The 131,963-nt window shown below is 42.2% G+C and overlaps 6 protein-coding genes and 1 pseudogene across 7 annotated transcripts; 3 read left to right on the top strand and 4 right to left on the bottom strand.

The window, feature by feature from the left end:
• Nucleotides 1-10,144: 10,144 nt before the first annotated feature.
• LOC311609519 (olfactory receptor 10V1-like) lies at nucleotides 10,145-11,243 on the bottom strand (the record flags this gene model as incomplete). The annotated part of the gene is made up of 1 exon (XM_084802687.1): nucleotides 10,145-11,243. The coding sequence occupies exon 1, from the start codon at nucleotides 11,090-11,092 to the stop codon at nucleotides 10,145-10,147; it is 948 nt and encodes a 315-aa protein (XP_084658813.1). The 5' UTR covers nucleotides 11,093-11,243.
• Nucleotides 11,244-36,166: 24,923 nt separating this feature from the next.
• On the bottom strand, nucleotides 36,167-37,140 carry LOC311609512 (olfactory receptor 10V1-like; the record flags this gene model as incomplete). The annotated part of the gene is made up of 1 exon (XM_084802675.1): nucleotides 36,167-37,140. Exon 1 carries the CDS (start codon nucleotides 37,121-37,123, stop codon nucleotides 36,167-36,169), a length of 957 nt encoding a protein of 318 aa, XP_084658801.1. The 5' UTR covers nucleotides 37,124-37,140.
• Nucleotides 37,141-51,358: 14,218 nt separating this feature from the next.
• On the bottom strand, nucleotides 51,359-52,389 carry LOC311609508 (olfactory receptor 10V1-like; the record flags this gene model as incomplete). Its single annotated transcript, XM_084802670.1, is given in 2 exon segments — nucleotides 51,359-51,429; nucleotides 51,432-52,389. Coding segments are annotated over 2 exon segments (1,029 nt in total).
• Nucleotides 52,390-63,201: 10,812 nt separating this feature from the next.
• Nucleotides 63,202-64,725, top strand: LOC311591929 (elongation factor 1-alpha 1-like; annotated as a pseudogene). The gene has a single exon. The product of its transcript is annotated as an elongation factor 1-alpha 1-like (transcript).
• Nucleotides 64,726-66,759: 2,034 nt separating this feature from the next.
• LOC311591967 (large ribosomal subunit protein eL42-like) lies at nucleotides 66,760-67,238 on the bottom strand. Its single transcript, XM_084771815.1, has one exon. It carries the CDS (start codon nucleotides 67,154-67,156, stop codon nucleotides 66,926-66,928), a length of 231 nt encoding a protein of 76 aa, XP_084627941.1. The 5' UTR covers nucleotides 67,157-67,238; the 3' UTR covers nucleotides 66,760-66,925.
• Nucleotides 67,239-78,934: 11,696 nt separating this feature from the next.
• LOC311591957 (olfactory receptor 10V1) lies at nucleotides 78,935-79,864 on the top strand (the record flags this gene model as incomplete). The annotated part of the gene is made up of 1 exon (XM_084771801.1): nucleotides 78,935-79,864. The coding sequence occupies one exon, from the start codon at nucleotides 78,935-78,937 to the stop codon at nucleotides 79,862-79,864; it is 930 nt and encodes a 309-aa protein (XP_084627927.1).
• A 17,469-nt stretch (nucleotides 79,865-97,333) lies between these two features.
• Nucleotides 97,334-130,145, top strand: PATL1 (PAT1 homolog 1, processing body mRNA decay factor). Its single transcript, XM_084771755.1, has 19 exons — nucleotides 97,334-97,672; nucleotides 99,661-99,772; nucleotides 106,662-106,879; nucleotides 107,318-107,398; nucleotides 107,884-108,078; nucleotides 108,990-109,091; nucleotides 110,126-110,215; nucleotides 110,669-110,886; nucleotides 112,590-112,679; nucleotides 115,812-115,992; nucleotides 116,897-117,020; nucleotides 117,506-117,603; nucleotides 118,703-118,762; nucleotides 121,152-121,300; nucleotides 122,760-122,919; nucleotides 124,877-125,032; nucleotides 127,604-127,689; nucleotides 127,797-127,949; nucleotides 128,566-130,145. Exons 1-19 carry the CDS (start codon nucleotides 97,658-97,660, stop codon nucleotides 128,585-128,587), a joined length of 2,310 nt encoding a protein of 769 aa, XP_084627881.1. The 5' UTR covers nucleotides 97,334-97,657; the 3' UTR covers nucleotides 128,588-130,145.
• The last annotated feature ends 1,818 nt before the right edge of the window (nucleotides 130,146-131,963 follow it).

Here is a 131,963-nt window from a genome sequence, read left to right as displayed (position 1 = left end):
AATCGAGAAATCTCAACCTAGTTACTTAGCAGCACACTTAAAAACCCTAGAACAAAATGAAGGAATTACTCCCAAAAGGAGTAGCTGGCAATAAATAATCAAACTCACAGTTGAAATCAATAGAATAGGGAAAAAACAGAGAACCAATGACACAAAGAGTTGGTTATTTGAAAAAAAAATCAATAATAGTGACAAACCCTTATCCCAATTAACTAAAAGGCTGAGAGAAAGTATCCAAATTAACAAAATTTGCAATAAAAAAGAGAACATAACAACAGACACTGAGGAAATCCAGAGAATCACAAGGACATACTTTAAAAACCCATACTCCACCAAATTTGAAAAATCTATTGAGACAGAGAGAGAGAGAGAGAGAGAGAGAGAGAGAGAGAGAGAGAGAGATATCTGGATCCAAGATGGCTACACCTAACACATGCCTTGTTTGATCAGCAGGACAGCCGTGACCATTCAGCAAACTAAGGACTGATCTGAGAACCACAAAACACCAGTACTAGTGACCCACAAGTGAGAGGGGTCCAAACTGTGCAGAGTAAAGTTGGATCCAGCAAAACCACAAAGTCCCAGGTCCCCACAGAAACCAGTGTCGAGCAGCCTCTGAAGGCTAGCACCACGTGCCTGGCTGGCAGGCAGCTCTTGAACCCCCTGGGACACAGAGCTAGCCAGGAATTGAAAAAACATCAGCATCTATGGGATCTAGCACCTAGCAGACACCACAGTCTGGAACACTAGTGGATCTAACTTCAGGTCACCCAGCAAATCTACAGAAAGCAGGCACTCTCACCAATAGACTGATCATCATGACAAAAACTAAATGGAGAAACAATGAAACTAATAGATGTCATGAATCAGTTGTACCTAACTGATTGATAGATATGTATGTATCTAAAGCTGGAACTCAACAACAACAGAATCAACAGAAAGCCTACAACTCATGGAAACTCAACAACTCTCTACTCAATGATATTTGGGTAAGGCACAAAATAAAAAATAAAAATAAAAAAGAAATTAAAAACTTTCTAGAATTCAATGAACCCAAAGGCACTGCATGGTACCAAGTGCCTTTTTAAAGAAATTGGAGGAATCCCATACAAGCAACTTAACAACACGCTTGAAAGCTCTAGAACAAAATGAAGCAGACTCACCAAAGAGGAGCAAATTGCTGGAAATCATCAAACTCAGGGCTGAAATCAATAAATTAGAAACAAAGAAAACAATTCAAAGAATCAATAAAACCAAGAGCTGATTCTTTAAGAAAATCAACAAGATAGACAAACTCTTAGCCAAACTAACTAAAATGAAAAGTAAGAGTAATCAAATCAACTAAATCAGGGGCTGGAGAGATGACTCAGCAGTTAAGAGCACTGGCTGCTCTTCTAGAGGTCCTGAGTTCAATTCCCAGCAACCACATGGTAGCTCACAACCATCTGAAATGAGATCTGGTGCCCTCTTCTGACAGGCAGGCACACATTGTATACATAATAAATAAATAAATCTTTTTTTAAAAAATCAACTAAATCAGAAATGAAAAGGAAGACATAGCAACTGACATTGAGGAAGTCCAAAGAATCATTAGGTCATACTTCAAAAGCCTATATGCCACAAAATTTGAAAACCTAAATGAAATGGACAATTTTCTTGATAGATACCAACTACTAAAATTGAACCAAGGTCAGGTAAACAAATTAAATAGTCCTATATCTCCTAAGGAATTGAGGCTGTCATCAAAAGTCTCCCAACCAAAAACATCCCAGGGCCTAATAGATTCTGCACAGAATTCTACCATACCTTCAAAGAAGAGCTACTACCAATCTCTTTAAACTATTCCACAAAATATAAACAGAAGGAACATTACCAAACTTATTCTATAAGGCCACAGTCACCTGGATATCTAAACTACAGAAAGACTCTACAAAGAAAGAAAATTTCAGACCAGTTTCACTTATCAGCATTGACATTAAAACACTCACAAACCAAATCCAATAATACATCAAAAATATCATTCACCATGACCAAGTAGGCTTCATTCCAGGCATGCAGGGGTGATTCAATATAAGGAAATCCATCAATGTAATCCATCATATAAATAAACTGAAACAAAAAAAATACATGATCATCTCTTTAGATGTTGAAAAAGCATTTGACAAAATCCAACATTCATTCATGTTTAAAGTCTTGGAGAGAGCAGGAATACAAGGCACATACCTCAACATGATAAAGGCAATATACGGCAAGCCTATAGCCAACATCAAACTAAATGAACAGAAACTTAAACCAATTCCACTGAAATCATATCTCTTCAATATAGTACTTGAAGTTCTAGCTAGAGCAATAAGACAATGAAAGAAGACCAAGGGGATTCAAATAGGAAAGGAAGAAGTCAAACTATCACTATTCTTAGATGACATGATAGTATACATAAATGACCCTAAAAATTCCACCAAGGGACAAGGGACTCCTGCAGCTAATAAAAACCTTCAGCAAAGTAGCTGGATACAAAATCAACTAAAAAAATCAGTAGCCCTGCTGTATACAAATGACAAACACACTAAGAAAAAAAATAGGAAAACTACACCATTTACAATAGCCACAAATAATATAGAGTGTCTTGGCACAACTCTAACCAAACAAGTGAAAGAGTTATATGAAAAAAACTTAAAGTCTCTGAAGAAAAAAATTGAAGAAGACATCAAAAGATGGAAAGATCTCCCATGTTTGTGGATCAGGAGCATCAACATACTAAAAGGTAATTTATAGATTCAATGTAATTCCCATCAAAACTCCAAGGCAATTCTTAACAGACCTTGAAAGATCAATTCTTAACTTCATATGGGAAAAAACCAGAATAGCTAAAACAATCCTGTACACTAAAAGATCTTCTGGAGGAATCTCCATCCCAAATCTCAAGCTGTACTTATAGAGCAACAGTAATAAAAATAGCATGGCACTGGCATGGAAATAGGATGGTTGATCAATGGAATTGAAGAGAAGACCCAGAAATAAACCCACACACTTCTGGGCATTTGATTTTTGACAAAGAAGCCAACTCCATACAATGGAAGAAAGAGAGCATCTTCAACAAATGGTGCTGGTCTAACTGGATGACTACATGTGGAAAAATGCAAATAGGCCCATATTTGTCACCGTGCACAAAACTAAACTCCAAGTAGATTAAAGACCTCCAGGACACCCCACATCTGTTAGAATATAAAGTGGGGAAGAGCTTTGAACTCATTGGCATAGGACACAAATTTCTGAGCAGAACACCAACAGCCCAGGCTCTAAGATCAACAATTGATAAATGGGACCTCATGAAACTGAAAAGCTTCTGTAAGGCAAAGGAAACAGTCAACAGAACAAAATGACAGCCTCCAGGCTGGGAGAAGATCTTCACCAACCCTACATACATCCAACAAAGGGCTAATATCCAAACTATATAATAAAAAAAAAAACTCAAGAAATTAAACACCACCAAGCCAAATATTCCAATTTAAAAAATGGGGTACAGAGCTAAACAGAATTCTCAACACAGGAATGTCTAATGGCTGAGAAACACTTAAAGAAATGCTCAACACCCCTAGTCACCAGGGAAATGCAAATCAAAATGGCTCTGAGATTCTATCTTACACCTATCCAAATGGCTAAGATCAAAAATTCCAATGACAGCACATGCTGACAAGGATGCGGAGAAAGGGTAACACTCTTCCATTGCTGGTGGGAGTGCAAACTTGTACAACCACTCTGGAAATCAATCTGTCACTATCTCAGGAAATTGGGGGTAAGTCTACCTCAAGACCCAGCCATACCACTCCTGGGCATACACTCTAAATATGCTCCACCATAAACAACGACATTTGCTCAACTATGGTCATAATAGCTCTCCCCAATTTTATTGGGCCCCTACAAAGGTATAATTTGCCCCAAATCAGCTGGAAGAAACCTTAAGATAATGATGCCCCATTCCCCTAAGGGGGGTTGGCTAGGTTTTTGTTTGCTCTCTTGGGCTACAGATGCTTATTTTCATCAGGAGTTGGATATAAGTTAGTATTAGTCTTAAACAGAGAGAAAACAAGGTTGGACTAAGAAATGTCTCTTTTTTCCTTTATCTTTCTTGAATAGGTATGGAGATAGGTGTTGAAAAGAAAGAAGGGGATATAGAAATATATCAGGATGAAAGAGCAAAAGGTAGATAATTGAATGTACTCAACTTAGGTCTTGTTACTCAGAAATAAGGTTATTTTTAATTCATTAGTATTGAATTTTGTATATTGATGCAAAATAAGTTTAATTTTGATACAGTGGTATAGAATTCAAAATTAAGACTATTCTTTACACACATTATACATATATATATATATATACTCTAATATGAGGTATTGTACCCATAGAACTCAATTATAATACAAGATTTATTTCCAATATCTTAAATGTGGTATTGCAGGGTGTTTAGGATAATTAAATAATACAAGCTAATTGTTAGTTAATCAAATGATGGTCATGTCAATTACTAATCTATCTTTATCATAAGAATATATATCCCAGGTTTCACAGATAGATATGATTCTATAGATACATAAGGTAAAATAGTTAGATAAGGTCTTTCAAAACCTCAGAGAACTACAGAATATGGCATTTTAAAATGTTTTTATTATTTTAAAGATTCTTTGACAATAAGATAGGTTAACTCTGGCAACACCTAGCCCACCTCAAAGAAGATGATAAGCATCAAAGAACCCCCTTATGGAGATGGCTTCAAATATGGCAAACTAGCCACTGGGAAAAATATCTTCATTTCTGCCACAGACAGAATTCTGCCTAAAAATGGGCAAGCAGAGTTGACAGCCAAAGTCTGCCAAGACAGAGTAAGCAAGTCCTCAATAGTTCCTGCTTCACAAGTATATCTGTGAAGGCTAAACATGATGCTCCAACATTATAGAGAGTTTTGGGTGAGTATTTAGGCAGCAAACTGTCTCTGTCGTTTTTTTCATTTTGGAAGCTGATAACCTGCACTTCCTGTTTACTCAGTTAACCAATTTTTATTCTTTCTCAAGTCTCTGATGGAGTTGAAGACCAGATAGTTTAGTCTTAATCATTTAGGGGTTAAGATGTTCTTAAGTCTAAATAGATGTTTTAAGTTAAGTGAGGTGAGATATGATAGATATTGATTTTCATTCAGAATTTTAGACTCACCAGGATAGGAAAATGTTTCCTCAAGGCTGCCAAATACAAATAGCCAAATCACTATGAATGTAACATTTACATAATTCCTGATTGTTTCATGGTTCTTCCTGCTGTATGTAGTTTATTTTATCTCTACATAATAATATAAATGTATATGTAAAAAAGAAATATAATAAAAAACAGTCTTCTATAAAAAATGAATAATTTTCTTGATAGGTGCCATGTACCAAACTTAAATCAAGATCAGATAAACATTTTAAATAAGCCCTAGTAAAATAGAAGCAGTAATAAAAGTCTCCAAACCAAAAACCACTCAGAGCCAAATGATTTGAGTGTAGACTTCTACCTGCCTTTCAAAGAAGAGCTAATACTAACACTCCTCAAACTGTTCCATGAAATAGAAACAGAAGGAATGTATTTTATGAGTCCACAGTTACCCATAAGGACATAACAAAGAAAGAAAATTATGGACCAATTTCTCTTATGGACATAGATGCAAAAAATAATAAAATACTTATAATCTGAATCTAAAAATACATTAAAAAAATCATCCACCGTAAGTAGTAAGCTTCATCTCAGAGATACAGGGATGGTTCACTTTACAAAAAAAAAAAATCAATAAATGTAATCCACCATATAAACAAACTAAAAGTAAAAAAATATGATCATTTCATTAGATGCAGAAAAAGTCTGTGGCAGAATTCAACACCTCTTCATGATAAAAGTCCAGGAGAGATTAGGGACACAAGAGACACCTAAACATAATAAAGGCAGTTGACAGCAAACTCACAGCCAACAACAATATTAATGGAGAGAAACTCAAAGCAATCACACTAAAATCAGGAGCAACACAAGACTGGCCACTCTCTCCATACCTATTCAATATAGTATTTTAAATCTTAGAGCAATAAGGCAACTGAAGGAGATCAAGGAACTACAGATTGGAAAACAGAAGTCAAACTATCTTTATTTGCAGATGATAAGATAGTGTACTTAAGTGACCCTAAAAATCCCACTGGGAAATTCCTACACCTGAAAAATACTTTCATCAAAGTAGCTGAATGGAAAATTAACTCACAAAAATCAGTAGCTTTCCTGTATACAGTTAATAAATGGACTGAGTAAGCCATCAGAGAAACACCACCTCACACAATAGCCTCAAGTAATGTAAAAATATCTTGGCGTAACTCTAACCAAGCAAATGGAAGTCTTACTTGAATGACAAAAACTATAAGGCATTGAAGAAAGAAACTGAAGAAGATGGAAAGATCTCCCGTGCTCATGGATTAGTAAACCAGTAAAAATGCCCATCCTACTAAAAGCAAGCTACAGATTCAATGCAATCCCTATCAGAATTCCAACACAATTCTTCACATATCTTAAAAGGACAGTTTTCAGCTTTGTATGGAAACACAAAGAAACCAGGATAACAATAAAATAAATAATAATAAAATAGCTTAACTAGTGGAGGTATCACCACCCCTGGCCTCAAGGCAGAGACTGAGGCAATGTGCACAGGGTCTGTATGGGTCTGCACCAGATGGGCAGTGGTTGGAAAGCAAGTGGTCCAACTATCTTTATTTACAGATGACATGATAGTATACATACAAACTAAATGTTGCTTCCCTGATTTCCTTCTGTTTTGCAGTACATGTCTTGTACTTTTCCAGACCAGAAAGCAAAGGTCTGAAGAGGAGATTTCCAGTTCTTACATCCATCCTGGTCCCTGTTTCATAACCATTTGCAAATGAAATTTTAATTTTCTTTAAGATAGTCTCAATAGAGAAAGAAACATTTTTAGGCTCAGGCTGCATGCCCAGCATAGATGGCTAACAGGAAATGAACTCAGTGGCATCTTTGGAGATTCCTCACTTCACAATGCTGTGGCCAGGCTTTTCTCTTCCTTTTTTCTTTTTCTTTCTTTCTTTTTTTTTTTTAGTTTTATCTTATGTTTTATTTTTACTGTTTTTCTCTCTTTTTACCCTACAGACCCTTTGCACATAGATTACAGCTTCTAGTTTTTGTGTATTGATGGGATTCCTAAGTGTGCAAGTGATTGGTTCTACTTCTGGTTTCTCTTGGGCTCTTTTCCTTCTGTTTGTTTTGTTGAATTCTGATAAGCTATTTTTCATTTAATGGTATCATATTTTATTATTATCTCTTAGAAACTTGTTTGTTTTCTAATGAAACAGAAAACAGGTGGACCCAGAAGGGAAGGGAGGTAGGGCAGACATGGAAGGGGAAGCCATAATCACGATATATTATGAGAAAAGAGAAAAAAAAACTATTTTCAATAAAAGGGGAAAAAAAGAAGAAAAAATAAAAGAAAATGAGGAGCTGAAATTTTCAGTCACATACAAAACAACACACTGGGTATTCACTGTCAGCATGCCTGAGGAAGCAGTACTCAAAGGAGGGTCAGACTGAGTGACTGCCTCACGGAGGAAGCAATTGCCATGCAAACAAAAGGACCAGAGTTTGGATCCCCAGAATCCAATCTAGCTGCCTAGATCCCAGCCTAGGACAGCATCACTAGGACAGGAATCACTGGGGCCAGCTGGTTGTCTAGACTTGCTGGAATCCATAAATAAACTCCAAATGCGACAAGAGACCCTGCTTCCATAAACAAAGTGGGGAGCTATTGAGGAAGACACCTGAGGTGAACTCCCTGCCTCCTCATACAAACCCACTGTGACAGTTTGAATGAGAATGCACCTCCCCTCCCCCACCCTTCCACCCCCCACTCCCCACCGTAAGCCCATATATTTGCATGCTTGGTCCCCTGTTGATAAGTGCTTTGGAGGGGATTAGGAGGTGTGACTTTGTTGGAGGAGGTGTGTCACTAGGTGTGGACTTTCAGGTTTCAAAAGCCCACCTCAAGGTCCAGCATCTGTCTCGCTGCCAGCTGCTTACGGATCAAAATGTAAACCTCTCAGCTACTGCACCAGCTCCAAGACTGTCTGCTTCCTGCAATGATGAAAATGGACTAACCCTCTGAAACTGTAAGCAAGCCCCCAAGGAAACGCATTCTTTTATAAGTTACATTGGTCATGATCCTTCACAGTAATAGAACAGTAACTAAGACACCTACACATGTGCTCCTGGACACATGAAAGCATCCATTTATACACACACACATACACACACAGCACATATACATAAAACATGCAAAACAAAAGGGAGGTTGCACCTTTCATCTATAGCATAGCTATACGTTGGCATTTGCATGCAGTGAGCAGCCCTGTGGTAAGCAGGTGAGTTTTTTTTAACATTATTGTACTCTTCACAATTGTCTGACCATACAATATGTATCCCACCTCAAGAGCTAATGTCTGAAAGTGCAATGTCCCACAGACACCATGTACCTGGTAGTCCTGAGATTTGCCAGAGAAAAACCAGTTCCACAATTTTGAACCAAATTTGAAGCAAACTTTAATTAAATACTGACCAGGATAGATTTTAGTCAGGACCACTCCCTGGGATTCCCAGCTGAGTGGCAACAAGACACATGTAGGGGCTACTTAAGGACAAACCTATACAGCCACCGTATTTTCCCATGCCGCTTTATTATTTCTCAAGAACTGTAACTCCCAGCATTTGAGGGAATTACCTAGTTCTTGGGTGGGTGGGGCTTACAGGTTAACCTTGGGTCTTATAGTGTCTACTAGTAGGATACGGAGCCAAAAGTGGCAGTGACTGAACCAGAGCTGCTTTTGTTTTTTCTTTAAATAGGGTTTCATGTAAGCCCAAGCTGACCTTGAACTTGCTACATAGCTAAGGATGACCTTTAACTCTTGATTTCCTTGCCTTTACAACCATACTGCTGGGGTTGTAGGCATATGACACTATGCCCCGCTTCCTTTTTGTTCTCATGTTTCAAAGAAAGAGTACAAATTTTCAGCTCTCTAAAATGTGACTTTTAGTCATAATTTTGCTTTTCTGCCCTGTGGAATTCTTTCAAAGGACTGAAGTTTTGCAACACGTGCCTCGTAGTTTCCTAGATAAGGAACCAAAGCCCTGAGATTTCCAATTCCTGTGTCCTTCCAGTTCCCTGCTTCAGAAATGCTCTTCCTATTCAGACACCAACTCCACAGCAAACTTACCATTGCTCACACCCCTGTTTCCTCTACAACCCCTACTCCAGGGCTGCATAATAAAACAAACCAGCAACACTGAATGTGTGTATGTGTGTGTGTGTGTATGTGTGTGTGTGTGTGTGTGTGTGTGTGTGTGTGTGTGCGCGCGCGCGCGCGCGCTCAACCCCTGCTCAAATTCACGAGCTCTTCTTTAATTACTGATGCATCAGTAATTAAAAGATATGTAACGTATATTATACATAATAGTAATTAAAGAATAACAGTAATTAAAGAAGAGTTCATGAATTTGAGAAAGGGCTGGGCAGGATAAGTGAGAAATGGAAGGGGACAGAGGAAGAGATGGAAATGGTGTAAAATACAGTACTCATGTGTGAAATGCTCAACAACAACAAAACAGAACTCAGAATTTATGCAATGGGAATCGTGAGAGAGAGGTCAGAGTAGAATGTTCAAGCCTAATCCTTTCCATGTTCAGCCTTCAGGGTTGCCATAAACCTCAGGCCAGAAGTGCCGTAATCCTCAGACCTGTATCTGGAGAAAAGTCCAAGGTGAGACAGATGGTACACATGATCACTGCTGTGTTTCAGTTTTAAGGTGACAAGATACATCACTCTGTCTGCTGTCCTCACTGCCCGCAGTACTTTGGTTCTTCAGGTATTCTTCATCCCCATGTTGAAGAATGGCTATCCTGAAGTTGAGAAAACAAACTGCACTGTTGAATAGTAATGCAGCAGGAAAAGCTAACTATATCAAACCTACTGTAACCTGCAAGCCCCTACCCCCTCATCCCATTAACAGTCCACTCAGCATCTCTGCTCCCCAGTGTTGGAGAGGACCATACAGAGTGCTCAATGTTTTCCAAGCAGGAGGAACCTCATGACCGCCTTCCTCAGGGCATCCTTGAGCTCTTTGTTCCTCATGCTGTAGATCAAAGGGTTCAGCACAGGGGTGATGAATGTGTAAACCACAGATACTACCTGGCCCCGCTCAGGAGAGTAGCTGGAGCTGGGACACAAGTAGATGAAACTCGTGCATCCATACTGCAGGAGGACCACAGTCAGGTGGGAGGAGCAGGTAGAGAAGGCTTTGTGCCTCCCCTCAGCTGAGCGGATCTTCAGGATGGCATCCACAATGAAGACATAGGAGAGAGTGATGAGGAGGAAAGGGATGGTGAGCACGATGACACTGACCACAAACAGAGTGGCCTCGTGGACACGGGTGTCTGCACAGGCCAGTCTCATGACAGGGAGGACGTCACAGTAGAACAAGCTGATTTCCTTACTGCTGCAGAACGGCAGTTGGAAGATGAGCACAGTCAACTGCATGGCCAAGATGAAACCCAGCAACAGGGACCCCAGGGCCAGCTGGACGCACAGGTGCCAGCTCATGATGAGGGTGTAGCGCAGAGGGTGACAGATGGCCACAAACCGGTCATAGGCCATGACGGCCAGCAGAATACAGTCAGCGCTGCCCAGGAAGATGAAGAAGAACATCTGGGCACCACAGCCTGCCAGGGAGACCACAGTCCTCTCTGTGGACAGGACGCTGGCCAGAGTCAGGGGGGCTATGGTAGAAGAATAGAAAATCTCCAGGCTGGCCAGGTTTGCCAGGAAGAAGTACATAGGGGTGTGGAGACACCGATTGATCCAGATAGTGAGGACGATGGACATGTTTCCTCCAATGCTGACCAGGTACATCGTGAGAAAGACCACAAAGATCAGCATCTGCACCTCAGGGAGTTTGGAGAAGGGGCGGAAGTGGAAGAGGACCATCCCAGTCTGATTCCCTTCCTCCATGTACTTAATGCACTGGTCTGCTACTGGTACAGGTGATGACCCTGAGGATAGACAGATGTTAAGACCAGATGCTTTAAGTGGCCAGGGGAGCTGGAGTCATTTTCTTCTGTGGTTTACCCCCTAGTGATTTGCCCATGCTCCAGTAAATAGTTCCTACCCATCATGTTCATAAAAGTAACTCTACAGCCTGGTGTGGTGGTACATGCCTTTAATACCAGCAGCCGGGAGGCAGAGGTAGGCCAGTCTCTGAGTTCAAGGCCAGTCTGGCCTACAGAGCAAGTTCTAAGACAGCCAGAACTATTCATAGAAACCCTATCTCAAAAGAAAATTTTTAAGTAACCCTAATTAAACTCATTGGATAAAAATAAAGACAGACAGATGAAAACAGGAGAAAAGTTAGAAAGAATGGGACGAGCCGGTGAGAGGGACATAAGAAATGGTCATAAGGATGAATGCGATCATAACACATTGCATACATGCGTGAACATGTCCCAGATTTTTAAATTACATTACTTGCATGACTGGATAACATTCTATTGTACGCATATGTGGCATGGTTGTTTTTATGCGCTCATCAGTTCATCAACAATGCACAATTGCTCCCTTTTTCAGCTATTGAGAATAATGTTGGACTAATTCAACATACCAATTCCTTTCCAAGTCAGCACTGAAAACTTAAGCCAGATTATACCACTTGCAAACCACAAACCTTCTCCTTTCCTGATCCTTTCTCTAGCACTCAGTGGTACAATCTCTGGAGTTAGACTGTGTAGGTGCTGGTGTAAGGATGCATAGACCAACAGTGCGACCTTGGGCAACCTGTGGACGCTCCCTGTATTAATAGCTTCATTCCGGAAAAGAACAGTAGGACTCACATGTTAGAAACATTAGGAGGATAAAACCATCCGGGCCCTAGGAAACGCTCCATGAGTATTAGTAATAACCACTGAAATTGTTGTTCTTCTGACGTTGAAGCTATCGTCCAGAGCTTCCAGAGAACCTGGGTTCAAATGCCACACATGGTGGCTAGTAACATGGTAGCTAATAACTGTCTGTAACTCAGGTCCCAGGGGACCTAACACCCTCCTCTGGATTCTGTGAACACTGTACAAATGCGGTGTACAGACATATACATAGAGACAAAACATAGACATAAAAAGCAAAATGCATATATGTAAAAAAAAGGTAAATAAAACCTAAAATTAAAAGGTTTTCTCTTTTCGATATCATCAAGACCTCCTTGATGTCTCTAGCTTCCCCTCAAGTTTCCTTTGGGTTCCCTCCTGGTCCCCTCCAATCAAGATATCAGACACATCCCTTCTTAGTCTTCCACCAAGACACACCATCCTAAGCTTCTTGGCCTTCTGTAAGCCTGTTATCATCTGTGATGTCCAACATCTCAAATACAGGCCAGACATGACAAAAGCACAACATTCTATGACTGGGGGCACCAGAGATCGGGTGGTATTATCAAACAATGCCCTGTCTTCTGAGTCAACTCCTTCTTTGGTTCTCTCTAAGACTAATTCAAAATTCCCTGGTCTCTTCAAATGTTCCATTCCACCCTCCTTCACTAATATCTTAGTTACTTTTCACATTTCTGTGATAAGACACCATGATCAAGGCAACTTTTTTTTTTTTTTTAATTTACTGGGGATTAGCTTACAGTTTCAGAGGGTGAATCCATGATCATCGTGAAAGGGGCTGCATGGCAGCAGGCAGGCGGCCATGGTGCTGGAGCAGTAGCTGAGAGCTTACATGTGATCCATAAGCCTAAAGCAGAGAGAGAAGAAAAGAGAGAGGGAGAGAGGGAGAGGGAAAGAGAGAGAGAGAGAGAGAGAGAGAGAGAGAGAGAGAGAGAGAGAGAAAGAGAGAGCGCTAATTGGACAAGCCCACCAATGGCATAATTCCTCCAACAAAACCACACCTCCTAACTCTTCTCAACCAGACCACCAACTAGGGTAAAGTATTCAAATGGATGAGCCTATGGGGTCTATTCTCGTCTTTATCTACTGCCAAACTTAATTTCTCAGACCTTCCCGCTTCCTCGGGGACTTTTCTCCGCGTGGTATTTGCACAGTCCAACATCTACAGCAGTGCTCCCTATTCTACAGCAACTTCATCTCCTGTGATATAAACCAGTGTTAACCCTTCAAGAGGCCTCGCCAGGCTCGGTGGAACTGTTTATAATCCCACTGCTTGGGAGGTAGAAGCAGGAGGAAGGGGAGTTCAAGGTCATTCTTATCCACATAGTGGGAATGAGGCCAGCTATATCAGATTATGAGAGCAGTGAAAGAAAAAGAAGAGGGGAAGGAGGAGAAGAAACGGAAAGGTGGAACAGACAAAAACTCTCTTTGTCTCTTTCCTACAATAGCCGTCATCCGTTCTTTATTACAAGCTGACAAGCAATCCAGACATGTTTAATCCTTCTACTCTTTGAAACCATCTTAATGAAGGTAACAACAGACCTTCCGATTCCTGAATCAGATTTTGAGTCCATCTATGTTGGACTCAAACCCATTGGCTTCTCCCCTTTCCTGGAAATGCCTCATTTCTGGTCTCATCTCTCTGGACACTCCATTTTCAACACTTGGAAAGTCCACTCTTCCGGACCAAGACTTACTCAAGCAACGTTTTACTGGCTATTCAGCTGATCACACACACACACACACACACACACACACACACACACACACACACACACACAGAGACTTACTTCCATTCTTTCTTGTCATGTGGAAGGCTTGTCTCTAAGGACTACATCAGTTAGATCCATCACCATCTGGCTTCTAGTTAGGTTTGGCCAAAGGTACATACTAGCTAGAAGATGAAGAACTACATAATAAGAAGCAGGGTGTTCATCTCCCGCAGACTATCATCTCTCCTCATCGACCACAGACCTGAGGGAGTGCCCTAGCATCCACAGTGCAAGGTATAACTGAGCTCCCGTGCATCTGTTCCCTTACACTGTTATTCCAGTCCCAGGTATATAAAGAGTTCCCTGTCATTGCTGACCATCTGTGCTCCACTGTCCCAATGGGTTCCCTGAATTCTTCCATTGATTTTGTAAATAATCCCAACACCAGATGCCTGTACATAGTAAACTACATAAAGCGGGTTATAATGAATAATTAATGGATGCTTTAAAAAGACATTTCTTGTTTTAACTTATCATAAATTCTCAATATTGAGCATTCCTTACACTGTTTATAACTAATAGAAACAGCTTCACCGTGAGTTTCCATGGTGTCTACAATTACAAACTAGACCAATAGAAATACAAAATAAACATGTACAAGTGGACATGCAATCATATACCTTCACCACCACGTCCATTGTGTGAGCAAGAACAGACACTTGCTCTTTCTCTAGTGTATAAACATCTGGCTTCATTCAGGGCATTATTGTAAAATACCATTAACTGAATAGCTCAGATAATAGACAGCTTCTGCTCAAAATTCTGATGATAGAAAGCCCCAGGTTCAAAGTAGCCAGCCATAGGCTGGGTCACAATGAGTGTCCTTGTTCTTCTGTGTCCTCACACAGCAGAGGAAACTGTACTCGCTTCCTCCTCTACAGGAGCAGTAGCCCTGTCTCAGGGCTTTCATGACCACATCCTCATCTGGACATACCTTCCTTCTCAGGCCCCACCAACTAACAGCATCGCATTGCAGAGTCTAACGTCAGCATTTGGACGGGGCTGGATGCAGAATTCAAAAGCATCTCTCCTACCATGGCAGACAGAAAAACAGTATTGGGTGCTTCGCTCACCTAGTTAACACTACAAGGTGTCAGGAGCATCTCCAGAAGAATGTGTCCTTGCCTATATTTGTTGTGCCATGCCCCCATCTGAAGACATGCCACGTGTGACGATAGTGTAAGGGCACTGATCTTTTCCATTGTGGAGACTCGGGCAAACAGTATTCCTACTGACTGCAGCTTTCCCTTTAACTTTTTTCTATAGTTCTACATAGCCAGACCTTTTAAAATGTGATGTCATGCCCATGTTGCAAGTAATGTTGCACCCCCTCTCTAAAGACTTTTACCCCTATTCTGTCATCTGATGCTGCAGAGGCAGTTGGGACAGCCATACCTTGGTAGGACAGCTAGAAAAGTAAAGAAAAATTAAACAATAGGAAATCAAACAGCTCAATCAGTAAATGGGCTATTGAGGGGAACAGACAGTTTAGAAATGATACAGTAAACATGTGAAAATAGGTAGGAAAGGTGGCTTAGCAGTTAATAGCACTTGCTGCTCTTACAGAAGACCTGAGTTTGGTTTATAGCACCCATGCTAGGCAGCTCAAAAACCTCTAACTCCAGCTCCATGGGATCTGACACCCTGTGAGCACCCACACATATGTGAAAATATACACTACACACACACACACACACACACACACACACACACATACACACACACAAATAAAAATGAATTTTAAATAATTTTAATATTCGACCACCCTAGCCCTCATAGAAAAGTAAACCAACACACTTCAGCAAGATTCTATCTCACCTCAGTCACAATGCCAGTCATCAGGAAAACAGCAACAAGTGCTCCCAGGGATCTGAAACAAGGGGACACTTACTGTTGCTGGTGAGGATGTAAATGAGTCCAGCCACTGTGGCAATCTGAACAGGGCTTTCTCACAAAATGAAAACGTCCATGTGAACGAGCTGCATCACTTCTAGGTCCTCATCGGAAGGACTCCAAGCCAACATACAGTAGAGATAATTGCCCATCAATACTCACTGTAGCACTGTTCACAAAGGCCAAGTTATTGAACCAACCTGGGTGCCCAACAACAGCAGAATAGATTAAGGAAAACATGGTACATATACTCAATACAAGCCTTTCAACCATGAAGAAGAATAAAGTTCTGCTGTTTGTAAGAAAATGGGTGCAACTGAAGAGGATTGCGCTAAATGAATTAAGCCAGCCTCAGAAAGACAAATGTCCTGCTTTCCTTGTTGTGGCTACTAGACTCCATAGAAACACATAAAATCATGGGAGTATGTCGGGCATGAGAGTAGAAGTAAACTGTCTAGGGAGACAAAGACAACTGTTGGGAAAGAAAGAGGTGAGAAGGGGAAAGGTAAAAAGTCAGGAGAGATGGTCAGCACACAATATATACTTGTACGAATACTAAAATTGGGTTTTAGGAAAAGAAATACAAGAGAACACATGGATGAGTAGGTTTTCTCTGGGAGTTTCCAAATGTTGACATTCCTCGACTGTGAGCTCCCCAATCTCTCTCTCAGTGCAGGGCACTGAGGATAACTAGCAGACCTTCCACACCTGCTATCTGGTCTCAATGATTAAACACAGAGGGAACAGTCACCAACCATAAGGAGAACTGTTGTATCTAACAAAGGGTCTCTCTTCCCTTTTGGTGACATGTTTACTTCTGTGTTCATTCATTGACAGCCACACCTCTAGGTCTCCAAGCTCCCTAAGAGCATTAATGACTTTGCTCGACACTCACTGATGCTTAGAGCCTGAGCCAGCGCTTGGCACTCTAAAATCATGCAATGACCACTACACTGAAGAGTTACTGAAACTTACATGATGGGGTCCTGACAGATGGCTCAGTGGATAAAAGTGCTTGCTCTGCAAGCTCGAGGGCCAGAATTTGAATGCCCAGCACCCACACAAGAAGGCACGCACAGCTGGTTGCACCTGTAACCCCAACACTGAGAAGCAGAAACAGGCAGATTCTGAGAGTTTGTGGGCCAGGCAGTCTAGCCAAAACATCATGCTTCCAGTTAGGGGAAAGATCCTATCTCAAGGCAATCAGGCAGGGATAGAGGAAAGCACCCAGTGTGCTGCTGTGGCCTCAGCATGTGCACATAGGGACCCTACACTGGCCGACTCATGTGCATATGGTATACACACACACACACACACACACACACACACACACACACACTGAGAAACAGACTGATAGACAGACAGACAGAGAACATGCATTATGTTTAGGGCCAGTGAAAAAGATAGCCTTCACCTTAGCACTCAAAGACTATCGCAGGACTCCCATTTCGGTGCAAAAAAATCAGCAGTTCTGTAGAAGCGTTGCACAGTTTTATGTGCACTGAGTCAATACTCCACCCTAAAGAAGTCAGGGCTGGGAGATGACTTCACAGCCACCAGGACTGGAACCTAAATTTGATTCCCAGGACCCACACAATAGGAGGCAACTGAAGTCCCCAAGTTGTCCTTTGTCTCCACATCTTCACACTCATGACACAGCACATGGGCACATAGACACACACACAGAGAGAGAGAGAGAGAGAGAGAGAGAGAGAGAGAGAGAGAGAGAGAGAGAGAGAGATACACACACAGAGACACAAACACACGCATATTTAAAAACATTAACTCAAGGGTGCTGCGAAATGCAAACTTCTGGACTTGACATGGCTACTGAGCTCATCAACTCACAGGAGCTGTGGTTACTGCATAAGATCTGCACAAGATAAATCCAACAAGGCTTCTAGCACAGATGTGGAGGACCACAGATAGATTTCTCGTGCTCCAGTGGATGTCCCCACACCCATGAATATACGGGTTGAGGGTTGCACTAACTGGACTCACTGGGTTAGTGTTGAAGAGGATTTGGAGGTAGCTATGATTGTGTTTCATTGTACACATGTCTGAAATTCTCAAAAACAAAGAAAAACTATTATTTTAAGGAGGCCTGTAAAGTTTAACTCATCATTCCAGCCTTTTAAAATCCTGGGAATTCCTATTTTTGTCTCAGTATATAGCCAAGTTCTCCCCACTGGTGTTGGCAACTACAAGGAACCTATCCCCCAAAGCTAAGTCGGCGCCCTGGACCTCGGCTTCAGGAAGCTGCATTCCTCAACCAGGCTCCTCTATTCACCATGCTTGAAGTGAGTTCAAAAACCAGAAGAGCAAAGAGGAAAGGGATCATCCTGTAGACTGCCTAGGACTCAAACCCTCACCAGACACGTCTCATTCACACACACCACACACCCCTTTGTTCCTCTTCCTTTATTTAATTCTTTTGTTCTTACCTGTTTTTTGTTTCGTATTGTGTTCCATTTTGTTGTTGTTGTTTGTTTGCTTGTCTGTTTTTTGTTTTTATTTTTGTTTTTGAGTCAGGGTCTTACTCTGCTAATATATCACCCTAACTGTCTGAAACTACCTATGTAAAGAAAAAAAGAAGAAAGAAAGAAAGAAAGAAAGAAAAAAAGAAAGAAAGAGAAAGAAGAAAGAAAGAAAGAAAGAAAGAAAGAAAGAAAGAAAGAAAGAAATTACCTATGTAGCTCAGGCTGGCCTCGCTCTCATAGAGAACCTATTGCCTCAGCCTCCAAAGTGGTGGCATGAGGCACCACATACAGTTGTTTTGGTTTGAGACATACATTGACTATATAGCGAAAGCTGGCCTTGAACTCATGATTCTCCTACCTCATCTCTCACGTGCTGGCATAACAGGTGTGCACCATGCTCCTGGAGTCTCACATATACACATTTATTTTGAGCAGACATGCATACATATGCAATCCAACTTGACAATGAATACCACGATTTCCTTTTGTGGTAGCTGTTAGAAAGCTCAAACTAAGCTTGATACTCAATTATTAAACATCCTTTGGTCTAAATTAAAATTAAATTGATATTTCTATTTCCATTTTTTACTTTTATCCTGTGCATTTTGTTTTGAGCTTGAGGTATGATTATGAGTTATTTTATTTTTAAGAGCCTCCAAAGTATAATAAATATAGATATAGAAACTTACTCTTGCCTGTTTGGACTGTATCCAAGGCACTGCTGAGTAACTGAGAAAACTTCCCACTCTCCACTGTTCAATTCATTGCTCTCCGGAGGACTTTGCAGAACAGCAAGAGTGAAACTCTGAGCTCCTGCTGGAGGTGGTGGCACTCTTCTTTGGTGTTCCCGAGCTGTCTGTGTGACTGCACAATTCTCTACCTCTTGAAGGCTGGATTGGTAAGCTCTGGGTGTCTTTTCACATTACCTTTGAAATGTGTCATCCTCTGATGTGTCACACTCAGGTACTGTCTCTTAAAACTTCATCTACAAGTCTCTCCTTTTCCAGAATTTCGATTTTGACTGTGTTACCTAGAAGCCGTGTAGATTGCAGCGTATTTTCTGGCTGTAGCAATCAAGCTTTCATTTCTCAAGGGAGGATAGGTTTCTGACAACCATCAGGCAACCCTAAGAACTGACCACAGATCTAGGAACATGAATGTCTCCTCTGATCCCTTACAGGTAGGGTGTTTGCTTTAAAGACTGGTTTGTGATGGTTATTATTTCTACCAAAAAAGGAGACTCCTCATTAGCTATATAGGAGGTTAAACTTTGCTCCATCTTATCTGTGATTCAACACCAGAAAGACTCTCAGGACGTGCCAAGGTCAGGGGCAGTCACTGGCCCGTTCCCAGGGTCTAGGTCACACAGCCTCTCAGACAGGTCTCCCCTGGCTCCTTCCTTTTCTACTGCCCAGAGGACCTGGTACCACATCCTCGACCTAAGGCTGACTGAAGCCCAAGCTGTGCCCCTCCTAAGGGCTTGGCAGCCACGGAGCTGAACCTCTGAGAATCCCCTTCCTCTGAGGACAGCACACATGTCCATGGGCCAGCTCCTCCCTGCTGCCCCCTCCCCAGGGAAGAGCAGGGGAGAGGGTGCTTGGGGGTTTGTGGAGTTGGAACCCTGGGTTGTTTCTCTGCTCTCACTCTTCATCTCATTTCTGGAGAATTCCCTGCCCACTTAGATTCCACCGAGCCCCAGGAGGTTGACTTGGCTTTCAACTGGACCAGCCCCAGTAGGTCTTTGAGCACAAATAGGATTGTTTGGGGATATGATTTTATAAACTGGTTTAATTGCTACTAGATTTAGCTATGCTTTAATTATCGGTTCAATTTTTATTCTTTACTCTTAAGGTAGTTGGGTAAGATCACAATCATCTGTGAGAGATACAAAAGGCATAATTTAGTGGCATCTCACCAATTCCAAATACACAATATACAGACATATTTCAGCCCTTCTCTTTTTTTAGGCTCCCTATTCTTCCCCCCTCCTCTCTTTCTCCCTCCCTCCCTCTCCCCATCCACTGTGTTTGCTCTGTCTGTCTGTCTTTGTCTGCATGTGTCCTGTCTGTCTGTCTGTCTGTCTGTGTCTTCCATTTCTCTCCTTTTTCCACTATTCCTTATCATTTCATAATTGCTGCACTCAATGCACCTTTGATCCTATAGGGGCTAAGAAAAGAGCCATCTCTTTACAGTTTCAGAAGGAAAAGTCTACTCACTGTTTGGCTGGAGCGCTCTCCTATAGTCAGTCACACTTTCTTGTAGCTGGAGTTGAGGGGGGTGGGGGCTTGGTCTCAGGCAATATCTACAACCCAAGCTCAGTACGCCAGTGAAAGGGACAAACAGCTGTGCAGAGCAGAGAAGATAACTCCCCACTGTAGCGACACTGGGGAGGGAAGCAAAGAGGTCCAGTGGCACAAAGTCCCTGCTGATAGTAGGGTTACATAAACTGAGGACAAGCTGGGACAGGAAAACTAACAGGTATGCGTACAGAGGCCGTCTTTTCAAGGTGACCTCTAGCTGGCCATTGCCGCTTTCAGGTTCTACACATTAGTCGGTTCTGAGATGTCCTTATCACTTTTAAGGTTGAGGAGACCAATCTAGTTTGTACATGGTGATCGGTCTGCCCCAGGATGGGGGCCTCCCTTCAAGGGAAGTGACGCTTGCCCTGCTGCTGTGTTGTGCTGTGAGGTTCTGCTGCTCTGGGACTCCTCGGTGACTCAAGAGGAAAGGTTAAGGACAGTAGTATCTCTGTGACCTCAGTAAAAGACAGGAGGCAAACAGACACAGAATAAAGGCAGAGGCACCTGGCTTTCATCCTGCTTTAGCACACCGTGGACCCAAAGGGAGGAGTCGGTTTTTTTTAGAAAAGCTGCTTTTAAGTACCTGTCTCATTCTGACCTATCGTCTAGGACCAGACTCCAGGGAGTTCATACACACATCGTTTTCTCCCAGGATGTTCTCTCTACATTCCCCCACTGGTTCACTGCCGCCATTTCAACCTTTCCCCCAATGTGAACTGCAAAATACAATGGGCACAGGGAGGAAATATATGTATACTTTGAGGCCTTGGTCAAAGCTCACATCTCACCTCTCAAGGAAGAATGAATTGAGATATTCCAGACACTACTGTATGCTCCAAAGACTTGTTTCCTAGCTTAAAGCAACGACCAAGGTTAAATAAGCACTCCGTTCATTGGTTTGCCATTGGACTCAGTGGCAGCATAATTAGCTGTCATCCCTTCCTATAGAAGATAGGAGAAATATAATGGAAGTTTTGGTTTCTTTGTAAACTCAGTTATGTTATGTAAACAGGTTTTAAATGTGGGATTTTAGTTTGGGCTTTACTTTGTCCACAGCTGATAATTGTTTCAGGGCGTGGTCTTTGCCAGCTGGGAACAGCCTGCCTTGTGCAGCACGGAGACGGGATAAATAGGAGATCCCGGAGGAAAAAAGTATGGTTGGTGATTGTGTGGCTTGCATCAGTTTGGAGAGACCAGAGACTGATGTGACAAACAGAAAGAAATGTTTCAACACAGTGGCTTGGAAGAGACTGCTTGCTGTGTTTGCTGTTCACAGAGATTCGTGTTGCCCCAAAAGAACCCAATCGGCCCTAAACAGCCGGGAGAAGTAAAGGGGTCTGTATCCCCAATCTCCCTAACCTTCTTCCTCTCTTACCCATGGCTAAGGGGTTGATGGAAGGAAGGTAGAGGAGTCAATATCCCAAATAAAACAGTAACCAACCAACTTGGGAGGCAGAGGCAGGTAGATCTCTGAGTTCAAGGCCAGCTTGGTCTACAAAATGACTTCCAAGACAGCCAGGAGTATACAGAGAAACCCTGCCTTGAAAGAGAGAGAGAAAGACAGAGGCAGACAGAGAGACAGACAGAAAGACAGAGACAGAGACAGAGACAGAGAGAGGGTTTTAGAGGGTTAGTCCATGCTCATCACTGGTGCAGAGCTGAGATATCCTGATCCAAGGTAGCAAGTGGAGAGAGAGAGAGAGAGAGAGAGAGAGAGAGAGAGAGAGAGAGAGAGAGAGAGGCTGGGACTGGCATAGGCTTTTGAAATTTCAAAGCCCACTTCCAGTGACACACCTACACCAACAAGGCCACGCCTCCTAACCCTTCTCAAACAGTTTCACTGACTGTGGACCAAACATTCAAATGTATGAGCCTATGGGAGCCATTCTCACTCACACCAGCACTTGTACAACTTAAGCTAAGTTCATAGCTTTAGCCTTAACCTATGTACCCTCCCATGCCCTGACCTAGAATAATCTTCATGTGTATGTGTGTTAAGGTAACTATTTCCTGACTGAAGTCAACAAGTTGAAATAAATCTTAAAAAAGAAATATCCAATAAATGCTGGAAGCTGTTGGGTTTCAGATCCAGGACAAGCAGTTGAGGTGCCTATTTAACACATCAAAGCAGATCTGGCCTCCAGATTCTCCCAGCATCCCTTAGTTTTTACTCATTGCAGGGTATGGCTGGCACTCCTTGGGACCCATGAACATGTTCAGGAGCCATTGCCAAAAAAAAAAAAAAAAAAAAAAAAACCCTGCTCTTTTTTCTTTTCTTTTCTTTTAATCTAGCTTGAATTGGCTTATTTCTTTGGCAGAGAAAACCTATTAGAAGCAACATATTGTTACAGGTTGATAAAATCAGTGTGTGTTTTGAGTGTTATTCGATGTCAGTTGAGGTCAATAAGTAACGTTATGCCCTATTAAAAACTCTTAAATATTTATTCTTTCAAAAAAAAAAGCATTCCTCATCCCTTTTCCATACCATGTTTTCTGTGCAGCTCAATAAACACAAAGCAAAGCCCCCTGTTACAAATAGGCATCAGGGGCAGGCACACAACAGATAGGACACAGAGCACAAACTACAGACAGATGGAAGACACAGGGAGGTAGGAGGGAGGGGGTGGGGGTGGGGGTGGGGGAAAGAAGTGGAGAGCTTTATTTGGGGTGCTCTTGATCTAAACTACATCAAGAGGAAGTCTCTCTTTTCATTCCTTGATGTATAACACGGCCCTCAATCTGACAATTTACTTTTTCTCCTACTAAATAAAAGGACTAATAACACTAGTCATTCTCAAATTTATCAAAGTCAAGGAGATCATATATGGGGCCTGGAAAGACGGCTCAGTAGTTACCTGCCTTGCAGAAGACCCCAGTTTGGTTTCCAGAACACAAACCCCTCAGGCAGCTTACAACTGCCTGTAACTCCAGCTCCAGAGGATTTGATGCCTCTGGTCTCTGGAGCACCTAAGCTCACATACAAACTCCCACACACAGTTATATGTATGTACACATAATTTTAAATAATAAAAAAATATTCTTTTTTAAGATTTATTTATTATTTATACAGTATTCTGCCCACATGGGTGCCTGCCCACCACAAGAAGGCACCAGATCTCATTATAGGTAGTTGTAAGCCAACATGTGCGTGCTGGGAATTGAACTCAGGACCTTCAGAAGAGCAGCCATTACTCTTAACCTCTGAGCCATCTCTCCAGCCCTAAAAAAAATATTCTTAAAAAGACCATTATTTGTTGTGGCTTTCAAATCCACTGGGAAAGACCAGAGACTTAGACTTGATTCAAATTTAGACTAATGGATTTATTCTCACTGCTAGCAGGATGGCAGCCTTAGAGCCAAACAGCATGCCGCTGCTAAAGGAAGGGTTTATAAAGGTGAGTGTTAAAGATGTACATTACAATTATCTGTTGGAAGACTCTGAAGTTTGAGGTTGCAGTCCATCGTGTCCGGAAAGCTTTTCTGAGCTTGGCGCTAGGTGGAGGACTCCCAACCCCAGCAGGGCCTCATATTCTAGAGAGTATGTTTAGGCACAGGTGCCTCTAACCATATCTGGAATATGACCTTTAGCACAGTTCCTTGCTAGCACTCTCCCACCTGCACCTATAGGATAATTAGTTACTGTGTTCCCGCTCATATGACTGGACCATGCTGACAAGTGCAGATAAAGCATCCCTGGCACTCCCAGACCCAGCCAACAGTGTACACCTACTCTGAGATTCCCACACCCACTCCCCAAGAACTATACAGACTTTGTTCACCCTGAATAAAGTGAAGCAGTCTCGCTGAAGCTAGTCCCCGAACCAGTGGCAGATGACCCCTGGGACAAGGGAGAGCCACAGTTATCTATGGAATCCACAGATGAACAAGAAAATTGTTTTACTCCCCTCAGTTGTTTCTCTTTCCTTTTATGTAGGACTGAAAAGATCACTTCATCCCAGTGCCACAAAAGCAAAGTGAGCAGTTAAACACCGTTACAGCAGGAGCCCCAATGTCCTTGTCCTGTCTCACCCACAAGCCACTAGGATCTCACTAGCATTCCAGGGCAAAGGGTAACAGGCCTTAAGGGATGCCTGATGCCACATTAAGCTTCTTTAGCCACCAAAGAGGAGCTATTTGTAAATTATTACACAGATTTGAGCACTCTGCAGGGAGTGTCTCTAATGACTGGACAGAGCAGTTAATTTGTGGGCAGGCAATAACACAGTGTCACCAGGTAAGGGCTGGCTGTCACATCCCCACATCATTCATTGTTCCCCCCCTCCCATGGGTCTCTTATATCAAACAAATTAAAAAATATTTGCTAGGTGATAAATTTGACTGCATACAACAAGGTGTTTTCTTTTCTTTCTTTCTTTCTTTCTTTCTTTTTTTCAGTAAAAGAATCTCACTATGTAGCTCTGGGTGTCCTGGAACTCGCTATGTAGACCAGGCTGGCCCCAAACCCACAGATTCAGCCTGCCTCTTGAGTGCTAGGATTAAAAGTATGTGTCACCATGCTTGGCTTAACAAGATGTTTTAGTGCAGAAAAAAAATTATCTTTGGCTAATCTGTGGCTATAATAGAAATGGCTATATGATTTGCCTTAACATTTTTCTTTTCTTTTTTCTTTTGAGATTAATATAATTATATCATTTCCCCTTCCCTTTAATCACTCGGAACCCTCCCTCTCTTCCTTGCTCTTTCAAATCCATGCCCTCTTTTTTTCTTGTGTGTGTGTGTGTGTGTGTGTGTGTGTGTGTGTGTGTGTGTGTGTGTGTTCCTAATTATAACTTACTCAGTCTATACATAATGTTGCTTGTGTTTTCAGGGCTGACAAGTGGTGTTGGGTAAGCAACTGTGCTCTTCCTTGAGGCAGACTATTTCCCCTACTCTCAGTATTTCTTAGTTGCCTGTAGTTCTTTGTGTAGGGTTGAGGCCTTGTGGGCTCCATCCCAACCCTACCCCTACCCCACTCCACCCTCATCTACTTTGGCATGTCTATTAGTGTCATCTTTGTTAACATTTCAAGCATTAAAAACTATGTGAAGAGCCCACCTAGCCTCAAGTGAAATACAGAAAGCCAGTTCATTCACCATGGCAATCTTGTGTTCCTGTGGACTACAAGACTCTTTAAGCTTCTTACTACAAGCCAACAAGGTTAGCCTGTAATTTTATGATATCTGATCTTTCAGGACAGGTAGAAATTGGAATTTTATCAGTTAGTTATGTACACAAAACTTAAGAGATACAAGAGACGGTGAGACAAGGGACAAGGGACCTTGGGTGGAGCATCCATGGGCGAAGAGAAGGACTCATCTAAGTCGACAGTGACTGAAGTTTTGGAATCAGTGGGGTTTCTTGGCCTCTGATGTGTTGTTACTTTTAAGCCCCCTCCATGGTCCTTCCTTTCCCAACACTAAGTCTTTATGTAGCTGTTTCCCCAGTATACAAGGGTAGAAATAAGTCAAGTATTTGTGTTTCAGTTACTCATAAACCTGAAACATTACTTTCACCTTTACAAACAAGCCAAGACAAAATCATGCAATTTGGAAGATCTCTCTCTTCCCTCCGAACCTGTTTATGTCCCACCAGAGAGAAAGGCATAATCTTACCTCATATTGACGATAAGGGCCTGGACTTGGATAGCTTCAGGCGGTGTCTGAAGAGTGTGGTTTGGAATGAAAACAAATAAAGCAAGCCATAAGCTTGAAGAGGAAGATCTTTTATGTTCTACCCCGACTCCAGACTTGCACACCCCAAGTAAGCACGCGCAAACACACACACACGTAAGATAGAGAGTAAGCTTCGTGACTTAAATGTGTCTCCCTGTTTAAAGTTAGTACCAGCTGTGGATTTGCTACACAGCAGTTACTCTACAGCACCCTCCCCTCCTACACGCACACAGTCTGAAGCACAAGCATGCATTACCAAGCACGCATTATCTCACTGTTTCTGTGGCTAAGGGCTTCAGGGCTAGCTCGGCTGGCTGCCTTAATCTCAAGGCAACAGTTGAGGTATCATCATCTTGGGCTGTGATCCAACCTCAAACCTCAGTGAGGAAGGAAGGATCTGCTTCCAAGGTCACACATGGCTCTTGTCAGGATTTAGTTTCTCTGGTGCTATTGAGCTGAGGACAGCAGTTCCTTGATTGTCACAGCTGGAGGGGTCTTTCTGTTCTTTGCCGTGTCCTCCTCTCCATAGAGAAGCTTACAACATAGCAGCTGATTTCTAAAATGACAAGATGGGAGTACTGAGGGAAGAAGAGGGGGGGCAGGGAGGGGAGGGAGGGAGGGAGGGAAGGAGGGAGGGAGAGAGGAAGCAAAAGGAAGAAAAACAGATGCAACAAGGACAATGTGGTTTCTTTAAACAATCTCAAATGTGACCGTTGGTCATGTTTGCTGTGCTCTGTTATCAGAACTGAGTAACGAGGCTCGAGGCAAGGAAACTGCACATGGGCCAAGACCAGAAGCCAACCCAGTGGCGACCAAGCACATCACTTAAATCCCAAATTAATGCAGAGTTATGCAAATTCACCTTCTTACAGCTCTCCTCTCCTCCATATGTAACCTAGACAGCAACCCTTGCTCTGGGGCTAAGGGGAGCTCAGCCATCTCTCCAGAACCTGAAAATATTTTAAAACTTTACTCTTTAGTCATTTTATATGTGCCAGTAGTTTGATCATATTCACTCACATTACCCTCTTTTATTCCTCCATTCTCTTTGAACCCCTTCTTTCTAACAAATTTCTTCCTAGTGTAGCAGCTGGACATACCCAACCTTGTACTTTATCACCCCAAGGTACTGTCGTGTCTTTTTCCCTCTGCCTCAAATGCCCCTCTCTATGTCTTGTCTGTCACATTCCCGCTCCGCCTTCGACAAGGATGCTTTCTGAAGTACATCCCAGTGGCCTTCTGCTTGGTCCACCAACTTTTTCAGGTCAGGCCACTTTTTAACACTTATTCTATGTTAACCTTATACCTGACTGCTTTGCACAACTGTCCCCCTGACTAGACTATGAACTGCTTCCGAGTGTCAACTGGCTGTCGTTCATCCTCCGTGGCTATTATAATAGCTCTGCTATCAATAATTGAAGAATGAATAGCTGGATATTGACATAAACATAGACTAAAGATCCTTCCTTGTCTCATTAAAATAGAAAGACAAAACACACACACACACACACACACACACACACACACACACACACACACACAAAATAGAGAGACAATCCCTCCTGGATCCAGGTTGTTAAATTAAGTGCAATTGCAAGTCCCTACACCTTCAATGGTTAAGTTTCTGTAACTAAATTGTGTACTATATTTAAACGAGTGTGTTTTATTATTACAAGGTTTGGTATTATGTTCTTCCGTGTTTTCCTTCCTTATACCAGTCTTTGGATACCATGGATCTATGGCTGTAACTTTTAGGGTAAATTCTTCACATCACAATATGCTTTGGATTTCCATGCAAACTCCCAATCCTTGCATGTGTAAAACATAAAGGGCATGGCAAGAAAAAAATCAGAGAGGAGCTCTCCTACCTACCAGCCTGCTGTCATTTCAGACCTACAGAAAACAAGGCTGTTTGTTTCTTGCAACATGTTTGAATATGTATAGTGAGATTCCTTGGACTCACAATGGCTCAGAACATTTAGTAAATAAAATAACCCATGAAGTGTGGCTCCTCACCCAATTGAGTGTTTGAATTCTGATGCTGAATCTTTTACTGTGTTTTTATATATTTTTTGGCATTTGAAATCTCCCAATATCACACAGAGAAGAGTCTCAATAAATATTATTAAATTTTATTATTAATCAAATCAAACACAGAGAATTAAGGTACTGTTTCCAAGTTAACAAATGATACTGATATACGTGAGAGCTCATGTTTCGATGCCCAGATCTAACCTCAGTTCTAGGATTAGCTGTCCTATGACCTTGGCTTTAAAAAAAAAATCACCTAGTGCTTCAGTCTCCTTATCTGTCCACAGAAGTGAAAACACATCTCATAGGTTTTTTTTTTAAGGTAAGTGAGTTATAATTAAATGCATTATATGGAAATTATCAATTCTCTTACACGAGCCCTTGGGAAGTTAACTGCTAACCCAAGATGCACTGTAGGCATAAGGCTATTGTGTAATTTTTTAAATATTTTTTTATTTAATTTTAACTTATCTGCGTTGGTGTGAGGGTGTCAGATCTTGGAGTTACAGACAGTTGTGAGCTGCCATGTGGGTGCTAGGAATTGAACCCGGCTCCTTTCAAAGAGCAGGCAGTGCTCTTAACCACTGAGCCATCTCTCCAGCCCCTGGCTATTGTGTAATTGAAATGCTGACTTCTGTGCCCACTCCCCATATCTGGTTGCAATCCTTGTTCCAAGGCAACACCAAAGAGGATCTGAATTTCTCCTTTAGCGTATAGTCCAGTAATTATTGAATGTTGACAATGTGCATACAGTATCTAGCCTGACTATCTTGTCCTGTGGCTGAAGCCTCTCTACCCAGCATCTCAACGGGCTACCGTTCTGCAGTTTCTTCAAGCCTTTGTAGATTGTCTTTATCTGGAACTACTTCTTATTTGGTGTTACTGTAAGTTCCAGATTGGATTTCCTCTGAGTGTTCCCTGTTTTGGTTCAAAGATTCCTCCAACCTCTGCTCCCTAGCCTTCCATTTAGCATCTAATTTCTCAGTCTCTTCTTTCTCCAAGTGTGTCTTATTCTGACCTCTCCCAAAGAAGAGATACAGAACTGTAACCAGCACTGAGAAAATCATTTGTATGCTAAGAGAAACAAACTCAACTGGGATCCAGAAGCACTCTGTCACTGTGTCTTCCTCCATTCTCAACATAGAAAATAATCTTCTTTAATTTCAAAATCTCTCCCTAAAGACTTCATTTTCTTAGACTCAACCTCCTTTCTAGACCTTACCAGTTCAGATGCTTGAGACTTCTCAGTCTCAGCTCCAGCTTCCAGGGAGAAGCCTTTTTTTTTTCCTGCCTCCCTCAAAGGATCCTGACCCTTCCCCTACTCTGGGAAGTTTTGGGTCCACAAGTGTTTGCTCCTCTGTCCTGCATGAGTCAGGCCAACAAGAGCCCCTCCAAAGGGATTTAGTTCCTGCCTTGGCTAGGAAGTCTGGCTTTGAGAAGCTTGCTGGTGTTAAATAGACACTTTTTTTTCTCAGTATGGGCTTTTTAAAAGAATTGCTTTTGCTTTGACTCTCTAGGATGTGTATCAGTTTTCATTTTTCTGTAGCCAGCTGGAGGCCTTGCTGCTCTGCCCAATCAGGGGAATCTGTCTTATCAGGAAGCTGTGAGCTCCTGCCTTAGAAATTGCAGTTGCTCTCCTAATGAACAGAACTAAGAAACTACTTTCTGTTTAAGTTTAGATTCTATGTTAAGTTCTGCCCTTTTTGCTATGCCAAAATGTTAATGTTACTATTTTTATAAAACTATTCCTCAGCTTCTGTCTTAACCCAGCTATCACACAAATAATTGAGACTCTATTATATTGTTTTAACAAGCGTCACAGCACAAGAACTGAACATTTATTAATCTATTATTAACCCTCTACACTAATTTGGCTTCCTCCCAGCATGCATCCCAGCAATACTTGCACTTCGTAGCTTTCCTGCCCCAGCGCCTCCCTCCTGATGTCTCTTGGACCTCTGTAGGTGGCTCAGTCCCCCTCTTCCTCTCCTCACTCCTCCTCCCCTATCTGGCAGGAAGCGCAGCTCTACTCTCTCTCCTGCTCAGTGATTGGTTGTAAGCTGCTCTATTGACATATCAGGGTACAATTGAGGAGCAGTGTTTACACAACATTGAGAGGATTGCAACCAGATATGGGAGGGACAGAAATCAGCATTTGAATTACACAATAACCTTATGCCTACAACTGCACTGACTTCTAAAAAAACATCAGGAACTGAGTGGGATACTGCAACCTACTGTGAAATAACAGCATCCAGTGTCAATGCTGGCTACTAACGCATTTTTCAGAGGAAATTCAACAGGACTAAACACTTCCAACATGACTCAAAGGATAAAAGATGTTGGGAAGGATGAATAAGTACATCATTCATAGTCATCTTTGTACCTTTGGGTGCTATAAGAATTAGCGCCCTCACAGGCACCAGCTGGTAGCAATCTGAACACCTTTTTTTTTTTTTTTTTTTTTTTTTTTTTTAGTTTTTCATTGTATAGTCCTGGCTGTCCTTGATCTCATTCTGTATAACAGGCTGGCCTCAAACTCACAGATATCCACCTGCCTCTGGCTCCCCAGTACCGGGATTAAAGGTGTGAGCCATCACCACCCAGCTGAGCACCATACTCTTGATGAGGAATGGAGGCTGCAGTAGTTATTCCACCTAATCACATAATGTCCAGAACATCAAGGTCTCACAGTCAGCACAGACCGCATTCCAGAACAGATGTGACCTGCAAGTTATCCTTCCAAAAGGGAAGACAAATCTTTGGTTAAACAGAAGATGAATTCTGGTCATGACTTTTGCCTTCCTGACCTGTGTAACTCTTTCAAAAAATATAATTTTAAAAATTGCCCTATGCTTTGTATAGTTTTCAGACTTCAAGTATAGAGACTCACGCAGGAAGGAGGATTTTTGGGTCTTGTGTCCTTACAGTTCCCTTCTTCAGAAATATCCTTCTCCACGTGGTGGTGGCACGTGCCTTTAATTCCAACACTTGTGAGGCAGAAGCAGGTGGGTCTATGTGTCCATCCTGGCCTACAGAAATATCCTTCCTGTTCAAATACTAACAACTCAATATCCATACTGGTCATTTATACCTGCACTCGTCATTAACAACCTGCAGTCTTTTACTATCTCTGCCCTGAAACCTACACTGTTATCTTTTGGCCCTTGGTTGGGTTGTTAAATCTTATTGGACTTTTCTCCAAGGCAGGAAGTACTTCATATCATCTCTTTTCCATTTCCTTTTTTCTTAAAACTAATGGATACATGAAAGAGAGATAAACCTGTTTTTTAGGATCCCAAAGGTGGTATCGGAATGGTCTTGTGAGAGAACAGGTGAGGTTAATCCACTAGAAGACCAACCACCTCATGTGGGCGCTTGATTGTTGCCAGCTGAAAAGATCCCGTGAACAGACTCTGGGAGGAGATAAATAAATGAGCCCAGAACTGGAGGCGGGGCCAGTGGAGACTTCGGATAGTCTTGGCTATTCATCGCTCCACTTTGAGACTCTCCTAGAGAGAACTGCTCGAGGGAAGGCTTTGGGGCTCTGGCTCCCGCTGAGGTTCTGGGTTCTGGTTACTCCAGGTTCCAGCAGAAGAAATCCTGCTGATTACACCAGGAGAATCGCTCCTCAGAACTGATATCCTTATGGTTTTGTTGTTGTATTCCTTATAAGTGACATACGCTCGGTTAATAAGTTATAATAAAATATATTGGTTAAGAGAATTGAGCCTACAGACACATAGTACACAGGCGATAGAGCCCAAAAAGTAGCTGTTTGCTGCTGGTTTTTGGGGGTTTTTTTTTATGTCATTGAGTGAGTATATCACTAAATAACTAAAGAATAGTACATCTAATGTGTACCCTATCCCTTATAAAAATGGTAAGCCATTATGTTCTGATATCGTTGTCTTGAGAGAAATGGTTATCAGGAAAGTGATTATCATCCCACTGTTGTGGATTGAAACTTGTAGATGCTACTTTTTAACTCTACTTTAATTGGGCTTCCTTACTGTCTCTACCTCTCTTCCAACCCCTGACCATAGGTAAGAGAGAACAAAGTTAGAAGGGACAGGAGACATAGTCTTCTTTAGACTTAGTTCTGACTGGTTAGGGTAGTAGGGTACTTTGAAAAAAATACCATCTCAGTTGTCAGGATATTTGAAAGCCCAGCAGAACCAGAAACCATCTTCTTTTTCTGTCCATCTCCTTGAAGCATTCTCCAGAGCATCTCAAGCCTCTCCCTCTCAGTCGGCTCTCTTATTTATACCCTCTCAGAGTCCTCCAGAGGCTGTTTCCAGCTGGCAAAGACCACAAGCCTGAGTCTGCAAGAGTCAAATTCTTAGCTGGTATAGACCATGCCCAGCTGTGGAAAAACTAAAAGCATTCCCACATCCCACACTTGGGATTAAAACAAAAACATATTTACATAACGTAACTGAGTTTTCAAAGAAAACTTCCACTACAGAATTTTCCATCCTCCAAGGATCTCCTTAACAGAAAGGTCAACAGCTCAAAACAGCTTCAGGAAGTCCCTGAAACTTACCGGATTCACCACTACTGAGAGTCACTCTCAGACAAGACAAGCTGCAAAGAAGACGCTGAGGCCAGATCATCTGCCTAAAAATAAAATAAAATAAAAACCAGACTAGCTGCCTAAAAGAGCTTTAGAACAACTAAACATCTTAAAAACGACACTCTCGAAACCATTATGCTACCTGCAGGTTAGGTGTGTGCTCAAAGTTCCCTGGCTTCTGTGAGCTGTTGCCCATGATGGGGTGGGCTCAGGTGATGCAGCTGCCTTTGAGTAGTTTCTGCTCCTGTATGTAATCCCCATAAAAGTCACTGGTTCACCTGTTGGACTTTAGTGACTCCATATTTTGGTCTATCATGGGTTTCCTATCTGGGGTGAGTAGACATGTACATAGTGTTTCCTCTGGTAAAGTTTTGTCACACAACACCCAGTAAGAATCATAATAACGCATCCTTTCCCTCGAAGTGTTCACTTTGTGGCTATGTTCATGGACTAGCTTTGTTTTATGAGGCTCCAATTTTGAATCAGTGTTTCCTCTCTCCAATTCCCAGAGAAGCTCAAGTAATAAAAATTTCCCATATTGTATAGATATAGGAAGTGATAAATGTTGGGGAGTCCACTTAAATTCAACATAAATCAAATACCAGGTCAATGCAGATGACAAAAACACATTGTAATCAAGCCACTTACTGATCGATTAGGGTCACAGAACAGACTCGGGGACTGAACTACAACCTTGAAGGGATGTTGTATTTTTAGGATATTGAAAGGATGAAACCATAAAGAAAAGGGGAGTAGAGTGGGCTATACCATTGCCCAATCATATTTGGCATGAGGTATTGAGGAAGGGGGTTTCCATGAGTCAGAGTAAGATTGGGTTCCTAGGCTTAGGAACATAAACTTAGTTGACCCTGACAGCAAGATGGAGAAGCTGTCCCTGAGATGGCTGGACTCAGACAACTGTTCCCTTACAACAGAAGCTGTTCAGCTATCGGGAAGTCCCAGCTTTCCTAGGGGCTGGGACCTTGAATTTAGTTTCTCCCTGTGATTAAATGGAGTCTGAAATGAAGTGGTAGTATTTAGAAAAAGTTTCTTTTGCTTGTTCCCAACAATAAGCAGGGAGAAAAGAGGAGAAAGAGGCAGCAGAGGTTGGAGGGAGGAAGAGAGAGAGAGAGAGAGAGAGAGAGAGAGAGAGAGAGAGAGAGAGAGAGAGAGAGAGAGAGAAACAGCATTCACAACTTTAGAGACAAACTGAGATGAGCGTATGTAGTCTTAAAATATTTTTTTTTAAACTCATTTATTTGGGGGCTGGAAAGAAGGCTCAGAGGTTAAGAACACTGTCTACTCTTCCAGAGATCCTGAGTTCAGTTCCCAGCAACCACTTGGTGGCTCACAACCATCTATAATGAGATCTGATGCCCTCTTCTGGCCTGCAGGTGTACATGCAGGCAGAGCACTATGGTACCTGGTACCTCTGGAAGAGTAGACAGTGTTCTTAACCATTGAGCCATCTATCCAGCACAATAAAAAGGTGTGGTTGGTTGGTTGGTTGGTTGGTTGGTTGGTTGGTTGGTTGGTTGGTTGGAAGAGTAGACAGTGTTCTTAACCATTGAACCATCTATCCAGCACAATAAAATGGTGTGGTTGGTTGGTTGGTTGGTTGGTTGGTTGGTTTTTGGGTTTTGTTGAATTTTGTTTGGTTGATTGATTTGGTTTGAGGTTTTTATTGTTGTTGTTTTGTTTTGTTTTGGGGTTTCCCTGTGTAGCCTTGGCAGTCCTAGAACTCATTCAGTAGACCAGACTGGCCTTGAACTCAGAAATCCGTCTGCCTCTGCCTCTGCCTCCTAAGTGCTGGGATTAAGTGCATGTGTCACCACTGCCCAACTAAAATAGTTTTTTTTTTAAGTGAGTACAACAGAAATTAAGTTGCAAGGTTTTTCCCAGAATCTTTTCCATGAAAAAAAGATTAGGAGGAAATACTAATAATTTTTAAAACTCTGGAGCTAGAGAGATGACTCAGAGATTAAGAGCACTGACTGCTCTTCCAGAGGTCCTGAGTTCAATTTCCAGCCATCTGTAATGTGATCTGATGCCCTCTTCTGGCATGCAACCATATGTGCAGGCAGAGCAGTATATACATAATAGTAAATGATTCTTATAAAAATAATTTTCAAAACTCGAATTTTACACAATAGGAGTCATTACAGAGCCTGGAATGTTCTCAATTTGGGTCTTGTACTGTTGTGGTTTCAACCCTTTCCAGAGGTCCAGTGCTGACGATTATGAAGAGTATCTAGAAGAGTTTCTAGAGAAAACTCCAGAGTAAGATACAGGCTCTATGTGGCATGGCTGGGAAGGTAGTAATATGGCTATATCATGGCTATACCTCTATTTAACCCCAAGGTTCAGAGAACATCCTGGGAGAAGGGGCAGAAAGAACGGGATGGGGAGGCGGTCTGTGGAATGCTTGTCTTCTGGACATAGCAAGGCTATAGCTCTCAGGAACTCATAGAGCTGTGGTTACCGCACAAGATCAAGCCTGTCAGTGATCTAACATGTAGAGGGAGGCATTTTTCCTAAGTGGTGTAGACACTGGTAAGTTTCCCATGCTCCAGTAAATAACTACACCCACATCCCTGCAGGCAACATTCAATAAAATTAATACTGTGCAAACACCACACACACACACACACACACACACACACACGCGCGCGCGCGCGCGCGCGCGCGCACACACACACACACACACACACACGGTGAAAGTAGGAAGAGAATTTGTTTGAAAGAAGAGATTCAAAGACAGTGGAGGAATAAAAGATGGTAATGTTAGTAAATATGATCAAAGTAGACTATGGCATGAATAAAACTATTAAAGAATAAAATATTTAAACATTTCCAGGGTCTGGAGATACAGCTCAGTAGTTAAGACCATTATCTGCTCTTCTAGAGGACCAAGACTCAACTCTCAGCACCCACATGGTGGCTCACAAAAGTCTATAACTCCAATTTAAGGCCTCCAGGACACCAGCATGCATATGGTGCACAGATATGCAAACAAAACACCCATATGTATTAAATAAATAAATATTTAAGATGTTAAGTAGCACATTGGTAACTCTCTTTTTAAAAGCCACACTCCACTTTCAGGTATGCCTTAATCTTCTCATAAGTACCTTTCTTTCTATAGTTAACAAACTTGAACTCTGCTTATGAGAGAGAGAGAGAGAGAGAGAGAGAGAGAGAGAGAGAGAGAGAGAGAAAGCACCAACTAATCCAGAATTTAAATACTGAAAGTATTTTCTTACTCACTTTCCAAAATGGCTAACCTGAGGCTGAGTGAAGAAATTTGGCCTTTGAAGCAAAACTAACAGTAGAAAACATAAACTTAACAGTAGCAAACCAAAGACATATCAGCTCCCATTTCCTCATATTGCGTATTTCTACCCAAGATGTTACAGAGGATTACTTAGGATGTTTCTTGTGTTTGGACCAAAACCAGTTTCATTATCATTCTCCTCAGGGCATCCTTAAGCTCTCTGTTCCTCATGCTGTAGATCAAAGGGTTCAGCACAGGGGTGATGAATGTGTAAACCACAGATACTACCTGGCCCCGCTCAGGAGAGTAGCTGGAGCTGGGACACAAGTAGATGAAACTCGTGCATCCATACTGCAGGAGGACCACAGTCAGGTGGGAGGAGCAGGTAGAGAAGGCTTTGTGCCTCCCCTCCACTGAGCGGATCTTCAGGATGGCATCCACAATGAAGACATAGGAGAGAGTGAGGAGGAGGAAAGGGATGGTGAGCACGATGACACTGACCACAAACAGAGTGGCCTCGTGGACACGGGTGTCTGCACAGGCCAGTCTCATGACAGGGAGGACGTCACAGTAGAACAAGCTGATTTCCTTACTGCTGCAGAACGGCAGTTGGAAGATGAGCACAGTCAACTGCATGGCCAAGATGAAACCCAGCAACAGGGACCCCAGGGCCAGCTGGACGCACAGGTGCCAGCTCATGATGAGGGTGTAGCGCAGAGGGTGACAGATGGCCACAAACCGGTCATAGGCCATGACGGCCAGCAGAATACAGTCAGCGCTGCCCAGGAAGATGAAGAAGAACATCTGGGCACCACAGCCTGCCAGGGAGACCACAGTCCTCTCTGTGGACAGGACGCTGGCCAGAGTCAGGGGGGCTATGGTAGAAGAATAGAAGATCTCCAGGCTGGCCAGGTTTGCCAGGAAGAAGTACATAGGGGTGTGGAGACACCGATTGACCCAGATAGTGAGGACGATGGACATGTTTCCTCCAATGCTGACCAGGTACATCGTGAGAAAGACCACAAAGATCAGCATCTGCACCTCAGGGAGTTTGGAGAAGGGGCGGAAGTGGAAGAGGACCATCCCAGTCTGATTCCCTTCCTCCATGTACTTAATGCACTGGGTTTGCTATCGGCAGAGGTGACATCACTGAGGATAGACAGAACCCACCTGAGGTATACTTGCCATTTTTCTCATAGGCTCTGCATGTAACATTTCCTCCTGAGCCTTGAGGCCGTCACATTTTCCCATATGCCTAAGTTTTACCCTTTCTTTCCTTCTGCGCAAATAACTCAGTCTCTCTTGTTTTGTCTGGGATCCTGTTTCATAAGGTATTTATTCAGCTTCCAATATCTAGTGCTGTTTTCCCTTCTAGAGCAACTTTACTTCCCAGTAATATAAATCGATTGCATCAATGTCATGTCATCCTTCAAAGTCTCTTGCTGTGTATGATGGCCTAGGCCTGTAACCCCAGCATTTAGGAAGCTCCTCCTGAGCTGCGGAGTACATTTAAAGCCAGAGCTAAATGAAACCCAAGTGATGTGTTGTATTGAATTTCTCTGTTCCTTGAGACCATTCTACTGAAGGTCACCAAGGGCCCCCCAATTCCTGAATCAAACAGATAGTTTTGACAACTATGTTGCATCCAGACCAGCTGGAAACTCCTCACTTCTGGTTTCAGGAACACTGACACTGGCCCTTCCTCCCACCTCTCTGGATATGACTCAGGCAAGTTTTTTTTTATTGGCGGGGGTGTGGGGGTGTGGGGGGGTGGGGGGGTAGGGGGTGGGGTTAACTCACCACCTGGCCTCAGATCCACATCCTGTAGAAGTCTGTAAGGACTGCATCAGACAAGTCTTTCACACTCTGGCTTGTTGTATTTGATCAAAGAGAGGAACGAGCTGGAGAAGGAAAGTGAACACAAAGAGACGGACTATTCATCCTTCACAGGGGACACCGCATCTCCTCTGAGCTAGGGCTGCAGAACAAAAGCGTCTAAGGCACTGAGTCACGTAAAGCAAGAGTGAACCCGACCTGTTCTGGACTTCTGACCGCTTGAACAAAGGAGGTCCTCTCCATTTACTGAAGAGCATAAGAAACACGTCATGGAAAAGGAATGAGAAACCTGTGTCTTCATCGATTCTCTACAGGAGCCTCATGAGAAGAGAAGTCGCTTATTTCTGACACAGACTAGCGCACTAGTGCACAATGCCACAAGCGAATGATAGCAGCTTATGCTCTCCTGTTGCTTTCAACATTTTTTTGTGGGAAGCATTGTTTTCAAACAGTAGGTGGACTTAAGCCAAATTGCCACATCTTACATATACATTGTTCCGAGTTAAGGGTGTGAATGAGTCACAGAGGATAAGTGGAGATCACCATGCAACACACAGAACAATACTAAAGCTATTGGGTTTACCTTAGCTCGTAAAAGTTAATTACACTGGGAGCCCAAAGCATAGTAAGAGTGATTACATTGTTTTTCTTTTCAAGGTCAGTTAGTTTTAAACATGTTGAGTACATAGTGCATAAACAGAATGGATACACACTTATAAATGATCTCAAAGCATAATATTACCTTGGTTCCAGTTTAGGCAAAGTATGATTGATTTGTAAAGGCAAGAGGCCTTTCTCAGCAAAGTCACTCTCACAATTGTCCCTCTTTCTTTCCCTTGGTTCTGTGACCACAGCGGAGTAAGCTATCTGCCATAGCTGGAGCTGCCTAGGTTTCAGTGATGTATTTCTCTTCCCGGTCGCTTGAGGCTCAAAGGTAAGAACAGTTTTCCATGATCATGGGCCCTGATGCCTCACACTCCCTCATGGGTTCCCTGAATTCTGCCCTTGTCTCTGTAAAGGACCCTAACACTAACTCCTGTCCTCCACGAATTACATAGAGAAGACTGTACTGCACGACTAAAGAATTCCTAAAGAGGGAGAAGTCCTGTGCTTTAATTTATTTTAAACATTCTTATTTATTGAATTTTTTTCACTGACTGTAATCGATAGAAATGAATTTCACTGTAAGTTGGCATAGTGTCTGCATTAATAAGTTAAATCTACACAAATACACTCAAACACAAACAAGCATGCATAAAATCACACAAGATTACTATTCTACTTCCTGCAAAAATGAAATAGATATTGTTCTCTTTTTTTTTTTTGACATTGTTCTTTCTCTAAAGAATTAACCTTTGTCTTAGTACAGAATATTTTTTTAATGACTGAATGACTAAGACAATAGATTTCTATTTCTCACAATTCTCAAGGTCAGGAATTCTAAGTTCAAGGTAGCCATAGGTTAGGTCACAGCAAGTGCCCTTGTCCTTCTGTGTCCTCACACAGCAGAAAGGAAACTACTCACTTCCTCCTCTAGAGGAACACTAATCCTGTCTCAGGGCTTTCATGACCACATCCTCATTTGAACCTACTTCCTCCTCAGGCCCCACTAACTAATAGCATCGCATTGCAGAGTTTAACACTAGCATTTGGACAAGGCTGGATGCAGACATTCAATTCAAAAGCATCTCACTTGCTATGGCAGACAGAAAAAAAAACCTATTGTGTATTTCTTCACTTTCTGAGTCAACAGTGCAGCCCTGCAAGGCATCAAGAGCATCTCCAGAAGAACATGTCCTTGTCCCTATTTGTTGTGCTCCTGTCTGAGAACGCACCATGACATTTACACATGTGACAATCATGTAAGGACACTGTTCTTTCCATCACGTAGAGTGGGCAAACAGTATTCCTAGTGACCTCACCTTCCCCTTCCAGTATTCACTATATTTTAGTGCCCAACAAGCCAGTCCTCTCATAATACGACTCCATGCATTCGTTGCAAGTAATGTGGTTTCCCTTTTCTGAAGACTTTCACTTCTGTGCTGTCATCTGATGATGTCTTACCTCTGGACAGGGTTACAATATACGGCAGGGATAATGGCAGACTAGCTTTTCTTGGCACTTTCCAACAGCATACTATTTTGTAAGGCTAAATGTCCTTCCTGTGAGCAGCAGGGGAACACACACTCCTCACTCTCTCTGTGCAAAATGTAAGGACAACTAGCACGCCATTTATATCAGGCTTCTGGTTGTCATGGTTAAACACAAAGGGGACAGTCAGAGACCAAAGAAACCTGTTGAGCCTCACAGGGGTCTCCTCTCTCCCTTAGTGATGTATTCACTTCTGCGTTCATTTGTAGCAGGGCAGCAACTGAGTTTGAGTTTTACTCATGCCCACAATTTAAACCAGTGTCTGGCACTCTATAAACATGCACTCATTCACACATTGAAGAGTTACTGAGTGACAGCTAATGAGAGGGCTTGACAGGTAAAGGCACTTTCCATCAGGACAAAAGACCTGAGTTTAATTCCCATGGTGGTGGAAGGTGAAAACCAACTCCCACAAGTTGCATATATACATATATGCACACATGAATGTGTGTACACATACACAACTACCTGTAAACAAAGCCATTTATTGAGTTAGATTTATAGGGGAAGTAATATCTAGTGTCTATGAAAAACTCACCCTCATTTCAGCTCCCAGAGTCTAATGGAACACTTCTTTTGTGGGGAGAAAAATTATCTATTTTCCACAAATGTTTTAAAGTGTTAAACGCTTTGAATGAAAACTCTATGCTACCAGCCAAGGACAATACGCGCAGTAAACATTGAACCCCTACCTAGATCTAGCCAAGGGACAGGTCATTCTCTACAGATGAGTGAAGAATGGGGACTGACTTTCACATGAACTCTGGTGCCCCATATCTGACCACGTCCCCTTCATGGGGGAAGCCCGGTGGCACTCAGGGGAAGGGTAGAAGGCTACCAAGAAGAGACTTTACGCCCTATAAGCATATACAGGGGGAGGAGGTCCTCCTCAGTCACAGTCATAGGGGAGGGGAATAGGGTGAATATGGGAGGGAGGGAGGAATGGGAGGATAGAAGGGATGGGATAACAATTGAGATGTAATATGAATGAATTAATAAATAAATTTTTAAAAAAGGAAATTCTATGCTAAAGAAGATATCATAGTGAAGTAGTCTAGAACATGAAGCCAGGTACATACAATACACAGTATGATTTATTGGGGTGTGTGTGTGTATGTGTGTGTGTGTGTGTGTGTGTGTGTGTGTGTGTGTGTGTGTGTGTGTGCCTAATGTGAAAGCAAGAGCCTATGGAGATCAGAAGAGGGCATTAGAGCCTCTAGAACTACAACTGTGGGCAGTTGTGAGCCACCATGTGTGGGCTGCGAATGAAACCTGGGTCCTCTATAAAAGCAGTAGCCAACTTTTACTCCTGAGCCATCTCTTTAGGCTCAGTGGTGTGTGTGTGTGTGTGTGTGTGTGTGTGTGTGTGTGTGTGTGTGTGTGTGTGTGTGTGTGTTTTAAGAGCAAAGCAAAACACTAATACAAGGTAACATCATAGGCACCTTGTCTGGCATGGATGTGACCAACCATTACACCACTATGACAAACCTTGTGCTTCAGAAGCTGAAGTGATCCTTAGTTTATAATGCTGGCTAAGAAGAGAAAGTCACACAAGGTACATGCCTGGCCTGCCTCAGTCACCTCATCACTCTGAAACACTCTCAGTGGTGTTTTCCTTATTTTTTTTCTATATATTTTTAAATATAAACCTATTGATTGCTAAAATTCTCCTTTAAGGTGCCTGGGACTCAAATTCTCAGTGAGTTTCATCTGTCACAGAAGGGATGCTTGCCTTTGGTCCCATCCTGCACACATCTCCACCAGTAAACACTTTTTCCTTGTTATTAGAGTGGCTGGGTTTTATTTTGTCACAGTTTTCATGTTGAGTTTTTTGTTTGTGTGATTGCTTGCTTGGGGAGTTGTTTTGTTTTGTCTTGGACAGGGACTAAAGCACAAGCTAACTACTAACTCACTATGTAGCCCAGGATTGCTTCAGTTTCGTGGGGATCCCCAGCCTTCCAAGTGCTGGTATTACAGGGACAAAAAGTACTACATCCACACATTATTCTTGTTTTTAAAAGACATGTACTGGCTTCAGGGTGTGGCGGTGTATATATTTAATTACAACACTTGGGAAGCAGAGGCAGGAGGATATTTGTGAGTTCTAAGGCCAGCCCAGTCGACATAGCAGGTTCCAGGACAGCCAGATCACACAGAGAAATCTTGTCACACACACACACACAGACACACACACACACACGGAGAAGGAGGAAGAGGGGAAAGAAGGGGAGGGAGGAAGACAAGAATATGAAGGAGGAGGAAGAGAAGGAAGAGGAGGAGGAGGAAGAAGAGGGGAGAAGAGAGGGGAGGAGGCCGAGAAGGAGGAGGAAGATGTGGACTGGCTATGTAGCTGAGGCTGGTCTTAAACTCACGCTTCTTACCTCTTTACTGGGTGTTGAGATTACGTGTATGCACCACACTCTTGGAGTTACAGCACATTTCTATGACATGCTACTTAACCATGATTGTCATATTGTTTATCTTTTCCCTTTTGTGTTAGTTGATAGGACACTCACAATAGCTTTATACTCGATTATTAAACATTTCTTAGCCCAGCTGTTCTCAGCCAGTGGGCCTTGGCCCCTTTGGATCAAAGGATGCTTTCACAGGGTCATCAAAGACCATCTGTCAGAAAACACAGATATTTGCATTATGCTCATAACAGTAGAAAAAATTACAGTCTTAAAATAGCAATGAAAATAATTTTGTGGTTGAGGGTCCCCATAACATGAGGAACTTTATTAAAGGGCTACAGTATTAGAAAAGTTGAGAGCCACTGCCTTAGGAGAAAATTATAATTAAATAGATTCCTCTCTTATTTACTTTTATCATATACAGTTGACTTGTATTTTTATTTTTGAGATTTTACTTCAAATATTCTATTTGTAATGCATGTGAGTTACAATAAATTAAGAAATAAATCTTAGTGTTTCCAGCTACAGGCATCTGGGGATCTTATTCTCTTTATACTTTGTGTTTACCCTTGTAACAGCTGCTACCAAAAGCCCAGAGACCTAGCTGGTCATTGTTACTCCTGTCTGTATGCCACAAATACAAAGAAATGAATAAAAATTAAAATCTTACTCTTGTGGTGTTTGTCTTCATCTAATGCACGGATGAGTGAATGAAAAAACTCTCCCCACATCCATAATGACAAGACTGGAGACTCCTCATTAGCTACAGGAGGTTAAACTTTGCTCCATCTTATCTGTGATTCAACACCAGAAAGACTCTCAGGACGCGCCAAGGTCAGGGGCAGTCACTGGCCCGTTCCCAGGTCTAGGCCACACAGCCTCTCAGACAGGTCTCCCCTGGCTCCTTCCTTTTCTTCTGCCCAGAGGACCTGGTACCACATCCTCGACCTAAGGCTGACTGAAGCCCAAGCTGTGCCCCTCCTAAGGGCTTGGCAGCCACGGAGCTGAACCTCTGAGAATCCCCTTCCTCTGAGGACAGCACACATGTCCATGGGCCAGCTCCTCCCTGCTGCCCCCTCCCCAGGGAAGAGCAGGGGAGAGGGTGCTTGGGGGTTTGTGGAGTTGGAACCCTGAGTTGTTTCTCTGCTCTCACTCTTCATCTCATTTCTGGAGAATTCCCTGCCCACTTAGATTCCACCGAGCCCCAGGAGGTTGACTTGGCTTTCAACTGGACCAGCCCCAGTAGGTCTTTGAGCACAAATGGGACTCGTTGGGGCATATGATATTCTAAACTGGTTTAATTGCTACTAGGTTTTTCTGTGTCAAGCCATTGCCTTGTTTTATTCTCTACGTGTAACAGGAGTGGGCAAGACGGTCGCATCATCTCTGAATGACCCAGAGGGCAGGATTTGATGCTCTTCCACCCACCCCCGTCTACTTCTCTATTATTTTTCTTACACCCCTATTATTTTATGTCTGCTGAATTTAATGTGCCTTATATTGAATGTACTTAGGAAATACAAGTTTTAAAAGCTCCAATGAGAAAAAAAATCCATTCATTCCTGAGCAGGTGATACTACCCTTCAGTCACCTTCTGTCATATCTTCTAGAGTCAGACTCCACAGAGTTCAGAAGTGACAGTGACCAGTGCATTGTTTTCACCCAGGGTGCTCTCTTCAAACTCTCCACTCGTTCACTGTGTGGTTCCGGATCACCCCACCATTACATCCTTCTTTTCCCAAAACCAACCGTGATGTTGATTTGTATACAGTGAACACAGTATACAAGCAGGTGCTGTGTCTGAATAACCAGACAGGGACCAGCCAGTATTTCTGTCAATCCTTACGACCTCAATCAAAACCCACACTGCACTTCTTTAGGAAGAATAAGTCAAAATGCTCTAGTTCCTGCTGTGTGGTCCTAAGATCAGTTTCCTTGCTAAGAGCAGAGACAGTGTGTAGTGGACACTCCTGGAGGCCCATCACATGGCTCAGTGGGTAAAAGCCAATGACCTGACTTTGATCCTAAACACCTACAGAAGTATAAATAAAGTGGCTTCAATCCACAATCCCAGCCCTCCTACAGGGAGAGGAGAAACAGAGATAGGAGAATCACCCAGAAGCATCCTGGAGTATGCAAAGCAACAGAAGCAAAAGAGACCCAGCTTTGACAAAGTGCAAAAAGAAAATGGATTCCCAAAAGTTGTCCTCTGACTTTTATATATGCAAGATGGCATACATACCTACATGCTCTTATGCACACAGATCACACACACACACACACACACACACACACACACACACACACACACATGCACAATGATGATAAAAATGGTAATTGATAATAAAATATTTTTCAAAGACTAGATAAATTATTTTAAAAGAAGACTAAATTTCATAACAAAAACAATCATTATATTATTGGATTTTTGTTATTTTCACTTTATTATTATTACTACTATCAGTATGTGTGGTTGGGTTTGGGTTTTGGGTTTTTGTTTTTTTGTTGTTGTTGGTTTTTTTTTTTTTTTGAGACAAGATTTTTCTGTGTAGCCTTGGCTGTTGCTTTGTAGACCAGGCTGGTCTTGAACTCACAGAGATCTGCCTTCCTCTACCTTCCTGAGTGCTAGGATTACAGGCATGCACCATCATGTGCCTGGAAGTGTGTATAATGTTTGTGTGCACTCTTTAGGGATGTAGACACAGGAAGATCAGTTCACTGTCATCCTTAGCTACCTAGAGAGTTACAGGACAGTCTGAAATGAATCCTGTCTTTCAAAGATGTAAATAAAATTTTAGAACATCAAAAACTGGATCTTGCCAGATGCAGTGGTGCACGCCTGTAATCTTAGCACTCTGGGAGGCAGAGGCAGCCAGATCTCTCTGAGTTTGAGGCCAGCCTGGTCTACAATGTGAGTCAAGAGCAAGCAAGACTACACAGAAAAGCCCTGTCTCAAAAACCCAAAATAAAAAATAAGAAAACAAAAAACCTGGATCTCAAAGGAGACCCTGATTGCCCGAGATCACATACTGCAGGAATATAGAACTTTCTATCTTTGATATCACTTGGTTATCCTTTCTGCTGACCTCACAAACAGATCACTTTAAAAGGATTTTTAACAATTGAGGTGTAATATGAATAAATTAATAAAATACATTAAAAAACAAAAAAAAAAGGATTTTAGCCTTAAAGCAAAAAGAGATATATAGCAGCAAAGAATAGCAATAGAATTTCCAACAAATCCTGAAACTTAGAGGTCTTTCTCACTTTAGATTCTCATTCTGTACAGTACAGTTCACGTGTTTAGAAATAACTCTTGGTTGACTCTATACAGAAAGACTCTGAGTAGCAAGAATCTTGCAAATTGAGGCTGGAGAGGTGACTCAGCACTCAAGAGCATTCACTACTCTTGCAGAGAGCCAGGTCCAGTTGCCAGCACTCCCATGGTGGCTCTTAATGATCTGTAACTCCAGATCCAAGGGAACCGTGACCCACTTCTGACCTCTGCAAGCACCAATCACACATGAAGCACCTACATACATTCAGGCAAAATGCCCATACACATAAAACAAAGTAAATATGTCTAAAAAACAAAACATCTTTCCTTTCCCAATAGCATCCTTAAGCTGTCTGTTTTTCAAGATGTAGATCAAGGAAGGAATTCAGCAGAGGGTTAATAAATGTGTAAGCCACAGAAATCACCCAGCTCTTCCCTGGAGAGTTGCCGATGTCAGACCCAATACAATGATGTCATGCACCAAAACCATGATGTCATGCACCAATGTCATTATGTCATGCACCAACACTGTGGTGCATCTTTACTGGAGAAGAGCTATGCTCTTGTGGGAGGATGGTGGAAGATTGTGCCTCCCTTTGCAGAGTACATATCAGAGTGACAAACAAAATAGTGACACAGAAAACATGAGGAGACAAAGGATAGTGAGGATAATAACACTGTCCTTCTCATTTACTAGATAATTTTATGTTTATAAACTTCCATTTATATTTTACTTTAATTTATAAAACCTTACTAGGTGCATTTTTTTAAGACTCCAAATGAGGAAACCACAGTTCACAGAAGTAAACTGAGTTTGTCCAAGTTTACACAGCTGTTCATTAGCTGATGTAGAATCTTATACCAAGATTGTTGACTTTATCTCTCTTCTTCCACCAAATACAAAGAGATGTCAACGAGAGTTTGTCTAATTCTCTTCTACAGCCTGCCCGAAATTTTCAGTTTAAAAATCCCAGTTTTAATAGGGGGATAATGCTTCTCCAAGAAGTCATGGGTTATCAGGCAAAAAAAAAAAAATGTGAGATACCACCCTTTGAATTATTGGTGGAGAGGGGAGATCCCAGAGATCTCCAAAACAACACAAGCCATTGTCATTGTTCTTGTTTCCTCGCCAGAAGTTGATGGTAAGACACGACAGTCGAAGACACCACAAGCTTTGGTCATAGGACTTGGAGAAATCAAAGTGGTACTGACCTGGAATCTTATTCCATGCTGGCTGGTTTGCATTGTACTGGAAGGTGCTATGCAAGCTGTGGGGGGGGTGGGGGTAGTCACCAGCAGTCTTACATAGTTGTGAATCCTCTGAGCTACAATAACAACCAGACAAACAAGATATGTGCATGAGTGCAATAATGGCATGAAAGTGGTAGGTGTAGCCAACTGCTTTTTCATTAGACTTAAGACTCAGTCCACAGGAGAAAATATTTGCCTGGTAGTATAGGTCTTGTCAATAATCCACAGCCAGGGAGCTCATACGTCCTCGGAACTTACTATTATAATTTTTGCTGAATAGACAAAGTATCAAACTGCCTTCTAAATATCTCGATATAAATGGGTTACATCTCAGTCCTCATCGGATAGGCTTTTTTTGTAGTGGATGGAAGTTAATACAGATAACAAGTGTGTGTGTGTGGAGTCCACAGCCCTAAATGGGAAGTCTACATGTCATGTTCTCTTCCCAAGTCTCAGGAATATCACAGAAGAGGGGCAGAAGTATTGGTAAGAGACAGAAGTCTGGTTAGTGTCTTCTGGACACGTCTGTCTTGAATTCACTGTGGCTAGTTGAATGATCAAGTCACTCAACACTGCAAGGTGGATACAGGAGGGACTCAAGATCCTCTACCCTTGGATGAGGAGCTACTGACAGTTGATGGCTTCTGGGAGAGAGCAGTCAGTTTTCTTAGGGGTGTGGTCCCAGGCAGGTTGACCATGCTTCAGTGCATAGCCCTAAATATATGCACATAAGCCTGGCGTGGTGGTGCACACCTTTAATCCTAGCACTTGAGAGGCTAAGGCAGGCAGATCTCTGTGAGTTCAAAGCTAGCCTGGTCTACAAATTGAGTTCAAGGACAGCCAGGGCTACACACAGAGAAACTCTGTCTCGAAACAAACAAATAATACATACACACACACACACACACACACACACACACACACATCGCCTGCACTAATTAGACTCCTTGGGTTATTTAACAAAAGAAGAAAAGGAGAAATAGTTGGGAGGTGGAACAAAGAGAAAGAGGGAACACGGGGTGAAATGATCAAAATACACTATATACATATATATATGTTTAAATTAAATAAACAAATATCTAGTTTTCACAAATAATGACCTTCTAAAAACTCATTAGCAATAGAGCCATTTCCTTCACATAGCTAATACCACAACTCCAACAGGCTCAGACCACAATTTTATTTCTGAATTAAAAATAAATTAAATAAGAACATAGCAGCATTATTTCATAATGTTCAAATGTAATTCCACTAAAATTTCATTATGAAACTGAGCATGATGGATATGTAATGAAGGAAGTGAAAACCAGTCCTATGTAAATCTTACACAGTGAATGAACTAAACATGTTGGCTCATTATTGTTGCAGCATATACATATGTATATATTATATTCTGTCACATTCACCTTTAATAGCTTAGATTATCACTGGACTGCCCCTAGTGACCATCAGCCTGAGCAAAAAATTAACCCTGGAGAATTCATTTTGTCTTAAAGCCACTGGCTCTGCCATAAGATGGTGCTGCTGCTTACTAGATATGACATGTTGAAAGAATTATTTAACCCCTCCATACCGTGGTGCTTTATGTGTAGCATGGGGGTGAGTCTGTGAAGATCAAATGAGTTAGCACTTACTGGGTAGCTAAGATATTGCCAATGCATAGATAAATGGTCAATGAATACTAGCTAATGTTATAAACGTTGGTGTCTTACTGCATATGTAGTTTTCTCCTTTGAAAACTGTGGAAAATGATCCTTTAAATCTAAGTGTTACCCAAGAAAAGTACCTGGTGTGTTCATCTAACTGTTTACTGTTAGGTGAATGCTGATATTCTTAAATTTAATTGCACTCCATTAGCTTTGAGGAAACCCAGAGACATGTAGGCTAGTGAGCACATTTCTAAATAGCAAGTTTGCTACTGAGTTCTCTAAAATCCTACCTTAATTCTCTTCTTTAACCCAAACTTTTGACTTTTTCATTTTAATTTGTGTAGAAATATTTTAAACTGTGTAAGGAGCCAGCCACGATTGTGCCAGCCGCACCCAATTATGGCGCTGGTCTGTGTGCTGCTACCTGTAAACAATTGCCAGTACGCATGCGTTTGCTAGAGCTATCTCTAGTTGCCCCTCCAGTCAGGGGGACTATGCTAATTGCAACTACGCTTGTGTAGCTGTTGACCTATCTGCATTCATATGTTAATTAGGCATTCTGCCTGAACCTGTGAGGTGTTAACACGCCGCTTTAGATGGTATTTAAGTTCAAGCTCTAGGGGGGTTCGGGGTCTTTCGCTTCAGCTTCAAGGGGCGCTCCCAATAAAACGTGTTTGAGAAGGATCCTGTGTCAAGCGTCTTTCCTGCTGGCAGGAGGTCGCGTCAAAACTGCTTCAAATATTATTTGAAAAGCTATTGAGAATATAGTACCCTAAAATAGAATTCATTAATTTCAACAAATAGCATGGCTAGCGATAAACTATTCGTTGGAACTCCTTTTTATTAGAGTTAATGAAAATAATTGTATGGCCCAGCACTTCTTGATGTTTTCATCTGGCCACAGACCCAAGAATTCTTGCCATTGGGTTTTCATATTGTTCTCCTCTGCTCTCCTCCTGACTTACATGTTACAGCATCAGGTAAGAGATAGAAGGTCCGTTACCATCTATTGCAAGGTATTTACAACATGCAGAAAAGAATGGGGTTGAGCGGGGCGGGGGGGGGTTGGGAAGATGGCTCAGAAATTAAGGACACTTGCTGCTCTTAAAGAGGACCCGAGGTCAGATCCCAGCACCCATGTGGGGAACTCATAACTGCCTGAAAGTACAAGCTCCAGGAGCTCCAGCGCCCTCTTCTGGCCTCTGAAAGCTCATGCACTCATGTATCATATACACATACACATGAATTAAAAGTAAAAGTTAAATAAAAAGAAGAGAGTGGTTCCTTTACTTTTCTGTGCATTGTGGTATGTGTACACACACCCATGCGTACAGACTGAGGCCAGAAGATGACATTAGTTGTCCTGTCCCACAACTTTCCACCATATTCCCTTGAGATCAGGCCTTTCTCTGAACCTGCAGCTGGTCTGGCAGCCAGAAAACTCTAATGATTCATCTGTCTACTCCACCCTCCCTCCACCCCCATGACTCCCACAAGCATGGAAGTGCAAGCACACACAGCCATCTCTGGCTTATGTGTGTGTGCGGGGAGGAGGGTACTCAAAACCCAAATCCAGATTCCCATAGTTTCACGGCAAGTGCTTTTACCCAATTGATCAATCTCACATCCCACCTTTTTTTCTTAAAAAAAAAAAAACTGAAAGGATCATTCTATATCCCCAATCCTTTTTCTATCCCTCTCTATCAGTCTCCTGAGCTTGTTGTTTTCTTGCCTCAGCTTCCCAAGTGATGGGACTAAGAGCAAAGATAACTTTGGCTCCAAAGATTAGATAGATAGATAGATAGATGACAGATATTATTACTATCTACTTTTAATATAAAGAAAAGATTAAGGATTGGGGAGAAGACTCCAGCACTTGTTGCTCTTGAAGATGACCCAGTTCCCACTCCCAGCAACCACGTGGACACTCACAACCACCGGTAATACCAGAAGATCTGACACCCTCTTCTGACCTCCTTGAGCACCAAGCTTGCACATACTGTACTTATATTCATGCATAGAAAACATTCATACATGTGATAGGACTAAAGGCAAAGGAACAAAGGCAAAATAGTAAAATAAATAAACAAAGGAAAGATTAGGATTCAATTTTGTTGGCTGGACCCGAAGGTTGAGCCCTTACTATGCCCTTTGCAATGTAAAACAAAAACAAAAACAAAGAATTATTCATTTTTTTCTGTCTCAAAGGAACCCTATGGGCTTTATTGCAGGTTTAATATCATGACATATTAAACTCAATTTTATTTTTTTCCTTTTTTTATTAATTTATTCTTGTTACATCTCAATGGTTATCCCATCCCTTGTATCCTCCCATTCTTCCCTCCCTCCCATTTTAAACTCAATTTTAAAAGAAGAAGCAAAATTTAGATTTTATAAATGATCACTATCAGATAAAATGGCAAGATTGTGCCAAGGAAGTGAGATTTCAGGAGACTTTTAATGCCAAAAAGAAGGGTCAGCAGAGCCTTTTGTATGTAGATGCATTGGTGTCTACAAGCCTTTAAAATGTGACAGAATGACAGCCATCTATCACCTGCCGTCACCTGTCGTTCATTTGTTTCCTCTCTTCTTCTCTGACTTTCCTCTGCCAGCCCTTATTCTAAGCCCCGTGGCAGAAAACAAGGCTTCTTAAGGCAGCGTGAGTCAATGCAACACTTAGTCGTTGAAAACCTAACAGAAGCAGGGGCTGATGATGATGAGCACTTCCAACAAGGTAGTCATGAGCTCAACTGCGGCTCCATCCTCAGCCTTTGTTAACTCTGAGCTGCCTTTCCCTCAGACTGTGTTCCTCCTTATTTGGTGAGTAATCTCCCTAGGAAGGAATGTTTCCGACTTCCTGAGCCAGAACACTCTTGCCAAAAGTCTTTTTATTGCATCAGTCACCTCTTGGTTCCTTATGCTGTAGATTAAGGGATTCAGTAAAGGGGAGAAAAAGGTATAGACGATAGATACTGCGCGGCCTTCTTCCGGGGAGTAGCTGGAGCTTGGGCGAAGGTAGATGAGGGTGCAGCACCCATACTGCAGGGCGACCACGAGGAGGTGTGAGGAGCAGGTAGAGAAGGCCCGGCGCTTCCCCTCCGCTGACTTCATCCTCAGGATGGTAGCCACGATGCAACCATAGGAGAGACAGATAAGGAGGAAGGGAACGGCCACTGCGGCCACGCTGATGGCAAAGAGCGCTGCCTGGTGTACCCGGGTGTCCGTACAGGCCAGGCGCATGACTGCGGGCATGTCACAGAAGAAGTGGTAGATCTCATTGTGGCCACAGAATGGAAGGTGGCAGATCAGAATGGTCAAAGGCAGGGACAACAGGAATCCCAGTCCCAGAGAACCTAATGTCATCTGCCCACATAGCTGCCAGCTCATAATGAGGCTGTAGTGCAGTGGATGACAGATGGCCACGTACCTATCATAAGCCATGATGGCGAGCAGGACACAATCAGATCCTCCAAGAAGGATGAAGAAGAACATCTGGGCGCCACAGCTGGGCAGAGAGATAAGCATCTTCCCCATGGAGAGGATGCTAGCCAGAGTCAGTGGAGCAATGTTGGTGGAATAGCCAAGCTCTAATGTGGCCAACACAAAAAGGAAGAAGTACATTGGGGTGTGGAGGGAGTGATCCTGCCAGACTGTGAGACCAATGGTGAGGTTTCCAATGAGGCTTCCGAGATACAGCAGCAAGAAGCCCATGAACACCAGGGAAGCCACTGTGGAGTTGGTTGAAAAGGGGCGAAAGTGAAAATATACCACCCCTGTCTGATTCTCCTCCTCCATTAGACCTAGTACAGGGAAAGAAGTCAAGGGTAAAATTATTGTCCCATGTCACTGACACAGTCTACCATCTCCAGGTCCTTGTTCAAAGGGCTTCCTTTGGCTTTCAACCCCCACTAGCCCTGTGACTTTGGAGAAATATGGACTCCAGCATTTTCACCGTGAAACTCAGAAATGTACAACACCCACCTCAGAGTACTGGTGAAAATTAGATGAGACCGCATGTCCACAAGCACAGAGACCAACGCCAGGAATTCATGAGGCTCCTCATACATGTTCCCTCGCGATTTGCATGCTGATCAACATCCCACTCCTTTTGGAACTACGCTTTCCCACCAGCCTCATGCCTCTTTGTTTCTATGACTACACAATCACCAGAAGAGTTTGCAAAGTACAGATCTCTAAGGATGCCTGTGAGTCTCACGCCACGCTCAGAAGGCAAGCTACACAATGTCTGCCCTTTACCCATTCTGCACACGTGGGTATTCAAAGCCCTGAGAAATTAAATAGGCCACATTGTTACCTGGGTAAGCCTTTAAAACTTGTAATTCTGGTCCTAGAAGCCTACAAGTAGAACATTATGGTAGGCAGATTTGGGCCCAGGGGTTCCGCTCAAACTAAGGTAACAGCCAAGGACAATACAGGCCGTAAACTTTAAACCCCTACCCAGATCTAGCCAATGGACAGGACATTCTCCACAGTTGAGTGGAGAGTGGGGTCTGACTTTCACATGAACTCTGGTGCCTCATATTTGACCATGTCCCCTGGAGGGGGAGACCTGGTGGCACTCAGAGGAAGGATAGCAGGATACCAAGAAGAGACTTGGTACCCTATGAACATATACAGGGGGAGAAAATCCCCCTCAGGAACAGTCATAGGGAAGGGGAATAAGGGGAAAATGGGAGGGAAGGAAGAATGGGAGGATACAAGGGATGGGATAACCATTGAGATGTAACAAGAATAAATTAATAAAAAAAATTTAAATAAATAAAACTTGTAATTTTGGGGTTTTTTTCCTTAACCCTTTAACAATCCAATTTCATAGTTGCATTGTACCAACCTTACAGTTCATCTTCTTTTTTATTGCCCTTTATCCATGCTCTGGTAGTGCCTACCTTACAGGGCTCACCCTCTCACTCACCTTGACATTATAGGTCCAGCGTAGTCTCTTTTTAAATGCTTTCTAACCTGTGCTGATCAATTCGGAGAGTCTTAAAAGATATCTTCATATTCTTGCATTATCACATCTAATTATTAAACCTGATTCATGAAATATTTTTATAAGTGAAAATGGAGTTCTTTGCTGAGGAGTGACTTCAGGAAACAACTTTTAAAAACCTTCATTGTCCTGGTCACCAGGTATGCCTCTACTGACACTTCAATCTTGACTTAGCTGCAATATGGGCTCACAGATGCATGCAAACATTTCCCTGTGGTTGTGGTTAACCTCTCCTGTTGGATGAAACTGGCCAAATTGGCACCAGAATGGTCTTTCCCTTGATGTTTGCAGTGGATACTCGGAAAAGCCAGACAAAGAACACTGTTCTGCTAAAAGAGAAGAGTGAGGCCAAAGAACAAACTCCACCAACGTTGGTTTGTGTTGGTTTGCTGACCAGCGAAGGCAAGCATCAGTATGGTGTTTGGCTTTCTTTGCTTTGGTTTGGTTTATGATGATCAGGCTGCTGGAGGAGGGGTCATTTCCTTTGGGAGCACAGACACCAGAACAGCAGGTTACTTATGCTCATGCGACCAATGCTAGATGAATTCCCTGGGATATTAAAAACAAAAGAGCACATAACAGTGAGCGGGGCAAAGGACACATGTTGGGGAAGTCCTGGGGGAAATGTGAGGAGGAAGTGGGGTGTGTATGATCAAGACAAGTTGTATATGTGCATGAAAGTCTCAAAGAACCATAGCAATATTAATAAATAACTAGTGACTCTCCATGCTGGGAACTCTGTGGAGAAATTAATATTTACAAGCCAGTTGCTAGAGAAGTAGAGGGCTCAAAGCTTTAGAAAACAATTTGGTTTTATTCTTTAATTTATCAGCTCATAAAGACATGTTTCATTGTGACAATTTTCAAATAAACTTTGCTCTCATTATTTCTAGAAAAACAATTTTAAAATACCTTGAAATGTTCTATTTTGTCAAAATATTGACAATTTACAAGCTAGGCAATGCTCACGTAAGTGCTCATTATGCCACCTTTCACTGGGTGTGGGTTAAAGATATCCCAAACCAAAATTTAACATTTTAAATCAAATTTATTCTAAACGAATCTGAAACAATGACAACTTCATTTGAATAGAGAATAATGAAAACAAGTTAACATAGAACACCAGATTAAACCCATGTAATATAATTGTTTGAAATTATATTTATAAAGAGGGTGCATTAACATCAAAACATGTGTTTCATAAAGCAAATAAGTAACACAAGAGACTGATTTCCACGGTGTCAATAGAATCCAGATTTTAAGTTACAGCCCTATTTTTCCCATTTTATAGTTTTTATTCTCTTTAATAAGTAGCATAATTAATTATGAATACAGTGTAATTTTTTTTAAAAGATGCAGACAGCTGTTGCACACTGTGTGCTTGGTCAACACACCCCTTCAGTCCACCTCATTCCCTCTTTCTCTGTGTGGCCTTGGCTGCCTTGGACTTGCTTTGTAGACCAGGCAGGCCTCGAACTCACAGCGATCCACCTGCCTCTGCCTCCTGAGTGCTGGATATAAAGGCGTGCACCACCACACCTGGCTCCCCTCTTTCTTTTTTTTTTTTTTTTTTTAGATTTATTTATTTATTTATGTAAACAATGTTCTGTCTACATGGACACATGCAGGCCAGAAGAGGGCACCAGATCTCATTATAGATGGCTGTGAACCACCATGTGGTTGCTGGGAATTGAACTCAGGACCTTTGGAAAAGCAGCCAGTGCTCTTAACCTGTGAGCCATCTCTCCAGCCCCACACCTCACTCCTTCTTGAGTCATTTGTGTACATGTCAGTCTCCCTGGCTATATACTACATATGAACTTCTAGCTTCTTTGATGATAGATTTTCTTTGTCTTTACACACACACACACACACACACACACACACACACACACACAGTTTACATATGATAAAGTGCAGCTTTCTCTTAACAGCTATGCTAGCTCACCAAAAGCTAATAAGAAAAGGTGAAGAATAGTGGCTAACATGAACTGAGTGTCTGGTGATGTGTTAAGTACTGAGAATAATTGTGACTGGTGTTTGTTGGATGCCTGGCAGTATTCTAAGTACCTTCCTAGCAGTTAAGCCATTTATTCTCCATAGTAAACTGAAAAGGAAGGTGATGCTTCCTTCACTTTACAGAGAAACACAAAACCTGCAGCCTGACTCTAGCCAAGAGGCTGCAGGTTGTGCACACTTACCCACTCCTCATGTTGACTTGCCACAGCCATGTCCCCACATCTGTCACCTTTATGGATTTCAGCTTTACATACACAGACTTGTATGAAAATAATGATTTACCACATTTTACCTACAGGAGAAAAACATATTACCTTGTTTTGAGAGCAAGAACGCTTTCCTCTTCTTTCTTCCTTTCTTTGTTTCTTTTTGGGGGGCTTTTTTTTTGTTTTTTGATACTGGTTTCTCTTTGACTATCCTGGAACTTTCTTTGAAGACCAGTTAACCTCAAACTCCCTGAGATCTGCCTGCTTCTGCCTCTCAAATCCTGGGATTAAAGGCCTGTGCTACCACCACCCAGGTGAAAAAAATTTTTTTCGTAAGTGCACCTAGTATGAAACAATAGTTTTAATCTTCAATAAGAGAAATAAGAACCCTGATTGTTGTAACTTTTACTGCCAAAGTGAGAAAGAGAGAGAAAAGAAGAGGGAAAGAGAGACAGAATCTGTTATCACAAAAACCCTTTTCTAAACAAAAGATAAAGCTTACCTTGAGTTGATGAAAAATCACAAGAACATTAAGTTGCCAGGTGGTTTTTCAAGCATTTCTTCTCCCAAGAGCCTTGGACATATCTCATCTCAGGGACCAAAGAAACAGAGTCCTGGAGGCTCCCGAGATGTCCCTCCAGGATGTGGCGGAGACCAATGCAACCCACAGTCTCTTCTCGGGAATCCCCAATGACTTCACTTCTTTAGTAGCTATCTCCTGAGAACCTATCACCTTTACGTCTCTTATACTGTTCTTGGGACTAGAGATACAGAAGTTAGGAAATAGAAAACATGACTTGATGAAGGTTATATCCTAGTGAGATAGAACAGATGAGAAGAGAAAAATAAGTAAACAATATAATTATAGGTAATGTGTGCTCCGTGAAAAATAAAGCAAGGCAGTAAAATGAAAAGGGATGAGGGCGGAAACGGGCAAAAGTAACTAGAGTTGAGATTGTTCTGTCTAGGAATATGACCTTTGAGCAGATACACACACACACACACACACACACACACACACACACACACACACACACACGATCCAAGAAAAAGAATCCTGAGAAAGAAGACAACTTGTGCAGTGGTTTAAGGCAGGCATTGGTTGATGCTTTAATGAGTCCCAGGAAGTGGAAAGCCTGGTGGAGAAACGCAAGCAATCATGAGAGATGAAAGAGAGGAAGGTTGCAGCAACTTGGGGAATGTCCAGTACTCCAGTCTACCAGTATTTCAGCGTGACTTTCACGGAGGCCACTGGATATTTCAAGTAGAGCAATATCTGGCTTTGTGTTAGAACGCTGTACTTGACCGTGGCACAAAGAACATAGTCAGAAGTGAGATGACAGCCAGGAGGCTGGTGCTTCAGGGTGAAGACTTATGACCCGGGAGTCAGACTCACATCTCTGCTTATTTCCACCTTCCTTCTTTTCCTCCCTGAAGTTCAGTTATGTGGAGGTCTGTGTAGATGTGAGGGGAGAAACGTGATGTTCCTGTATAATGTATTATTTTACTTGCTTGTTCTTGTTAAAAATAAATAAATAAAGCCCAGGTAGTTGAGGCTGTTGGTGCAGCTGAATAGGTAGACTCCCTGGCCATCGTGTGCAAAGCCCTTGTTCAGTCCCCAGACGTGATGACACACCCTTGTGACAATAGGACTTAGGAAGTAGAGGCAGGAGGTTCAAAAGTTCAAGGCCATCCTCAATTATGTATGGAACTCAAGGCTAGCCAGGGCTATATTGAGACTCTGTTTTTTTTTTAATTGTCCAAAACTATTAAGCATACTCTGCTATGCTTGCAGGTAGGAGGCTAGCATAATTGTCCTCTGGGAGGCTTCACCAAGTTGTGGATTGAAACAGATGCTGAGACCCATAGCCACACTTTAGATGGAGCTTGGGGAATCTTGGAGAAGAGTTGGGGGAAGGATAGAGGGACTTGGAGGGGACAAGAACGCCACAAGAAGACCAAAAGAACAAGGCATGGTGGCGCACACCTGTAATCCCAGCACTCAGGGGAGCAGAGGCAGGTAGATCTCTGTGAGTTCAAGGCTAGCCTGGTCTACAAAGTGAGTCCAGGACAGCCAAGGCTATACAGAGAACCCCTGTCTGAAAAAAACAAAAATAAAAGAAGAAGACCAAGGTCAACAAGGCCCATGGGAGTTCACAGAGACTAAACCACCAACCAAAAAGCATACATGGACTGCACCTAAGACCCCTACACATATGTAGCTAATAGGCAGCTTGGTCTTCATGCGGCCCCCCTAGCAAGTGGAGCAGGGCTGTCTCTGACATGGACACAGCCACCTGCTTTTGGATCACTTTCCCCTAGCTGGACTATCTTGTCTGACCAGGAGCAGAGGAAGGATGTAAAATGAATAAATAAATTAACTAATGAGGAAAAAATGTCCAGTAAGATAGCTCAGGAGGTAAAAGCATTTGCTTCCAAGCCTGATGATCTGAGTTCAATTCCCCAGAGTCCACATGTGCTCTCTGACTGTCATGTGACAAACACACACACACATACACACACACACACACACACACACACACACACACACACACACACACAATCTCTCCTGGGCACACATTCATTGAGTATTAAATAACTAAATGCTTAAATTTTTTAATATAATATAATAAAAATAGTTGGGCAATTTTGTTCTCTGAATTCTTTTCCTAAAATAGATATTCAGTAAAAAATTTTATCTGTGAGAGATATTAATAAGATGGAAGCTATTGAACCAAATTTTTTTGCTTAGTGAGGTGCTTACACTTTTACTCATCATTGTTTCCATGTTACAGGTGATGAAAATGAGGCTTTAAGAGTTAAACAATCTTTCTGCCAGGTGCCGGCTGCTTGCTGTCGAGATGGGCAAGCTCCTCAGTCTCCTTGTCTCCTGCTAAGTAGGGTTCTCAGCTAGAGTCACCCCCATATCCTCCCAGAAGCCTGCCCTGTTGTAAGTGTCCAGGCTGTCTCAGAGATGCCCCAGGCCATGGTTTCTCTGCTCTCTGCCACCCCTCTATCCTCTTGCCTACCCCACCTCACCCCACCCTGCTCTCCGCCCATCAGACCCCATCCTCATTTCCTTCAGCCCTCTCTTTCCTATCCTGTTCCTTCTCTTCAAGCCCTTCCTTTGTTTATTGTGTTTCCACTTCTCAGTGAGATTCGTGCATCCTCCCTTGAGCCCTCTTCGTTACTTAGCTTCTTCAGGTCTGTGAATTGTAGTGTGGTTATCCTGTACTACATGGCTAATATCTGCTTATAAGTGAATACATACCATGTGTGTATTTCTGGGTCTCACTCAGGATGATCTTTACTAGTTCCATCCGTTTTCCTGCAAATTCCATGATTTCCTCGTTTTTAATAGCTGAGTAGTATTCCATTGTGTAAATGTACCACTGTTTATTTATTCTTCAGTTGAGGGACATCTGGGTTGTTTCCAGTTTCTGGCTATTACAAATAAAGATTCTATGAGCATAGTTGAGCAAATATCCTTGTATGGTGGAGAATCTTTTGGGTATATGCCCAGGAGTGGTATAGCTGGTTCTTGAAGTAGAGCTATCTCCAATTTTGTGAGAGGCCATCCTCTAACCAAATAGGACTCCTAGTAGAGGGAGGGGAACACCAACCTGCCCCAAAAACTTTGACCCAAAATTTACCTGCCTACAAGATGTGCAGGGATAAAGAAAAGACAGAGATTGAGGGAGGGCCCAACTAATGCCTGGCCACACCATGCAAGAAAGTCAATCCCTGACACTATTAACGACACTCTGCTATACTTGTAGACTATACTGTACTTGCATAGGTATCCTCTGAGAGGCCTCACCCAGCAACAGATCGAAACCGATACTGAGACTCACAGCCAAACTTTGGGGAGAGCACAGAGAGTTTTTTGGAGAAGTGAAAGGGAAGATAGAAGGGCCCAGAGGAGCTCTGCAAGAAGGCCAACAGAGCCAACTAACCTGGGCCCCAGGGGGCTTTCAGAAACTGAAACACCAACCAAGGAACATGTATGGACGAGACCTAGGCTCCCTACACATATGTTCCAGATGGGCAGCTTGCTCTTCGGTCTTGTTGTGAGTTCTCTAGTAAGGAGAGCAGGAGCTGACTCTGACAAGGACTTTCTTGCACACTTTTTGAGCACTTCCCCCTGATGGGACTCCCTTGCCAGGCCACTGTGGTAGAGCATGCATTCAATCCTGATGGGACCTGACATGCTGAGAAAGACAGGTGGCGGGGGCTTCCCTTTTCTGAGGGGTCGAGGAGGGGAGATACAGAGAAGAGGGAGGGAGAGAGGGAAGGAGGGATGAACTAGGAGGAGAGGAGGGAGGGATATGATTGGGATGTAAAGGAAAAGAAAAGAAAAGAAAGAAAGAAAGAAAGAAAGAAAGAAAGAGAGAAAGAAAGAGGCAAGTTCATGAAAACTGAGAAAATGGTGCTGGTCCTAGCTGAATGCAACGCAGGACACAAAACCCTCATCATGAAGAATACTGATGCTGGCACCTCAGACTGCCCTTACAGCCATACCCTGGTGGCTAGAATTGACCGCTATCTCCCAGAAGTGACAGCTGCCATGGGAAAGAAAAAAAAAAAACACCAAGAACTCAAAGATCAAAGTCCTTTGTGAACATTTATAACTACAAACACCTCATGACCACAAGGTACTCTGTAGATATCCCGTTGGACAAGACTGCTGTCAACAAGGATGTCTTTAGAGACCCAGCTCTAAACTCAAGGCCAGGCAGGAGGCCAAGGTTAAGAGTGAGGAATGAAGACAGAGAAGAACAAATGGTTTTTCCAGAAGCTTCACTTTTAAGTATGCTTTTGTTTCCATCGTTAAAATAATTTTTTTAAGAAGAGCTAAACAAACTGAGCCAAGAGTGGTGGCACATACCTTTAATCCCCGCACTGGGGAGGCAGAGGCAGGTGAATCTCTGAGTTCATGGCCAGCCTGCTCCACAGAGAGAGTTCCAGGACAGCCAGGGCTACACAAAGAAACCCTGTCTTGGGGGGGAAAGTTAAACAACTGCCTGGATGGTGAAGAGACGGCTCAGTGCTGCTCTCCCAGAGAACAAGAGTTCTGTTCCCAGCATCTGCATCAGGCCATGCAAAGCTCCAGGAGATCCAGTGCCCTCTTCTGGCCTCCAAGAGTGGCTGCAGTCGTGTGCACTCACGTACATATACACATAATGGAAAACAAGATGAAAATAAAAACATTAAGAAGTTAAACAACTTGGCCAAAACTAGCTATCTTAAAACCAGTATCTCTGGGACTGGAATTCGATTTGATTGATATCTAAGCTGTACCCCACAGCATCCTGTTTTTGGTGGACACAGTATGTGCAAAGTTTGGTTCAAGGATCAACAGTGTCAGCAGCACCTAGAACCGTGGTTCTCCAGATCTATCCAGCTCTCAAATACAGTAAGTTTGCTTTGTTTGGCTTTGTTTTCTGAAATAGGTTCCCATGTCGTCTGATCTCAAGCTCATGATGTAGCTGAGGAGAACCTCAAGCTTAGGCCCCTCCTGCATCGGCCTCAGGAGGACTAGGATTGCACACTGGCATTACCATGCTAGGCTTCAAATATAATGGCTTTTTATTAAAATGTAGCCAATAGGCAGCTCGGGCCTCATGTAGGTCCCCTAGTAAGGGGAACAGGGACTGTCTCTGACATGGACTCTGTTGCCTGCTTTTTGATCATTTCCCAGGCCACAAGGGAAGAGGATGCACCCAGTCCTGGTACAACTTGATGAGCTGGGGTGGGTGGATGGGGGATCTCCCTTTTTCTGAGGAATAGAGGAGGAGGTGAAGGAAGAGGGAGAAAGGATGGGACTAGGAAGAAAAGAGGGAGGGGGCTACAATTGCGATGTAAAGTAAATTAATTAATCAACTAATTAATTTAAAAATTAATAAATCAACTAATTAATTAATTTAAAAATTAATAAATACAATTTTTAAAATTCCTTACCATTACTAGGTATAAATTTATACTCTATGAGACCAATTCTCCCCTTTTTTATGTCTTCTTGCAATACTGTTTAAATCTTCCAAAAGTGTTGATATTGTAGTGATCAGAGATAACCTGTTTGGTATCTGATGTTTTAAAAGCTTGATTCTGTTGCTTTGCTATTGAAAATGAGCCTTTCAGGGCCTGGAGAGATGGCTCAGAGGTTAAGAGCACTGGCTACACTTCCAAAGGTCTTGAGTTCAATTCCCAGAAACCACATGATGGCTCACAACCATACATGAGATCTGGTGCCCTCTTCTGGCCTGCAGGTGTTATATGCAGGTAGAACACTGTATACATAATAAATAAAATAAAATATTTAACAAAAAGAAGGAAAGAAATAAAAGAAGGAAGGAAGGAAGGAAGGAAGGAAGGAAGGAAGGAAGGAGGAGAAAGTGAGGCTTGCCCAGCCCTTACTCAGGTGACATGAGAGAGTAGGCCTTGAAGATGTGAAAGCAGGAGATCTGGCCCTGTCCTTCACCATTTGGGAGAATCAACCCACACCTGGGGGAGAGGGGGTGGTGGGGGCATAAGCATGGGAGAGTTGGCCCTGCCACCTGTCTGCCATGTGTTGCCATGGGTGATGAAGAGACGCTTTTCCCCTACTTTGCCCCTCAACATCTGTGGAAGGCAGGATTGCTGGCCCCCAGGATAATGAGAGCAGGAGAGCTTTTCCTGTCCCTCACTGGCTGCAGCACTCAGGAGAGTGAGCCCTGCACCTTGCCTGGACAGCAAAGCAGAGCTGGTCTGGTGAAGGTGCTGGTTAACCAGCCTTGAGAGTGTGAGAGCATGAGAGCTGGCCCTGCCCTCTGTCAGCGGAGTCATTGGGTAAGCTAGCTGGGACAGTACTGGAGAACTCGCCCTGGTGGTGTGGGTACAGGAGAGCCGGATGGCTGACTAGTTCAGCTACCACCCAGGCCTAGATCTAAGGCTTTCAGCTGGCCCACAGCAACATCTACCACATAGATTAACTGCTGAAACACATGGAGGGGCTGGTCATGCAGACCTAAAGCTGCAGGATCTCTGTGACACAGGGCAACAACAGGATATCCCAGAGGAGTCCCAGTGAGGATCCAGTATTGATAGTGTAGCAGAAGCCAGAGGCCTTGAAACAGATCAGTGACTCATTCCAATGAACATTTGCAAATAAAAGATGGGTGTACAAAACAGTATACTGTGGGACACACTGTAACACACCACAGCTTCCACAATGAGATTTTTTTTTCCTTTTTGGGGAGAGGCTTCAAGGGAGGAGGAAGATACAAAGGGACAGAAAAATGGGACTGGGGTGCGTGACGTGAAATCACAAAGAATCAATAAAAAGTGAAATCAAAACAAAAAAAGAAAGAAAGAAAGAAAGGCTTTTTCGCAATGGGTTTGCCGTCAGAATGCAGGTGTTGTGAAAACCACCACTGATTCAAAGCCAAAATGGGAAAGGAAAAGACTCACATTAACTGTGCCATCATTGGACATGTAGATTCCCACAAGTCCACCACAACCAGCCACCTGCTCTACAAATATGATGGAGTCGGCAAACGAACCATCGAAAAGTTTGAAAAGCAGGCAGCTGAGATGGGAAAAGGCTCCTTCAAGAATGCCTGGGTCTTGGACAAACTGAAGGCTGAGCGTGACATCTCCCTGTGGAAAGTTGAGACCAGCAAATACTATGTGACTACTATTGATGCCACAGGACACAGAAACTTCATCAAAAACATGACTACAGGCACATCTCAGGCTGACTGGTATCCTGATTGTTGCTGCTGGTGTTGGTGAATTTGAAGCTGGTATCTCCAAGAATGGGCAGACCTGTGAGCATGCCCTTCTGGCTTTCCCCCTGGGTGTGAAACAGCTGATTGTTGGTGTCAACAAAATGGATTCCACTGAGCCACCCTATAGCCAGAAGAAAGATGAGGAAATCGTTAAGGAAGTCAGCATCTACACTAAGAAAATTGGCTGCAACCCCAATACAGTAGCACTTGTGCCAATTTCTGGTTGGAATGGTGACAACATGCTGGAGCCAAGTGCTTAATAAGCCTTAGTTCAAGGGATGGAAAGTCACCCGCAAAGATGGCAGTGCCAGTGGCACCACATTGCTGGAAGCTTTGGATTGTATCCTGCCACCAACTTGTCCAACTGACAAGCTGCTGCAACTGCCCCTCCAGGATGTCTATAAAATTGGTGGTATTGGCACTGTCCCCGTGGGCTGAGTGGAGACTGGTGTTCTTAAACCTGGCATGGTGGTTCCCTTTGGTTCAGTCAATGTCACAATAGAAGTCAAGTCTGTTGAAATGCACCATGAAGCACTGAGGGAAGGTCTTCCTGGGAACAGTGTAGGCTCAATGTAAAGAGTGTGTCCGTCAAAGATGATAGACATGGCAATGTTGCTGGTGACAGCAAAAATGACCCACCAATGGCAGCAGCTGGCCTCACTCCTCAGGTGATTATCTTGAACCATCCTGGTCAAATTAGTGCTGGCTGTGCTCCTGTACTGGATTGCCACACTGCTCACATAGCATGCAAGTTTGCTGACCTTAAAGAAAAAATTGATCGTCGTTCTGACAAGAAGCTGAAAGATGATGGCCCTAAATTCTTGAAGTCTGGTGATGCAGCCATTGTTGGTATGGTCCCTGGCAGGCCCATGTGTGTTGAGAGCTTCTCTGACTACCCTCCACTGAGTCATTTTGCTGTTTGTGACATGAGACAGACCGTTGCTGTGGCTGTCATCAAAGCTGTGGACAAGAAGGCTGCTGGAGCTGGCAAAGTCACCAAGTCTGCCCAGAAAGCTCAGAAGGCTAAATGAATATTATCCCTAACACTTGCCACCCCAGTCTTAATCAGTGGTGGAAGAACGGTCTCAGAACCGTTTGTCTCAATTGACCATTTAAGTTTAATAGTAAAAGAGATTAATGATGATAACAATCGTAAAACCTTCAGAAGTAAAGGAGAATGTTTTGTACACCGTGTGTGTGTGTGTGTGTGTGTGTGTGTGTGTGTGTGTGTGTGTCAGTTTTAAGTTATTGGTTTTCAAAATCAGTACTTTTTATTCGAAACAACTTGATCAAAAACTGTCACAGAAATTTGAGACCCATTAAAACAAGTTTAATGAGAAAAGAAAAGAAAGAAAATGAGGCTTGCTATGAGGTTTGTTTGTTTGTTTGTTAGAAATATTTTATTTTTAGTTCTGGAGGTGTAGGGTCTGCACATGTGATCTCCTAGAGTTGGAGTTACAGGCAATTGTGAGTCATCCTATGAGGGTGCTAAGAACAACACTCCGATCCTCTGTAAGAGTGGCACATGTTCTAAACCACTGAGCTGTCCTTCAAGATCGTGCTGTGAGATTTTAATACATATTTTCTTAACTAAGCATCTGTATATAATTGAAGCTGACTCCATAGCAATAGCTAACACATTTTTTTGTGAAATCACAGAAAATAGATATATTTCAGACATCATGGGTCACACAGTCCCTGTCATAACCACTCAGCTTTACAATAGTGGAATAAGTGGAAGCTGTGGCAGCTGGGTGTGGTGATGCATGTCCATATTCCAGAACTCAGGAGGCAGAGCCATGAGGAGCTCTGTGAGTCTGAGGCTAACCTGGTCTACATATACTTTGAAGAAAATGGCTTCATGGAACCGAGAATTTAAAAATTTTTAAACTTTGAAAAGGAATCTTTACTGAAATACATGGTATGTTTCCAGCATCTGTTTTATTCTTCATTTATTACTGTTAACAGTGGTTTCTCCATTGTGAACAAACATATATTAGTAAAGACTTTTTCCTATTTATTTTTTATTTTACTTGTTTTTTGTTAGATTATTTATCTGAGTTATTTTATTTAGGCACACATTACTATAAGAGCCTGTCTTGATAGTACTTTTTCTAAATCCCATAAGTTGCAACATGCTTTAGTAGTTATCTCATTATTATTTTGAAATGCCCTAACAATTTCTTCACTCATGCTGATTTTCCAAAAGCATGTTCCTTGACTCCCATAGAGGTGCCAGTTTGCTGAAGTTCCTCCTGATGATTTCTGTATTTCTATCATGGAGTATGCTTGACATAATTTTAATCTTCCTCCATTTTGTTGCGACTTGTTTAACAGCTTAATGTATGACCTCTCCTGGGGAACGCTCTGCGTGCAATTATGTGCAGTCTATTAGGGCCACTTGGCTGAGACACTAGCTTAGATCTGATGTTTCCGTGTTATTTTCTGCCTGAGTGGTCTGCTTGTTGCTGAAAGTCAGAAGTTAGTCTCTTACTGTTGCTACACAGTAGCTTTTCTCTTTAATCATATGTCAATATTTGTTTTATGCACTTAGATGATCCAATGTTAGGTGCATGCATCTTCATAATGTGTCTTCTTGAAGAATTGAACCTTTATGACTATGTAATTTCTTTGTCACCTCCTTTCACATTGTCTATTTTGTCTTAAGTATAGCTACTGTCCTTTCTCCTTCGATTTTCAATTGCAAAGACTATCTTTGTTCATTCCTTCTCTTTCAGTCTATGTGTTTCCTTATGAGTGAGATGAGTGTTTGGTTGTTTGCTTGACTGTTTGGCTGTTCGGCTGGTTGGTTGGTTGGTTTTTCAAAAAGACAGGGTTTCTCTGTGTAGTCCTGGCTGTCCTTGAACTCATCTACCTGCCTGTCTCTGTCTCCCAAGTGCTGGGATTAAAGGTTCACCACCACCACCACCCAGCTCTAGTCTTTTTTTTTTTCTTCAGACAGTACATAGTTGAGTCATTTTCCCCATCCCTCCAGCTACTTCATATCTTCCAGTTTCAGAAAGTCATACACTGATAGTCAGACTAATTGTTAAAAGGTAATGACGTGCTACTTGCATTTGAAATGTGTTTGCTGGTTTTGTATGTATCTTCATTTTTTTTCTTTTTCTTTTTCTTTTTTTTTTTTTTTTTTTTTTTTAGCAACACTAACAATAACTTTATTTTTTAACTGGTGATGTTTCTGCGGCTTCGGTATTCTCCTCCCAGACAACTCAGTTCTAGAACTGGATCACCTGGCCCTTTCTCTTCTTGTCGCCTCCCAGTTCAAAATGCTTGCACCTCTTAATGGCCAGCATCCTCTTGGATCTTCAGTTGGGCTCAACACACTCAAGCCTGAGCACGATCTTCTTCGTGGTTTTGGCCTTCTTTCTGAAAATTGGCTTTGTCTGGCCTCCATAGCCGCTCTGCTTGCGATCATAGCGCCGCTTCCCTTGGGCGTACAGGGAATCCTTGCCCTTCTTATACTGGGTCACTTTGTGAGGCTGGTGCTTGCCGCATTTCTTACAGAAAGTTCTTCGGGTTTTAGGTACGTTGACCATGTTTGCACTAGAAGTGTCTGTGTAGTCGATGAAAAGCGAGACTCGGCGTCCGCGTTCGCCACCGCTCAAGAGCCGAACAGGAAAGGGCTATCTTCATTTTGTTACAGTTGTTTATTTACCTGGAGGGAGACACATACAGAGATCAGAAGCCAGCTTGTGGCAGTTGGTTCTCTCCTTCTATCATGTGAGTTCTAGGACTCAAATTCAGGTTGGCCAGCTTGGCAACAAGTGTCTTCACCTAGTAAGCCATCTTGCCTGACGTTTGTAGATCTTTCCTTTTTTCTCTCTGTTTTCCTTGGTGGTTAAGTAATTTTCTCTAGTGGTATACTTTCTGGTTGTTTTTGGTTTTGGTTTGGTTGGTTGGTTACTTGGTTGCTTGCTTGCTTGCTTGTTTTAATGCATATAGGTATTTTGTATGCACGTATGTATGTGTACTATGTGCATGCTTGGTGCCCTTGGAGGCCAGAAGAGGGCGCCAGATTCCCCTCAAGTAGGAGTAACAGATAGGTGTAGGTCACCAAGTGGGTGCTGGCTATTGAACTTTGGGTCCTCTGCAAGAACAGCCAGTATTTTAACCACTGAGCCAGCTCTCCAGTCTTTTGTTTGATTCCTTCCTTAATTGTTTTATGTAATGTAGGTGTCTGTCCTCATCTCATAATTATAACAGGTTATTTTAAGTTCACAACATTCAACTCTGATCACAAAGAAATTACACTTTTCCTCTACTCCTCCACCAGCATTTTGAGTATTTACCATCACAATTTACATCTTTTATATATTATGTCTCATTTAACAAGTTATCTTGTTATTGTTTTAATTTTTTGTCTCATCGCTTTCATATTGATGATATAATTTAAACACGACCTTCATGCATAAGACTGTTCTAAAGTTTACTGTTTACCTTCCGCTCAGTTTTTCATGTTTAGATACTTTGTGATCTCAGTGTTCTTTTCTTTCAGCTTCATCGCCTACCTGTGGCATTTGTCATGACACAGGTTGAGTAGTGATGCATTCCTACACTCCTGTTGGTCTAGAAAAGTCTTTATCTCACTTTAATTTCTGAAGAGTGCTTCTCTGAACACAGTGTTCTTGCATGGCATGGCTTTCTTTAACCTTTAACATTTTGAAAATGTCAGCTCATTTTTTTCATAATCTAGAAGGTTTGTGCTAAGATGTCTACCATCATACATTTTGTTGTTGTTGTTGTTGTTGTTGTTGTTGGTGGTGGTGGTGGTGGTGGTGGTGGTTTCCAAGACAGGGTTTCTCTGTGTAGCCTGGGCTATCCTGGACTCACTTTGTAGATCAGGCTGGCCTTGAACTCACAGTGATCCACCTGCCTTTGTCTCCCAAGTGTTGGGATTAAAGGTGTGTGCCACCACTGCCAAGCACATGTTAAGACTCCTTCATGCATTATTTCATTCCTTCCACATGGTGTTTTTCATATGTTTTTTTTACATTTGATCTTTGAAAGCTTGATTGACTATTACTAAAGATATTGCAGCCTTCATATATTTATATAACTTCCAGAGTTTGATGTTTTTGGCTATTACATATGTGAATATTTTCCTTTGTCTTTGTCTGGTCCCTCTTTAACATCAGTAACTTCAATTATTTTTGGGTTTCTTTGTTGTTGTTGTTGTTGTTGTTGTGTTTGTTCTTCAAGGCATGGTTTCTCTGTGTAACAGCCCTGGCCACCCCAGACTTGATTTGTAGACCAGGCTGCCCTTGAACTCACAGAGATCCTGCTGCCTCTGCCTCCCAAGTGCTGGATCAATTTTTTTTTTATCTTTTAATTCTGTCCAGTAAATCTGGAATCTTTGCCATTACTCTTCATTCTTTTTTTCTTACTTCCCTATTGATGATCATTTTCAATTAATGTATTTTCCAGTTCGCAGATTCTATCTTCTACTTGGTCCTTTGTAATTGATGTTCCTTGTTGCATTTTTTTTATTTTGTTCGTCACATTTTTCATCCAAAGGATTTTTATTTTATTTCATTAATTATTTCAATGTCTGTTAAATTTCTCTAATAAATGTTTGAATTACTTCCTGTATTTTCCCAAAATTTACTGAAACATTTTAAAGCAGCCATTTTGAATTCTCTGTCAAGCCGCTCGTTCACCTCCATTACCTTAAAGCCAGTCACTAGTACCTTCTTTGGTCCATTTCATGAAAAGTAGAAAGTCAGCAGTCTGGAGGAACGAAAGGAACTTCAGGCAACAGGAAGAGTGGAGAACGGCAGGGCATTAAAGGACTATGCTTAAAGTACGTTATATACTTACATGAAAGTGGCCTAATGTAACCAAGAACGAAGGAATTTTAAAACTTTCTAAAAGATCCTCCAATGAAATACATGATACTTTTCCGGCATCTTCCGAGATGAAGTCTTCTTTATTCTTCGGTTGGCACCCTTTGCGGATTTCTCTGATTACCCACGATCCTTGCCATGTATAGCTGCCATTCAGTCATGACTTTTCTCAGTCCAACAGCTCAAAGGGAGGGGGCACCCTCAGTCACAACTTTTGGGATTTTCCTGAGCAGTTTTCTTGCCTCTGTGTTGCTAACAGTTAGATTTCCATGAGAAAAAAAAAATCCATAAATCTAGGGAACCATTAGTGTCTTCTTAGTCACTCCCCCCCTTCCACACCCCCCCCCCCCGCCTCACTCATAAGTTTACATGTTTATATAAGGAGCTTGGGTCAGATGCTTTGGGAAAACTAAAATGCTTAATAAATGGGAAAACTGATTACGTCTATTGTACGCAATTATCAAGTAGTGATTCCCTAACCTAAAAGATGTCCGTGCCCCGAAGCTTAGGTGGTTTGATCAAACATACCTTCCAGATGATATCACAATAGTAATGAAATGAACATGCATAAGCATTTACACTTGTAAATAAGTATTTGTAATAAGCTTGTAATAAGTATTTACATTTAATTTGATGGGTACAGAAATAGAGTGTCGAGAAACAGTTGAAATGTAGAACACGGAAAAGATTAAGAGGAGTCGGTATTTTGACGGTATACACAGATGACCCTCAACTTACAGTGATATTATCCTAATAAACCTAACACAAGTCATAATGCATTTAATTCATCTAGCCCCCTTAAACACACCCAGAATACTTATTTTAACATACAATTTGACAAAAAAAATAACCGCCTATCATAAAAGCTATCTGATTGTGAAGCATAACCTGTTCCTACAATATATCGAATACAGTAATTTACAGACTACAGAATCAGCGGTTTTCTTTTGCAGTCATGGAATGATGTGGGGCTGGTTGTTGGAAGAAGTGGGTCCCAGTATGATGGCCTCAGTCTTTGTTGTGGACACCTATACACGATGTCTTTGTGTGATACTCAGAGAAAGTGAAGTTGTACATCAGATCTCATGATTATCATCAAGATTTTCCTCAAGGTTTTGATCTGCAGCTGACAATCACTCCCTAGAACTATTTCCTTTGAAGTCTTTATTCCCTGTCCCCTTATTTCATTTTCCACTATGGATTATCTGGGTTACTTAATTTCTGCCAAAAATAGTATAAATGAATAGCCATGTTGGAAACAAGGTTAGATTCATCAGCAACTCTCAACATTCTCTGTGTCGTAAGAATCTTACAGCATTCCCTCTGAACAGCATAGTAGTTGTGACAGAGCTAATAGTATGCTGTGTCTTCTATAAGTACTGTTCCTGTATTATCTACTTCCACGAGTAGTCCGTGGGGAGAGGGATAGTATTGCTCACAAATTGCAGGCTAGGAAAATGGGGATTAAAAAAGAAAAGTAACTTACTCAAAAGCATACAACTGGTGGGTAGCTGAGCCAAATTTTTAATTCAATGATGTCTAAATTCAGACCTGCTGCTGGTGTGTGTGTGTGTGTGTGTGTGTGTGTGTGTGTGTGTGTGTGTGTGTATGTGTTGCCCAGAGGTTGACATCAGGTGTCTTCTTCTATCACTCTCTGCCTTATTTTCTGAGACAAGGTTTCTCTTGGACACCTGAAGTTTTCTAACTTATCTAGACTGGAACAGAGATCTTCCTGCATCCACCTTTAGCTCGGGGATTACAAGTGTTTTATCCCAACTTTTTACATGGGTGCTGGGCATCCAAACTCCCAAACACTTTGCCAGCTGAGCCATCTCCCCAGCATCTGGCCGGCCTGATCTTCTATCCATTTGTATTCATTGCCTCAAACCCTCACTTTGAAAATTATTCTACCCAATTTTAACCTTTAAAAACAATAAGCACCGGGTGGTGGTGGCACACTCCTTTAATCCCAGCACTTGGGAGGCAGAGGCTGATGGATCACTGTGAGTTTGAGGCCAGCCTGGTCTACAAAGTGAGTCCAGGATAGCCAAGCCTACACAGAGAGACCCTATCTCGGTAAACCAAAAAACAAAATAACAACAACAACAACAAACCCACCACAACAATAACCAAAAAACAAAGAAAAAACAATAAGCAAATAAACAAATGATTTTTCAAGTGCACCAAGTGGAAACAGTAATTTGTTTTGCCCCCAACTGACCTCATCACTGAAAACATGAACAAGTTATTAAAATACCATCCCTAGGGAAAGGGTACCAGTGGAATAGCCCTGATGCAATTTAACTCTTGGGTACAGTGTTTCTCATCTTGTTGAGTTCTGCTTCCCAAGCTGACCTCAGTCATCTCAGGGGACCAACAATGGTTTGTTAGCCAAGATAGTTATGATTGCTGTTTAATAATAATTTCAAGTCTGAAATCTAGTACAACTTCAAGGGCAAGTTCTGAGCTACAAAGGTGTCATAACCAAAAGCCACTTGTCACCATGAACAAAGAAAAGGGTAGAAAGGAATACACATGTACAAGAGCCAATGGAATAGGAGTTACATCTGGCTTTTAAACGCTTTACCATCTTGCTGTCAAGTAGCAAGATGTGTGATCTAGAAGTGGTCACCAAGCCAGCCTGGAGATTTGACATGAACACAAAAGCCTTAAGGTACAGCCCTTGAGTTTTCAGAATTTGGCCAAGGATTCTTGTAAACTCATAATGTATTAAAGTCCAAAGGAGTCCTCCAAAAGGTAAGACTCTCATCCCTTGCTTCAGATTTTATGTTGGGAAAATCCTGTGGGTGCCTGCCATTAGCCCAAGGCTTGGGTAGCCATTGGCCGGGGTACAGTCTGAGTGTGGAGCTGTGCAAAGAAGCCATTGCCTAGTTCCTCCTCAGAAGCAGCGTTTGATACCAGGAAGCTTTCTAGGAACTCAAGGACTGTGAAGCCATGCCTGTCAAACTAATGCCATGCCGAAAGAAACATCTGTTCCCAAAAAAGTAAGAGGTCACGCGCAGTAAGTCAGATAAAATATGCTCACCACTAAATCAGCCCTGAAATAGAGACATGGATATGTTCAAGGGCTCCTCTACTTTTTAAAAACATCCACAAGCTGGGCTTCTTGGCGCACACCTTTAATCCCAGCGCTCAGAGAAGCAGAGGCAAGCGGATCACTGTGATAAACCCCCCCTCCTTACCCTCCCTTCCCGTGTGTGTGTGTGTGTGTGTGTGTGTGTGTGTGTGTGTGTGTGTGTGAGAGAGAGAGAGAGAGAGAGAGAGAGAGAGAGAGAGAGAGAGAGAGAGAGCACTTTCAAAATTCATGAAAATAAATATTAAGTAAGTAGGTAATGGAAAGAAGAGAAGAAATGCACCTGAAACTCAGCACTCAAGAGGCAGAGACAGGCAGATCTCTGTGAGTTTGAGGCCATCCTGGTCTACAAAGCGAGTCCAGGACAGCCAAGGCCACAGAGAGAAAACCTGACTCAAAAAACAAAGCAAAACAAAACAAAACAAAAAGAGTGGAAAGGAAATAGAAAGTCAAAATCAGAATGACTTTTTATCTCACTTGTTTTAATTATTTTTAGGTGTGTAGGTATTTTGCCTGCATGAATATAAGTGCAACATGTGCATACCTGGTGCCCGCAGAGGCCAGTATAGGGCATCGGATTCCATGGGGCTGGAGTTACTAATGGTTTTGAGCTGTCATATGTGTGCAACGGCACTCCTAACTGCTGAGCCAACTCTCGAACTTGAAAATCAACATGCTTTGAACCCGGCCTGTAATCCTAGCACTCAGGGAGCCAGAGGCAGGTAGGGGCAGAGACAAGACAAAGGACTTAGTGTTAGCATAGCCCAACTGGTGAGTTCCAGGTTCCATGAGAGACTCTGTGTCATGGGAATAAGGCAGAGTGCACATATGTATTCATATAGCACAGCAACACACACACACACTTTTATATAAGCTATTATCTTTTTTTAACAACACAAGGTAATGTAGCAAACCAGAAGTGAAAGCAAGTGAGCCACAAGCTCTCTTCCAGAAAATCCAGGATAAGCTGCCATATATTCTATGAAATCAGAAGGTCTTTTCATCCCCAGGACAGACATGAAGGACTCAATGAATCTATCCACTTTCTGAGCAGTTAATAGATGCTAGGCGCCCTAGATTATATTTCTTACAGATGTTATTTCATTTGCACCCAACAATATCCTTATAGTGAAGTAGTGAGGTGCTAGTCTGAGGAGATGAAGTAAGCTGACTTGCAAGATTACAGAACTATCAGAGGAATTCTATCACACCCCATGTAATTCCAAGATAATGTAGATCCATGTAATTCTACCATCTTTCCTAGAAACATCACCCCTTAATTTATATAATATATATAACCGTACATATGAATCATACATACACAAATGAAATTACATCATTCAGTGGTTCTCAGCCTGTCGGCTGTGACCCCTTTGGGAGTCTCATATCAGCTATCCTGAATATCATATATTTAAATTATAATTCATAACAGTACCAAAATTATGGTTACAAAGTAGCAACAGGAATAATTTTAAGGTTGGGGATGACCACAACATGAAGAACTATATTATTAAAGGGCCACAGTATTAGGAAGGTTGAGAACCACTTCATTATATAATCAAGAAGGCAGTTTTATTGACCTGAAACCACTGAGATCTTCTTTGAAGTTTTTAGTAAAATAAGGTTTCTTTCATTATATCCTTTCCTTCCTGTGATTAAATGCTGACTACAAATCAAAATTGACAGAAACTAACAAGGTGAGATGTGTGCCATGATATTTAAAACTGAACTTAGTTAATGGTGCTGTGCCATTGAGCCCTTGGAGGAGATGGCATCCCTGTCATCTGTCAGTTTCCTTTGGCATCTTTTGTGTCTGAGTGACTAATTTTTAAACTGATCCTTTTTTGCAATCTTGGACAAATCAAACACTCTCTTCCCTGGAGGTAACCTGCGAAATTCTCACTCTACAGGCATCGGTGAGTTTATAAGCCACTGGCCAACTGGTACAAGGGTGAAAACAATGGGCCAAGAACTTGTAAGCTGTTGTTCTTGGTTCATGCTAGTGAATAATCTTAAGAGATAATAATAAATCATCTTCCTTAAAAAAAAAAAAAAAGGAGAGGCCTCTTGGGAGTTTTTCTGAGCTGTATCTGTCTCAGAAGAAATTGCCTGCTACTTTAGGCATTTTCTTTAAAAATAATGAGAGAAGCTATTTCAAGTCAAGATTCCAGACTTGAAAACTTTGGGGAATTGTGTCTTGTGTTGGTTGATGCTCAATCCACACTCTAAATAAGCACACCTAAAACCTTTGCGTTCAAATGCCTTAAGCAGCAGCAAGACAGTTTACGCTCCTAGGAATTTAATGATCAGCTACAAAGAGGAATGAAACAAAACATTTACTTGAAATCTTACAGAGGTTTTTATCCTCCCTAATTCACACAAACTTTTCTCCTATACTAAGAAATATTTGTTTTGATATAGAAACTATTGCCCCCAATTTTTGAAATTAAAAATGATCTTTTAAAGATCCTGTAACCAGGATTGGAGAGATGGCTCAGAGGTTAAGAGCACTGGCTGTTCTTCCAGAGGTCCTGAGTTCAATTCCCAGCAACCAGATGATGGCTCATAACAACCTATAATGAAATCTGGTGCCCTTTTCAGGCATCCATGTAGTCAGAACACTGTGTACATAATAAATCAATCTTTTAAAATAGAAAAAAGAAAGATCCTGTAACCTCATTTTTCCAGGAAGATGGTCTTGTACCTATTAGATCCCAGAGTATAACACATTCAAACTCAGGGAGGGTCGTGGACTCAGCATTAACCCGAGGTTTATGTAAAGAATGAAACTGGCACCGCTTAGGGCTGTGTGTTTTCACCATGCCCAATGTATGGCTCAATACTTTGCTATCATACGGTTAGAAATCTGTGTCTGAACATTCTGGATCATGCATGTAGTTGGCATCTGTGTTGCAGTGGCAAGAGCTCTTATATATGCGAAAATTAATTCCGCTTCCTTATATCACCTAACTTACAGCTTTGCATCAGCACCGTGCAGGAGGGGAAACTGTGAATGTGAAGAATTTTCCTAAGGAAATGGATACGGGTGACAAACCAGCATGCTTGGGTTCTCTTTGCCTTAGTGAAGTGCCCTAAATTATGCGGTGCTTTTAGATGGTTGTCTTCTCCTTTTCTTTAGACTTTGTAAGGAAATGAAAGCTACGTAGTTGTAGAAATACAATTACTTGGAAATTAGGTACATTTATGTCTAAAACGGGGACATCCTGAGCCTAAGGAAGCTGAAGAGAATACGATAGAAGGCGCCACAGAGGCTTCTCATCTCTAAAATCTGGGTGAACTGAGGAGCTCGTTGTGCATGAGTTTGCTTTAATTTCAAGATAGTGTTCTGATCCTGGAGTTAAGATTGAGTCAGGTGCTTCAAACCCTATCACCTAATGAAAATTCCCGGGCATTTCACAAGCCATCAGGTCCCAGCTCACAGAGGACTCTCTCTTCTTCAGCTCCATTGTCTGTCATGAAGCATAAACCACTCCCCCTCGACCTCTTACCCTGGAACAAAATAGTCTAATGCTTTCTCCTTGCTCATTAGAAGACAAAGAACAGAGGTTTTTTTCTGCTGCATTGGCAAGGCAGTGCTTACTGGATAAGCCAGTCTAAGCTTTGACAGTAGCTTGAGCCTAAACACACTGTAACCTAACATTTTGGTCCTCCGCTCTTAGTCGTATTTTCCCCACAGTGACCACCTATAGTTTTTCCTAGGGCTGAACAGTCACCAATCACTCAGCAAAGCAACTTAACAGGTGAAGAATGAGGTGGCATAACATAGCCTAAGGTTAAACAGAAATGCTGGGTAAGCAAATTGATCAAACCATGGCTTTCCTGTATCATAGTTCTGTAATTTCAGAGACTTTATTCCTTTTCTTCCTTTATTTCTTATTTACTCATTTATTTATTTAGAAGTAAACATAGAGACAGTTTACTGAGAAAGGGAACATTTTCTTGAGAACAGAAGTGGGCTAGTGAACTGCTGGGAAAAGCATGGCCCTAGAAGCGCTGGGCCACACCTCATCCACTTGCGTGTCATTTACCTCTCCCGTCTTTGTCTATAGCTGACTTTTCCTGAGCTTGCACTATTCCCTGTATAAAGTGCAGGTGGGGACTGGCTTCCAGTCTTTTTCTGTCAACTGACTTTTTTTTTCATGTTAATCTTGATTGTTTTTATCTTCTACTTTCCTGCCACAATATCTTCAAAAAGGAAGATAATGAACACTTTATTTGCTTTTCCAAAGAATAATCAGTAAGTTCCTAGATTGTGGTTGCCTATTCTATCCTTTGGGAGAAAGTTTCTGTGGGGAATCTATTCAGGGTTAATAGATATTAAGCAGGGATGGAGAAACGGCTCAGGGGTTAAGAGCACTGGCTGCTCTTCCAACGGTCCTGAATTCAATTCCCAGCAACCACATGGTGTCTAACAGCCATCTATAATGAGATCTGGTCATCTTCTGATATGCAGGCAGAACATTGTATACATAATAAATAACAAATCTTTTTTTTTTTAAATAGATGTTAATCATTGTGGTCACCTCTCAGTATTCTTAGTCTTGTTAATAGAAGAATTTAAGAACAGAGTCAGAAGGAAGTTCAAGGATAATTTCATTATAATTTAAAAGAAAAGCCCCACAAGCTTTAAATTCATTAGCTAGCAGGAGGAGAAAGATGGAGAAGAGGAAGAAAGCCATGCTGTTTGGAGCTAAGTTCAGCAATGAAGGTTAGCCACAAGGCAGACAAGCACCTGCATGACAAGGGGGCACTGGGAGATCAAGAGAAAAGGAAGAAACCAAAGTGTCAGAGAAAGCACGTGCAGCAAAGAGACAGAAAGGAGAAAGGGAAAGCTAGGCCTTCTGAGTCTCTGACTTCCTTACTCTCCTGGAAATGCCTACGTGTGTCTCCATCCATTAGATGGGCTTGGTGACTATGCACACCTACGGAAGGAGTGTTACGGAGTAAATGAATAAATGCATAATAAAGCATGTTTCAGCTGGGTATATGGCACACAGCTGTAATCCCAGCACTCAGGGGCAGAGGCAGGCAGACTGATGTGAGTCTATGAAGCGAGAGCTGGACAGCCAAGCCTACAAAGAGAAACCCTGTCTTGGAAAGAAAAGAAAAGAAAAGAAAAAAGCATGTTTCTTATGCCTAGCATTCAACAAAAATTAAATGGCAATTTTTCATAAGAGCTCCTAGCCTCAGAATCCCAGTCCCAATTTGGGAAAACCAAAAACTGTAATTGGGTACAGGATATAGTGATACAAGAAAAGGCAATGCGATGCCAATAACTCATATTATGATGAACAACTTCAGAAGGGTAACTAGAGTGCCCTGTGGTGATTTCGTGGGGGAGGGGGGAAGCAGAGCCTAATGCTTGAAAAGTAGATGGGCATTAGACTAAGCAGAGAAGAGAGTAGAAATGTATGAAGTTGGAAGCAAGACCCAGATGAGAGTAAACCACATGGTCAGTGTCGAAGTGGAATTCAAACAGAACAGTAAGGTCCAAGAAAGACCGGAATACTTGGCAGATGTATGTGAAGACTGGTATTTAAGCATTAGAAAAACAGTCACATTTGCAGAAAAATTAACGGAACTAGAGATTTTTGTGTTAAGAAAAATAAGGCAGGCCTGGGAATTCAACTTTTTTTTTTTTTGGTAGAGTTTTGGCTAGCATATACAAAACTCCACCACCCCATAAAGCTAAGGATAGTGGTCCACATCAGTAATCCAGCATTCAGGAGGTACAGGCACAAGGACAGAAGTTCAAGGTCAGGTTCAGCTCTATAGTAAGTTTGAGTCTAGCCTGAGCTATGGGAGACCCTTTCTCCACAACAGCAAAAGCAAATGAATCAACAAGGACTCTCGGTTTTGAAAAACATGGGAGTTTATGACACAATAGTATAAAACACCAATAGTAAAATTCTTTCGAAATCATGACACGTATCTCCCCATATATTTCTAACATTTTTTTAACTTCAAGTTTCATAGAATGAATCACTATCCTGTTTCTCCATTTTGCAGCTCTGAGCTTTAAGTTGGTCTTATTTGTTGATTTGTTCAGCACACACTTTGGGGAACTCTTCTACACCTGGAACCGTGGTGTGCACTGCGTTCAGATGTCATCCAAGCTTCCACCACTGCAGATTTCAGTCTTTGGTGCTTGGAGAGGAAGACAAGACAAGGAAATGGAGAGTGTATAGGTTATATGTTCTGTGGACTTCTTTTTAAAACTCTGCGTATTGTTGCTGAGGGACCTTGGAGGTGCTCTTGCAGTGAATGGAGGAGTTAGGAAGACGTCATATCCAATGAGAGACACCTTAAGTCTCCTGTCATTTTTCTTTGCAGTCGCAGGTCTCACGCACTCCCCCATGGAAACAATAAATAAAACTGCCAGGATACAATTCTTCTTTCGTCCATTCTCACCTGACCCTGGGGTGCAGATGGTGATTTTTGTAACCTTCTTAGTGATGTACCTGACCAGCCTCAGTGGAAACGCCACAATTGCTGTGATCGTCCATATTAACCACTCGCTCCACACCCCCATGTACTTCTTCCTAGCTAACTTGGCAGTACTGGAAATCTTCTACACATCATCCATTGCACCACTGGCCTTGGCAAACCTTCTCTCTATGGGGAAAACTCCTGTTTCCATCTCTGGGTGTGGTACCCAGATGTTTTTCTTTGTCTTCTTGGGTGGAGCCGACTGTGTCCTGCTTGCCGTCATGGCTTACGACCGGTTTGTCGCAATCTGCTACCCTCTGAGATACACACTCATCATGAGCTGGTCCTTGTGTGTGGAGATGATGGTGGGGTCCCTGGTGCTGGGATTCCTGCTGTCACTGCCACTTACTATTTTAATCTTCCATCTCCCATTCTGCCACAGCAATGAGATCTACCACTTCTACTGTGACATGCCCGCAGTGATGCGCCTGGCTTGTGCAGACACACACGTTCACAGGACTGCCCTGTATATTATCAGCTTCATCGTCCTAAGCATCCCCCTATCTCTGATCTCTGTCTCCTACATCTTCATCATCACAGCCATTTTACGGATCCGGTCTGCGGAAGGGCGCCATCGAGCCTTCTCTACCTGTTCCTCTCACATCGTAGTGGTCCTCCTGCAGTATGGCTGCACCAGTTTTATATATTTGTCCCCCAGTTCCAGCTACTCTCCTGAGATGGGCCGAATGGTGTCTGTAGTCTACACTTTTATCACACCCATTTTAAACCCTTTGATCTATAGTATGAGGAACAAGGAACTGAAAGATGCTCTGAGGAAGGCATTGAGAAAGTCCTAAATGAGATGATCTCGTGGTTTATTTAAGTCAAGGCACTTCTGAAAATGAAATGGGATGCTATTTATAATTATGAGGGTTTCAGGCATACTGGTGTAATCCATAATTCTGATGCTCAGGAGGCAGAAGAAGAACTGCAAATTGGAAGCCAGTCTAAGCTACACAGGGAAATTCTGTCTCAAGGTGAAAACAAAACAAAACAACAACAACAACTAATCATGGTAACAAAATAATGGTGGATTCAAGGCCAGCCTGGTCTACAAATTGAGTCCAGGACAACCAAGGTTACACAGAGAAACCCTGCCTCAAAAAAACCAAAATATATAATAAATAAATTAATAAAATAATGGTGGAATAACATACAAAAATCATGAATGTCCTCAGAACATAGAGACATGTGGTCTAATATGCTAAATCTAGTGTGACTTCCAGAGATCATTTATGGTTCTGACTTTCTGAAAACAAAGCTGTATCACACAAGGCAATATTACGCCCCAATATGAATGGAGAGAGGCAAAGTAACATTTGTCGCTCAGCTATTATACATGAGGCACTTGGTATGGTTAACTCTTGTACTCTATGAATATTTCAGAGAAATTCAGAAAAACAATCAGAGAAAAGTTTTCAGAAAGAAATGTAAGTGGCTTTAAAATTATATATCCAGGATGAGAAGACAGTATCTACAAATCTAAAGGCTAAAACTCTCTCCATATGATTTTCTTGTGATTCCAGACAGTCTTTGCCAATAGGACACATATGTAACTGCAGACAAGTCTTCTCATCTCTGTGGACTTCCGTTTCCCTGTACAACCAGTCCCCAAATGAAAAAATAATAATAAAAATGTTTAAAGCTTTATACTTAGCAACATGTAGGAGAATTTTTCTTTTGTATCTTGTTGTTGTTAACCAAAATGAAAACTCATGACAGCGCTCAGAACTTTTAGAGAGAATTTCAATAATGAAAAGAATAGAAATAAAAGCAAGGGGTATTTAACTTAATAAATGAAAATAATAGAAATGATAAAAGTGGGCATGATTGAATCTTATAATTTTTTAGAACATCTTGGAGCTGGGGAGATAGCTCAGTGGATAAGAACACCTGTTGCTCTTGCAAAGGACCTGGGTTCAGTTCCCAGCACCCACATGGTTGTTCATAGCCATCCCTAACTCCAGTTCTAGGAGACACGACACCCTCTTCTGACCTCCTCAGCACTGACTACATGTGGCACACATGCATGCATACGGGCAAAACACTCATACACATACTATAAATCTAAACAGAATCTCTTCTCTATCCTTTTGGATAGTCGTCAGGGTCTGCTTTGGATCTCAGCAGGAGTGAGCGCCACCTCGTAAGACGTGCCGTTCCTCACAGGACAGCTCAAGTCTACCTACAACTCACGTCCTTCTAGCCATCTTGTGTTCCTCCTTTCTAGAGGTCTCCTCTACGCCGGCAGTTCTTCAAACACATTGACACAGAATTTTTTTATTTTATTTTATACTGTACACAAAAATCAACTAAGTCCTAGGAGTATAACTTAGTTGGAAGAGTTCCTGTCTGGCGTGCATGAAGCTTGGTCCCCAGCACTATATAAAACCATGTGGTCCATGCCTATAATGCTAGTGGAGCCAGGAAAGTCAAGAGACCAAGCTCAACCTCTGTTACATAGAGAGTTCAAGACAAGCCTGGGTCAGACCCTGCCTCAACACACCCCAGAAAAGAACAATAAAGAAAATTAACTCAAGGAAGAGAAGAGTAGAGAATATAAGAAAGGATTACAGCCAAAATATATGCTATAGTTACATAAAAATGTCTTTATGATCTAGTACTATCTACAGCGAACATTAGTTTTTAAAAAGCAACGTGGAGCAGGGGAGCTAGCTCGCTGGCAAATGCGGTAGGAGCTGAATTTGATTTCCAGCTCTGTAGTAGCCAGGGTTCTCTAGAGTCACAGAACTTACAGAGTGAATTTGTATGTTTGTGTTTATAAATGTACATTTGTAAATAATTATATTTAAAGGGAATTTATTGGAATGATTTATAGGCTGCTGTCAAACTAATCTAACCATGGCCAGTTGAGAATGTTAAGTCCAATAAGCTAGTAGTGGCTCAGTCCCACAAGGCTTGGTGTTACAGGCTGGTCTTCTGTATAAGCTGGAATCCTGAAGAATTAGGCTCCAATGGATGTGCTGGCAAAGTGCGAGCAAGCAGATGAAGAACGAACAACCCTTTCTTCTTCCATTTTCCTTATATGGGTCTTCAGCATAAGGTATGGCCCAGATTAAAAGTGTGCCTCAAGATCCTATCAAAAGCCTGCATCTTCCTGCCTCAAGATCCAGGTCACAGGTGTGCCCTCCATTGCTGGATTGTAGTTCATTCCAGATCTAGACAAGGTGACAACCAAGAACAGCCATCACAAGCACCGATGTGAAAAAAACTGGCATAATGCTGTGCCTTTGTGATCCCAGCATTTGGACAGCAAAGACAGGTGGATCTCTTGGACGCTCTGTCCCATAGCCATATCTAATGGGAACAGTGAAAGTCATAAGGCCAGCACTGCTATTTGACAAAGCTCCAGCAAAGCTGAGCTGAGTGACACAATCACTATGGTATGGTCCCTCACTTTTTGGTCTTGATCTCTACCTGCTGCATGCTTGGGGATTAGTAGTAGTAGTAGTAGTAGTACAGCTTGGGTATGTTGGTCTGACACAATTTTTCTTACGAATCATTTACGCCCTGTCCCAGAAGCATTGCTTCTAAGCTTCCCTAGGAGTGTCCTGACCATACTACTCGTCCTGCTTTTAGGCAGATATCCTTGTCGGGTCCCACTTGAAGGTCTTCCTTACGCCCTGAGGCTGTAACTCAAATAAATACGCCAGAGACCTCCTTTTGAGGCTCCGACTCAAAGATAGTCTTGGCACATCTGCCCCTGGACGTTCCTCACTCAGGAACAAGATAATCAAAACAAAGTAAACTTATAAAGGTAAACAATGCTCAGTAGGCTAGAGAAGTTGGCAGCAGATCAAGTTAAAAGCTCCTTTCTTATACTGATGGACAAAGAACGGTGTGGATAAATGATAAAAGAATAAAATATTAAGACCTCCCTTTCTCAGAAAAAGTTAACTCATACAGAGCCACTGTAGTGTTGTAGGACCAAGGAACAAAGAATACCAAGATTAGACACTAGATAAATTCTACAAATATATAAAGTAGAAACATTGTATTGTGGCAGAAATTGAATAATAACTGCAGCAACTTTGGCCTGAAGATTTTTCTTGGGCCTACTGACAATTTGCACTCCGACTATTAAAAGTTGGAAATACACTGCTTGGGACATAGCAGTCTGCCCAGGCTGGCTTGCAGATTTTCTTTCTGTCTAGTGCCCTGGAAATCACAAGAGCTGCCAGCCTGAGAACCGGTTGTCATGTTTTGACAAAATATGCCCTTGAAATTTCAAGATTGTTAAAAGTTGGGTTATAGAGTTAATGAGAAAAAATTATTGTAAAGGACAATTCCGTTCTGTCACAGTTTGTCAATGATGACTTAACTGATGACCAATCGGAAGTTAAAACCCGTGTTTGGGCACAAACATGATCTGATCTATGTTTTGGAACAACACGCATCTATCCCTGCCTACTGAGGTCTGTGTAAATAAAGAAGTTCTCTGCCTGCCAGTCAGTCAGGCTGTAAAACTCCTCCCAGTCACCATGCCTGACTCATTTCTCCCTTCCTTCCCTGTCACTCCTTCATCCACCCGCCCCCCAAGCCGTTCCCTCATCTCAGGGCAGGACCCCAACACTCTGGCAAACCAGCCTAGCCTAATTGGTGGGTCTCAGATTCCTAAAGGAGACTTTATCTCAAAAATCAAGATGGAAGACTCCTGAAGAATGACAATTGACCTCTGGCCTCTCCATACATACACATGCACATACACCTGCATGCACTGTTGGGAAAGCAAAATGATGCAGCCACTATTGAAACACAGTATAAAACTTGCTCAAGAGTTGGGCATGGTGGTACACATCTTTGATCCAAGCACTCAAGAAGGCAGAGGCAAGCAGATCGCTGTGAGCTCAAGGTCAAGCCTGGTCTACAAGGCAAGTCCAGGACAGCCAAAGCTACACCGAGAAATCCTGACACGCAAAATACAAAAATGAAAAAACAACTTACGGGCCGGGTGTGGTGGCGCATGCCTTTAATCCCAGCACTCGGGAGGCAGAGGCAGGCGGATCACTGTGAGTTCGAGGCCAGCCTGGTCTACAAAGTGAGTCCAGGACAGTCAAGGCTACACAGAGAGACTCTGTCTCGAAAAACCAAAAAAAAAAAAAAAGAAAGAAAGAAAAGAAAAAACAACTTACTCAAAACCTTAAAATAAAACTACCATATGACACAGATGCCTCACTTCTTAGTATTTATTGGAAATACATAGAATCATGTTCTGAAAGAGACATCCATACTCCCAGGCTCCTTGACAACAGTACTAACAGCAGCTAAGATGTGGAAACAACTCAAATGTCCATCAAAATGACTGCATGTAGAAAACGTGGTAAACACCTATCATGGAATATTGCTACTCATCCTTTAAAAGGGAGCATCAATATGGATTAATTTTTTTAGGGTAATATACTAAGCAAAATACACCATTTACAGAATGACAAGTGCTCCATGGTTCTGTTTATATGAGATTCAAAACAGTCAAAATCATAAAAGTTAGAAGCATGGGTGCCAAGACAGGGTGGAAAAGGATGTTGAGGAACTTCTAATTCACAGACGCTGTGGTTTAAATGAGACATGCCCCCTAGGCTCGGGTATTTGAACGCCTGGCCCCGTTGGAGGTGGTGTTTGGGGAGAGAGCGCGTAGCCTCGCCCCACTTCCCACTTACGGTCTCCGCTGCATGTTTCATCTGAGGACGTGATCTCTCAGCTTCCTGCCACTTGCTGCCATACCACCGCTCCATGATGGACAGACTCGTACCTCTCTGGAATCAATACGACAGGTATGAGGTTTCAGGAGCGCACGTAAATTAAAAAAAAAAAAAAAAAACCTCAGCAAAGGCGTGGGAGCCTAGCATGGGTGCCCTCTGAGTGGCTCCACCCTGCAGCTGGTGGAAGAACATGGGGAGACCCACAGGCAAACATGAGGTGGAGCTCGGGGAGTCCTGGAGAAGAGCTGGGGTAAGGATGGAAGACTCAGAGAAGACAAAAGCTCCATAGGAGGATCGACAGAGCCAACTAAGCAGGGCCCATGGGGGCCTGCGGAGACTGGGGCTCCAGCCAGGGACCATGCATGAACAGGACCTGTGCCTCTGCACAGACGTAGCCAATGGGCAGCTCCGTCATCATGTGGGTACCCTAGTGAGGGAAGTGGGGGCTGGCTCTGACATGGACTCTGCTGCCTAGTTTTATTGTTGCTGTTTTGTTTTGTTTTGTCGCTTCTCCTGGCAGGGCTTCCTGGCTAGGCCACAGGGAAAGGGATGCTCTCAGTCCTGATGTTGGGATTAGTGGGTGGATGGGCTTCCCTTTCGCTGGGGAGTAGGGGACGGGGAAGGGGGAAAACAGGGAAGGAGTGTAGGACAGGAAGGAGAAAGGGAGGGGGCTATGCCCAAGATATAAAGTGAATAATTAATTAAAAAGCTAAAAGAAAAAAAAAATCTCAACAAAGTTCTTACAGTTGTAGTGTGCACCCTCAAATCTATTTGGAGGATAAGTTTTTGTTTGTTTTGTTTTGTTGTTGTTGTTGTTGTTGGTTTTTTGTTTGTTTGTTTGTTTGTTTGTTTTAGGTTTTTCAAGACAGGATTCCTCTGTGTGGCTCTGGCTATCCTGGACTCGCTTTGTAGACCAGGAGGGCCTCAAATTCACAGCAGTCTGTCTGCCTCTGCCTCTGGGGTGCTGGGATTAAAGGCGTGAGCCACCTCCTGGGCTTCGAGGATAAGTCTTAAATGTATAATTCTTGACAAAATAAACTTTTCATGGAGCTGGAGAGATGGTTCAGAGGTTAAGAGCACTGCTAGCTCTTCCAAAGGTCCTAAGTTCAATTCCCAGAAACCACACGGTGGCTCACAATTATTTATAATGAAATCTGGTGCACTCTTCTGGTATACATAATAAATAAATCTTTTTAAAAATTATAGACCAGCCTGGTCTATAAAGCAAGTCCAGGAGAGCCAAAACTACACAGAGAAACCCTGTCTTCAAATAAATAAATAAACAAACAAACAAATAAATATAGATAAACTTTTATATTAAAATTGGACAGGAAATTTGCTAAAAGATCAAAAGCACTATACCTATATTTAAAATAATGTCTTTTGGGCCATTACCCCAATATTTGAGAACTGGTGTCCTTTATTTACATTAATGCATTCCTTGTTACCAGTTATCATGAGTTCTTTTTAGAGTTAATTTAAAATATATTCAGCTCTATTCTTAAGTTTCACAATTATTGTTTGACAATTAAAGTTTCAAATTTTATTTTTTTAAAAGATTTATTTATTTATTATGTATACAACATCTGCCTGCATGTGCGCCTGCCTACCAGAAGAGGGTGCCATATCACATTATAGATGGTTGTGAGCCACCCATGTGGTTGCTGGGAATTGAACTCAGGACATCTGGAAGAGCAGACAGTGCTCTTAACCTCTGAGCCATCTCTCCAACCCCCTAAAGTTTCAAATTTTAATGTGAGGATTATTAGTACATTATGCTTGTATATATAGCTGTAAAGATCGTTGCGCAGGATAACAAATTAAGTTAAATGGATAATTGTGCTTTGACATTGGTGTTGGGACAAATCTTTTAGCCCAACGTAAGCATTCAAAATTACTTTCTGTCATAGGCCTAGGGGATGGGAATAGGGTGAAAGAGGGAAGGAGGGGAAAACAGGAAGATACAAGTGAGGGGATAACAATTGAGATGTAATCTGAATAAACTAATTTTTTTAAATGTTTAATTACAGCTTCCTTTCTGGGTTTTTTGGGGGGGGTTGTTTTGTTTTGGGGTTTTTTTTGTTTTTGTTTTTTTTGGTTTTTTGGTTTTTTGAGACAGGGTTTCTCTGTGTAGCCTTGGCTGTCCTGGACTCGCTTTGTAGACCAGGCTGGCCTCGAACTCACAGCGATCCGCCTGCCTCTGCCTCCTGAGTGCTGGGATTAAAGGCATGTGCCACCACACCCGGCTAAGATATATTTTTTCATTGCAAAAGATTATGTGTATGTAAAGATACACACAAAGCCGGGCGTGGTGGCACACACCTTTAATCCCAGCACTCGGGAGGCAGAGGCAGGCGGATCGCTGTGAGTTCGAGGACAGCCTGGACTACAAAGTGAGTCCAGGACAGCCAAGGCTACACAGAGAAGAAACCCTGTCTGGAAAAAAAAAAGAAAAGATACACACAAAACAAATTACCCTAAGAATAAAGTTGTTTTTATTTTTAAAGCTATGCAATGGGCTAGCAAGACATCCAGCCTGTGTTCATCCTGGCTCTCACACGGTAGGAGGAGAGAAAAACTTCTGCTAGGTGTCCTGCTGTCTACACACACGACATCTGCAATATGTGCTTAACATTCTTGGTGTCTCTGGAGATCTGTGGGCACAAGGACCTTTGTGCTATGCTCCCAACACATACACAAATACATACATACATACATACATACATACATACATACATACATACATACATACACACACACACACAAATGCAATAAGTAAATAGAATTTTAATATTTATTTTGTGTGTATCTGTGACTATGTCCATGTAAGAATAGGTTCTTGAAGGCCCAAGATGTTGGACCAATTGGAGCTGGAATTGTAAAAATTAGGTGCTGGGAACCAAACGTGGGTCCTCTGGAAGAGCAGTAAATGTCCTTATCCGCTTATCTCTTCTACCCTTAAATATCTTGGAGTTTTTTGTTTATTTGGTTGGTTGTTTGGTTGGTTTTTTTTTTTTTTGTTTTTTTTTTTTGTTTTTTCGGAGACAGGGCTTCTCTGTGTAGCCTTGGCTGTCCTGGACTTGCTTTGTAGACCAGGCTGGCCTCGAACTCACAGCGATCCGCCTGCCTCTGCCTCCCGAGTGCTGGGATTAAAGGCATGCGCCACCATTGCCCGGCTGGTTGGTTGGTTTTTGAGACAGGGTTTTTCTATGTACCTATGGCTGTCCAGAAAATCACAGAGATCCACCTGCCCCTGCCTCCAGAGTGATGGGATTAAAGGTGTGCACACTATGCCTGCTGCTAAATATACTTTTTGTTTGTTTGTTTGTTTGTTTGTTTGTTTTCAAGACAGAGTCTCTGTTAGCCTTGGCTGTCCTAGACTGCTTTGTAGACCAGGCTGGCCTTGAACTCACAGCAATCCACCTGCCTCTGCCTCCTAAGTGCTGAGATTAAAGGCATGTGCCACCACGCTCGGCTCTAAATATACTTTTAAAGAGGTGTATAAAATATATTTTCTCTGCCATAAAAGAAATGTGAGCTGATGAACAGCTGATTCCCCATATGGGTGTAGGGGAGGAGAGACTTCTGCCGAATCTCTGCCATGCACTCTGGTACTCATATTGTGGTCACTGGCCCTTGACAAGACAGCCTTGCAGACAGACACACAGAGGAAGGGGATGCAAGGTATCCTGATGAGACCTGATAGGGCGTGGTCAGACAGTAATGTAGGAGGGGCCCCTCCTCAGAGGCCTAGGGGAGGGGAATAGGGCAGAAGAGGGAGGGAGGGTGGGAATGGGAAGATAAGAGCGAGGGAATAGCAATTGAGATGCAATGTGAATAAATTATAATAAATAACACTGGGTGTGGTGGTGCACACCTTTAATCCCAGCACACGGGAGGTCTCAAAAAAACAGAAAAATTATAATAATTAATAATTCATAATCAAAAAAGTAAATGAACACATGTTAAAGTATGTACACATTAAAGTATTTTAATTATGTAAAAAAAAAAAGAAATGTGATCATCCAATCATGATGAGACGTCTATAAACTCCTCATAGCCTAGTGATTATATTGCTTTTTAGCAAATTACTGCACTTTTCTTGGCTTGTGGTTAGAGGCATAGAGGATGTATAAACTTTACAAATTGTAACTACAGCTAAACTGCAATGTACTAACACTTTGTACTAGATACAATGTACGAAATAACTGTAACCACCAGAAGCCACCCATGGGGTCTGCTGAACTGGCGCTGCTCACCTTCTGAAGAAAGTCCTTCAGAAGAAAAACTACTACTCTTTATATAAAATGATGATCCCAATGTGTATTACAGATTATGAAATTATAACAACTATGACTTCACACTTAGTACCAAGTAGATTTATGTTAGGCAGTGTAAAGGTTCAGGAATACAGACCTTTAGTAATTTAGCTAATTCTTAAATTTAAAAATAAATGACATCAGTGACTTGATTTCAGTTGCCACAAGGGGCAAATTAGTTTGACTTATCCATGGTAGTGACCTATACAATATAAGTTCATCTTCAGAATTTTTTGTTTGTTTGTTTGTTTGATTTTGGTTTTTTGAGACAGGGTTTCTTTGTGTAGCGTTGGCAGTCCCAGACTCACTCTGTAGACCAGGCTGGCCTCGAACTCACAGAGATCAACCTGCCTCTGCCTTCCAAGTGCTGGGGTTAAAGGTGTATGCCACAACGCCCTGCCAGAATTGCATTTTTAACTTAATTAATTTTTTACATGTGGGTGTTTTACCTGCATGTGTATCTGTGTACCTCATGCATGCAGTATCCATGGAAGCCAGAAGGTGTCAGATCCCTTGGGACTGGTGTTACAGACAACTGTGAGCAGCCTTGTGAATGCAGGGTCTGGAACCTGGATAATCTGGAAGAGTGGTCTATGCTCTTAATCACCGAGCCATCTCTCCAGGCCCCATCTTCCAAATTGCCAAAACTACACATGATAAAAACACTATCTTACCTCTTATTAGCTGGAGGTCCCTGCTGACAGCACCAACAACCCTTTGTTTTTTAAAATACATTTTCTTTTGTTTAGAAAGCCTAAAATATCATATCCGTGGGGGAAGACCAAACTAGAGAGACCAGCTCTAGCCCCATCATTCTGATGATGCAGATGTTCATTTTCATGGGTTCCCTGCTAATGTACACTAGCAGTCCCATTGGAAATGCCAGTCACTCAGGGTCTGGGCTGAGTTTCACATTATTATGTATTCCTTTCTGGTCAATGTGGCAGCTCTTAAACTCTTTCTCTTTTCCACTGATGCCCCCCATGCCCCAGGCTTTGCTCAACCTCCTGACCATGAGGAGAATGCTATCTTTCTCTTTCAAACCTAGGTGATAAATGTACATCTTCTCACTGGCTGTGTGGGGACTAGCCCTTGAAATCCAGCCATCACTCTGTAAAGAAACTTGGGGAACATAAGAAACACCCACAGCTGAGTACCCCAGCTGAGAACCTCAGGTCTCCTAGATGACATACTGCGCCAACTTCTAAATACTATGTCAAACCTCAGGTGATTCACACTCCCGAGTGACTGACCCTCAGCCTCCAGGCAGCGCCAGTTGATGGCCCCTGATGTGCAGATGTGCAGATGAGCAGTTCCCGTGACATCATGGTCAAGTTCTAGATTCATTAGTAAATGCAACACCAGTGATGCATACCATGTGCTCTAGGCTGAAAAATAGCTTCCCAAAGCTATCCAGATGCTAACCAGAACTTCTTAATACATTTTTGCTGGGGGCGGGGTGGGGCTGCAAGTTCCACAGCTGCCAGAGAAATGAGCCACATGAAGGAAGAAGGAAACCCAGGTCAGCCTGACTTAGCAGGGCTGGTTCAAATTTCTGGAGTCTGACCCCAGCAGTTTATTTTTTACATATTTAAACACATACAAATTCCAGGAAAAGGTTTCCTCATGACAATTATCACAAACTTAGGGCATAACTACAATGAAACTCCTTTTCCTTTTTTTCTTTTTTGGTTTTTCCGAGACAGGGTTTCTCTGTGTATTCTTAGCTGTTCTGGACTCACTTTGTAGACCAGGCTGGCCTCGAACTCACAGTGATCCACCTGCCTCTGCCTCTCGAATGCTGGGATTAAAGGCATGCGCCACCATGCCCGGCGAAACTCCTTTTCAAAGTACATTTGTTTTGCAGTGTGCCTGTGACCTCTTTCGGATGAATGTGTTTTGCCAGGCTGTGGCTGTGGTGGCACGTACCTTTAATCCCAGCACGCAAGAGCAGAGGCAGAAGGCTCTCCAAGCTAGACCAACCTGGTCTACAGAGCGAATTCCAGTATAATGTGTTCTTTTGACTGGAAAAAAAATGCTCAGGATAAGAGTCTAGGGAGGAAGGGTTTGTACTAAGCAGAATAGTAAACTTTTGGGGGGAAATCATGGGACCTCTTTCATAATGATAGGTTCTACTGACTGGAAAACAACGCTCAGGAGTTCAGGCATTTGGGGGGTGGGGTATGGGTGAAGCTTGGCTCTACAGAATAGGAGAAACCACCAGGCTATAAACAATATCCACTCCAGCCTTCTGAGTGGAAAGCATGTGTAAATCCCTTGCACCAAAGAGAAAGGCTGTATTTAACATTTCTGGTTTCTCTAGTGTTTATCTGTAAACATGGGAATCTAGTGCCCTCTACACTTGACTTTGAAGAAGACATTTTGAAGATAAGATTAAAGCTCCTGGGATGGGAACATTTTTTCAGGTATACCCAATATTATGACAGAGTTTTTCATAATAGAGCGTGGCAGAGGGTGGGGGGAAATGTGACAATATAAGTAGAGAAAAAGAGAAAAGTTATGCTGGTGACTTTGAGGATGGAATATAGAACCACAAGCTATAGAATGGAGGTAGTTTTTAACAACTAGTAGAGATTTAAAAATTAGAATAAAAGGCAGGTGTATGGTTGCCATATGCCTAAAATCCAGAATTTAGGAAGTAAAGGATGAAGGATCAGGAATTCAAGGTAAACCCTAACTGCATAGCGAGCCTGAAGCCGCCAGTTGGACTTGTCTACCTTTCGCCGCCTCTCAATAAAGCCATCATATTTTAAGACAAGTAAAGGATTATCCACTTAGTATGTCAGGGCTTTTGTGATCTGTTTCTGGAAATGCCCTCAGACACACCCATGATGTGCTCCACTAAACTCTCAGGCATAACTGGGCGTGGTGGCGCACGCCTTTAATCCCAGCACTCGAGAGGCAGAGGCAAGGAGGACCTCTGTGAGGTCAAGGCCAGCCTGGTCTACAGAGTGAATTCTGGAACAACCAAAGTTACACAGAGAAACCAGGTTCTGAAAAAAACAAACCCAAAAATCTCTTAGGCATTTCTCTTGTGTTTGGTTGTGGGTTTGTCTTAACTTTTCATTGATTGTTTGTGAATTTCACATCATGCACCCCAATCCCACTCAACTCCATCTGCCTTTGTATCTGACTCCACCCTTGCCCCCCCCCCAAAAATCTCGCAGTGGAAGTTGCAGTGTCACAGTGTGTCCCATTGTATGCCCTTTTGTCCACACATCTTTACTTGCACTTGGTCTGTTTCAAGGCCTCTGGCTTCTGCTACACTATCAACACTGGCTCCTCACTGGACTCAGATATGCTGCTGCTGCCCTGTGTCACTGAGATCCTGCAGCTTCTGATCTGCAGGGCCGGTGGGCCCTTTCCCTTGTTGCAGCAGTTCTTAGATGGGGCAGATGTTGGGGTGGGCCCGATGCAAACGCCTGGGCCAGGGCCTGGGCGGCAGCTAAGCTGGTCAGCTCTCAGCACCCACACCACCAGGTTCCTGGCATTTCTTTCTTTTTGTTTTTGTTTGTTGTTTTGTTTTTCAAGGCAGGGTTTCTCTGTGTAACCCTGGCTGTCCTGGAACTCATTCTGTAGACCCGCCCTGGAATTCAGGTATGCAGCAGTCTCTACCTCCCAAGTGCTGGGATTTAAAAGTGCACCACCACACTAGGTTTAGGCATTTCTGAATCTAGTCAAGCTGACAAGCCCAACCATCACTAGCCTTAAAATTCACTTTTTTTTTTCATTAAACATTTACTTTTATGTGTATGGGTATTGCATGCATGTATGTGTTGTGGCGTTTGAATCCACTGGGAGGAATCAGAGATTTAGAATCAATTCAATTTTTTTTCTTTTTTTCTTTCTTTTTTTTTTTTTTTTAATTTTTCGAGACAGGGTCTCTCTGTGTATCCTTGGCTGTCCTGGACTCACTTTGCAGACTAGGCTGGCCTCGAACTCACATTGATCCGCCTGCCTCGGCCTCCCAAGTGCTGGGATTAAAGGCGTGCGCCACCACGCCCGGCCTTCAAATTTCGATTAAATGGATTTATTCTTACTGCTAGCAAAAGGATGCAACCATAGAGCCAATACAGCATGCGGCTCTGAATTGGGGTAGGGGGTTAAGGTGAGGTTTTAAGGCCGACTTCAGATAGGTATGTTTTAGTCGTATCCATGGAGTAAAATCGTTTTACTTCCCACGGTTGTTTCTTATTTTCCCGCTATATCGTAGTGAAAAGACCATTTCATCTTTTTCCCATTGCGGTAGTTTTACAGAAGCAAATGTAGCTGTTAATATCCCACGGCCCATCGTCCTATTCTTATCTCAGCTGCAGGCCACTAGGATCTCCCAGGCATTCCAGAGCAAAAGCTCTATGGCCCCAAAGAGATGCCTGGTTCCACATTAAGTTTCTTTAGGCATCACTCAGGTCTGAGCACTCTAAATACTGGGATAAGGTAATTCCTTTGGGGGCACACAAAAACACAATGCTATCAGGTTAGGACTGGCTATCACATCCTCACATATGTCTGTACACCACGTATATACCTAGTGCCCTCAAAAGTCAGAAGAGGGCATCCAATCCCCTGGAACTAAAGTTACAGTTGTGAGCCAACCTGTGGGTGCTGAGATTTGAACCCAAATTCCTGGAAGAGGCACTAGTGCTCTTAAATGCTGAGCCATATTTCTGGACACCCAATATTGTTTCTGAGACAGGGACTTACTATGTAGCTTTGGCTGGCCTAGGACTCATTATATAGAGCTGGCCTCAAACTCACAGAGATCCACCTACCTCAGCCTCAAGTACAGAAGTGCCACCACATCCATCTGTTTTACAAGTTTTTTAAAATGCATGTCATATGTATAAAGTAAATAAGATTAACTTTAAAAATTGGGGAAAACATAAATCCAAAGAAAGTTGATATTGTGAGGTATCCACCAGAGAAGACTACTTGGACATGGTTGGTTAAACCAACAGAAAGTCTTTGTTAGCTGGCCTGAGACCACAGTGGATGTTTAAGACATCAGTACAGGGCCGGGCGTGGTGGTGCACGCCTTTAATCCCAGCACTTGGGAGGTAGAGGCTGGTGGATCACTGTGAGTTCAAGGCCAGCCTCGTCTACAAAATGAGTCCAGGACAGCCAAGGCTACACAGAGAGACCCTGTCTCGAAAAACAAAAACAAATAAACAAAAAAAGACATCAGTACAGTCTCAGTACAGTCCTGAGACTTTCTCAAGGTGAGCTTTTTTGGCAGCAGGGTTGGGGCGGGGGCTCGAAGCAGGGTTTCTCTGTGTAGCCTTGGCTGTCCTGGACTGGCTTTGTAGAGGGCTGGCCTCGAACTCACATCAATCCTCCTGCCTGCCTCCCAAGTGCTGAGATGAACTTTTAAGCACAAAAACCACACCCTGGGTGGACACACTTGAGTTAGCAAGAACAGTTAGCTGAAAGCAGAACTACAGAAGCCGAAGAGGAAGGTCAGTATATGCAGGGACTTTTCCCAGTCTAGGAATGTTGATGAATTAGGTCTTTGTTCTTGCTTTGGCAGGTGTTGTTATCTACTTCCGTACTGGGTTTCAGGGCCTGAATAGTATTTTCACTGTCCTTAGTTGTGCTAAGGTCTGGGGGCCTAGAACAGTATGGTAATGTCTCAGCTTTGTTTCTTTTAAGGCAGGATCTCTCTTATGTAGCCCAGGTGATTTCCAACATTTCAATAAAATACTTTTTTTTTTTTTTTCAAGACAGGTAGGATTTCTCTGTGTAGCCTTTGCTGTCCTGAACTCACTTTGTAGACCAGGCTGGCCTTGAACTCACAAAGATCTGCCTGCCTCTGCCCTCCGAGCGCTGGGATTAAAGGCTGGCTTGATGCTTAAGACCACTGCCTACATTCATTACTTCTAGGTTTGAAAAACACTTTTAAGGGCTGGAGAGATGGCTCAGAGGTTAAGAGCATTGTCTGCTCTTCCAAAGGTCATGAGTTCAATTCCCAGCAACCACATGGTGGCTCACAAACATCTATAATGAGATCTGGTGCACTCTTCTGACATGCAGGTGTACATGCAGGCAGAACACTGTATAATAAATAAATTAAATAAATCTTAAAAAGCAAAACAAACAAAAACCTTTAAAGTACCTAGAACATTTTCTGGGGCATCCTGGAACTCATTCTTGTAGACCAGGCTAGTCTCAAACTCAGTGATCTGCCTGCTTCTGCCTCCCAAGTCTCTGGGCTAAAAGTGTATGCCAACATCACTCAGCTACATGTCTTTAATTTCTGTCCTCCATTGTATCTCTCCAAGTACTTTGTTTGAATATTGCTTATAGTTCACTTACATTCAGAAAGAGAACAGTTAAGTTCTGATTGTGAATGTGACTAGATCCCAGGGAACCACTGGGCACTCCAGTGAGGGATTCCTGTGGTTGGAGTATTTCAGGTGCTGAAGACCACAGCACCTTCTACTGATAGTCCTCATAAAACAGGAGATGGAAACTGAATTTTGGATTTGCACAATTCCTTTGCGGATCTTAGAACCAGCTTCTTCAGGCTTCCAACAAAGAAAGCATCAGGTTTCAAAGAATCTTCCAGATGACAGGGCCAGATTGGGGGACTGCCAAAATAACACCGAGAAATCCTGTCTTGAAAAACTAAAAAAAAAAAAAGAAAAGAAATAGCCTTCGCCACACCCTTTCACTCCATAACCTGCTAGTGCCAAGCACAAATTGCACCCTCTGAAACCTGAGTCAAAATTAACTTTTCCTCATTTAAATTGTCTGTTCAGGTATTTTGGTCACAACACAAAATTAATGTTAGCAAGTCAACAAAACACATTTTGTAAATGACCAGTGACAGGTTTACAAAAATTAGTGATAAGATTTAGCTGTGGGCCACAGTTTGCTAGCTCAGTCTACATGGCCTCTCAGTACTTAGGTCATTGTTAAAACTTGCTACCTGGCACGTGAAAGTTCGTTTTATAACCTTTGAAAACCAATTATCACTTTACCTTGCCTCCTCTTTAAGAGTGAAGTCTATTTACTCTTATTTTGGCACAGTGACTAAGTGATCAGATTTGGGAATTCAGACACCTTAGCTGCCAACTTTGCCCACACTTTCCAATGGATGGCTTAAGGCTATCTACTACTTGTCTCTAACCTTCAGGTTCCTTATCCGTAGGGTGGAGAACGTAACTGCCAATTCCACTAGTAGTTGGTGAGGTAGATATAATCATATCCATTTTATGAAAGGAAACCTCTAGGGTCAGGTGTTCAGTTAAAAAAAAAAAAGGCATGCCCAGTCTTTCACAGCAGTGAAAAAAAAAATAAAAACAAACAAAAAAACTACAGATTTTTCCCACCCGGAACTTCTATTTTCAAATCCAATTCTTCTAGTAAGCTAATACAGTCACAGTACCATATTAAGGAATCTACAAGGCGAATCAGGTGGTGGTGGCGCTCCCTTTTAAACCCAACACTTTTAAAGCAGAGGTACTCTAAATCTCTAAATTTGAGGCCAGCCATGTCTACAAAATACCAGGACAGCCAGGGCTATAGAGAGAAGCCCTGTTTTAAACAAAACAAACAAACAAAACCCAGAAAACACCTAGGTAAGGGAAGAGAGGGGAGCTGGCTCAAACAGGCTTCTGGGGCATACACCAGACACACTAGAAGCAATAAAGCAATAAAGCAGCAGACTTCTAGAACCAGGGTGCTGGGGCCTGCAAGCTGAGCACACTCAGCCGGGCTTGATCCTAAGCGGAAATGGTTGTGGCTCTAAGTCGCACCCAGGCTCGCCGACCTTGCTGCAGTGACCCCCCAGGCTCAAGGCTGCGCGGCCCGGTAGCCTTGGGTAGGCTCCCGCTTCCCATCCGCCTGAAGAGCCAGGCGTCTAAAAATATCACCTTAGGTAACTTTCCTTAAAGGTGCCTCCGGCTTTTTCCTAAAAAACAGGCGCCGTCATCACTGTGACCCCAATCAATCACAGCCTCGGTCTCCTGCAGATTCAACCGCGACCCGCCCTTTTACAAGAACACTGACTTTCCTTATTATTCCCCTTCATAGACCAAGTTAAGGCACTCAGAGAAGGGCGCTGGACGTTAAAGAAAATCACCCAAGAAAATCCCCGATTTTCTCAGCTGAGACACATGCTGTGACATCTACAAGGCTTTTCTCCGCCCAGTCAGTGACGCGAACCTCGTGACTCAAAGCACGCCGCAAGGTTGCCGCGGACAGCACGGAGGCGGAGCCCAGAGCTCAAGATTTCTGAACCGTCGCCCGCGGCCCGCGCGTGCGCAGTGTCTCGCCTCGGGATCTCCTTCCCGCCTCTCACACTAGGAAGCCAGACGCCAAATCTGTCCCCGCGCAGCCGCCGCCGCTGGAGCGTCCGCCCAGCCCGAGGCGCGCCTGCGCACGTCCCCACGCACGCTCCGGCGTACGGCGGCGGCCAGGGGTCGCGAGCCGGTGGAAGACCCGCGCGCGCGGAGCAGCCCGGGGAGTCGGCGCTTCTTTCCCTCCCTCCCCCCACTCCCCTCCCCGCTCCCTTCCCCCCTCCCCAAGAATGTTCCGCTACGAGGTGAGTGACTGCGACCGGAAGTGACCCCTCCCTCGCCCGCGCGCCCCTTTTTTTTTCCCTCTGCCGCCCGCCGCGCGGGTCCTGTGCTGCTGAGGAGGGGGCAGGGCGCGGACGGCTGGGGATCCCGCATCGGCCGCGGGGCTCGGGTGGGGCCCGGAGCACAGCTCGAGGGGCGGGACTGGCGAGAGCCGGCCGCTGGTTTGCGGCGGGGAGGGCCCGTTAAGTGCGGTAACCTGACCCTCCCTACACTAGCGCCTGGGCTCCCGGAGCTGCCTTGGAGACCAGCGTTGCTCTAACCCGGTGGCTTTTCCTGAGGCAAAATCCCCGGTGAATGCCCACGGAAGCATTTCCCGCCCTGCACCCGGAACCCCTTCACCCCGACTACACACCCCTTTACTTTTGGGCAGCGGACAGGTGGAAGGGCCACCGCTGGCCCTGGGGCTGAGACTTTAGTCTGCTTGTGAAGAAGGCGCGGAATGGGGAGGGGGGCGTGTCCAGCAGAAGTTTCTTCTAGGTGAGTGGAGCAGAGTCTGGGTTTGGTGGTGTCCGGAGACTCGAGCTGTTTGCTGACCGTCATTTACTGCCGTGTGACCTTGAGCAACTCCTAATCTTGGGGCGAAACAGATTCCAGATTTATAGTTTAAAGGGCTGAGCTAGGGAAATCCTCTCTAAGCAGAGCCATCTTGAATTGGTCGAGTAGATCGTTCTGATCTCTTAGAGAGTTGCTGGAAGTTGCTTCTGGTGTAAAGGCAGTTGCAGTTCTTGCTCTTTGGAAGTTTGAGAGGACAAAGTTTTGGTAGAAAGACCCTTGAAAGTTCCCAAGTAACTTACATCACAAGCCGTGCCACTGGAATGCCAAATTCCAATTAGGAATCTTTGAACACTGAGAACAGTAGGATACTTGATTTTTGCATTTGTGACTCAACTCACTTTGTGTAAACATGAAGAGAGAAGCTGAGGGACCTTGAATAGAAGTTGTCAGAAGCCAAGAAAACTTGGTGAACTGAATAAAACTGAAGTGGGAGAAATGATTGAAATTAAAATATACCAAGTATGCCTTGTCATCTTTACTCCCTGGAGGCTAAGGCAGGAGGGTCAGGAGTTCTAAGCCAGCCTGTACCTAGAAAAATAATAACTAAAACAAAATAAAGTAGAACATACCCAAGATGTTATGGAGATTCTAGCTTTTATTCAACTTTCTACAGTCTTTGCCTTGTTTGATCTTCACACACGTTTCTTTAACTCAAGTTGTTTTGGCTCAGAATTAGTTTAAGGCACCAAGATTGAATATCTAGCACAGAGCCTGAGACATAGTATGCCGCCAAAACGTATTGCTGAATTAATTTAAAAAGTGAGTTTTGCGGGCTGGAGACATGGCTGCTCTTTCAGAGACCTAGGTTCAATTCCCAACACCCACATGGCAGCCCACAACTGTTTGACGGCAGCCCACAACTGTTTGACGACAGTCCCTTGGGACCTGGCAGCTCACAACTGTTTGACGACGGTCCCTTGGGATCTGGCACCCTCACACATACATGTATACAGGCAAAACACCGATGCATATAAAATTAAAAAATCATTTTTTTGAAAATGTGAGTTGCCTGTGATTAGACAACTTTGTAAGAGAACAAGAATCCATGATTTTTTTTTTTAATGCTCAACTTAAATTGTTTAAAATGACTGCATTCTGCTTTCAGACTAGAGTGTAGTCCTACAGGAAAGAGGAAAGAGGGCAGATTTAAAGGTGTTGGGATAACGACATGAATGTAGTAAGGAAAATGTAATTTTGTTGAAAAAGTTATATGAAACAAGATAAAAATTGTTCATTTATAATTACCACCATTTCAGGCAGTGGTGTAAAGGAATTGAGCTTGCTTATCTACAAAAAGTTAAGCTGTTATAGTAACTGAAAAGGCCTAGACATAATAGGATTTACTTTAAATGACTACATAAATGTCAGGAAAAAAATCACCTTTTTCTTTTCATAGTCTTTGGAGGATTGTCCTCTGGATGAAGATGAAGATGCATTTCAGGGCCTGGGAGAAGAAGATGAAGAAATTGATCAATTCAATGATGATACATTTGGGTCAGGTGCAGTTGGTAAGTGCTGTCTTTGTAGTGTCTTTGTTGAGTTTATCAAGTGCTTTGGTCTTAGTACTTTGTACTTAGTGCTTTGAGTTCTTCTGTGTGTGCATGCATGTGAGTGTGGGTAAGCACGTACCACAGCTGTCTTGTGGAGGCCAGAGGAAATCTTTCAGGAGTTGCTTCTCATATTCCACCTTGTTGAGACAGGATCTCTCTCGTTTCTTCCTCAGAGTTACATACTTAAGGGTAGGTGGCCCAGAGATTTGGGTCGTTCCTGTGTCTCCATCTCCTGTCCCAAAGTAGGAATATTGGGATTACAGGTGTTGACCCATGTGTCCAGCTGTGTTCTGGAGCTTGGACTCAGGCTGTCAGACTCAGGCATAGCTTGGATTTATCTGCTGAGCTGAGTCTTCTTCCTGGCCCAGTTCTGTTCTTACATAATGGCACAGCCTTCACTCAGTGTTGCAGTTCATCTTCTGTCCTGCCCACCTGGACCTCTTTGCCTCACCTAAAAATGTCAGGTGTTCCCAGTGTCTGTGACTCTAGGTTGCCAATATAAGGAATTTAAATAACTGAAAAAGTAGACATTTAAATGAGTTTGAAAATAATCCTGAGTAAAGGACATATATAGAGAAAGGAGAACGAATGGACTTTCAGAAGATTTAGATTCTAGTATGTAAGGTATATTTTAAAGTTCTTCCACAGTCAGATGGAGGAAAAGGGGGGACATCTAAAGTTCTAGGCTAGCCTAAGCTAGATGGAAAAAAAACTGTCTCAAAAAAGGGGAACAAAGTTTTAGGCCATTGCTAGTATATTGCGTAATAATTTCTACTGTCTCAGTGTTTCCTCAGTACAGTAAAAACATATTATTCAAAGAATTTTGGTGATAGAATGTATTTATAAGTTAATAAAGGTACTTAGAAGAAGTTCAGAGAAAGACTAACAAGCTAAAGTTTATACTTAAAAAAAAGGAACAAACAGAGTATACAGATAATCACGTGGAACGTAGATATTCCTGTTTCAGCTGTCGGAATGCAGCAGTAACAGTGTTTAGATTGGGGGTATGTAAATATTTGCAATTCTTTGGAATTGCCAAAGTTCAGGCTGTACAAGGAGTGTTCCAAATTAAATAGTAGAGAAAGCCAGGAAAAATACAGCAATAGTGGGTACTCCAAGGTGTTCAGTATCAAAATCTTTAAAAAAAAAAACACCCTACAGTGGATTTAAACAATTTATACTCTTCAAGTCTCATGGAATGAAGTGACAAAAATGTAAAGGTTTCCTTTTGTCTACCATTTACAAAATTCAGTAGAAAACCAAAATGGTCATGGGGGAGAGTAACAAGAAATACACTCACAGTAGAAGCAATGCTCAGTAGAGACAAAAATTAAAAACCTCTGCAAGAAAGCCAGAGTTCAGGAGATGAGATTGTCCAGTAGAATGACATGATCCAAGATGCTGTTGTCTGTCTCCATGGAGATAGCAAAGGAAGCTATGTAGAATAGAATTACAAACACTGAGAAGTGATATGAATTGCAAATCGTATTTAGGAGGTAGTTTAGCAGTAATCCCTAAAATACAATAGAAGCTGCAAACAGTATATACTTGTCTTTATATTTTTCTATTAAAATACTATACAGGATGTTACTGTTTTCAACAAGTTCTTCAGTATTAAAATGCATATGATAAACATACTTTATTAAGATGAGGCAGCATAGAAATCTGTTCTCAGTTTTGAACCTTGACACGATTTTACCTTCTCACTGACACTCAGACTTTTGGCAGTATCCCCCCTCCAACCCCTTGCCTTTCTGTTTGTCTTCACAAGATAGGACCACTGACTTGAAAAGAGCACTACAATAGAGACAGCTATTTTATGTGCTCAGGGAAGGGTGCATAGTAAAAGAACAGGTAGCAGATTGTAGCTTGGCCAACTTACTTTGCACCTGAGAGCAAAAGGGTGATTAAAGACTTCTTTGCCAACAAAGATGATAATAAAGAAAAGTTTCCTGAAAGTCTGCTCTTTCCATTCAGAGTTTCATGTGCTTGACTTGTAATTGAAATTCCTTTTCTTTTGTTTTTGGTTTGGTTTGGTCTTTTTGAGGCAGGCTTTCTTTCTCTGTCCTGGAATGCACTCTGCAGTCCAGGTTGGCTTTGAACTCAGAGATACTCTTGCCTCTGCCTACCAAGTACCAGTGCTAAAGACTGGTAAACTGAAATTCTTAATTCCTTACAACATCTTCATTACAGAAAAAAAAATGCCTTCTGAGATGATCTGTAACTTCTTTGGAAAACCATTATAGATACACACAGGTGTTTAAACCAGTGTAAAATGTTGATTTGATGATTTGTAATTTGTGGAGTCAGCACCTTGAGTAATACCTGTTAGCATGGTGGGTACTTTAGGTCACTGGCTACGAAAGTGCTGATGTCACCTTTCTGTAAGAAACTTAACCTCTACTGCATTTAAAAAGTTTGCATCGCCGGGCTTGGTGGCGCACGCCTTTAATCCCAGCATTCGGGAGGCAGAGGCAGGCGGATCGCTGTGAGTTCAAGGCCAGCCTGGTCTACAAAGTGAGCCCAGGATAGCCAAGGCTAACACAGAGAGACCCTGTCTCGAAAAACCAAAAAAAAAAAAAGTTTGCATCAAGCTGGTCTTGGTGGTGCACACCTGTAATCCCAGCACTCTGGGAGACAAAGGCAGGAGTATCTCTGTGAGTTCGAGGCCAGCCTGGTATACAAATTGAGTCCAGGGCAGCCAAGGCCACACCAAGAAACTGTTTCTATCTTGGGGAAAAAAAAAAAAAAAAGAAAAGAAAAAGAGTTTGCATCATCTCAGGGTAACAAATAGTGTTATAGTAATCCCTATTCATTCTCTAAAAGTAGGTTTATACTTTAAGCTGGGCACAGAGGCCCATATCTGTAAAAGCAGGCAGTTCTAGGACAGCCTAGAGAGAGAAGCCCTGTCTTAAAACCACCCCCCACCAAAAAAAACGTACACTTACCTGATGGTCATAGGCTCCATTCTCGATAGTTAATATTTATTATCAGTCTTTGTTTCCACTGTACTGGGGATTGAACCAACACAAGCCAAGTGCTTTACCAGCAAGCTATATCCCCAGCCTCAATGTTGTCCCAGTTTAACAGATAAGGAAACACAGTCACCAAGGGGTTCTGAAACTATAAATACAATTAGTGTGAACTACTGGTTGTACTATAGATGTATTTGGGGACGTCTGGAAATCCGCTTTTATTTGGAAGAGCTGCCCTGTTGCTTTCTCCCGTTTTCTCATTAGCTATTATGTTTAATGACTTAGATGACCTCCCCTTTTTGCTTTTGCTTTTTTTTTTTTTTTTTTTTTTTTTTGAGACAGGGTTTCTCTGTGTAGTCTTGGCTGTCCTGGACTCCCTTTGTAGACCAGGCTGGCCTCGAATTCACAGCGATCCTCCTGCCTCTGCCTCCCGAGTGCTGGGATTAAAGGCGTGCGCCACCACGCCTGGCTCACTTTTTGCTTTTATTTACAAATGGTCTGAAGATGGGCTTCAAGTATGGTAAATTTTTTTTGGAAAGAGTTCATTTGGGGTACTCTGGTTTATTAGGTAAAGGAATATCTCCTTCCTTTTACTGCTCTTATCTATTTGATCAATAGTGTACTTCAGTCAAATATTGACGTAGAACTAAACAGCTATTTTTAGTTTATTTGTGTTCATGTTTTAGTTCATTTGTATGTATTTGTTGTGTGTAAAGGTGCATATATGTGTTAAGTTTTGGGGGGTTTGTTTGTTTGGGGGGGGGTTGGTTTGTCCAGACAGAATTTCTCTGTGTAGCCCTGGACTCACTTTGTAGACCAGGCTGGCCTCTTCCTCCCAAGTGCTGGGGTTAAAGGTGTGCACCACCACCGCTCAGCTATGTGTTAAGTTTTTAATTCTGCTTTTTATTATGTGTATTTTGTGTGGTGTGCATGTGTGTTCATGTTCACGTGTATGAGCATATGAATGGAGGCCAGAAGATAATGTCAGGTGACTTCCTCAGTCATCTTCAACTTTATTTACTGTCATGGGGTCTCTGGCAGAATCCAGAGCTTACTAGTCTTATCTAGCCAACTTGGTCCCAGGATTTGGACCCACTATTTCCAACCACCCTGGGATTACAGCTCAGACACCCACTAGGTTTCTTTATGGGTTGCTAGGGATTTGAACTCTTCATCTCATGTTTGTGTAGCAAGTGCTGCATAGACTGCGCCATCTCCCCAGTTCTAGTTACTGTTTTCTTATGTTTCATGATTAGCTACTTGATATTATATATATCATCATATATATTAAATATTTTTTAAAATAGTTTCTCAAGATAGGGTTTCTCTGTGTAGTCCTAGCTGTCCTCGAATTCACTCTGTAGACCAACATGCCCTCAACTCCCAAGAGATGTATCTGCCTTTCTCTGAGCCGAGTGCTGGAATTAGAGGCGTGTGCTACCACCACATGGACGAATTGTATAATTTTTGTCTGAAGTGTATTTTTCCCTTTTTGAGCACAACAGGGTCTCTTTTCGGAACTTCTCATAATAAAGTAGCACCTTTCCTATAAGATGACATTTCAAGAAAAAGTGTTACTTGACCGTGACCATTCATTTGGTTAAGGAGCTGAAAACCCTACATGAAAGGTGACCAATGTATAGAGGCTTCAATATATTTACAACTTTTCCCAATAACCTTTTTCTAGTGATACAAAGTAATCCATAATAGCTGGGTGCTTTAATGCCAGAAATCAGAGAGGCAGAGGCAGGCCAATCTCTGTGAGTTCGAGGACACCCTGGTCTACAAAGTAAGTCCAGCATGGCCAGGGCTAAACAGAAAAACTTTGTCTCAAACAAAAACAGTGATCCACAATTTTAAGGATAACTTTAATAAGACTAATATGTTCAGATTTTTCACAGAGTTCTGAAAGAGCAGGCTTTGAGTTCTTTGACACCGAAATCTTGAATTTGGAATTCCTTCCTGCTTTGCTTTTTAGATGATTAGCATTATATATATGATGCATTTTTATTTGATAAATAATATATTTTAAATACATTGCCTGGTCCTAAAAGCAAGATAGCCTTCATAAATACTTAAGATTCTAAAATATGCATCCTATTTCCTACAGTATTGTTTTAAATCATTGGAAAGCTTTTCTAGGGAATAAGCTAAATTATAGTTTGTTGATAGAATGGAATCATACATGGTGCTTAAAAAGAATGAGAGGGGCTGCAGAGATGGCTTAGAGGTTAAGAGCATTGACTGCTTTTCCAGAGGTCCTGAGCTCAATTCCCAGCAATACATGGTGGCTTACAACTATTTATGACATGATCTGATGCTCTCTTCTAGCCTGCAGTATACATGCAAACAGAGCACTGTATATATAATAATAAATATATAATATTTTTAAAAAAAGAATGAGTGGGGAAAAGCAGTAGTTACATCATGTATTTGTACACAAGAAGATATCCAAGATACACATACATTGTACTGAAGCAGAGTTAAAATCTTGGTTCTGGTGCCATCTTTACATTGTGACTTGTCTTTGACCATCTATTTATTTACATTTTAATCTACCTTTTTTCCATGCTCTCGTAGAATTTTCTTCTAATGCAGTGTCATTTTTTTTGTTGTTGTTGTTGTTTTGTTTTGTTTTTGTTTTTGTCTTCCTGTTTGAATGACGGCAATGTAGGGTTAGAATCCCTGTTGTGTACCCTGGATCCTGTGTTCTAAAACAATGTCTGTCATATAGTCAAGGCTTAACAAATACTGAATAAAATAGATTTAAAGGCTTAGTTTCTAAGTGGTTCAGGCTTAGATAGCTCAATTGATAAGGCTCCTGTGCCTGAATCTGAAATTCTAAGTGGTTCCTAACCTTCCTCACGCTGTGACCGTCTAATACAGCTCCTCCTCGTGTTGTGGTGACCATCATCCATAAAATTATTTTCACTGCTACCTCATGACTATAATTTTACTACTGTTAAAAATCATAATGTAACCCACAGTTTGGGTTAGAAAATGATGGCAGTTAAAATTTAAGAGAAATTCTTGAGTTAGTACTATGGGTTTTTACTTTTTCCTGAAGTTTTTGCCTGAAACATAAAATCACAAAGCTAATACATAGTAGTATAAAGCTCAATCTGTCTTCAGTTTCAGCCAGGTAATGGCACACACCTTTAATCCCAGCACTTAGGAGGCAAAGACAGGTGGTTCTCTGAGTTCAAGGACAGCCTGGTCTACACAGCAAATTCCAGGACAGCCAGGCCTACACAGAGAAACCTTGTCATGAAAAACCAAAAAAAGAAAAAGAAATCAGTTTCAGACTGGAGTTTAGACATCTTTACTTAATACTTTAAGCTGTTGACCCAGAAGCTTCACTTTTGAGAGCATGTGTGCATGCGAGTTCCCACATGTGTGTCCAGGTGCATACCCTTTTGTGTGTGTGTAGGCCAGAAGCAGGTGTCAGATCCCTTGCAGCTGGTGTGCCAGACACCTGCAGGACCCCTGGCTTGTTATGCGGGTGCTAGGATCCAAAGTCCAGTCTTCGTGGTTATACAGCAAATACTGTTAGCCATTAAGCCATTTCTCCAGACCCCCAGACCCCCTAATAGAATGTATTTTCTTTGTAGTAGTGAAAAGTTCACCGTATGTATGCCATGTCTGCTTACAGAATTTAAATATTTTAACATCCTTTTGTTTGTGTAAGATAGTTTTTTGGGGGACAGGGTCTCATTGTGCTACTCTGGCTAGTCTGGAACTTGCTTGTAGGCCAGGCTGACCCAGAGCTCACAGACATATGCCTGCCTCTGCCTCCCTGGTGCTAGGAGCAAAGACAGGCAGCACCCTGTCCAGCCGAGTACATTTTTTACATGAACTGACCTGTCTTACAGATGATGACTGGCAGGAAGCACATGAGCGCCTGGCTGAGCTGGAAGAGAAGCTTCCTGTGGCAGCCGATGAACAAACAGGCAATGGAGAGAGGGATGAGATGGACTTGTTGGGTGACCACGAGGAGAATCTAGCAGAAAGGCTCAGTAAGATGGTGATTGAAAATGAGCTAGAAGATCCTGCTATCATGAGGGCAGTGCAGACCAGGCCGGTTTTACAAGTAAGTTACTCTGACTTGGGACTAACAATAGATTAATAATTAAAGTGCTGAGCTTTGACAGTTATTTTCTCTTTAATAACAGAATTACATGTGCCATAAAAAAATTATTAGTTGATCAGATCAGGTGGCTCATACATGTAATCCCAGCACCAGGGGGTTGGGGCGGGGGAACTGGGGCATGCAGATAGCTGTAGGTTGGAGTTAGCCTAGCTATTTAGCAAGTTTAAAGACAGCCTGTGCGACAGACTAAGACCCTATCTCATAAAAGAAAACAAACCAAAAGGTTGATAATTCCTGATATTGGCAAGTTATAGATGAAGTTGGGGGGTCATGTGTATTCTGGGTCACTGTGGCTTCTTATTCCCAAGTAGCTGAAGTCCAAGTCTGAGAGCCACATCATTCTAGACTCTGTGTGTGTTTTCCTCTTTTTTTTTGCAGCCTCAACCCGGAAGTCTGAATTCTAGCTTCTGGGATGGGTCTGAAGTGCTGAGGCGAATCCGTGGACCACTGCTTGTTCAGGTATTAAACATTTCCTCTTCATGTAAAATCACTTGTATCCACAGATCAGTAGGCTCTTCTTGTCATCCTTTTCTTGCTCTAATCATATACAAGTGTGTATCATGCACCAGTGTTTCCCGCACTGCTAATGCTCCCTCGTCAGTCCTCAAGTTAAAGACAGAGAGCGAGTTGCTAGAACTCATAGATGTCAGTATGTGATTTGAGTTAGTTAAAACCTAGGCAAAGCTGCAGATCAAGGACAGATTGTTGGACAGTGGTGGGACACAAGGCCAAAGGCTGATTATGAAAGGAATTTTATGAGAGTGATAAAATTGGTGTATGTATTTATCAAAAGTCAGAGAATTGTACACCAAAGGGTGACTTTCATTGTGTATGAGTTAAAATTAAGATAATTTCTCAGGGTATCTTTGGCATCTGTAGAGATTATTAAAACATTGCAAGTTAGCTAATTTCTCTGTGTGCTTTTTAACCATTTCCTCTATTAGGAAATGCCTACGGTGTCTGTGTTAGAATATGCCTTGCCTCAGAGGCCCCCACAGGGCCCTGAAGATGATCGGGACCTTTCTGAACGAGCTTTACCAAGGCGATCGACATCACCTGTCATTGGAAGTCCTCCTGTTAGAGCTGTTCCTATAGGCACCCCACCTAAGCAGATGGCTGTTCCCAGCTTCAACCAACAGGTACCTTTTATTAATGTACACAGCCCAGGATATTGGGAATCTGGGCAAAATTATCTGGGATACTGGGAGGAGGGCGGACGTTGTGGGTAGGCATTAAAAGAATAGCCAATTAGAGAACAAGTGAGTAGAAGTGAGACACTTTCCCTAATGCCATCTGCTGCTGCCGCTGCCGCTGCTGCTGCTGAGAACCTTTTCACTGGGGGAGAAGAGAGTAGTTAGCCACATTAGTACATACGTCCTTTTTTAAGTGTTTTGCTGGCTGCCGGGTACATTAGCAGAAAGATAACTGAAAGCTGGGGGGAGTGGGAACACTCAGCATTGTCCACATCCCTTTTTACCTTTAAGATATCCCTGCTTTCCCTAGAGCCTGTGCAGTCCTGTTCCATAGACTTTCCTCCACCTGAAACCAGCAGCTGAAAAGGAAGGCCAATTTGGAAGGTATGGGGGGAGGGTGGTGTTGGTATGGCCTAGTTAGGCTCAATACCCTAAGACATGGTGGAGTCACAATGTATCACAACATTGCTGAGCATGGCGGCCATATCACTGAGGCTTCAGAATAGGACTTAGTTAATCCTCCAGCTTTCTTATCATTCCTTCTCCCTTACTATAACCAAAACATATCCTCTTGGAGAAAATCTTCAAGTCAGAATGTCTGCTGGTACTTCCCTCACATAGCATGGAAGGGTGGGGACACTGGAGAATTAGCTAAATCTTCCTCAGTTAAGAGGAAACTGATTTGTGAGAGGAAGTGACCAAAGGTTCGGTGTTTAAACCCATAGCCAGAGCAATTTGCTTAGAAGTAGGGCTTTGCATTGAGTTCTGTGTCTCTACCAGTACTTGAGGGGAGGGAGTATAGGAAGGCAAAAGACTGATTTCATTGAATGTAGTTGTGTATGTGTTTGTCCTAATAGATTCTGTGTCCAAAGCCTGTTCATGTTCGGCCCCCACTGCCACCACGTTATCCTGCTCCCTATGGTGAGAGGATGTCTCCAAACCAGCTCTGCAGTGTCCCGGTATGTCACTTTATAATGTGGACTTATTATCACCATTAGTATATAGTAGAACTGACATTTCCTAGATCATATGCATTCTTTATAACTCTCGAAGGACAGAGGTTTTCTATTTCTTGCCACTTTAAGAGTCTAAGCTCCCCATGCAGTAGTGGTGCACGCCTTTAATCCCAGCACTCCGGAGGCAGAGGCAGTCAGGTCTCTCTGAGTTCGAGGCCAGCCTGGTCTACAGAGTGAGCTCCAGAACAGCCAGGGCTACACAGAGAAACCTTGTCTCGGGGAAAAAAAAATCTTAAGCTCAGCTGGGCATTGCTATATACGCCTATAATCCTAGCACTCAGTAGACAGAGACAAAAGGATTTTGTTTTTGTCTTTGTTTTTCAAGACTGGATTTCTCTGTGTTAGCCGTGGCTGTCCTGGACTCTGTAGACCAGGCTGGCATTGAACTCACAGTGATCCGCCTGCCTCTGCCTCCCAAGTCCTGGGATTAAAGACAAAGGCGTGCGCCACCACGCCCAGTGACAGAAGGATTCTGTTTGTTTGTTTTTTGAGACAGGGTTTTTCTGTTGTAGTCTTGGCTGTCCTAGACTCACTTTGTAGACCAGGCTGGCCTTGAACTCACAGCAATCCGCCTGCCTCTGCCTCTTGCATGCTGGGATTAAAGATGTGTACCATCATGCCTCTCCTGACAAAAGGATTCTTAATTCCAGGCTAGCCTGGTCTACATAGCAAGTGGGTTTCAGCCTGCCAGTTTGAGCTACTTAGCAAGACTCTGTCTCAAAAAAAGGAAAAGCACAGAAAGATTCTAAGTTCATTTTTATCCTCTGGTTTCTGCTGGTTGAGCCTTTCATTCTGCTGCTTTTTTCTGTCACACAGACACAGTGTTTCATAATTTCTAGTGTTCTTTTCTGATATAAGGTTCTCTAGTTTGGGAGTTTTTACATCTAACTTTATACCAAGTTTACACTGAGTTTGCTTAATTTATTGATTTGCTTGTTCCATAGCATGAACATTATTTCCCTTTTTTGTGTCCTTAGAACTCCTCCCTGCTGGGCCACCCTTTTCCTCCTAGTGTTCCTCCTGTCCTCAGTCCTCTGCAGAGAGCACAGCTTCTGGGAGGAGCACAGGTAAGCCTCCAGTTAGCCACGCCCATAAAGATTGTCCTACTGTGCCAAGATGCACTGCTTGATAGCTTTTTCTTTCACTGTTAGCTACTTCTCCCAGCCCCCTCCCCATGTTTTCTTTATTTTTATTTATATACACATTTATACTATTACCATGTATACAGTAAACTACCTACAGCATGAAGAACCACAAAACAATCAGGCATTATATAAATGTTAATTTTGTAGTGTTTTTGGATATTTGTATTTGCCAATCTTGTCAACTGAAGTTATTAATGGAAACGGCATTTACTTTTTCGTGGTGCATGCCTATATTTCCAACACGTGGGAGGCTGAGTTAGGATTATGTGCTCTACACAGGGAGTTCCCCAACAGCCTGAAGTACATAATGAGCCGTGTCACAAAGCAGTGAGGATTGCTAATTCTTTTATGTCAAAATGTTGTCCCTCTTTGTAGCTACAGCCTGGACGGATGTCTCCCAGCCAGTTTGCACGGGTCCCTGGATTTGTTGGTAGCCCACTGGCCGCCATGAATCCTAAGTTGCTACAAGGACGAGTTGGGCAGATGCTTCCCCCAGCACCAGGCTTCCGTGCCTTCTTTAGTGCTCCGCCCCCCGCTACACCACCTCCACAGCATCCTCCTCCTGGCCCGGGACCTCACCTGCAAAACCTAAGGTATACAAAACACGCCTCTCTTGACCCATTGTCAACCAAGTCCCATTTAGTTTTATAGTGTAAAGGTTTTATAATCTCTTATTTAGGTTTTTTTTTTTTTTTTTTGGTTTTTCGAGACAGGGTCTCTGTGTAGCCTTGGCTGTCCTGGACTTGCTTTGTAGACCAGGCTGGCCTCGAACTCACAGCGATCCACCTGCCTCTGCCTCCCGAGTGCTGGGATTAAAGGCGTGCGCCACCACACCCGGCTTAGTTTTATAATATAAAACTCTTAGGATGCTTTCTCAGTACAGTGTTTGAGAAGTCCCTGGATCCTTAGGCTTCAGAGAATGGCCCGAGTCTTTAGGCTATCCACTGCCCTCAGGAGTGTTATGCTTCCTTTGCACATGACAGATTAGCTGCTTGTTTTTCTTTCTTTTTTCTTTTTAAAGATTTATTGCTTAGTTTATGTATATGAGTCCTCATGTATGTACACCTGTATGCCAGAAGAGGGCATCAGATCATATTATGGATGGTTGTGAGCCACCATGTGGTTGCTGAGAATTGAACTCAGGACCTCTGGAAGAACAGACACTGCTTTTAACCTTTGAGCCGTCACTCCAGACCCTTGTTTTACTTTTCCTAAAGTTTCACTTTATACCTATTTTGTAAACGCTCATGCAGTAAAACACACTGCTACAGACTGAAGAATTACCACAGATAAAGTAGCAGATGGAGACAGAAACCAAGAAGCTAACTAATCTCAGTGCCAGCTGGATTGCTTGTTTCTACTATATGGTTTTATAAGGAGACAGACTTGTTTTCTACTTTAGTAAAATTGTGTCTTATTGTGTAAATCATGTCAGTTCATGTTCTCAAGAGAATCATCACTAGAAGATTGTGTGTGTGTGTGTGTGTGTGTGTGTGTGTGTGTGTGTGTGTGTGTAAAATTAATCTTAATCCAAGGAAGTGACTGGCAAATTGGAAACTCATTTAACAGGCTAGAAACTGAGTCCAGTATGTTAGCCCGCAGGCTAGAGACCCAGCAGAACTTCATTTCCTATCTTGATACAGGTTTCTTTTCTGAGTGACTCCTGTTTTGGCTGTTAGGCCTCCCAGATTATGGAGGGCAATTTCTTCAAGTCAGCTATTTGTAAATGTCTATAAAATGCTTTTGTGGCAGTGTCTAAACCAGTGTTTGGTTAAACTTGGATATCATAGCTGGTCAGGTTAACGTGTAAAAGTGTATGGGTAGCAGTTAACTTTACTGACACACACACTTAAAGTTAAATACATTAAACCTATTAGGAATAAAAGAATCGTATTGTTTTACTATTAGTGCACTGAGTTTTATTTGTTTGTTTTGTTTTTGAGACAGGGTTTCTCTGCACATTGGCTGACCTGGACTCACTTTGTAGTCCAGGCTGGCCTTGAACTCACATCAATCCACCTGCGTCTGCCTTCCAAGTGCTAGGTTCAAAGGTGTGCGCCACCATGCCCGGCTGTGTACTGAGTTTTATAGTCAAATCCTCTTGGATTTGAGAATTGGTCATTGTGGAAGAAATGTAAAAATATGGCTTTCACTTCTAAAAGTCTGTTTAGAATATACTGGCCACCCCTTGATAAACCCATGTGAACTCATCTGGTATAATGACAGCCTTTTAAAGAATGAAGTCATTAAGATGAGATAATCGAGGACCATTTTTCTTTTTTTCTTTTTTTCCTAGACCTCAGGCCCCAATGTTTAGACCAGACACAACTCACCTTCACCCACAGCACCGGCGTCTGTTGCATCAGAGGCAGCAGCAGAGCAGAAAGTAAGTATTCAGCTGACATGTAAGAGGAAGCTGTTGATGAAAGGGCTACCTTTTTTTTTCCTTTTAAAAAAAAAAACATTTACTTAGTGTGGAACTTATTTTGTTGTCCTAAATGCTGTCCTTTTGTTTTATTTTATTACACTTATCTTATGCTGTACCTATGTTTATACATGCCTGTGGAGTTCAGAAGATAGCTTTGCAGGAGTAGTTGGCTCTGGGGATTGAAGTCATTTGCCTGGTGTCCTAACCCACTGAGACTTGTTGCTTATCCATTTTCTTCCAGCCTGTGGATCCTAGGAGCTGAACTCAGGTGTCAGGCTTGGTGTTCAGCACTTTAAAGACTGAGCCATCTACCTGGTCCCAATGATCCAATTTTTGTTTGTTTCTTTTTGTTTGTTTTTTAAGATAGGGTTTCTCTGTGTAGCCCTGGCTGTCCTGGACTCACTTTGTAGACCAGGCTGGCCTTGAACTCACAGAGATCCACCTGCCTCTGCCTCCCGAGTGCTGGGATTAAAAGTGTGCACCACCAGGCCTGACTCAATGATCCAATTTTTATCAGTGAATTCATAGTTATAGTTACGTTGACCTTAAGTCATTGTTTGCATTGAGTTCTGACATTTTATATTCTTTATCAAATTTATAATCACCCTCTTAACTACCTTTTTCTTTGTCATGAGTAGTAGTCTTAACACAGTAGCTAGGTTTAGCTGTAGGTGTTATGTGAGCCCACTGTCACTCTTTTCCTCACATTATTTCATCTTCATTCAGATGCAAATATATTTTTATATATGTGGCCCTGGCTGTGTGGCCAAACTATGGTAGGCTTTGAAAACTAAAAACAGCAAGATATGTAAAGCCTCTCTCTTCTGTATCTATCCAGTCATTCTGTAATTATTTGTCTAGATAAGTTAAGGAAATTAGGTATAGCTATAAGGATTCTTCAGCATTATTTGCATACTTTCTTTTCACATTTAGAAATGTTCAAGAATATATTTTTGCAGGGGGGAAAAAAGGAAACCAATAAGGCCTGCCAGGTGTTTATGACACATGCTTGTAATTCTTTGTTTTTGTTTTTTAAAATTTCCTTTTTTTACATACGAGTACTCTTATCTGCATGTACACCTGCATGCCAAAAGAGGGCATCAGATCACAATATAGATAGATGGCTGTGAGTACCATGTGGTTGTTGGGAATTGAATTCAGGACCTCCGGAAGAGCAGACAGTGCTCTTAACCACTGAGCCATCTCTCCAGCCTCATACATGCTTGTAATCCTATCATGAGGCCAAAGACATTAAAGAAGGAAAAAGCCAAAAGTGATAAGGACAGCTAAAAAATAGTTAAGGAAGCAGTGCAACCACTAAGAAACATATACCCAATTATTCAGTTCTCTATATAAGAAAATTTGAGTGGTATCTAAAACTGAAGAGGTATTTTTAAAAGCATGCTTATTTAAGAGATAAAGATTAAAATTAGTCAATAGTTTACTATCATCAGACAAGTAAAATTTGAAGTGTCTCACTACTTAATTTGGACAAGGATTGAGTATATAGCTCTTTGGGAGAGGATTTAGGCAGTAAATGATAAAGTTTAAAACATGGCTAGATGACATCTTTGCAGTTTCACTTTACTATTTCCAGTATATATTTGTGATGTGAAGAAGCAAGTAGTAGAATTGTGCCTATTACCATTTATGTACTCAGAAGCATACCGAATGATACCGTTTAAGACTCAAAGACAGGCCTAGAGGCATGGCTCAGCCATCAAAGGCTAGGCTAACAACCAAAAATTTAAAAAAAAAAAAAAAGACTAAAGACAAACCAGGGGTGGTAGTTCACGTGTCTTTAATCCCAGCACTGAGGAGGTAAAGGCATGTGGATCTCTTGAGTTCCAGTCCCACCTGATCTACATGGCAAGGTCAGGGTAGCCAGGTCTACATAGTGAGACACTATATTTAAAAAAGAAAGAATAAATACTCAAAGACAGATGCACACACAGTACAAAGATAAAGAGGAGCAGATGTTGAGGAGCGCCCATATAAAGGCAGCATGGTGATTATGAAAGAAAATGAAGCTGTAAGAAGGGCAGGAGAGACAACTCAGCAATTAAGAGTATCTGCTGCTCATCAGAGGACCAGAGTCCATTTCCCAGCATGCATATCCTTCTGCTCATAAACACCTATAACTCCAGCTCCAGGAGATCTGACACCCTCTTCTGCCTTCTACGTACGTAAATACACATAAAGCATTTTAATGCCTTTGATTTTTTTTTTCCTGGCCTCAGTATGTTGTCTTAAATGAAGAAATCCCCTGCTGTATGTATATTTTAAACAGAAGTCCATGTGTGAATGTTGTCTTAGTTAGGGATTCTATTGCTGCAGCAAAACACCATGACCAAAAAGCAAATTGGGGAGAAAAGGGTTTATTTGGCTTACACTTCTTTTTTTTTTTATATTTATTTATTTACTATGTATATATTGTCCTGACTATAATATATGCCTGGACATCAGAAGAGACCACCAGATCTCATTATAGATGGTTGTGAACCATCATGTGGTTGCTGGGAATTGAACTCAGGACCTCTGGAAGAGCAGCCAAGTGCTCTTAACCTCCGAGCCACCTCTCCAGCCCTGGCTTACACCTCTATATTGTTGTTCATTATTGAAGGAAGTCAGGGCAGGAATGCAAACAGCAGGGTCCTGGAGCAGGAGCTGCTGCAAAAGCCACGGAAGGATGCTGCTTACTTAGACAACCAGGACTGTCAGCCCAGGGATAGCACCATACACAGCTCCCCCATCCATCACTGAGAAAATGCCTTACAGCTGGATCTCTTGGAGGCATTTCTTCAAATGAGGCTCCTTCCTCTCTGATGACTCTAGCTTGTGTCAAGTTGGCACCAAAACAGCCAGTACAGATGTGCTTAACATTGGGAAGGTACTCAGATCTTAGGGTTTTTTTTCTGTGATTTGGTATCACATAGCTCTTTTCTCTTTGATTCTGTTAGGGTGCAGTTGTTTTCCTTCACAACAAGCAAAGGGGGTATTTTTGAGCCAGCCTCTTATATTCCTATATATTTCAAAAAGCATGACTAATATGGTGCCTTGGCCTGAACTCAATATGTGTTTGCCCTTCAGTCAGCATCGTAATCTCAATGGTGCGGGAGACAGAGGAAATCACCGGGCCAGCCATCAAGATCATCTCCGGAAGGATCCATACGCTAATCTCATGTTACAGCGGGAAAAGGACTGGGTCTCTAAAATCCAGATGATGCAGCTGCAGAGCACTGATCCCTATCTGGATGATTTCTATTACCAGGTAAATAGCCAGGGCTAGTTTTGAAAACAGTTTGTCTCTTATGCTAGTAATAATTACTTACATAATGGTAGGATTTTCTGTTGAGATATTGTCCAGTAAATGCAAACTGATAAGCAGACTCTGTCCATTTTTAAGTATTAGATACTGTCAAGCTGTATGTGCTTAGATTGGTGCTTTCATTTTGGCATTAATAATCTGGTTCCTCTAATTAAGAATATTAATGTTGTAGAACTGGGGATGTAGCTCAGTGGGAACCTAGCACGTGCAAGTCCCAGGCTTCAATCCCTAGTACCCCCATACACACCAAAAAAAAAAGAAAGACGATTGGCCGTCTAACTTTTAAAGACATCTTCATTAATTCACATTTTAAAAATACTTTTTTATGGGCAATAGGGCACTGTTGTTGAAGTCCGCAACTGGGTGTCAAGAGGAGTTAGTTTTTCTCTTTCACCATTGGGTCCCAGAGATTAAACTCAGGTCATGATGCTTAGTGACAAATGCCTTTGCCTTGTGCCATCTTACCAAGCTAGTGAGTGTTTTCAAATGCTAAGGGATTGGAAATGTGGGAGGTCAGACGATTGTGGTGCTGGGCATTGAACTCTGGGCCTTCAACATCCTATAAATGCCGAGAGTAAGTGTGCATGCCTTTAATCCCAGCACTCTGGAGGTCTACATAGTGAGTTCTAGGATAGCCAGGGCTCACTGAAAAAAATAAAAAACATTTTATAAATGATACATATATTTCATATATATGTATATGCATATATACTAAGGTTGTAACAAAAATTAGGCATCATTGTATTTCTAGAGTCCTAGTTATGTTATCACCACTGGTGTAATTACTGTGAAGAACAGTAGTAGTCTGTATTTGTTTTACAACAAAAAACATCTTCTCTTGTGGTAGAATTACTTTGAAAAACTGGAGAAATTATCAGCTGCTGAAGAAATACAAGGTGATGGCACTAAGAAGGAGCGCACCAAGCTCATCACCCCCCAGGTGGCCAAACTGGAGCATGCATATAAGCCTGGTAAGGTCCTAGCCCGTTATTAAGAGAAATTTGCGAGACTGTTGTTTTGATAAACTAGAGATAATTATATGTGGGGAGTATGAATAGCTTGACAGATAAACTCATAAGACTCCATTAAAAAGCTTGCAGTAGTTTTTTGTTTGTTTTTTAGTACTCCTAAAAGAAAGAGGGGATAAATCTTCTTTTGGTAATGACTTTAATGAAGATGTGGAGTATAGATTATGCAGGAGTTGCTTTAGCTGCCTGTGGTGGGTCACATCTAAAATCTCAATACTGAGGAGGCAGAGGCAGAAGGATTATGAGTTCAAAGCCAGCCTAAGATAATGAGGCCTTGCCTTAAACAAAAACAAAAAAGAAACAAAAAGGGGTTGATTTACTACATACAGTCCAGCGGTATTAAACTATGGGTGAAGAACAGAGAAAAGCCTTTTGAATGCTGTCTGCCATATTCCGAGTCTCTATTGGAGTCTTTTTTGTCCTTGCAGTGCAGTTTGAGGGCTCTTTGGGGAAGCTTACTGTCTCTAGTGTGAATAATCCTCGAAAGATGATCGATGCTGTTGTGACATCTCGGAGTGAGGATGATGTAAGTGCCAGCAAATGTGGTGTTCATTTTGGTGGTCATTGGAAAGAGATGAGCCCCGGTGAATTGTCTGTAATGTAAGCTGACCTGCTATGTCCTGATGTTTTGGTTTTTCACACATATGCTGAACTGTAATGCCTTCATTTTTTTGTTTGTTTGTTTGTTTTTAAGACAGGGTTTCTCTGTGTAGCCTTGGCTGTCCTGGACTCGCTTTGTAGACCAGGCTGGCCTCGAACTCACAGCAATCTGCCTGCCTCTGCCTCCTGAGTGCTGGGATTAAAGGCGTGCGCCACCACGACCAGCTCCCCCCCCCCCCTTTTTTAATTGTTTGTGACATGTGTTTGTGTCACACATGCCATGGTGTACTTGTGGAAGTCAGAGGACAACTTTTTAGAGTGAGAGTCTCCTTGCATCAAGTGCTCCATGGATCAAACTCGGGTGGTGTCAGGCCCACCTAGCAAGCACTTTTACCAGTTGAGCAATCTTGCTGGCCCTAAAGCCTTTATAAGGCAGCCAGCCAGGGCCTGCTATAGCAGGAGTCTTTGGCTATGATACCTCTGGCTGCAGGCAGTGTCTAAAACAACATTTCTATGTTTTTCATATTTATTAATTTAGTATAATTATTTGTGAGTTGATTCAGTGAATGGCCTTTGTTTCATACTGTTATCATTTTGGGTTTTTTGGTTTCTCTGTGTAACAGCCCTGGCTGTCCTAGACTCATTCTGTAGACCAAGCTGGCCACGAACTCACTCAGAGTGATCCCCCGCCCCTGCCTCCTGAGTGCTGGGACTAAAGGCATGCGTCACTATGCCCAGCTGGGTTGTTAACTTAAAGTCTGGATTCTCAAATATTTTTACCAATGAACCTAAAGGTTCATTCTTGGTAAAATGTCCTTAGAGGTACAAAATTGTTTTGTTTTGTTTCTTTGAAACAGGGTTTTTCTCTATAGCCTTGGCTGCCCTAGACTGGCTTTGTAGACCAGGCTGGCCTCAAACTCGCATCAATCCGCCTGCCTCTGCCTCCTGAGTGCTGGGATTAAAGGTGTGTACCACTCACCAGTGAGGTAAAGCATTTATACTGAATCGTCTAACCTTTTCTTTAGGAAACAAAGGAAAAACAAGTTCGGGACAAGAGAAGAAAAACCCTTGTCATAATTGAGAAAGTAAGTTTTAGAATTTATTTCTATATTTAGTTTCTTTTTTTTTTTTTTTTTTTTTTAAATGTGTATTGGTGTTTTGCCTTCACGTATGTCTGTGTGAGGATGTCAGATCTTGGAGTTAAAGACAGTTGTGAGCTGCCATGTGGGTGCCGGTAATTGAACCCGGGTCCTTTGGAAGAACAGTCACTGCTCTTAACCACTGAGCCATCTCTCCAGCCCCTTTAGTTTCTTTTTTTGTTTGTTTGTTTTTGTTTTTGTTTTTTCAAGACAGGGCTTCTCTATGTAGCCTTGGCTGTCCTGGACTCGCTTTGTAGACCAGGCTGGCCTCGAACTCACAGCGATCCGCCTGCCTCTGCCTCCCGAGTGCTGGGATTAAAGGCGTGCACCACCATGCCCGGCTCTATATTTAGTTTCAATTTAAAGAACTATCAAATATATGTGTACTCATGAAGTAGAAGAGTGGTCAGGAATGTTTTTGTTTTTTAATTTATGAGGGTGGCATTGTACATAAAAGTCAGGATAATTTGTAGGGCTAGATTCTTGCCTTGCACCGAATGAGTTCTGGGTCTCAGAATCAAGATTGTCAGGCTTGGGGGAGTAGGGCAGTGCCCTTTCTTGCTCAGTCATCTATCTGGGCCCTGATCTTTTACATTACCTAAAAATTGATTTGTGATAAGTGCTTGTTCATCAGAGTATTCCAGAAATGATTGTCCTATACCTTGACTATGGAATCCTGGGAAGAACACTACACTGGGGTTTTGTCTACAGTTGTTCAACTAATAGATGATTCTCTTTGAGTGGGTCACTTTTTTGATACATATAAATTTATTTATTTTATATGTGTGGGTGTTGGAGTCTACTATTTTGTGTGGAAGTCAGATGATAACCTGAGGGAAACAACATGTGGCTCTTTCCAACACATGGCTTCCAGTGATTGAACTTAGGCTGTCAGACTTGAGATCGAGCACCTTTACCCACTGACCAGTCTCATCAACCCAGGTCATCTGAGCCTAATACAAATAGGAATAAAAGTTTCATTACATGGACTGATAGCATTTTACAGCATTTATTGGGCATTTGTTGTGTACTAAGGAAAATGGGGTGATACATATAGACAGTCTGTGAGGCACAGGCCACATTGCAAGACTGTAGAGCACAGGCTGCACACCATCCCCCTTGTGAGTCTGCAGCCTAAGGCTGACTTCCTTAATCTTCTTTGCTATCTTCAGTTTCTTCGTGGAGATGATTGCAGTAGTTTTATTTGGGGGTTGAGTTTGCATTGAGTTGAATACTTGCAAGGTGCTTAGACCACTGCCTGACACCAGTACTAAATTAACTTAAAATTTTGGTGGTGTTGCACACCTTTAATTCCAGCACTCAGGAGGCAGAGCCAGGTGGATCTCTTGAGTTTGAAGCCAGCCTGATCTACAGTGCTAGTTCCAGGATAGCCAGAGCTACACAGGGTAACCCTGTGTCAAGAAACAACCCTGTGTCAAAAAATTGCTTGGTTAGCAAAATACTTATCAGGAATCAACTATAGTGGATTTTAATCCCAAAGGCAGTTGTAAGGACTACATAGTGAATTCCAGAAGGACTACAAAGTGTGAGACCCTGTCTCAGATTAGCAGGGCTGGAGAAGGTAGTAAAGTATTTGCTGTATAAGTTTGAGGAACACAGTTGGCATCATCAGCATATCAACATAAATGCCAGGCAGGTACAGCAATGCTTCCAGTGCTCACAAGGCAGAGAAGGGATCCTTGGAGGAACCTGGCTAGTTAGTTAAGCTACCCCTGGGTTCAGGTAAGAGATGTTGCCTCAATATAGAAAGTGCTGAAAGATGGAAGGAAACACTTGACAGTCAAGCTCTGGCCTCTACGCACTTACACACCCTTACCACTGGAAGGTAGCACTGGAGGCATTGTTACAGAAATTCGGGTGTTTTAGCTTAACATTGCTACTAGGAAATTTGGGAAACATAATTATGTCGCTATTTTACTACTTGACCTGCAGTCCATGAGACAGAAAAAGAAAATGATGCTTAAACGATTATTATTTTGGGGCTGGAGAGATGGCTCAGAGGTCAAGAGCACTGGTTATTCTACCAGAGGTCTTAAGTTCAATTCCCAGCACCCACATGGTGGCTCATAACAACCATCTCTAATGAGATTTGGTATAGAGGCATACATGCAGGCAGAACACTGTATATGTAGTAAATTTTTTAAAGGATTATTATTTCGCCGTATTTCGCTACACTTAAACAAGTACCCTTTTTAAAGAACGTATTTTCTTTGAATTGTACTCCTATATTTTTCTAGTTAGTTCTAAACTCTGAATGGATTTACCTAATTCTCTGTCGTCCTGAGCATGCTGTGGCCTATTCTGTCTCCCCTAGACCTATAGCTTACTCCTTGATGTGGAGGATTATGAAAGGCGCTATCTCCTAAGTTTAGAAGAAGAGCGGCCTGCCCTGATGGATGGAAGAAAGCACAAAATCTGTAACATGTATGACAACCTCAGGGGCAAATTGCCTGGACAAGAGAGGTAAGCACTGTGTACTTAGAGGAAATGGGAGACTCCTTCCAATACCAAACTAAACCCCACATACTTGGGATTGTGGTATAGTCTGTCCTGCCATTTCTGTAAGCTTAACACCTTTCTTGTGTTTTGTTGTTTTTATTTTGAGACAGAGCCGCAGTGTGTGGCTCTGGCTGACCTTAAATTCACAAAGATCCAATTGCCTTCCACAGGCTGGTATTAAAGGTGTGGGCCAGCACATCAAATAATATCTCTCTTTTGTCCAGACTTGGGTGCTGATTCATATAAAACATTCCGTAATCTTTCCGAGTCCTTTCTTGGATTTATTGATTCTGCAACATATCCTCATTGACTACTAGGATTGTGCTGGGTCCTGGAGATAAAAGACCATTATTAGATTCTGGTTTTGAAGTAACAGATTGTATCTGGTGTTTTAGCTTTATAATCTTTATTTACTCTCCTGCTAAGATGGCACTTAGCAACATTTGCACTTCCCTGGGGTTTCCATAAAGTATATGTGTGGAAGCCATCAGTCTTCCAGTGAAGAATGTTGACTCTGTGTCATCTTTCTCCTGCCCATTGTCTGAGGCAGGATGATAATTTGTAAATCCCAAATACTTAATGCAAGAGGACCACGTCTGCTAACAGCTCTTTTCCCTTTGTCAGATTGTCCTGAGCCAGAACTCACCCAAACATAGAACAGACTTCTTTTTAACACACTTTTTGTAGTTTTAGTCTGATAAATATGGTTTATCCATAGATGGGCATGGTGTACAACCATTGAGAACATTTAGTCGAAGAATATTTATTGACATAGGAAAAAGTATTAAAGAGGCTAACTGAAGTTGGAGATAACTGTAGCTCAGTGTAGAGCTTTAACCTAGCATACAGGAGGCTCTGAACTCAAGTCTCCATTCTGGGGGTTGGGAGGGGATGAAAAAAGTCAAATTACAAAGCCATGTACATAGCTGGGCGTGGTGCACGCCTTTAGTCCCAGCACTCAGGAGGCAGAGGCAGGTGGATCACTGTGAGTTTGAGGCCAGCCTGGTCTACAAAGTGAGTCCAGGACAGCCAAGGCTACACAGAGAGACCCTGTCTCGAAAAACCAAAAAAAACAAAAAACAAAAAAACAACAACAACAAAAAAAACAAAGCCATGTACAGTCTGTGTGTCCTGTTAACACTTAGAAGTTGACTCTGAGATATAATAGTTAACTTTTAGTTAAATCAAATTTGATCACAATATTTAATTTTTACTTAAATTTGGTCACATTTTACATATAATATGGGAAATTACTTTTCATACTTGTAAAACTTAATTTTACTTATTATTTGCTTGGAATTGGAGAATAATCCTCAATTTTGGTAGTACAGAAGATTGTGAAGATGATGGTTATATAAGATAAAAAAAGAATTGTGGGTTTTCTGTATCGCCTTTGCTCACATTAGCTGGCATCTTTTTGCAGGCCAAGTGATGACCACTTTGTACAGATCATGTGTATTCGAAAAGGGAAGAGAATGGTGGCCCGCATTCTCCCTTTCCTCTCCACAGAGCAAGCAGCTGACATTCTCATGGCAACTGCCAGGAACCTCCCTTTCCTTATCAAGAAGGACGCACAAGATGAGGTACCCACCATGTAGGGCAACTTCCCTCATGGTTCCCAAGTTGGAAAATTTTGGCTCTTGGTTACTTTTGTAGATATAAAATATCCCTCCTTGCTCTGTTGTCAGTAGCTTCACATTAGCTTGATGGTTTAGTTGAATAGTGTTCCACTCGCTGTTTGCTGCGTGTGGTACACTTTTAATCCCAGCACTCGGGAGGCAGAGGCAGGTGGAGCTCTGAGTTCGAGGCCAGCCTGGTCTACAAAGCAGGACTACAAGAGAAACCCTGTGGCGGTGAGGGCGTGGGAAATCTTTGTTTATTCTTTTTATAGCTCTTCAAAGATTAGCAAACTTCTTGTACCTTTTCATGTGCAAGACAAGAAATTGATAAACAAATAGTATTAGTGAGTATAGGATTCAGAATAATGAGATACTTGTGAGGAAACTTACTGAAGGTGAATAGAAATTGAGTAGTGATTACATGAGTTATCTGTGCAGAAGATGTGCCTGTGTACTTCAACCTGATAATTACTACTGTAGTGGGCTGGAGAGATGGCTCAGAGGTTAAGAGCACTGGCTGCTCTTCCAAAGGTCCTGAGTTCAGTTCCCAGCAACCACATGGTGGCTCACAACCATCTACAATGAGAGCTGGTGCCCTCTTCTGGCCTGCAGGTGTACACGCCAGCAGAGCACTATATAAATAATATATATATTTTTTTAAATTACTACTGTAGCCTCTGAGATTTTAGTATTTACTAAAAAGAATGAAAAGTTAACATCTCATCAGGAAAATGTAACAGAATGAAAAAAATACATTTTTAAAAATCTACTAGTTTGTTTAGTTTTACTTATGAGTACTTTGCTTGTGTGTATGTCTGTGAGCTATATGCATGGTTTGTGCCCATTGAAGTCAGAACAGGGCTTTGAATCCCCTACAACTGGAGTTATGGTTTGTGAACCTCCATGTGGGTTCTGGGAGTTGAATCAGGGTCCTCTGTAAAAGCAGCAAATGCTGAGTCATCTCTCCAGCCCTGAAACCAGTACATTTTAAAGAGGCTCCAAGAATGAAAAATGGGTTGGAGGAAAATTTTTTAAATTTGAGATTTATCCTAGAGAATATAAGGCTAGAATAAAAAGGTGTGTCTATTTTAGAGCATAAATGCCAAAGATAGCAATGAGTGGAGCAGTGGGCACTTCCAACAGTGGAAGCAAATTTGGGAGAACCTTATTCATTTGGTAGATACTCACCGAATACTTCTACATTCCAATACCATTTTACATCATAGAAATAAAGCTAGGAATACAAAAATACCTTCATGGAATTCACTTTCTAATGAAGAGCACTTAGTTAACTATATGGAAAAATTGTGTGTGGTAACTCATGCCTGATTTCCCCACACAGGGCAACTAAGGCAGGAGGATTACTGTAAGTTTGCGGCCAGACAGAGAATGTGTTTGTAGCACTGTAGTGCATTTTCTCCTCTTCCCCATCTCTGTTTGTGTGTATTTATACATATGAGTGTGTACAAGATGTGAGTTTTAACCTATGTGAATTAAAGAGTAACTAACCATGTTTCTAGAATTCCTTTTCTTGAAATAATAGCTGGTTCCAGGTGTGAGACATGGGCATCCAGACAGTCCTGGCCTTGTATCAGCCAGGGAGCAACAGGTTACTAGGGATGTACAAACCAAGTGATGCATTTAACTTCAGAAAGAAAAATTATAGCAGTACACTAAATTACATTCCATTTAGTAAGTTCATAATGATACCAGAAATATGAGAGTCATTTGTAGTATTAGACCAGTAACTCAACTTGAAACTGAAAAGGGGTCAAGTCCTATCTTTCCATTACAATCAAATGTCCTTGCACACAGTAGTATGATGATTTGTATATGGTGAGCATCCTTCTGGTCACACCCACTAATGGGAGATAAGCAAAGGAACAGTTTGCTGGATGTAACGCTCTTGTTTGTTTTGTAGGTGCTGCCATGCTTACTGAGTCCCTTCTCTCTCCTCCTCTATCATCTTCCTTCAGTGACTGTCACCAGCCTTCTGCAACAGCTAATGAACCTACCTCAAAGTGCACCTGCACCAGCACTCTGCAGTCCTCACCTCACTGCTGTGCTCCAGAACAAGGTGGCTTTGTCCTTTTGTGTCCCTAAACTTGTGTAGCATCTAAGTTTGGCTTAGGAAAATTAAGACTACTGTAGCTTTCTTCCATTTAGGAATTGCAAAGGCTAAAAACACACAGTGGTTTAGAGAAAATTCTTTTTCATGAAATTTGTGGCATCAGGCGTCCACAGTCTTGTACAGTTATTTCTGTAATGTTTAGCAGTAGATTCCCATACTTGTGAGATTCCTGCTTCAAGACCGTCCTGAAAGTTAAAACTGGCTTGGCATGAGGAACAAAGCTGGGTATGGGTGACTAAGGTGTGCATTGGCTACCTGCTCTCTTTATTAGGACTTTTCCCATGAATGTTAACAAGCTTCTACTGAGTAGCAGTGGCCAGGACTTAGTAACATGACAAGTCTAGCTGCAGGGAAGCTACATACTGCCTTCAGTTATATCATGTTAAAGATCCAAAGATTAAACCAAAGCTTAGTGCACTTGTGTTTAATCCCAGCACTCAGGAGGCAGGCAGGCCAGCAAATGTCTGTGAGTTCAAGGCCAGCCTAGTCTACATATCCAATTCCAGAATATAAACCCTGCCTCAAACAAACAAAACCTTTTTTCTTTTTAAAATTCAAAGCCTCTTAGAGGAAACCTAATAAGGAAAGAGGATCATAGTTTCTAAACAGGCAAGTTTCAGTCCTTGCCTGCCCTCTTTGAGTCTTATGTCCTGAGTGTGTGCTCAACTGGTTTTCTGATCTGTCATGTGAAAGTGATGATACAGGCTTTGCACCATTGTCTTAGCATTTAGATAATGCTTGCTATGTAATAGACTCTTGTTTAGGGCCACGATATAAAATAGAGGTGAAATCTCAGGACCTTTCTCCTATGACCTGCCAACACTAGCAGGGCATCTGAGGCATGGGAGGATACCTGTATCCCTTAGGACACATGGGTAGGTTCTTAAGTGACCGGTCATGACTTCCTGTTACTTAGTCTCTGTTTTAATTTTGATATGAGCAGTTAGAAAACCAGGAAGTCATGAAATCATGAGCCTGGTAGAAATTTGCCTGCAAATAGAGTGAAAGAAATTTTGTGAAAACGAAAGATTATCCTATGTAATATAAATCCCGGAAAGTAGAATGAAATCTCCAGATACTGCCAGCATCTATTTCTGATCCATTATAGATATGATTTACACATTTAACCTAGTGCTGTTGGTATTTTTTTTTTTTGATACCCCTTAAGTGTTCATGTTGCTAGTTTTTAGACTCCTGTTAGCACCCTCAGTAAGCTTTTGTTTCTCAAATAAGAATACTCTGTGTGCACACACGTGTGCACTTTTGTGTGGTGTGCATGCATGGGCAATATGATCAAAGGCTGGCATCAGGTATCTTCCCTTGATTATTCTCCACCTTTGTTTTTGGAGATAAGTTCTCTGATTAATCGTGCAGCTCATTGCTTTACCTGGGTTGGCTGAACATTGCACTTCAGGACTCTGCCAGGCTCCGTCACCCAGAGGTAGAATCACAGGCACGTGCCACCACGTGATTTATTGGGATCTAAGCTTAAGTACTTAATCAGCTGAGCCATCTTCCTAGCCCTAGCAGCATTTTTTTTTTCTTTGAACTTTGGTCTTTCTTTTTTACCCTTTGTTTTTGTTTGGAGTTTTTTGTTAATTTGTTTTGTTTTGCTTTTTGAGCCATGGTTGTGTATTCTAGGCTGGTCCCTAACTCCCTGTGTAGCCAAGGATGACATTAAACTTTTGATCCTCCTGAATACTGAGATTAGAGGTATGCAGCATCACACCAAGTTTATATGGTGCTAGCGATCAAACCTGTAGCCTTGTGTATGCTAGGAGAGAATGCTACCATAAAATGAGCTATATCTCCAGGGCCACCTTGTATCTTTTTTCTTTATCAAATAACTTATTTTTTTTTTCTAGTTTTTCATGAACTTGGTTTTTTGAGACAGGGTTTCTCTGTGTAGCCTTGGCTGTCCTGGACTCACTTTGTAGACGAGGCTGGCCTCAAACTCACAGCGATCGGCCTGCCTCTGCCTCCCCAAGTGCTGCAATCACAGGCATGTGCTTCTAAGCCTGGCTGTAATTTTTCCATTTTAATCTATTTTTATTCTTTAAAAAAGAAGAAAAGCCAAATTAAATTATCCATGACTAGGAAGAAAAAATATTTTCCAAATAGGATAGGTTACAGAAATGATGTTCCGTGATTGGCATCTGCTATGCCAGAAGCAAAATTTAGAGGAAAGACACACCTCTAATTCCAGACTTGCCTGACCCCTCAGCCTGTCTACACAAGAACTTTTGTATAGAGTTTTTCCCTCAGGGACCCATCAACTGAGGTGTAAGAGACTTCGATGCACTGTTTTGGGTTTATAGTTGCTACTTTTAGATTTGTTCTATGTGTCTTGAGTGTTTTGCTTGTGTGCATGCAGTGTGTGAATGCCAGTGGGTGGCTGTGAGCCATCATGTAGATTCTGAGAACCTTGACCCTCTTCAAGAACAAGTGCTTAACACTGGCCAGCTTTCCAGCCCCTTAGATGCACTGCTTTTTGACTCCATCTGGTTTCTCTTACAGTTTGGCTTGTCACTGTTCCTAATCCTCCTAAGCCGTGGGGAAGACCTCCAGAGCTCTGCTATGGAATCAACGCAAAATAACCAATGGTCATTATTGATTGCTTATATCCTATTTTAAAAAATTTAAAAATACCTTTTGCTGTCCTTGTTCTTTCCCTTTTACTTCTCATAGTGTTTTGGGTTTTCTCTGGCAGGACAGAGGTGATGTTCATGGCAACCCGAGAACTTCTACGGATCCCCCAAGCAGCCCTGGCGAAGCCAATCTCTATACCCACAAATCTAGTGTCCCTTTTTTCTCGCTATGTTGACGACCGACAGAAACTGAACTTGCTGGAGACAAAACTGCAGTAAGCTCCAAACACATTTCACTACATTGTTATTTCTGACATCGCACTGTGGGGAGGATGAAGCTGAATGGGAGTAAGAGATTGAAATATCCATTAAATGTGGGTGTGGCCTGCCATGGTGGCGCACGCCTTTAACCCCAGCACTCCAGAGGCAGAGGCAGGTAGATTGCTGTGAGTTCAAGGCCAACCTGGTCTACAAAGCAAGTCCAGGACAGCCAAGAGAAAACCCTGTCTGGAAAAACAAAAATAAAAACAAAATGTTGGGGTGTGTACTAAAACAAGTCACTGTGTTGTGTATAACAATACCTCAAAAAAAATGTCAAAAACTGAGAGAACAGAAGCATCTAGGGTCTTGTTTGAGTTTTTTGTTTGTTTATTTGTTTGTTTGTTTGTTTCTCTGTGTAGCCTTGGCTGTCCTGGGTTCTCTTTATAGATCAGATTGGCCTTGAACTCACAGAGATCTGCCTGCCTCTACCTCCCAAGTGCTGGGATTACAGGAGTGGGCCACCATGCCCGGCTTATGAGAATTCTTATAAGGACGTAATTTGAATGCAAAAGAGTCATCCTACTTTAACTTATTTATACAAATAAGCCATCTTTCTCTTCCTGTCCTTAGGCTGGTTCAAGGGATACGATAAAAGATCTCCAGTGTGTCCTGTACCTCCTTTTGGCTGCCACCTGCACTGCTGCCATCACCAATGGAGTGTTTTTAATGAGGGAGGGGAGGTAGCTTTTGACCCAAAGCAAAGTCTTGTGGGATTGATTCCAGTTTTCAGAGGTTAGCTCTGAATGCCAGGTATCTCCCACTGCTCTGATACTTCTGCTGGGTGATACTTCTGCTGGTTTCTTTTACCTTCTGTGTTACACTTTTGCATGTCCTACTTTTACTCAACTCCTCTCAATTTTGCTTTTTCTTTGCCCTAGAGACACAAAAATAATGTCCCTTTATCCCATCACCACTATTGCAATTCAAAGTAGGTTGTAGTCGACCAAAGGGCTCCTCCCCCCTTTGAAGTCTCTTTTTCATCTTCCCTTATTAATAATGACTGTAGGAGAGCCAAAATTAAGTAGAAGTCAAGATAGAGGTAAATATACACACACCCTATACATACATTCATGTGGTTTCCAGAGGGTCCTTAAAGAGTTTTAGTTTGAAAAATATTTAGTTGACATATACCTCTAAAAATAAACCAGCTGATACATTTTTAGTCTGTTTCTGTTCCATCTTGTAATTTGGTGGATTCTACTTTTTTAATATATAAATACAGGGTACACAGCACATTACATTAAATCAAACTTGTTAATTGGCTGATGCCCAGCTCTAGGCTGAAAGGACTTTTCTTTCTCCCTACCTGTATTTCCTTTCACCGTAACAGAAACAGCACACACACGGTTAAGCCTTTCCCTGCGATGACTGCAGCGTTCTTGAGTGTGTCCCCTCAGGTGCAGTCAAGAGTACCCAAGATGAGCCTCATGGAGAGCCTGCTTCTGCGCTCTGTGCGTAGCTTTTGCGCACCTGCACTGTCTTCCTGACGTGACTTTTGTAAGCCATGCTTCTGCTTCTCCTCCCCATTTTGATTTAATGTCTTGGGTAGAAACCTCCAAGTGTAGCCATGGCTGCTAGGCTTGGGCTGCTCTGCTCCTCAGTCTCATCTGCCCTATAGCTGACCTGCTGTGCTGGCTGCTGAGTCTCACCTGAGCCCCATCCACTGGCAGCGGGCCTGGGTGAGTCTTAGGGACACTTTGACTCACCTTTCAGGGACTGTGTTCCCTAGTGGTTGCAGTTCTGAAAAAATTAAATCGAATTTATTTTATACTCCCATCCTGATCCTACTTTCTGCTGTTCTCACCCTTTTGAATGTAGTCGGGGACAGGCTATGATACGTTTTGCACATACATGTATAACAGTAAAGCCCTCCGTTACAACCAGCTGTCCTTGTTCTCCATTTCTTCTCATTCTGTGGCCTCAGGCTTCCCCAGCTGCTGCCTCAGTGACAGTCCCTTGCTTCCCTTTACCATCTGCTGACTGTCTCCACTGAGCCTTTCCTACCTTCCCTTCACACCTCATCAAGTAAACACTTGATTATTTTTCCTCCTTATTGTGCTTTTTGTTCAGTTCTAATTAATAAAATAAAAGTTTCTAAATTTACATTTTTATAGGGTATTGTAAATAAAAACAGATTGTATACATGAAAATGTGTGCTTGCATATATACTTTTTTGTTTCTGAATTTGGTTTTAATGAGTTTTTCATCATACTTGAATTCACTAGCAAGACTGTTGATGTTGGGAAAATACCATTTTGCCCTAAACAAATTCACTTAGTTGTAGACATATGCCCATCTCTCCTTGCTTTAAAGAGACTTAGGTAACTCCTTTATGCATTTAGTTGCCCTCATGGTTTGTATTTCTCTTAGCTCTAGCCTATAGTTTTGTTTATACTTTAAAAACAAAAATCACTGGGCACACACCTTTAATCTCAGCACTCGGGAGGCAGAGGCAGGCGGATCACTGTGAGTTTTGAAGACAGCCTGGTCTACAAAGTGAGTCCAGGACAGCCAAGGCTACACAAAACATTGAAAAAAACACAAAACATCTTGCTAGGCACATACCTGTAATCCTAGCATGCAGGAGTGTGAAGCAGGAAGATTATTCATTTTACTCTAAAAGTAAGCAAGAGTGACGATTCAAACTAGTAAAGAGAATCAGGGGAGGACGGAATGGAGAGACGGCTTAATGGTTAAGGGTAGTTACTATTTTTTGAGAGGACCCAAGTTTAGTTCCCAGTTTTACAGGATCTGATGCCCCTTCTGGTTTCTGTGGACAAAGATATGGTGCCATGGTATTCATGTAGACAAAGCACCTGTACACATACTTTTAAAAAAAGGAACAGTGGGAAGGGGAGTACGATCCGAGAGCAGAGTACTAGTACGGGCTGTTACTGTTAAGAGTAGTATATAATGGGGAGCGATGTTTTTTGTTTTTTAGGGGAGGGAGGTTCCAAACAGGGTTTCTCTGTGTAGCCTTGGGTATCATGGACTCGCTTTGTAGACCAGGCAGGCCTTGAACTCTTAGCAATCTGCCTCCCTCTACCTCCCATGTGCTGGGATTAAAGGCATGTGCCCCATCAAGAGATGTTTTCTTAACCATAAATCCTGTTGTTGGGTGGCTGATGTTGGGGAAGATCCATAAGGCTAAATTCCAAGTGTCCAGTTAGAGGTCCCGAGAGGACGTACTGTGGCACGGTTGGGATTTAGAGACCTGAGAACAAGCTCGAGGCCCTGGGTTGGCTAATGATAAAATCCCAGGAAATGTTCTAAGTACTTTAAAAGTATTTTTTTAACCTAGAAGTAATGAATGTAGGCAATGATTTTAAGTGAAAAACTGACATCTAGGACTAGAGAGATGGCTCAGAGGTTAAGAGCACTGTCTGTTCTTCCAAAGGTCCTGAGTTCAATTCCCAGCACCCACATGGTAGCTCATAACCATCTACAATAAGATCTGGTGCCCTCTTCTGGCCTGCAGGTACACATGTGGGCAGAATACTGCATAAAAAATAAATCTAAAAAAAAAAAAACTGACATCAAGATGTTTGAGTTTTGCCAGATAACCCTGGAAGTGAAGTTATGGATAGTTGTGAGCCACCAATTTGGATGCTGTGAACTGAACCCAAGTCTTGTGAAAGAGCTACTACTGCTAACCTCTGAGCCATCTGTTTAGTTCCCTCCGCAAAAAAACCATGTGCTACATGGGAAAATACAGGAAAAGGATAGCTGAGAAAGATCAGAGACCCACTTGAATAAGCTGAAGCTAGAGCTACTTAGTAAGCCCCCATATCAACCTAAATTACACTTTTAAAACCAAAACTATAGCTACTGAATTAAAAAAAAAAAAGCCTTCTCAAACATTAGGAAGACCAAGACATGGTGAGTTGTATAGCCATCTACTTCAGGAGGACAGTGAGATCTACTGTGTGGGAAGACCAAAAGGTCTTATGCCTTTCCTTTTCTAGTTA

Source organism: Acomys minous (genome assembly GCF_964271855.1).
Source record: "Acomys minous genome assembly, chromosome: 2".
NCBI lineage: Eukaryota > Metazoa > Chordata > Mammalia > Rodentia > Muridae > Acomys > Acomys minous.
This window is presented reverse-complemented; position numbering and strand designations above follow the sequence as displayed.

What these genes read in the sequence shown, in the direction of transcription:
- LOC311591967 (XM_084771815.1), bottom strand. Translation starts at nt 67,156, where the DNA reads ATGGTCAACGTACCTAAAACCCGAAGAACTTTCTGTAAGAAATGCGGC.
- PATL1 (XM_084771755.1), top strand. An exon ending in ATTTGGGTCAGGTGCAGTTG is followed by an intron (nt 99,773 to 106,661) that starts GTAAGTGCTGTC and finishes CCTGTCTTACAG; the next exon opens with ATGATGACTGGCAGGAAGCA. An exon ending in AAATTGCCTGGACAAGAGAG is followed by an intron (nt 121,301 to 122,759) that starts GTAAGCACTGTG and finishes ATCTTTTTGCAG; the next exon opens with GCCAAGTGATGACCACTTTG.